This window comes from Larus michahellis, chromosome 7, assembly GCF_964199755.1.
Source record: "Larus michahellis chromosome 7, bLarMic1.1, whole genome shotgun sequence".
NCBI classification, from domain to species: Eukaryota; Metazoa; Chordata; class Aves; order Charadriiformes; family Laridae; genus Larus; species Larus michahellis.
This window is the reverse complement of record NC_133902.1, coordinates 21,349,836-21,493,207: the sequence shown is the minus strand read 5'-3', so window position 1 is coordinate 21,493,207 and position 143,372 is coordinate 21,349,836. Positions and strand designations below refer to the sequence as shown.

The 143,372-nt window shown below is 40.4% G+C and overlaps 4 protein-coding genes and 1 long non-coding RNA gene across 17 annotated transcripts; 1 reads left to right on the top strand and 4 right to left on the bottom strand.

Moving 5' to 3' along the window:
* Positions 1 to 22,750: 22,750 nt before the first annotated feature.
* Positions 22,751 to 34,168, bottom strand: LOC141746234 (uncharacterized). 8 transcript variants are annotated; one of them, XR_012588286.1, is made up of 6 exons: positions 34,026 to 34,159; positions 33,300 to 33,353; positions 29,885 to 33,191; positions 24,470 to 24,581; positions 23,474 to 23,535; positions 22,751 to 23,035 (listed from the first exon to the last, which is right to left on the bottom strand). It is a non-coding gene; the product is annotated as an uncharacterized LOC141746234 (long non-coding RNA). The 8 variants fall into 8 exon arrangements; XR_012588284.1 differs by having other exon boundaries at positions 22,751 to 23,535; positions 29,885 to 29,942; positions 30,066 to 33,191; XR_012588285.1 differs by lacking the exon at positions 24,470 to 24,581 and having other exon boundaries at positions 29,885 to 29,942; positions 30,066 to 33,191.
* Positions 34,169 to 39,390: 5,222 nt separating this feature from the next.
* Positions 39,391 to 44,776, bottom strand: LOC141746111 (nucleoporin NUP35-like). Of its 2 annotated transcripts, XM_074593908.1 has the most exons (8): positions 44,193 to 44,776; positions 43,681 to 43,741; positions 42,932 to 43,073; positions 42,470 to 42,539; positions 42,251 to 42,379; positions 40,513 to 40,683; positions 40,083 to 40,113; positions 39,391 to 39,642 (listed from the first exon to the last, which is right to left on the bottom strand). In XM_074593908.1, the coding sequence occupies exons 2-8, from the start codon at positions 43,700 to 43,702 to the stop codon at positions 39,530 to 39,532; spliced, it is 678 nt and encodes a 225-aa protein (XP_074450009.1). In that variant the 5' UTR covers positions 43,703 to 43,741; positions 44,193 to 44,776; the 3' UTR covers positions 39,391 to 39,529. The 2 variants fall into 2 exon arrangements, with proteins under 2 accessions (XP_074450009.1, XP_074450010.1); XM_074593909.1 differs by lacking the exon at positions 39,391 to 39,642 and having other exon boundaries at positions 39,939 to 40,113; positions 44,193 to 44,265.
* A 4,176-nt stretch (positions 44,777 to 48,952) lies between these two features.
* Positions 48,953 to 55,512, bottom strand: LOC141746109 (nucleoporin NUP35-like). 2 transcript variants are annotated; one of them, XM_074593906.1, is made up of 9 exons: positions 55,246 to 55,512; positions 54,217 to 54,387; positions 53,502 to 53,629; positions 52,990 to 53,050; positions 52,241 to 52,382; positions 51,779 to 51,848; positions 51,560 to 51,688; positions 50,187 to 50,354; positions 48,953 to 49,787 (listed from the first exon to the last, which is right to left on the bottom strand). In XM_074593906.1, the coding sequence occupies exons 1-9, from the start codon at positions 55,277 to 55,279 to the stop codon at positions 49,710 to 49,712; spliced, it is 981 nt and encodes a 326-aa protein (XP_074450007.1). In that variant the 5' UTR covers positions 55,280 to 55,512; the 3' UTR covers positions 48,953 to 49,709. The 2 variants fall into 2 exon arrangements, with proteins under 2 accessions (XP_074450007.1, XP_074450006.1); XM_074593905.1 differs by having other exon boundaries at positions 49,493 to 49,787; positions 54,923 to 55,288.
* A 933-nt stretch (positions 55,513 to 56,445) lies between these two features.
* DUSP19 (dual specificity phosphatase 19) lies at positions 56,446 to 62,669 on the bottom strand. The gene is made up of 4 exons (XM_074593907.1): positions 62,348 to 62,669; positions 62,065 to 62,111; positions 60,874 to 61,026; positions 56,446 to 56,814 (listed from the first exon to the last, which is right to left on the bottom strand). Exons 1-4 carry the CDS (start codon positions 62,664 to 62,666, stop codon positions 56,593 to 56,595), a joined length of 741 nt encoding a protein of 246 aa, XP_074450008.1. The 5' UTR covers positions 62,667 to 62,669; the 3' UTR covers positions 56,446 to 56,592.
* Positions 62,670 to 75,968: 13,299 nt separating this feature from the next.
* NCKAP1 (NCK associated protein 1) lies at positions 75,969 to 135,749 on the top strand. Of its 4 annotated transcripts, none has more exons than XM_074596037.1 (32): positions 75,969 to 76,207; positions 88,021 to 88,038; positions 89,173 to 89,283; positions 99,634 to 99,720; positions 99,927 to 99,983; positions 100,984 to 101,126; positions 101,213 to 101,303; positions 103,431 to 103,568; positions 104,332 to 104,380; positions 104,737 to 104,893; positions 105,507 to 105,563; positions 106,123 to 106,219; positions 106,355 to 106,461; positions 107,551 to 107,683; positions 109,176 to 109,257; positions 109,706 to 109,764; positions 110,512 to 110,657; positions 111,150 to 111,282; positions 112,998 to 113,117; positions 113,401 to 113,540; positions 114,731 to 114,862; positions 116,335 to 116,553; positions 116,898 to 117,028; positions 117,431 to 117,528; positions 121,371 to 121,464; positions 122,160 to 122,242; positions 122,718 to 122,798; positions 126,365 to 126,458; positions 127,424 to 127,540; positions 131,382 to 131,491; positions 133,987 to 134,076; positions 134,697 to 135,749. In XM_074596037.1, exons 1-32 carry the CDS (start codon positions 76,100 to 76,102, stop codon positions 134,811 to 134,813), a joined length of 3,399 nt encoding a protein of 1,132 aa, XP_074452138.1. In that variant the 5' UTR covers positions 75,969 to 76,099; the 3' UTR covers positions 134,814 to 135,749. The 4 variants fall into 4 exon arrangements, with proteins under 4 accessions (XP_074452138.1, XP_074452137.1, XP_074452140.1 ...); XM_074596036.1 differs by having other exon boundaries at positions 99,628 to 99,720; XM_074596039.1 differs by lacking the exon at positions 88,021 to 88,038.
* The last annotated feature ends 7,623 nt before the right edge of the window (positions 135,750 to 143,372 follow it).

Genomic DNA, 143,372 nt, shown 5'->3' with positions numbered 1-143,372 from the left:
TCCAGTGAGCGCATTAATGATAAAAGCTTTCTCCTGCAGTGAGGGGTAAAAGAAATTGTGCATCCTCCTGAACTCCTCTATAATGAAGCACAATTAAATCTCCGTGTTTGTTTCTATATGATTGTTCAACCAAAAAGTCAAGCCCAAAACTTTCTCTTCAGCATCCAAAGCACTCATTTTTAAAAAAGCCAAATATTTCGAAGTATAAATAACAAAAAACTGCTAAGACATGCCTTGCCAGCAGGCTGCACTGCCTCAGAGGCCCCTGAGGCCTTATCCAGGAGGCACATAGACCACAGGCAGCTTCACGCACTGAAGCGTGTCCCTCAGGGTGAGGCACGCGCTGACAAGCCAACCATTCGCCAGCCACCAGAGCAGCGGGAACCCACTGCCAAGGGCTGGGCCTGTCAGGCCACCACGGGGGATATGGCCTGAGGGGAGGGTGACTCACAGCCCTCAGCACACCCCACCCTCATGGTTTTTGTCCAGATGCCTGTTGAACCAGTCCAAGCTTATGTATTCAGATGCTGCCACTGTGACATATTCCATGGTGGTAGGACAGGCTCAGGCCTCACCACCCAGCTGCTCAGGCACTGGCAGGCAGCCAAACAGGCATGGCAGCCATTCTCACACAGCTGTGAGGATAAGCACAGACCCTTCCAGGCGAGGCAACAAGCGCTCTAACCCTGCTTCTGCAAAGCTGCCTGATCAACCTTTCCACTCCAGTCGGCAATGACACAGGGCACAATCACAAGTAAATAGCCGCAACAAAAAACGTACCTTCACCCAGGTTGAGCTGCTGGTCTTCCTTCTGAGAGGAAACACAGGCTTCTGTCTTGTCCGTACCTACTCCTGTGGAAGCCAAACCTGACTGAGAAAAGACGTGTTACCACACCCCAGACCTTGTAGGCTGGGAGCCTGTCCTGATGTCCTGCAGCAGCAGCACCTGGGCATGAACATGGTTAATTGGGACCAGCTGGTGGGTGCTGCAGGCCCTCGGGGGTGCCAGTGGGAACACAGCCAGCCCTGGGGGCAAGTGACAGCAGGGATCACGATGGGGATGGGAATGGGGATGGGAAGGGAGAATCCTGCTGGAAGGGCTAGAAGGACTTGGGGGATCTTAGTGTCAAGTTTGGGTTTTCCCAGGGTGTTGACTCAATCACCCATTAGGCGATTAGGGCTCACCTAATGGCCCAGCAGCCTTGTAAGGCACGTCAGGTGTTAGACCTTCGAAAGCTGTTCTAGGCTGGGGTGATATGAAGGAAAGTTACACCTTCCCCTATATCTTTCTTATTCTTTATAGAAGCAATAATCTTCCTGAGAGCACCAGAAATCTTACAAAGGCTCCATGATTCTCCACAGATGCAGATCTTCCTCAGCTAGGGAGAAAAACTCTACTCCTCTGTCATTTGTGTTCCTGACGTCTCCCTAAAGATGCAGCCTCTGAGGGAAAAAGGGTCAACAAAAATATGTCCTTCAGTTGTGACTGACTACATAAACTTAAAAATGGATTTCAATATTAACATACTAGGGATCTTTTTAATGGTAGAGGTCTGCCAATGTTGGTATTATTGCAAGTGTAGTGTAAAGTTGACTTGAAAGTGGGCATGTAAAAATGCTGAATTTGTAATATTTTACTGCCTCATGAAAGGTATCTAATTTGGACACAGAACATTTTTGCAGAAAGTAAGCATTTATATGAATTTCAATATACATAGTTTCCCACAGATTGAAATTTTTATGGGAAGTTGCACATTTCTGAGCTGCAAATACCGTGTGTGCTTAGTTAACAATTTTATGAGCAGACAAGTTGTGGTTGCTATCAGGTATCATTTTCTGCTGTGCGCTCTTCTTTAACTTCACAGCAAGTATAAAGGTTATTCTTAGGAGAAAATCACCTTTCCACTGAGAATTAATCTTTTTTGGTATGCTCCCTATTTCTGGCTTCCACTCTCCTGCTGCTGTCAATATCCAGGTTCTGTACAAGGTGACTTATACATTGAGGGCCCCTTCCTTCTCTCATTTTTAATAATAAACGATCTACAGACATAATGATTTGTTCATGCTTTTGTGCATGAACATTTTCTGGTGAAGTAATTTTTCCTTTTACATGACTACTCTTCTCCGGTTTTACAATTTTTTTGCAAATATTCCAGTTATAATTAAGACTGAAATAAAGAGCAATGCTGTTAAAACTATCCAGTGGAGACCAAAGAAGCCAATGCTTACGACCAGCCTATCTAGTCTGTACAGTCTATTTCCTACAATTTTCAGGGCTCTTCAAATTTAAAAGGATTCTCAATTAACTCTAGCAACTCTGAAATTGGAGAAAATTGCCATGGATGGTTCAGTGAAGGTCTCTGCTCAATGAAAGCAAAAAGGGGAACAAGATACAAAGTTGTATAATGAGAATGAGACTAACATTGGTGGTATTTATAATGCACTTAGGTACAGCAGTACTAGTGTTCTCAATATTGATCAGTATCGGAAAAGTTATGTAACAAGAAGTGACTAAGGCAGAAAAGGCTTTCATTTGAAAAGAAACTTAAAAGACGGGATTATTTACATTCAATAGGAGACATGGAAAGCAATATTTCAAAAATAAAAATATTTCAGATATTTCATACATCTCATAATGCTACAGAAGATTCATCCTCTCTCTCTGTGCTTATATATATAAACTATATTATCATGTGAATTATCCAACTAAAATAAATCCTTGGGGGGCATGGGGAGGGGTGTGGGTAGATGGTAGAAATAGCAATTATAATGGACTTTCAGGCCGGAGGGCTAGTAACTCCGTTACTTAGTGATGTAAATGAGATCAGGATTTAGTCCAAGGATCCGTTCTCCATTTCTAAACCGATGACCTCCCACTATGGCAGATGTGACTACCTATGGGAGAAAAAACAGAACAGATCCACCTCGTGAGGCCAGGAACAATCAATATACATATTGCTGTATTATGTGTGACCACAAATCAAAGTTAAAATTTTCACATAAAATATGGACGTATGTATATGTTTCGTATATGACATACCTTGCATTTTTAATAAGCATTGCATTTAAAATCAGGTAAAGGGATATCACATGGAGATATAATAAAGGAAAATCAGAAGTTATATTGTCAGCTCTTCTTTAAATCAACACATTCTGCTATACTAGCTTTATAGCTTTATAAATATGTGTTTGAGCTTGGAGCCCTTTAAATATACCTAATTTGAACTGAAATATTTCTAATAAGAAATCAGGCACAGCGGAACTTTTTTATTTCTCTAATTCTTCATTCTTGCCCAGTCTTAATGCCCGTAGTATTTTTTTACCTGACTTTTTGGGGAACGTGTTTTCCAAAGTGAGTTAGTGGTGACCGTTCACTGCAATGGGATTTTGTTGATGTTTGTGTCAAATAGTAACAAGCTATCTTTACAACAAAAGAGCTGAACATCATGATGGAGTATCATCCAGAAAGCTTCTGAATTGTAAAAATGTGTAAATTATGCAAAACTAGCTCTTGCCTGAAGAGTGAGAGACAAGAAGCCTTAAAGTAAGTTGAGGTAGTTTGTGAACGGAGAAACAGACCTTATTCTTGTGCAGTTTTCAAAATGTTAGGAAATTCCAAAGAGAAAAGCCTAGTTAAACTGGAAATAACACAGCTCCACAAATGTAAAGGAAACATTTACTGGGATGATTAATTTGTTGTTGTGAATGTCCAGCAGCTTGGCAGATGAGAGTCAGCCATGTCTGGCTGAACGTTTAATGTGACATGGGTTTCATGAATACTTTAACCAAATTTTTCCAAGATTTTCACATATCTAGCCAGAGCAGAAATAGTAATTCAGCTGAAGATTTGGTCTCTCTCTCTATTCTACTCTATTGCAAAAGATGTTTGCAAAATGGATTTGCTGCTGCCATAAAAAAGTGCTTTCAATGACAAAAAATGTGTGAGATCAAATTATTCCTTCAAAATGGGCACAGACTTGCAGGAAAAGGATGAAGACGGTATATGATACTGGAGGATGTAATTCTTCCCCTCCAAGATGGTACAGGTAGATCCTAGCGGGGAGACACACCACTTCGCCTGCCTGTTGTGTCATGCACCAGTTTTATTCCTGCTCCATTAGAAAATGCAACTGGCTGGAAGTAAGAGAGAACTGATAGAGATTTCAAGAGATGGCGGAGGTTTTCAGCACCATGAAAAGAAAAAAAGGAAATGAAGGGAAAGGTTAGAAACCTCTTAGAGCTATCCTCTCTCAAAAATCTCTGCTTAGGCCTATATGTTGTTTTACATGATTACCAAGAACTTTAGTATACACAGCAGTCATCAATGATGCAAACTTAACATTCACCTGAAAACTATTATTTGCATGCAGTTTTACCTAGCAGCTTTAGATCATTGATCATTGTGGTCAAGAATATCTAAAGAACTAACAAAAAGTACCGGAGTATTGTGTCCAGCTTTGTGGTCCTCAGCACAAGAAAATCATGGGCCTGTTGGAACAGGTCCAGCAGAGGGCCACAAAGATGATCTTAGGGCTGGGGCACCTCTCCTATGAAGACAGGCTGAGAGAGTTGGGGTTGTTCAGCCTGGAGAAGAGAGAACTCCGGGGGCACCTTATAGCAGCCTTCCAGTACCTGAAGGGGGCCTACAGGAAGGATGGGGGGGGGACTCTTTATCAGGGAGTGTAGCAACGGGACAAGGGGTAACGGTTTTAAACTGAAAGAGGGTAAATTGAGATTGGATATTAGAAATCAATTCTTTACTGTGAGGGTGGTGAGGCACTGGAACAGGTTGCCCAGGGAGGTTGTGGATTCCCCATCCCTGGAAGTGTTCAAGGCCAGGCTGGATGGGGCTTTGAGCAGCCTGGTCTAGTGGGAGGTGTCCCTGCCCAGGGCAGGGGGGTTGGAACTAGATGACCTTTAAGGTCCCTTCCAACACAAACCATTCTATGATTCAGCTGTCCTCAAGGGAAAACTAAACAGTTAATTTTATTTTGCATTATAACTATATTGCTAGTATTTAGAAAACTGATTCAACAGGGAGTAAATCTTGTTTTCTGTAAGCCCATCCCTGCACAGCATATATTAATTTTATTTTCTGAGTCACTGTGCTGGTTTGGCCGCATATTTGGCATGAAGCAGAAGTTCAGAAGAGTGCTGCAACCTTTCACAAGGGAAAATGAGAAGACTGGAAAAAGGAAAAGAAAGTAAATAATTATATACAAAGTTGAAGAAAAAAGTAAATCTGTACTCTGGATGGTCTCTAGAGAGCTTCCAGGGTTACAATAAAACATGGCCCATGGTAAGGAAAAGACGGCTGAAAGCAATGAGGAGGACGATTTCATGTTTCATCAAAAAGCCCAATAGTCTAAACTGAGTGGGGAGGCAAAAAAAGGAAAAGAAAAAACCAACAGAAAATCCAACTAAATGTAGACCATCTCAGCTCTATGGAAATGAGACTTTTTTTTGAGGTGCCTCCAGTCTCTCATGCAAAGGGTAATTTATTAATAAAAACCGGTACAAAAATTATGTGAAAAAAAATAAGTGAAGACCACGGCAATCAATTGGCAAATGTTCACTATATAGATTTTCAGTGTACTTTTTTTAGTATTACTAAATTCCTAGGAATGGTTGAATCTTATCCACTTAGGATGCGTTTATTTGTCAAGAAACAGCATAATAAATTCTTAGTAGTTCTAGATTGACTGTCTGTATGTCACAATGGTGTACTGTTGAGAATCTGCTGGTATTTATTCATTTAGGAGCCTACCGATACTTTTCAGGGCTATTCATATCACCTAAATTTAAATAATTATCTTAACCCCTGTAAGTTCTTTATGCAGTCCAGAGAAAAAATGTAGGACCTCCAAAAGACTATTCATAGCAAGAACTTAGGTTAGCATTTTAAATTGCCTACTGGAATGTCCTCTCTCTATTAGTCATGTGGTAAACTGAGGAAAACTATTATTCAAATTTAGACATTTTGAGTTAGTTGCCAAATGGTAAGAAGTATCAATATCCCTATTTTCCTTCTTTTTAAAGATTTCCCTCAGGATCTCATTTGATCTTGGGGGTAATGTGCCATTTTAAAAGTAGCAGGTTTAAGCCTTTAGAAAAGAAAAAAAAAGAAGGCAAAATTACACAGAAAAAGAATATGAGAAGAAATAAAAAAACAGAGCTGGCAAATAATTTAGCTGTTTTTCTGTGTTTGCATTTCAATCACTTCTTTATATCTGACTAAATCGGGACACTTGGTTCTATTTTCTATCAAGACTTTGATTTTTTTTTTATCTGCCCTCTCTGAAATGATCAGTTGGAAACAAATTTTTTAGACTACAACAAAAAATGTGTATTTCATCCTGAAATAATATTCATGTTCAAATAGAAGTCAGTGCGGGTAGCTACAATATCAAACAATCCACTTTAAAGATAGACATTTATACCTTTTTAATTCACCTGCTCAAAAAATTTAGAAGTGTTTGAACTTAGGCAGTTCACATGAAAAGTGCTGATTTGATTCTTGCCATTTCTGAGATTCAGAAATTCTAAGCCTCGCCTCAGGTCTCTTCCATTCCACTTCTTCATTATTTCTTTTCACTTTTCCAGTTTCTAATTTTCTACATAAAATTGTATTTTCATTAATAGATATGACATAAAGTGAAAGTTTAAATAAAGTGAGTGTAGATAGCAAGTGCAATTTTTTTAACAAGAAAGGTAACTGACCATCAGAACAAGCTCTGATAAATACTTGATATTTTAAAGTCATCAAAGCAAATGCTTCAGTCATACCAAACTGCTGAAAATTAGTTTGCAATACAAGATCCAGCATTGCCTTCTACATTAGTAAAGATATTATTTAAATGTATGTATATTTATATGTAAGTGTTATCCACACTCCTGTTCCATAGATTTAACATCATGTTTGCAAATCGCACGACCGGCAGACTTCATAACCCCCAAAATCACCAAGACCCATGAAGCCTTGCAGTAGACCTAACAGGGCACGATACTGGCATAGAAAATACGGCATCATTGTTCCACAAATAATAAACCATGCAATAAACTATTTTTTTTTAACTTTTCTGAGTCTTAGACAGAAAGTGAGACAGCTGAGCAGAATCTTAGCTGGCGTGAATCCAGATGGTGCCCCAATTTCCTGAAGGCGACTTCAGTGTCTGGTCTGTTATGTCTGTTCTTATAAGAATAAAAAGAGTACAGATATCAAACCCTATTAAAGTAACTTATATGGACCCCATAAGTGATTAAGTGGTTGATGAAACAACACATAGTGTTCCTTCCGTATCCTAATTTGCAGTATAAATTTCTGTTCACTCCCCTCTTTTCTAACCAGAACTAACACTCCTTGTGACCAAAGAGAGTGCATGGAGAAGAAGAATCGTCCTGGAAACAGCGATTTGATCACTTGCTGACTCAACAACAATTTAGCTAAACAAATGGGGTCTTCAAATTCCGTTATCAGTGGGGAAAAAGTGTTTTTCAACACTTATTGAGAGGTCTGGAAAAAATCATGTATGTTCTTACCATGGAAATTCCCCCTTGACTTCCTTTAAGTGCTTCTCACTCATCTCTACAGAGAAGATGCTTACATTGAGCTAGAGGCTGATGAGGTCTCTTTAATATGAGATATTTTAATTACTATGCATAAAATGTATAATATATTTCAATTTTCAAATATTAGCCAGTTTCATTAACTAAACTTTTCATAAAGCATTTATAGCATTTCTATTTCTAGTAGAGATCAAGAGAAAGTAGGAAGTGGAAAGAAACAAGAGAGGTCAATGGAAAGGGAAAACACCAAAATCAGTCTGATACAAGCAAATGTAAGAAGAATAAAGGTTATGGTAGACAACTGATATCTGGCCCAGAAATGTGTAAAATCAGGAGAGCGAAACTCCTTTTTGAAAGGCGTACAGTTGTATCTTTAGTCGTGAATAGCTCCATGTGCAAAACAATGGCTAACAGGGCATATAATTTAAAAATGCAGCTTCCACAACAGGTGGCTTTATTTACCATGTCTAGAAGCTTTTCATGGGGGAATCTTCCACTGGAAGACCAGTTGTGTGTGCTGCAACATAATCAGACCTGGGTCAAAAATCAGACTGCCCTAACAACTAGTGCCAGTGTTAAGATTGTCACAATCTGTCCAAAGCAGAAAATGATCCAAATAATTAGTCGTATTTAGTGTGTGATGTTTTCCCTCCTAAAATGATTGTGACTATGTCTCAATGGGAATATCCGTTAAGGAACACATTTCTGGTGCTGGTTCATGAAAGAGCTGCTAAGAGCTGATCTCCCTTTAAAAAATCCTTCCCCTCCTAAGTTCAGTTTCTTTCCATCCTGTTCATGTGGCAACTAATAGTAACTAGTTTAAAAAAATACATATTGGCTGGATGGTCGCATCCAGAGTGTTGCGGTGAATGGCTCGATGTCCAGATGGAGCGGGGTGACAAGTGCTGTCCCTCAGGGATCCGTGCTGGGACCTGTGCTGTTCAATATCTTCATCAATGACACAGACGGTGGGATCAAGTGCACCCTCAGCAAGTTTGCAGATGACACCAAGCTGAGTGGTGCAGTCGACATGCCAGAGGGACGGGATGTCATCCAGAGGGACCTGGACAAGCTAGAGAGGTGGGCCTGAGCACTAACTAACATAACAAATTGCTTAAGGAAAGTAAAAAGCAAAGAAGTGATACCAGCACTCTTGGCTAAAGATTCATTGCTATTGTACAAGAAACTGAAAAAAGGCTGCTCAATAGTGTTGCCTGTTGCCTGCATAAAATGTATAATATATTTCAATTTTCAAATATTAGCCAGTTTCATTAACTAAACTTTTCATAAAGCTCTTAGGCTAGAAAAATTGTTTGTTGTATAGAAACATTCACTGAACAGCAAATCAGGATCCTGGGGGTCTTCAGAAAAAGAAATGAGGACGATTTTAAATGCAGTTTTTAGAAGTAAGTGTACGTTGCAAGGGCTGGCAGGCTGGTTAATGTTACTTTGGGGTTTATGGCTTGATTTAGCCATAAATTCTGTGTGGCTGCAACTCCACTGAGGACCAGGTTTTTTATGATTTTTTTTTTTTAAATTGTGACATTAATTTCTGTGTCTGATTCTCTCATTCTTCTCATACTAAAAGTTTGTTAACTCCTTGATTTTTACACTGCTGCCTGTCCAAGCTGTGCCTGACTCCACTGAACAGGTCTGGTAGCTTGGCTCCATTAAACCAAATGACAAACTGACTTTTCAGAGAGAGAAGGATTTCATGTGTTGAGAGCAGACGTTGTAAATTGCCTCGAGGGCAGTCTCACTGAAAAAAAGCAAGGGAATAGGACAAAGTTTCTAACCAATGCGTATCAATAAGCTGGAAGCTTCTGCACAGTTTGAATGTGCTGTGGAGGTATTTCGCAACCTACCGAAGTCAAAAGTTGCTAGTTCAACCGTTTCCATAATGATTTCCAAAGAAAGAGATCTAGAAGCCAGGAAAAGACATGGGTTAAGTGCTGTGCAAATTGTGTGTCTTTTGACATCAGCCAGCTCCTTTGAAGTGATTATTTAGAGAACTTCTCTCTTTACTCCGTAAGTTTAAGCATAATTTCTTGTTAACAGGCAGATAAGCACTCTGATGATGATAGATTTTTGAGACAAGATATTTGATAACAGTTCTAGAACAGAATAGTCCTTTTCTTTTTAAATTTTGGCTAATCATGTATAAGAAATTTCTTTTTAGGAAGACTTGGGGGTCACCAGCAAAAACTAATTTTCTTATGAGAAAAATAAAAAAATTATTTTTCTATTTCTGAAAGGGCAGACAACCTGACTAATTGGTATTATGGCCAAAATACTTTGTATTTTCCCCCATCAAAATGGTGGAAGAAATTGGAGGCGGGGGGAAAGGAGAGAAGAGGACACTACTTTCTCATGTCTCTAACAATACCATTTCTTTTGCTTTTGAATTTTTTTCTGACAGCAGTATTTTCTCCTAAAGTAAGTAAAGGTACTTAAATTATTCCTGTATGTGGTTTTTCTATTAATACCACTTGCAAGCAGATTTCCTACTGAGTTTGATTCTGTGTCTTTCCTCGGACACATCTGCCAATTGTGCGAGCACGTATGTGCAAGAGTAGTGACACTGAGGAGAGGCAGTAAACTGCCACCACGTTAATTCTCCATAGCCAAGCTGTAAGTACGGTGTCAGGTGGAGCAGCGATCCTTCTCCGATCAGTGGTCTCTGTGGAGGGCAGGCTGCTAGGCGGCGAGATCTTGGCACCGCACCTGCAGAGTCTGTAAGAATGTCTGCACATCTGGGCCTGCAATAATAAACTGAGAGACAGGGATTGCACGGATGAGTTGGAATTTCTGCTCCGCGGGCATTGGGAGGAGTTAAAGCAGCAGCAAGTGAAATGCAAGTTTAGTTTGTTGGAAAAATTAATCAATGCAATTGTGAAAGTAGTCACAGAAAGGAATGTTTTCTGACCCTTGTGAAGCCCCTTGTTTATGTTCAGAGCATTAACCAACGTCCTGTACCCAGCCCTCCAGAAAGTTACTAGATACTGAACGTTGCTACAGTGATAGCAAATTTCTACTAGGTCCCAGGGAGAGCAAGAGAGTGAGATTATGTTTTCATGAGTTCTGTATCAAAACCAAAAGACCGCTCTTGATTTCCTGGGTCTTTTTTGGATACCGACTAACAATTGATTAAATAGGAGGTTTGGTATTATCTTATTATCTCATTATCTCATTATCTCATTAATAGTTTTTGCAGAAGTACAGAATTTTGTTTGACATTGGCATTGTGCCCATGGACATAAAAATTCAGAAGAAATTTTATTGACTTAAAATCATTAAGCTAACATCTGAACGAGTCCTACAGGAAGTGTCTGACAGCGTGAGATGTGCTGATAGCGATGGGTAACCACAGACCAGGCCTTCTAGAGTGAATTATCGCTTTCTTGGAGAAATCAGGGTTAGTGGAAGGTGAGCGTGGAAAGTCAAGTCCCCACGGACAGCCCTCCCTCAGCCCTCCTTCTCGGTGGAAGTACAGCCACCTGTGGGGGAGCGAGAAGTCCTGTCCTCCGTGCTTCGGAGAATGGCATTTTGCCTTTCCATGAGCTGGCGCTGATCTTTTACTTAGACATCAACACGGGCAGATATTTTTAGGCTGATACGGTTAATCCTACCAGCAACATGTGCCTAAGGCAAACAAACCTGAATGGATGTGACACCAGTCTGCCTGTAATTAGGAAGGTATATAGACTAACTGGTTTGGTTTTTTTCAGTTTAACACATCGTTAATAAGAAACAAGCTTTGATTTAAAAGAAAAAGGGAGAAGACAAAGTTAAACATTAAAATTGCTTTCAATCGTTTAAGTTACATAGTTCTCACTCCAGAAGCTTTGATCATGTATAATCCTGATGAAAGGCTGAATTGTAATCAGCCTCACATATATTATGTTGCAATCCTTTGGCACTAGTGCATGACAGAATTTTATTTTCCATTAGTTCATTCTTTGCTCTAATTATAAACACTCTATATGCTTAATAGTCCAAAAAATGAATGTTATTGCTTTTTAAAATTGCCTGTTAATGAGAATTTTGCTTGCTATTAAAAAAATTTGAGTGCCTTACGACCATCTTTTGAATGCTGACATACCTATTTTCAACACCAACAATGTCGAACAATCAAAACAAAATCATCCCAGACACTGCTTTTAGCAAAAGCAGCCATGTTTCTTAACTGATCAAAATGGATGTTTATAGCATCTGTGGAACCAGGACGGATTTTAAAATAGCTTTTCACTGAACTATGAACAATTTCATATCTGCTCCAGTGCAGCAGTGATGGCTGTGCAAACACATGTGTGGAACAAAGACAGTTATTTTCTAAGGAAAAAGCCCACTGTTGTAAAGAGGCTGGTTTAAAATTGGAAGAAAAAAAAAAAACAAAAAAGATGGTAGGAAAGGTTGCATTGACCCAAGTCATAGAATCCATGCAAATACTCAAGAAGTGAAAAGTACAAATGGGCATCACTTTGCTTTCTCTTCTGACCTTGCGCAGGGTCTGATTTTCTGTAGCACCCATAGACCTTCTTTGAAATTAAGTGTGGTTGTTGCTTCTAAAAATCAGTGCCACGCATTGTACCTCTCATGGCAGACCCGTTGAAACAACATACTTGTGTTGCCCAACAGCCCATATCTGATAGGAGAGAGACCGCTGGTGGAAGCGAACCAAAGCGAAGAGAAGGATGATTGGAAAACTTCCAGTACATTGCATGTACTCTTTGTTTGGTGGTCGGTATATGTGACACACTGGAGGTACTGCAGCATGTTCGGAGAAGGGCAATGAAGCTGATGAAGGGTCTGGAGAACAAGTCTCATAAGGAGCGGCTGAGGGAGCTGGGGTTGTTCAGCCTGGAGAAAAGGAGGCTGAGGAGAGACCTTATCGCTCTCTACAACCACCTGAAAGGAGGTTATAGAGAGCTGGGGGTTGGTCTCTTCTCCCAAGTAACAAGGATTGGACAAGAGGAAATAGCCTCAAATTGTGCCGGGGGGGGTTTAGATTGAATATTAGGAAAAGTTTCTTCACTGAGTGTTGTCGAGCATTGGAAGAGGCTGCCCAGGGAAGTGGTTGAGTCACCATCCCTGGAGGCATTTAAAAGATGTGTAGATGTAGTGCTCAGGGACATGGTTTAGTGGTAACTTGGCAGTGCTAGGCTAAACGTTGGACTCGATCTTAAAGGTCTCTTCTAACCAAACCGATTCTGTGGCACTGACAGGGTCTGGCAGAGGTGTCGGCACATGCAGGAGGAATCATTTACCCAGGAGAGGGGCACTCTTGACTGCAGGAGGCTGAATGCACGCTGGTGTGTGGGAAAGGCTCCTATGAATCACAGTCATACCCAATTTACCTGGCTCTGCCAGCAGAGAGGAGGTATTTTTAAGGGCTTCTGTAAGCTAACGAACCACTTAATTAGTAATAACTACAAGTGCAACTGTGTACTCAGAGGAAAGATTGGAATTCATATTGTTATCAGTTTTAATATCATATGCACATGGGCACACTCAGTATAAAGTACAATAAAGTAATGTTCATCAGAAATAATCTTTTCATTATATTCTGGTAGGATACAGAAATACCACATCTAAAAATTTTTAATTTTATCTTTCTGATGTCCTGTGGTGGTGTTCTGAGAGGGAGCTAGAGAGCTATAGACAGCCATGGGTATTTTTGTAATTATTGATTTTCTAATTCTGTGTCAAAATAGAAAAATAAAAGCAGGAACAGAAAGAGTTTACCTCCATTCAGTTGTAAGTAAAAGTATATTCACATCACAAAACCTTCTTTGATGCTAGCAGATGTGGTGACTGATAGAAAGGTGTCTTTGTTGGACAACTCAGAAGGGAAGTGATGGGCTGAGTAGGTCTGATTAATGATTTGAGATGACATCCTTCCAAAGCCATCACTCCTGTGCTAGCTGAAGCATCTTAACAGGCAGGTACCTAATACTGTTTTGGCCCCTGCAGTTTTACGTTTTACCTCCAGGGCTGTCAATCTGGCGTGCTTCATAAGTAGTTAACTGTGATGAAGGAGGCAGAAGGAGATAAAACAAATCTCCAGCATTTATCACTTGATAATACATTTTAGTTCTTTGGCAGCATGTTGGGATACTTTTTTTAACAGCCATTTGCCTTATTTTGTAACAAGGCTTTCTTTTCTTAAATCAATACTGGGGAAAAGAACAGAAATAAAACATTTTTTGGAACTCACTTGCCTTAAATGAAAAAAACCCCAAACATTCAGTCTGAGGAAAATAAAATCTGCAGGCAAATGTATCATCTACTTTCCTTCTGCCAAAATATGCCAAAGGTATTGTGCATAGCTAACTAGTGTGCGTACAAGAAAGTATTTTTGTTAATTTTATTTATTTGCTCCTGTTCGCATGATGTTGGCTTGGTTGTTTGTCTGAAAGGGGAAGCTAACAAAAGAAAAGTGATGTTCCAGAAAACATTTGCTTTACTATTGTTTATACTGAAAACTAAAAATAAATTGAAAATAATGCAACATAAACCTGTTGCTTTTTAAAAATGTTCACTGACGCTGCATTTGTAATGATGCGTCCTGAGTTTTTGCACAGCCAGTAAAGTTCTATATGAAATATCAGATAATGTACCTGTCGGAGAGGCCCAGCGTCCTGGTTTGAGGTAAAACAGAACCAACTTTCTGCTCAGTAATTTTACTTCTTAGCTAGGCCTCTTCTAACTCTCTGAAATTAACAGCATGTTGTGTCTGAAACGGTTCATGTAGAGTGATAGGACAGTTTGTGCCAAGGAATGGTACGCAGAGAGGCTCCTGATTATACTTATTGCTATAACAACCAAGGTCAGCTAATTTCATTATTTGCCCCATTGGAGGGTCGGAAGCGGAAAAGCGTAGAGAGGTCCCGCCTGTGGGGAAGAGCGGACAGGACAGGTGACCAAAATTGGCCAACAGGGTATTCCATCCCATCTGCCCCATGCTCAGTATAAAAGCTGAGGGATCAAAGGGTCAGCTCTCTTCCTTCAATGGCTGACGTCCGAGGAGGACCCTGTCTGTTCATCTGCCTTTGATCCCGATCCATGTGTTCCTGACTCCAACTCTGGAACCCAGTTCCCACCCATTGCTGAGTCCAGCCTGGGACTTCCCCAGTGCCTGCCAGTGGCATCATCCTGGGAGCTTAATACGGTTTTGTGTATGCTGTATCTATTTCATTATTTCCCTTTTTATTTTATTATTAATATTTCATTAAAGTAGTTTAGTTCCTTCTAAACTCATAAATCTCTGTCTCTCTCCTCCTCCTCTCCGTGCAGGAGAGGCTGGGGGGGAATATCTGTCGCTGGCCATTGACCAATTTGGCCAAAACCACAACACCCAGGCATAATTTAGGAAACAATATATTCCTAGCACACCACTGAGAACAGTGTAAAGAAGTACTTCCTTTTGTGGTTCACTTTCTACTATATCTACTTGGACAAACTGTGCACTACTGTGTTACGTATAAAAATATATTTTTTCTCTATAAGCAATCACCACAAAACACACACAGGCTGCAAACCTTAACTATACATAAATAAATAGTCCCAGAAGGGCTTGTTACTGAGGCTGTATTTTCTGATACTCAAAAGTACATTCTCATGCTCTTTTGTTAGATCACTAATTTCATCATGCACCTAAAAAATATGGGAAAAAGAACCAAGCCAGATCCACATATATTAGGAAACCCATACGTGAACTCCACAGTATATGGAATGAATGGCTCAGGAAGTCGCTCGAAAGGTGCACAGTCACTAATACTTCATTTGTCGTACTAGTATTTGATAGCAATTCCTGCATATCAGGCATGAATTGTAACTACAGTGTATAACCTTCTTTACTGCACTGCTTAATATTTTGTTGTCAATACCACAATTTATTTCAAAAACAGAAACAAAAATTAAAACTGTTCAATCTGAAACAAATATATTTGATCCATTTTCCCTGTTTAAGCAAAAAGGTTGTTTGCACACAAAATATTTCAGTTGGTCTGGAACAAACCAGACTGCTCTCAAAGACTGAAATGTAAGATTAGATTTCACAAAATAGCAGGAGGAGGAACCACTACCACCTCTTTCATCACTTGATAGCTCACGCTATAAATCTTCAGTCTCATCTCCTACAAGATGTGAAACGATTTGGCTAAATTTCCAGGCGTTATGGGATGCGGGTGATGAAGAAACTAGACTGAAGGGCTCTTAAGCTCTTTTGTAGCAATGGGTAAACTTGCTACGAACGCGTATTCCTAGCACACCACTGAGAATAGTGTAAAGAAGTACTTCCTTTCATGGTTCACTTTCCACTATATCTGCTTGCACAAAGTTCAATGCATTCGCCAGGACGAGCGGAGCAGATGCCGGCTGAGCTCAGCTGCCAGGTGAGTGAACTGGTTACTGTGCTTGAGAGCTGTAGCCCCTTGCACTCGGCCTGGGCACAAGTGTCACAGTGTCACTACAAGGTGGGGGTGCCTCAGCCCATCGTTCTGCACGCCTCTCTGGTACATCGCCTCCCCCGCCCCGGAATGCAGAAAGGGCAAAACAAAGTCCTGTCAGACAGGGGTGCCTACAGCTTATGACCCTAAGAGATGTGTACTCAAGCCCTGCTCTGAATCAAGCCAAGGATTTTATTTTCTTTTAGTGGACAACCGTTTTGTTGTATGTTGTATGATTATGGCCACAAATTGACCTATAACAGAAACTGCAGACACCAAGGAGGGAACATAAGCACTGTATTAAAAGAGTTTACAATAACATTGCTCGTCTGCTACACTGGTGTCTCGAATAAAGATAAAGTACCAAGTATTAAAGACTTAAAGTCTGAAAGAATGAGGAAGAATATGTCTCCCTGGTACCTCGAACCCTGTTTCTAAGGGTAAGGAAATTGAAATCTTTCTGCTGAATTCTATGCTCGCACCTTAGTTGTCCAAGAGCATCCGGTAGCAGTGTAAAGTGATACAGATGTAAATAAGCTGGAACCTCAGATTAAAAATATGTACAATCTGAGGACAGACTATACAAATTGAAGGTACATCTCTTAAAATGACCTAAGGAGGAAGGCAGTGTAGTAATTAAAGTACTTCAATTTTTGAATAGAATAAATGAGATCAACTCAAGTTGCTATGTTCACCCCCCCAAAAAAAAGCATTTAATTGTGTTGCGTGAAAGGGGACAAAGCAGTTTTGGCAGAAAATAAACCCCCTTGTGTTCTAACACTCCTCACCAAGGTGGGAGGCCAGGCGTGGCTGGGTTTAAATTCTGAGTGATGCTCAATTCACCACTATCAGTCCAATGGCATTTAATATGTATTAAACTATTACAATTTGGATACACTAATCGTGGACTGCACCTTCAGTCTCGTCGTGCTCATGAACTAGCACGGCCACTCTCGAGTCTTTGGTCACGTTCAGTGACAAACCGAAATGACTAGCTACTTAAACAGTGCAGTTTATTTAAACAACAGATATATAGATTCTTGGGATTGCCGGTGATAAATACACCGTCTGCAAAGCACGTGCAAATTAAAGTATTGTTAAATATACAAAATGCACGACAAAGTTACAAACAATACAGCCTGGCTATAAATGTAGGAGAGAAATTTCTAAGTTCCCCGAGGAAACACTCAGTATAACCTGAGTCTTACCCAAAGGCATCCCTATGGGGGGGAAGAAAGGCTCAGCCCGTCGACTGATCCCGGAAGTCAGTGACGGAGTTCTCCTGACTTGTTCGCGATGGTGTCTTCCCTGATATCCTCCCCCCGGGCTATTTTTATACTGTTTTTTTATCTTCAAAGTGGAGTTTGAGTGACTTTAGTCATAAATACTTTTATTAGGATTGGTGTACTCAAGGAGTGGTCACACCTTGGGGGTGGGTAGCCTCCAGGATGGAGGTGTGTTTTGGTACATTGTAATGAGCAAAGTTCGTGCAAAGGACAGCATTCCACCAAAATTTGATGAAATGTTGGCCCGGGTAGCGAGTAGGCCACTTACCTGTTCCGTAGTACCATCTCGTTCCCGTATCTGCTATTCATCACAGGCGAAGGCCACAGAACAATTGTGTTCCATGGATTTTGAAAGGATAGTGCATGAACTAAGATTTTTAAGAGAGAGTGGACTTTCTCTGACTTCCTTATTGTCCCTGCATCAGGCATCAGAAAATGTTCCTTTTGGCTCACGTGCCCTGCTTTGTACAGCTACTACCCAAGAGGAACACTAAACAAATTCAGCACATACTAAACAACATCAGACACCATTCAACAACTGTTTTCCAGTTTTGCCTAACCACAGGTCAGCCTCTTCTGTGCAGTTAGGTCATGTAAGAAAGGAAGCGATGCCAATGGCATCTCCTTTATGTAACTCACTTTGGATCTTTCCCAAGGTCAAGAATTTTTGTCAGTCATACTTCACTGAATGGACAGTGCTGCTTCTTCCAAGAGTGTGGCTCCTACGGTCCAGGCAGATGATTAATCCCACTCTGTAGCATTGCCTCTGTCATCGTTGGCCTTCCGTATCATACCCAACGCTGCTGAAATACAGGGAATTTTCAAATGACAACTAACTCCCTAGAGCCCTACTCTGAAAAGGAGTCCTCTTTCCCAAGATCAGCGCTGATATTCTGACGTGCAGAATACTTCACTTGGCATACACACGGTGCATATATTAGTGTGTATGCCAAGAGAAAAATTCAAACTATTAATTTGAAAATTAAGTTCTTAAACTTTCCAATTTTCCCTCAGAGATGCAAGACAAAATGTTCTGCTGCCTGAAGGAGATCAATAGCATCATTGTGATTTCTTTATTTTATTCCTCTAAACAATTGCATATTCCTCTAAACAAGTTTTGAAAGTAATTTCAAACAGAACCTGAATACACAAAGGCACTGTGCCTTTGTCGTATTACCATGCCAGAGCGCTATTCTCAGGCCATGCCCTTGCCCACTACCAGCTAGACTTTTTCAGCATCTCCCATGTCAGCAAAAAGCAAGCATTTCTTCAGTTCATGACTGATACCTTGTTCTAAAAGTTTCACCGCAGTATAATGGTTGTGAAGCTTCCATCCTTGGAGATACTTAAAAGCCATCTGGGCATTGTCCTGGGTGGCCAGCTCTAGGTGGCCCTTCTTGACCAGGGGGGTTAGACAAGATGAGCTCCAGAGGTCTTTTCCAGCCTCAACCATGCTATGATTCTGTAAGGGTCCACGGTATAATTATTAAAGGCTTAATAAGCTTCAGTAGGCTACATGAAGTATTTTCTACTGGATTTTTCCCCTACAGATTGTATGTTTCTTCATTTATCAGGCCTTAACCTGTGTCTGTCTTCTCCATTTGAATCTTCATGATTGCACGCAGGCTGTCTGCAAGGCACATTTGGGTTGTGTGGATGAAACTATTCAGCAGATTGAGACTGCTTCAAATGTAATATTCCCCACATGGAGCTTGGTACCTTGACTCCTCAAGTAATTATTCTGGTAAGTAATTATTCTGACATATATTATTATTATTCAGGTTTCTTTGTGATAACTTTTCTATGTGTAAGTTATTTACACTTTATTTACAATATTTGATTGAAAGTTGACAAGAACAGCAAGAAGCCGAACAATAATAAGGGTCCAGTGGTACCTGCACTTACAATTACAGGAGCTGATTGTGTGCCATCTGACCCTTAAATGGGATCTTTTTCTGGCTCCAGAAGAATCAAACCTCCTTCCCTTTGCCTGTCAAAGCAACCTGGTGAACAAGGATTTCGAAAACAATTAAGATTTGATTAAAAAAAAATCTAAATTCATATAATCAACAACTAAGGAAAGTCTATATCCTGATTCTCTATGTGAATACCTGCTAATTAAAGATGAAAGGCTGATAATATGGCTTTCAGGTAGGCACTGGAAACATGATCTGCTTCCACAGCAGTCCTTCAGGAAAACATAATGTCCACATTTGCTGTTGCACCTGTCAAATGTACTGTAGAGATGAGCCCCTCGCTTTTGATTGCCTTCATCATGGTGTGTTGCAGGAATGCAACGCAGCGTGACGTTCCCGATACAGCATGGCAGGGCCACAATCAGTTCAACACACCTCAAGCGAGTACTTTTTCAAAATGGGAAAGCAAACATGCAGGCCAAAGGAAAGCCATGAACTAGCAACGATTCTTTCACAGGGTCCAAAATGTTTCTGGTCAGAGGAAGACCGAATCACTGGCACTGTTTTCTTGCCCTGAAGTAACTGATTTCATCTAAACCACATTACACAGTCCTATGGGAACTGGAAAGATGAAGGAAGGAGGCAACTTCAAATAAAATAAAATAATAAAATTTTTGTCTTTTCAGGGTAGGGTTTATCGCTTTGTCCGACACCATTAATTATTCTTATCATGCATCTGATCTGACAGTTTGATATTGCTTTGTATCTTTAATGAATCCTTTCCCTGGGAGGGAGGAAAGAGAAATAAAAAAGTTGCTAGGGTTAAAACTTAGGAGGACAACTCCCTTGTCAGGTTAAATTATTTTTTTTTAAGTCTATACAGTCGCTGACCACGATTTTCAAAGTGAAAATTTGTGTCTAAACTAGGACTCTAACATCACACTTCAGAAACTTAAATAAGAGGCTCGATGTAGTGCTGAGGAGCTAGTAATCCCATAAATGCGAGAGAACTCCTGAATGCTATGGAGTTTGAAAAATCAAGGCAGCTAACTACAGATACTACATTTTCCGGTTTTCATGAAGAGACAGTTGTTGAAAATTCTCTGATCGGTTGGAGAATAGAGCTCTGATTACCTTAGAGAAGGAAAAGGAAAATGGATAATTTAGATTTAGATGCTAAAACTGAGGTCTAGGAAAACTTCCTCCCCACTTCACTCTCAATCTGTCTGTTTTGAAACTTCACCAGAAAAATGGTAATAAGATTTTTTCCTACCCTTTCTGCTTTGCTCAGAAGGTCTCAAGAGAGAGCCGGTTCTCTCACTATGTTTGTGAAACTTATATGCCCAGACATTATTCCAGTGTACACCGGAATTAGAACCCCAGGTTAGGGAACACAGAGTAGTGCTAAATGCCTATTTCTTAAAAATCAGACCCGATATTAGGATAAAAATCTGTCTTAGTTCATCATCTCCTCAGCCCTCCCTCTCCCCGTCCCTGCAGTCTGTTGGGTGCTCAGCCCTCAGAACCGGACCTGTAGGTTTCCCCCGGGCTGTACGTTATTCTGCCTTCTTCCACCTACACAAATAGTAAGTGAAATAATGCGTCTCTGCGATTTTTGGTGAAAGGGTGGCTGTGGGCTTTGGTTCCTTTGTTTGTTTTAGGACCTTAAAATTGAGGAGAACTGATCAAGACCTGGCTGAGCACCTACCTAGCGCACCACAGATAGGTCCTGCCTCAGCAACGAGTTTTAAGTCTACTGATTTATGGGCGAGATTTTAGGCTTCTTAACTCTCCTCCCAAATGTGCCATCTATTAATAGGAAGCATGACGATCAGCAGGCTCCTGCCCTATAACTGATTTAAGTATATCTCCCTCATCTGTGCTCCACCTCTACTGAAGAACAGCGTGGGAGCTGCCAAGCACCGTTGCCAAACTCCTGGTCTGCAAAGCACGCGAGTTAGCGCAGGCAGCAGTCACTCTTAATAAGAGTTTGCACTTCTTTTGTGCACCTTGAAGCCTTGCTTTCGAAGCGCCTAGCGCTAACTTTCTGTAGTTGATCCTTGCTGCGTTTAACAAGTATCTTTTGTTTCAGCTGCTTCTCTGCTAATCTCGCCCTCCTGTGAAATTGTTGTTGACGAGGTGAGACCATTTGTGGAGCTGACTGCTGCACAGGACCTTTAGCTTAAATGAAAATGACAGCACTTCAGCGAGGCCTAACATAAATTTTTTGACAGAATATAGATTCACAAAGAGAAGTAATTCTTGCTGCTGTCATAAAACATTGCTTTTTTCAGCCCTCAGTACCATATGGCACCATCATGAATGGAGCAATTGCTAGCACCATCTACTGGTAAACACGTTGAGGTGAAAAACTAGAGGGATTTTTATTTCCTTACAGTGATTCAAAAGAAAAGAAAAGAAAAAGAAAAGGTTATAATCATCTTTCAGATGTGCACTAGTCAGTGTCACGCTAATGAGAGCTCTCCAGTTGCACTGGTAGGGAAGGAGCCTGAAGGATGAACTAGAAGGTAAAGCCTATTTGCTCCCTCCAGCCCACGGATGATACTTTACTTCTCGGCTGTCTATTCTGCTCTCCAAATCTCTTTTCCTGTTACTGGGAAAACTGCATTAGGATGTGGTGCAACAGGAGAATAGCAATACTCCCCCATTTTTCACTGATACTGATTGAAAGGTAATTGTGGGTCTTGGATTAGGTTCTAACATCAGAATAATAGATTAACACTGTTGTATTCAATCAATTTTTGTTGTGTTCTCTGCATAAATCAAGCCGAGAAGAGGTCAGCTAAAACATTTAATTCTGATCCTTTCACTTGACAGTAAAAACACAGCCAGATCAAGATGATTTTATGCTCATTTATAGCTTATCACAGGGGATCATAAAGAAATTCACCAACACCTATGTCAGAATCGGGAGGAAGTATTCAGACTCACAGCCAGACAAATCAGGAAGTGCTGAAGCCCCAAAGCCTTTGCCCTACCTTTCTTCCTGAACAGTGCATGGGCCATCTCCACTCTAACCTACAGGACAAATAACAGCCTGAAGCTGGTGTTATGCCTAAATCTGAAGATGTCTGATAACCAGTCACTCTCCTGAAGGTGTCTGAGGCAGGTGTCAGCAACTTTCAAGCTTCCAGACAATGATGCTGACTCATTACTACTTAAATCTTCACAATTTCCTGCTATCCTATATCGGATAGAGGGCAGAAACTACAGCTCGACGCCAAAACGCAAAAACTGGTACAAACATGATGTAACACAGTAAAGTCCTGAGCCAAGATCCGTTGAACCAGCCAAATTGGATTCCAGTGAACTATTTGGAACCATAAAACCATCAGTTCTGAGAAGCTGTACCCTACATCAGTGCCCAACACCAAATACTGCCAAGAAGTTTTACTATATTTCACTTGTAGTAACCCAGACATTTGGGAAGCTTCCCCAGACAGCATGGACCCCCTCTGCCTAGTTCCATCAGCTGAGAACCCAAGTGTGCTCCCGCAATTCACTGCATTCACTCATTGAGAAGAGATTATGGTACTTCAAAGAAATTTTAATCAAAAAGCAGTGATCCAGTACAGGGTTCTGTGCAGTTCCAAGAAACAGCCTCTTCAGTCGTCATCCTGCTTCATTCAGGAGACAATTCTCCTTTTCATTCCTTAAGTGATATGATGTTTGTTGAAGAAACCCATCTTTCAGATGACAGTTATAACAGCTGTTGATTTAGGACTCATGATAAAATGACCACTCAGATCTAAGATCGTAAAACTTCCATCGCATTTGATGTGCAAAGTATGTATTTCTGTCATTGTCCGAAGACATATATGGAGACACAAACGTTAACAAGATCCAGGCTTCAATTTGGAGGGTTTACGAGTAAAAAAATTTAAAATGCTATGGAGCTTGTGTTGTGAGGTGCCTTGCTCTCCTTTGCTCTGCCAGCCCCTCTTGGCTTGGCTTTTGAACCTAGTCCTGACAGCTTTGTAACCAGTTTCTGTTTGGTCAGTGTTTCCACACATAGCGAAACAACCATGCTCCACAGCTGCCTACCAACCCTTTCACTTACTCCTTTTTCACCCTCACCATGTATCAACAGACCGCTCTTCTTTTCTAGGTTGCCCTCCTCTGGCATTCACTGGGGGCATTGCATTTGTGTTAGGCCACAGGCACCAGATGTATAGATGAATTTTAATTTAAAAGAAAATCTTTAAACTTCTTTTGAAGAACAGATACAACCGACCTGTTTCTTCCTGTGCAAGGGGGCAAAAGACCATCTCTTGACAGTTCTGACAGCTCTCCAGTCTAAGAAACAAGAAAAGAAAGGAAAGTAAAATAGTTTGTGTGATCCTCTCTCCACCAAGGTAATGCAATTTCTCCTATGTTTTGTAATCTACTTGTATCAGAGTTAAGGTTAGAAACCAAAGTAAATAATTATGCCTTTTTCTCCTTTTTTCAGTTCCTTTTACAATACTGTTGCAAACATTATTATTTCTTGACAATACCTGTTACTTTTGCTTCAGTCTTTTTGGCTTTTTACATGGTCAAGCATTCCAAGTAGCGTTGTTTCTCTGCATGAAAAAGCCTAGATAGCCCAAGTTTTGTATTTGGTTTCTTCACTTATTCTTAAAAGTTAATTGGTTTGCTGTTTTTCTCCAAGCCCTACCCTGGAGTTTATTATCTGTCACTGCAGGAGGATAGTTTTATAGTAAAAGTATAGACATGGTTATAGTCCCGATTCTCTGTCACAATTACTTGACTTCCTCTATGTCATATTTCTGGGCCTGATTCTGACTATGCAAATCCTGTAAGATGCTGCAGGTACAAGGTGTCTCCATTTCCTGCTCATTATTTTATGAAGACATTTGTCACATCACAGATTTAAGCTTTGTCGGTGCCAACAACTCCCAGCTGGGTAAGAGAAAAGAAGCACGCTCCCTGTGCTTGTATCTTCTTTAATAAAGTAAAAATAATTGAGAGGTATTGAAGGCATCTAAATGCTTATAAATTCATTAAAATTCATGTGTTGAAGTCTTCTTTTCTAAGGTGACTTGGTCATTAGATGCTTGGTTACTACATCACATCAGTAGGACTTACGTACTCCTGAGAATTCTATGCAATAACTTTCTTCTATTGCAGCAGTGAGTAATGTTTATAAATTGCTCCAAGAGACTTAGATGAAAAGACTTGTAAATGTAGAATACATTATTAACTCTCATTAATTCATTTCATGAACTACCTCTATGACCTCCTCCTGATGTCCTCTTCCTAAGTTGCTGCTGCATCTGGAAACCGTCTTCAGTCTTCAACTGGGATTAGCGTTAGACAAAGTGCAAATTTGAATAACCTAACTACGAAAGGAAAAGAACAGGATCTTCACACATTTTTATTTGTGTTATTATGGATTTATATATATATCCTGTAAAAATATTAACGAACAAAGAAACGTTGACTGTCAGTCTACCTTCTTTCTGATTAATTAATTTTCTCATTTTAAGTTACGATCCTTTACTTTTTCTTTCAAACCCTGTTGCCTGAACTATTCGTTCATTTCCCAACTATGAAAAATTCTTCCATTAACTCTTCTGCAACTTTATTGCTTCTTTAACTCTCCAAAGAGCGCTGGACATGCACTGGAGAAACAACTCTTATTTCATAAATTCAATATCAATTTCAGAAATATGAATAAATAAATTTGTATTTATTCACTGTGAAGTGGAATAGGTCATCTTAAAACGAACTGATTAAGTAAAACAAACAAAAAATAGTACCACGGGATTCAAGTGTGATTGGTTGGTTGCAGCTGGTTTAGAAACATGGTCCTCTTCAAAACGTGGGGTTTTTTCTTCAAGGAGAAAACCCAATATCTTGAGGGTAAGATTATCCCTTATATGATGTAAAATAAAATAGTTCACTGTAATCAGTTTTATTCAGCTCACTAAAGAACAAGTCAAATTCATTCCAGGGGCAGATGAGACTTTCTGACACACTCTGGAATGTTATTAATGTTTTGTGGTGTGCATACGCTGTTCATTTTGAACTCCCTACACACTGTTCGCAGCATTTTAAATGATTACATAGCAGGTATGTGTTTATATATAGTATGTAATCGTCTCACATGCTAGGATTGCGTTATGAATAGGTAATAAGAAATAAACTTTACTTTTGATTACATAGGTCTGTGATTAATTGTTTGAACTTTGGCAAATGAAAAAGAATTAATATATAAAAAAATATTTAAAAAACCTGCTGAAAATGGTCTGTTATTATTTAAGGTTAATATATCTTTTATGGGCTTTATGTGCAGAGTGTAGCACTTTTTGGGGTTTTGTTTCATTTTTTATTCAATCTTGTTTATTACATTATTCATTGATTTCCCATAATAATGTTTGTGCTTATATACTGCCTTTCAGCTGAAGCTCATAAAGTACTTTATAAACACTAATATATTTTTCTTACCATTTTTATTCACATTCCCCTTCAAATGAAACTATCATAGACTACCTGTACGTAAATTACAATGAGGCAGCAACAGAAGCAGAAGACAGAACATGCACCAGAAAAAAAAAAATAAGAAATGACTGGAATGAAAGTCAAAAATGCTACGTCCCAGGTGACTGTTCCGACTTCTGGGCTACCCTCCCCAAAGAGCAGCAGGACTGTAGACAGTGTGGCTGCTTTAGGGCTGAGTCAACGGTACAGCAATCACCCAGGCTTTAGTCTAACCTGTTCTTAAAAATTTCTAATTATGGAGATTGTCTGGGGAGAGCGGGAAATCTATTCACACACTGAACTACCTGTACTGTTAGAAACTTTTTCTTAATGTCTAACTCGGTTTCTTCAGGTTTAGCTCATTACTTCATGTCTCATTCACTTGGGCACAGAGAAAAATTATTCCCTGTCTTTTCAACAATCTCTTATGAATTTGAGGGCAATTATGATGTAGCATCTCCGTCTTCTTTTCTCTTTAGATAACACCAGTTCATTAAATCTTCACTAACACAGTCATTCCTATTGCCTTACACTTGCCGTTCTCCAGTCTCATCCTCCGTGAAGCACAGTGTTGAAAATGGACATATGATTTCACCAGGCTGCCTTCGCTTATCCTGCAGGGCGTGTTTCTTCTTGTGCATCCAGGGGGTGCTTGTATTTTGCGCAACAGCTTGACAGTGTTTAAGTGTTTCCACCAGTGATACTGAGTAAGACCCCAGGTCTTGCCCTGCAGCTCTGCCACCTAGCTGATTCTGAACTGACCCAGCTGGTTATCATTGCACAAGTTCAGCACCTCATATTTGTCCTTATTCAACTCCACTCTATTTTTCAGCCCGTTTCTCTACATTATCAAGTTCTTTGAATTTTTTCTTATTTTTGCAACAAGCCTGAAGCTGCCTGTGGTAGTATTGCCTGCATATTTAATAAGCATAGCCTTTGTTTCATCATCCAAGTAATTGATGAAAACGTTGATTACTGCTGCAACCAGAGTACACGGGACCCTGCTTGATAGTTTGGCAGTGAATCATTAATAACCTCTCCGTGAACATGGCTTTCCCGACAGTCTTGTACCAACCTTAGGGCAGTTTAATTACAGACACAATTTTCCCAGTTTAGTTTTGAAGCTGCCATGTTATGCTTACAAAGGTCAATGCACACAACACTGACTAGTTCTACTACAGTCACTCTGCTCTTTCATAGAAAAAAGTCGGTTTGAAACTAAGATAATTTGCTTTTGATGGATCTTTGATGTTTCACACTTGTGTTGTTTTCTTGTGTTGTGTTTTGTTTTGTTTTCCTTACAAATGATTTGATTGTTTCTTCAGTAGTAAGCTAACTGGTCTTTAATTTCCATGATCCTCCTTTTTTTCCCTTTTTAAAGTTAAGGATTGCATTTGCCCTTTGCCAGGGTCTGGGAGTTCATAAATCCTTCACAATTTCTCAAAGATAACCTTTAATGGCTCCATTTGATTCACCTCACTCTTAGCTTCCCAATGAAGACAGACCACGTCCAGCCAATTTCAAAAATTGAACCTTGCTTGGTTCTCTCTGGTGATTTCTTCCCATGCTGCAGCCCCAAATCTTGCCTTTTTGCTACTGATAATGTGCAGCTGATCTTCCTACTGACAGCTGAACTCTGATCCAGAAAAAAAAAATAATGGTATGAAGGAGGTTAGCTTTCTCAGAGGTACCTATCCATAAAATTGCTATCTAAAACAGTAGCTCATCACTCTCCATCATCATTGATACTCTCTATATTCCTTCCTCGTGTCTCATTTTGTGCCTTAATGAAAAGGCTGTCTACTACAATAACCAGGATAAACTCCTGCTGAATCGCACTTGACACATCTAGTTTTATCTTACGTTGTACAATATATCATTATTAAACCACTCTTGTCAGCATAAGGGTCTGTTTGTAAGACAGACAAAAAACCTCTGGGCCTCTTCATATTCCTTCCAATTCTCGCATGAGATTGTTACAGAAATACAGATTTGACAGGAGTCTCGAGCAGTTTCCATAAAAGGTTCCTTAACCACAGGCCCTCACCACTTTCATCCTGCTTGACATTTCCTAGATTTCACCTACATGGTTACAAAATATACGGTGGTGTTATAACACTTGACATCAGAAGAGTTCAAAGCACTTTACACATGGAACTTTTTACAAAGGCAAAAGTAACTAAAATGACTTTCCTGAGGTCGCCCAGCAAGTTCTTGGCTGAGCCAAGAATGCAGTCCAGACCTCCCAAATCCCAGGTCGGTGCTCCCTCATTATGCCATCCGGCTTCCCATATTATTAATGCTCAGCCTAAATATATTCTTGTAGCAATTGATTTAATACCATTGGTTTCAGAGAACTAATCAAAAGCTCCTTTAGTTATTCAGCATCCAGGGATTTACTGGAACAAAGAACTTCAGGACTGATCCAGAAAATAATATTATAACCTTTTCAGGAAGCCTAACTCCTTTTTTTAGTTGAAAAGCTATTTCAAAGGGAAGCGATCACCTATAATTCTAAATCCAAATGAATGAAAATGAAACGGAAAGTTTACATTTAACTGAGTATGTTTGTGAACAGGCCCACAATGTTTTTCTACGTTTCATTTTCAGATACGTTTCATTTTCAGTTCAATAAAGATGTATGGTGGCAATTAATGGGATGAAGTCAAGATAATGATCCACAATACATGAAAAGAGGATTAAGTAAAAAATCCTTAAGGTCTTAAAGAGATAGTAGGGATGGGTGAAAGTGGGGGCTGCAGAAAAATTACATTCATCTGCCACCTCTTGGGCACAAGACCAGACAAAGGTTCTGTGTGAATAACAGACCAGATTAGAACAACAACAAAAGGGAGATAAAGTATCTTCACATACAGATATGAAAAGGACTTGGGAGTGCCCAAGTCCTTTGGGAATGCCCAGAAGGGCTCACTTCAAAGACCTCTGAAGATGGCAGAAAAGCTGCAGAGCTCAAAGTTACATATTCATTAATAGTATGACCATGCAGAGGAATCGGGACAGTGAAAAAAAAAGTGTGCTAAGATCAAAAAGATGTACATAAATCTTCATATCAAGTAAGCCACATAGTTTTCCATGCTTTTGACTTTCCTTGTTGAACAAGTGGGAAAAGCAGAAGGTATAAATACACTTTTCAATCTCGTATCTTGGACCTGTGTATAGATTTTCTTAATCGCTGGGATTTCTCCAGGGTGTAGTTTCAAATTGCTGTAGCTTTCAAAAAGCTCTGCTTATGCTGTGTGTTCTCCAGGATTGTATACTAAATAACGAAATTTTCTGTTCTTTACATTTATGTGGTATATTTCCTTTGCAGGACATTTTTTTTCCTCACACAGTTAGCCTTGTTTGTGGTCTTTGAATCCAATCTTATTCTTTATAGTGCTCTTTAATTACCATTATATAAGAATGCCAATTACTAGGTTTTAAGTCAATGAAATCTACCATATCTTTTACAATAACTTCTTTTTATTATCTTCGCTCCAGTATGGATGTCGGTGTTCTTTACAGCAAATCTAGTAATGCAATAGCTTCTGTTTTCCACAGCTGAACACATTGAGAGAATGCCTTGTGCTTCAAACACTCTAATGTGTACACAGAAAAAATAAGAAATAAAAATATAAAATACAAAATCAATGATTTAAAGAGAAAATTTAAGAATTGCAGTAACAGAATGGAAAAATAACACTTTATCAGTTCTAAGGAGAAATAGGCCTGAACAAAAGGAAAAATTAAATTTCATCCTAGCAAATTTTCAGCACGCTGGTACCACAGTTTTTTTACACAGATGTAGAGAGACGAGACAGCTTGAATTTTCCTTTCCATTCAGATACAGCGTCCACCAACCGTGAGGCGTTACACTGTCTGAGTACATTACAGTCTTGGAAGAATAACTGAGGTTTGAAATGGTACATCTTGGAGATGGAATATTTAGAGGAACAGCAGATTTGACGGAAGAATTTCTCATGATGTTTTGTAGAACAAAGACAACGGTAGTTACCTATGTACCCTAGCTGATATTTAAATATACTTTTATGTACATAAGCATATATAAAGAATATAAAAATATACTTTTTATGAAGTATATACAAGTAAATTTTAAATATACTTTTCATGACAAAGCAGAAAAGAAAAGCACATGACTCACATTTGGGCTGTAGAGCAGGTTTACATGCAAATCTCTCAAGTCATTCACAGACTTCTAGCTGTAGGCAGAAAGCAAACACCTCTCAGTACAAATCTCACGCGACTGATGTCTCAGTGTCAGAGCTCGAGCTCTGACTCTTCAGTAAATTGCTCATCCCACATATACATTACTGTATAAATACCTGCCATGAATGCTGTTTGAATCCACTGCTGCTCATCTTATGTCAGGCTGTTTATCCCCATACTGGTCTCCAATCACAGGAGCCGTCACACATCTGCTACACGCACTCAACTGCCAGGTCTGAACTTTTGAGTACTTGGAGAAAGCCATTCGAAATCTCATACAGAGTAATTTGCAGCATTTTATCACCATCCACTAGGCACTGATCACATTGCCGCAGTCCACAGTCCTTCAAGCCTTAATCCTTGTGATTTCTACTGGTAGTAGTAGCCTAACCTTCATCATCACCTATCTCAGCAATATGTGACTACAGAAGTATTGCTTATGCCCCACCCAAGAAAAGATAAAAATTTTAAGAAACCTACATTTTCCTTCCTAATACTATATGGTATCTCCTAACTGTTCATGCTTCCTAGTTCTCTGCAGCTGTATTTTCTGAATCAGATTCCAGTAAAGGTATCAAATGCCATAGCTCTATCGGACTCGACAGTAGGATTTCTAACCACTTGTTTTGTTTGCTTTGTCATTTTTTACCTTCAATACTGAGAAGCAGAAACTAGGGAAGGTCATTTTTATTGTCTTTTTATACAACAGTAGCTCAGGGATGGAGATTAAAACTTAGAAAAACAGCTGCAGTTCCTTGCACACTACATTGCCTGTGCTAAATTCTGATTATAGAGGGGTGCTCTTTTGTGTTGGCTTTGTTAGTGCTGAGTCGCTGGCTTCTCTTAGGCAAGCGCAAACCTCATGGTTTTAACATTTTCCAGAGATGTTCATTTTGCCTTTCACCTGAATAAAATCCAAGCCTTCTTTCACCCTCCAGGACTGACATACATGCAAAAATCTGCGCACAGACATACGTATATCCTAACTTGAGCTGAAAATTGATGGCTATGAAGTAGCAAAAGCTTTTTGTGGCATAGGTGGGTTTGGACATATTCCCTTTGCATTTGTCATGCTTGCTCTGCGTGCTAACCGACCTGTAAGAAGTTGTTTAAGAGTTTCTTCAACTGTTCTGTCCTAACGGAAAGTTTGTACGACATCAGGCTGATATTTCCCATCTAAAGTGAGCTGAGTTTAGTGCTTACAGTGGTAAAAGCACACCATAACCAGGAAGTATTTATTTTCTGTTGTGACATTTTTCCATGGGTCAAACTTGGTCCTGAGAGAATTCAGTGAATCTCCCTAATAAATTTTTTAAAATATCCTTTCAAACAACAAGCCACCACATATCTATAGATGTTTGCACTTTCTACATCAAGGACTGCATTGTATGAACATGAATTGTTTATTTCTAAAAAGCTGAAAGTTGGTAGCATCAGCATTTTGAATTCTGTTCATGAAAGGAAAATGATAATGAACTCTTTTTATAGAAATATCTAAAGAAACGATGAAAATAAAAAAAATCTGAAGCTACCTTTCTCTTTTGAGAGCAGCATTTCTAAATGACATACATCTTTTCAGCAATAGAAAATATAATGATAGTAGAAAGTTACCTTTATGAATTACCACAGCATTTTTTTCTACTGGAACTTCTTTATCAGGTAAAGCTGCAGAAATGTTAGGATTATAGTGGTTCACAGATCTTTACCATAGAATCACAGAATGTGTTGGGCTGGAAGGGACCTTTAAAGGTCATCTAGTCCAGCCCCTCTGCAGTGAGCAGGGACATCTTCAACTAGATCAGGTTGCTCAGAGCCTCATCAAGCCTGGCCTTGAATGTCTCCAGGGATGGGGCCTCCACCACCTCTCTGGGCACCCTGTTCCAGTGTCTCACCACCCTCAGTGTGAAGAACTTCATCCTAGTGTCTAATCTAAACCTACCCTGCTCTAGTTTAAAACCATTGCCCCTTGTCCTGTCATGGACATGCCCTTGCAGCCAGTCCCTCCCCAGCTTTCCTGTAGCCCCCTTCAGGTACTGGAAGGCCACTAAAAGGTCTTCCGGGAGCCTTCTCTTCTCCAGGCTGAACAACCCCACCTCTCTCAGCCTGTCCTCATAGCAGAGGTGCTCCAGCCCTCTCATCATCTTCGTGTCCCTCCTCTGGACCCGCTCCAACAGGTCCATGTCCTTCTTGTGCTGAGGATTCCAGAGCTGGACGCTGTACTTCACGTGGGGTCTCACGAGAGCAGAGTAGAGGGGCAGAATCACCTCTCTGGATCTGCTGGCAGTCTTGGCAGATCAACGTATTACCCATAGACTCTTATTGGTGTTCCCCCTACCCCTGACTCTGTCCCCCCAGGCAGGGCAGCTCCACACGAAACACACCCACGTGCAGCCCAACACCACACAGCACTAGAGACAACGTGACTCCAAAATGAGAGAAAACTCTCCACAAAAAGAACAACTTTCAGACAAGAGACGCTGTCGGGCAAGAAGACCGACAGGGCTGCAGCACTGACATGAGCAGGTTCTACGGCCAAGCCATAAAACAGTCAAATGCAACAGCCCATTCCAAGAAGTTCCTGTCAAAATGGAGATGACATATGTGCAGGAAGCCTGGCTTCAAGACCTGAGAACGTAAGGATGCAGGGAAGAAATCCCAGTGCGTAAAAGTAGGTGGCTAGAGCTGCTAGAGCTCAGAGAACAGAGCTGCTCGTGCAGCTGCGAACGATGCTGCAGGAGAGGACTGTCCAGAAACTTATGAGAGGCAAGCCCGATCGGCACTTTAAAATTGTTATGCAAGAAAAGAAGTGCCCATTGGGCGCTCTGCCAATTAGCACAGGCATTTGAGACCCTACAGGGGCTGCCCGAGGCACATGTTGTGCTCCTTGAGTGCAAAGAGCAACAAGGACATCAAAACCTAAGGAAAGTCTAAGACACAGAAGACAGAGCACACAAACTACACGACAGCAGACAGAGGCCAGAACTGCCCTGCCCAGCACACGCTAGCTTTGTGCTGAAGAGGAACCCGCTCCCGTTACCTACTCAGAGAAGACTGCTCCCGCACAGCCCTCTGCTCTACCCTGACTTGAAAACTCCTCCCTGAAACCGTCAACCTTGGTCCACCTCCAGTGCCTGTCCCTCTACTTAGCTTTCAGAGGGCCAGGTCTCTGAATCCATCCTTCACAAAAAAACACAACAAACTGATAACTGATGTGTTCCTGAAGTCATCAGGTTCCTCTTCATCTGCAAAACAAAAAGAAACCACAGCTCCAGCAGCTACCACCCTGACGGTAGATGCCAACCTCTTCCACAACACCCTCATCCTCAGAGGTGCCACGGCAATCTGCTCACCTGCTTCATGCCGATTCCAGAGTCAGAGGCTGCAGCAACAATTATTTACAGCACCTAAGATACCAACAAACACAAAATTACCATTGCATTTCCGTGAAATCACCAGTCCCATGCTCCTCCTCCATACTGTCCAGCTCACCTCAAATGCAAGAGGCTGGAACAGACCAGACCCTGTCAACACCCAAATCCAAAGGCAAAATCCATATGACAATGGGTGATGAACCCGCCGCCCTTTCCTAGCCAACCCCCAGTGCCAAAACTTTAGAAACCCCTTCTCTTCTCCGCAACTGTCAGGGAAGGATCCCCACTTCTTCCTGACAGCTCCCATCCTGTATTTGCAACCCTGACGCCCCTGCATCAGCCACTCCTCAGGAGCTGCTCTTCTGAGCCGTGCCCCGTGTTCCGCAGTCACCTCCTACCTTCTCTCTTCCCACAGACTCTGGGCTCTGCTACAGAACCACAAAACAAGTAATGCCCTGACACAATCTACCAGGGGCCTGCTGCAAGCTGCAAAAACTCTAGGGACACCGTGGCACTCTGCGGGCAGTGGGGAAAGGCGATGGGCCATGCCATACCCCGAACGGCGCTATGCCTTACATCCCTGCCGCTTTCTTGAGAAATGCTAAAGCGCCATATATCCAGATGCATACAAAACGCTCACCCTAAGCCCTACAGGGTATTTTCTCATCATCAACCCGATTAAGAGAAACAACAGCAGCAACTCACACTGCAAAACTGATGAAAAAAAGCCACAGTTGCCTCTTCAATACAGTCAGGAATTATAGGGAAATGCAGTGCTCCTAAAATAAGGCATACTCCGAAACCGTCACCGTGTGCCCGGGCCCTGCCCACAATCCCCTGCGAAAGGGGCGGGGCCAGCCCCGCGGACAGGCGCGCGGGCGGGGCAGCGGCGGGCCCTGTTCTGCCGCTGTGATTTCCCGGCAGGCAGGGCACCGCCCCTTTGCATTGCCATTGGGACCCACCTCTGGGGATTCTCTTGCCGCTTTTGGTTGATTTCTGTCCAGTTGTTGCTGCGGAAAAGAGAGTTCTGCAGGGGTCGCTTTATTTTTGCGATCTTTCGATATTTTTGTGGTTAACTGTTAATCGTGTTTTATGGTTTGTGAGAGTGCTGGAAACATACGATTTCCAGAAGACTGACGAGCACTTCCGGGATCCTGGAGGACTACAGTGCCATAGAGATGCGCGTCGGAGGACTGAGGGGACCCCCGGAAGACTAAAGTGCCACAGAGACGCACGTCGGAGGATTGAGGGGGCACTTCCCGGGTCCTGGAGGACCGCGGGGCCATGGAGATGTACAGCCGGAAAACTGCCGGGCACTGACAGGGCCGCGGTAACGCGTGAGAGCCGATACTGGAGCGCCGACGGCCACTCTCGAGGCCGGGCGGGCGGCACCGATCGCGCTCCAGGTGGCGCAGGGCTCGCCGGAGTCGCGGCCGTCCTGGTTCGCCCTCCGGCCGCCGCTTTCTCGGGAGCTCGCCGGACCGGGCTCCGCGAAGCCGCGGATGCACACGAGCCGCGGAACCAGCGCACGGCGCCGCCGCGGGCGGGGACCAAGGCGGACCGAGGGCGTGGCCAGGGCGGGCGGGAGGCGGGGCCACAGCGCACGCGCCTCTTCTGGGGGCACCTCCACGTGACCCCCACATCCCCCACTCACCTGCTGCTCCGCCGACCCATGGCATCCGTGCCCCGGCGGCGTCCCCAATGACACCATCGCCCCCCAGACACACACACACGCAGGTCCCCTTTTTTTATCCCCCCCCAAAAAAGGAACACAACGGCCAGACCCAGGGCGGGCCCCTTCCCCTCAGGGGGCACTGCCACCGGCTGCGAGCTGGGCCGGGGCTTCTCTCGAGCAGCACGAGACACCTACAAGGAGGCACCTGGAAGACAAAAATCCCCAGTCGGAGTTCAGCGTGCCAAAAAGGTAGCGCAGAAGAGAAGAGTAGAGGAATTCCCTCAGACTGAGGGATGGGGCAGGAGCTGAGCTACAGGAGGATTCTAGGGAAACGCCTCAGCTCCAAATGCAGCACAGCCCTCTAAAGCCAGCGCCAGCTCAACTCTTAAAGTCAGTATTAAGGCTAACCGATGCCATTTTGAACGTGTTCTTAGCATAAGGGCGAACCCTCTGGCCAGCACTGGGAAATGCCTGGCCCCTTCCTCCCAGCGCGGCCGCAGGGAGATCCATCACCCTGCGTGCGGGGCGGCAGGGCCGGGCTGGGCCATAACCAGAATCGATGCTGACGGACTCGCCGCCACAGCCACGGCCCTTGCGCTGCTGCCGTCACCGCTGCCACTCACCTCACTCGCTGGGTCGATGCAGCCGAGGAGGACGGGTCAAAGCATGAGGAGCAAAAGGAGCAATAAAGAACAACGCCCAGTGATTCGCTTCATGTTGAAAAGGTGTGCCTACGTTTACATACACTCATTAAAAATATTTATACTCTAAAAGTATTTGACTTTCCTCTGGCACTAATTTAACTTGCACAGCTGTGAACTGATACCATTAAATTACCCATCTCCAAAATACACAGTTACAATATGACTGCAGGGTTTTTTGGGTGTTACACAAAGAGGAGGGCATCTGGCCAGCGGCACTGCCCAAGAGAGATGCTACTGGGCTGCCAGGGAAAGGCACCACTGAAAGCCAAAGAGAAATAAAGTATCTCAGTGCACTCTGTCATAATATCGGGGAAAACCCGGTAACATTCAGTCACCTCTCTTTTTAAACCTTTAGAACTGACACCTAAGCGTTTCACTATGTTCACTACTTTCCGTTCACTACTTTCCTGGCGACTTCATCCTCAAAAACACCTTATTTTACTGTCCCAGGGCTGGGACAAAAACATCAAACATCCAGTGACTGCTCCCACACCAAAGGTGCCAGGAGGCAAAGCTGTGGCTTGTCCTTGCTGTCACTCGACAGTGCTTTCATAACCCTAAAAACCTTGGGGCTCCCCACTTTCCTGGGGAATTCAACCTCAAAAAAAAAAAAAATTCTTTTCCACGCAGGGAATAATTTTTCCCTTCCATCCGCTCTCAGGCAACTCCCCAGGCTGCCGGAAAAAACACGCCACTGAAAGCCAGGCAGAAATGCAGAACTTCAGAGCTCCCCGTTAAAATAGCAGGGGAAAATAGCCCTTTACATTCAGTCGCCCCTCATTTTAAACAAGTACAACAAATACCTAACTGCTTCAGTACGCCTCATAAAATGTATGCCACAGCCATTTGGCAGTGGCAGTTTAAACAATGCAAGTCAGTTTGTAAATTATACAATTTTAGCTTTTTTTTTTTTTTAAGTTTCATTTAGCATAGAAAAATCAGTGAGATAAGAGATCCCTCCCAAATGGTTTTACTCTTGAGGGTTGGGGGGAAAATCAAATCCCCAGTGCCACAATCCATCAGGATACTAAAAAGCAGCTGGCCGTGCTGAAAGCGTGGAGGAACACGGTTTTATGAGATCTTGACTGTAACAACCGAGAACCCAAAGGCCAGCAAAGAAGTGCAGAGAGAGCGCAAAGTCTCATTGCTCATGACTTCTACTGCCCAGTGCTTCATCTCTGAGGACCCGCTCTGCCGGGAACTTCTTAAAAGGCAACTGCTTTGAGCAAGAAACATTTCCATTTCAGAAAATCAGCTTCTGACCGATGTCAAAAAACCTTTTTTTTTTTTTTTAAATAAAGAGGAATTTTCATTACAGCTTTATGACTTTATGGAACAAGGTCTAACTTCTGTTGCAGTTTGGATTGCTGAAATTTCTGAGCAGGAGACCGGAAACCGTCACTAGTTGAATTCATAGTGTACGTTATTAATATATTAACAGATCTAAACAGCTTAATAAATCCATTTTATGGTGCTTTGTGTCATGACAGACAGTGTTGCAACTATGATTCTTTCAAGCCAGCTGCATATTTGGTTGCCAGGAGGAAACGTGAGTTTTGGCAAAAGAGCAACGACCAGTTAACATACTCGCACCCAAAAAAGCTCCCCCAGTCTGGGTTCCAATAAAAATATTCAGCTACAGCACTGTGTCTGAAAACAATTTTGGACTACAGGTTTCAAAAGAAATAGTCTATTATTAATAACTGGATAATCCACACCACAGAACTATAAATTCCAAGATTTCCACAGGCATCCATTTACCAGGTTATCGTTGTTCATGTAGTCAAGATTACCTTCTTGACACCAGGGGGCAGGAAAGATCCTTGAAAAAGAAGACAGCTTTTTTTGGAACTTAATTCTGCAACAAGGGACAGATTCTCACAGAACACACAGAGCTCCAAAGGCAGCTAAACAAGATGCTAATTAATTAGGTGCTGACATACGGAATAGAAGGGGAAAAAATATCATTGAAAAGTTCTCAGTTTTTCATACGGAAAATTCAGCTCATCCCTACATTCTTATGTTCATAAACTGTTTTCTGCAGTAAACTATACCGAAATCTGATGCGATAAACAAGTGAGCAAAATAAAACAATGACTGTTCAGAGAAATTCCTTACTTTCATGCTGTTTCTATTCGGAAGAGAGTCTCCATCTTCACACACAAAGGACTCCAATGAACAAAACCCAGCACTTCATCTACAAAGACCAGAACTTTGGGGTCACTTTAATTTCATCTGCTTATACCAGCAATAAACTATTTAAGCTGAAAGTTCACTTACAAAACAGAAGAACTTAAAGAAGAATCAAGGTGTTTGATGACATTATATAGGACATAAGGATTTACAGCTTCTCAGACATGCTCTTGATTTCAACATAGAATCATAGAATCTTCATGGTTGGAAAGGACCTTTGAGATCATTGAGTCCAACCATACACACACAAAAAAAAACCCTACAATCTCTGCCACAAGAGCATGCCCTGAAGTGCCAAATCTAGACGTTTCTTAAATACCTCTAGGGATGGTGACTCAACCACCTCCCTGGGCAGGCTGGTCCAGTGCCTGACCACTCTTTCAGTAAAGTAATTCTTCCTAATATCTAATGTAAACCTCCCCTGCCACAACTTCAGGCCATTTCCTCTGGTCCTGTCATTTTTCACCTGAGAGAAGAGGCCAACCCCCACCTCTCTCCAACCTCCTTTCAGGTAGTTGTAGAGGGCCATGAGGTCTCCCCTCAGCCCCCTCTTCTCCAAGCTAAACATGCCCAGCTCCCTCAGCCTCTCCTCATATGACCTGGTCTCCAGACCCCTCACCAGCCTGGTAGCTCTCCTCTGGACACGCTCCAGCACTTCAATGTCCCTCTTGTACAGAGGGGCCCAGAACTGAACACAGTACTCGAGGTGAGGCCTCACCAGTGCCGAGTACAGAGGCACGGTCACTTCCCTACTCCTGCTGGCCACGCTATTCCTGATACAAGCCAGAATGCTGTTGGCCTTCTTGGCCACCTGGGCACACTGCTGGCTCATGTTAAGCTGGCCGTCCACCAGCACCCCCAGGTCCTTTTCTGCTGGGCAGATTTCCAGCCACTCTTCCCCAAGCCTGTAGTGCTGCTTGGGGTTGTTGTGACCAAAATGCAGGACCCGGCACTTGGCCTTATTAAACCTCATACAGTTGGCCTTGGCCCATCGATCCAGCCTGTCCAGGTCCCTCTGTAGAGCCTTCCTACCCTCCAGCAGATCAACACTCCCACCTAGTTTGGTGTCTTCTGCAAACTTACTGAGGGTGCACTCAATCCCCTCATCTAGATCATTGATAAAGATATTAAACAAAACTGGCCCCAAAACTGGGCCCTGAGGGACACCACTGGTGACTGGACACCAAGAAGATTACACCCCATTAATCACAACTCTCTGGGCACGGCCATCCAGCCAGTTTTTAACCCAGTGAAGAGTACACTTGTCTATGCCATGATTCGCCAGCTTCTCCAGGAGAATGCTGTGGGGGGCAGTGTCAAAGGCCTTACCAAAGTCCAGATAGACAATGTCCACAGCCTTCCCGCGTCCAGAAGGCGGGTCACATGGTCATAGAAAGAGATCAGGTTGGTTAAGCACGACCTCCCTTTCCTAAACCCATGCTGGCTGGACCCATCCCTTGAGTTTTATTTCCCAAAAAGCAGAAAATACGACTTAGTTGACAGAAACACAGTTTATATGCATTAGACTCAGAGCCATTTAAAAAACAATATAAGGAAAAACTTAACTTTATATCTTTATCTATAAAACAAAGAATTAAAAGGTTGCTGTGACATTTAGAACATGATGCCAGACGTAATTATAAAACAGCAATAAATGCTAAAAAAACCATTAACATTGCAAATACTAAGAACAGTCCCTGTCCTGGGCAGTCAGCTGTGCACAGTGTTCTTCCTCCAAGGAGTCCACCACCTTTCAAAAAAAAAAATACAACCAAACAAAAAATAAGTTCAAAGGCATCGGGAAACAAAGCTGCCATTTTAAACATTTCCAACTTACTGGGAAGTAATTTACAGAAAGTAATTACAAAGGGAAAAAAATAGTCAGTGCTGATATGCTTTCTACAATCACACAATAGAGCACAAATGGGGAAAAAGCACTTCTCTTTACATGTACTCAGTTTTTAAAATCATGTCTACATTACCGTCCTTTACAGTGCAAGCTACATGTCTGCTGAATTAACTGAAGGCATAACAGGTGAGATGGAAGTTAAAATACTGCCACCAGCAGTTATACAACTAACCACAGATGCCAGTAGCCTACTTCAAACCCTGACCAACTTCGTGTATTACTTCCTCCTGTATATTACCAGCCAAACACATATTCCATTATTTAAGATGCAATACTTTCACCTTTCCTAGGAGTTTCTCCATTCAAAAACACCTAGAAGGCAGCGGGAAAGAGGAAGAGAGAAAACAGAATCAGTGATCACACAGTTAATTCTTTTTAAAATACACAGTCTTTGTTTCTTTCCCAGAGTGTTACTGTATTTTGACAAAATATCTTTGAAAGATTTTCAAAACCTCTGGAAACATGTCAAGTCATTAATTTCTTCACTAGATTACTACTATCATCATTATTATCGTTATCATCATTATTACTATTGTTATTATTATTTTTGAGACTGAAGAGAGTGAGTTTGTACTTGAAACACATCTTTAAAGAAATGACAGGATGAAAAGGTCAAGGCTAAGCTCACATTGAAGTTAATGTGCGTACAGCCTCATACAACTAAGAGGAGACAGCACAAAGAAACACACGCTGCTGTTCCCCTTAAATTACCTGGTAGTCACTAGCGAAGGCTTTATATGGTGGTGCAAGAGGTCTCATTGTGGGAAACCTCGTCGTATAATTTGCAGGCTGTACTGGTGTGCTGGAGACGCATTTTGTAGGTGGAATTAAAACTGAAGACATGGAGGATGTAGAGCTTCTTTCAAAGTTTGTCATCACAGTCTTAAAAAGAGGGATGATATAATGTAAACAGATACTCAAAAGCAGTATTTCAACCCTTATTATCTAGAACTATTACCTAGGATCGTTTGATAACATATCTTCACATCTCAAAGTCAGCAAAGACCACGGGTAAATTGCCTGTCAGTACAGAGCACCACCAAGCATTTCCCCCACCGCAAGCATTGGTATGTTGGATTATGCCATTGCAAAGCGGTGAAAGCTTGAAATCTCTTCCCTGTACGTACTAAGTGGCAGCCGGGTTTGAAAAAGTAGAGAAAATAAAACACTTGTCAGACTTGCAACAAACCTCAAGAGGTACTTTTTTTCAGGCCAGCTGAACATACGTAGCATAACAACCTCTTTCTAAATACTTTTCAAAATATTTGACCCGATCCCTACAGGAGCGTCTCCAATCCCTTACCAACTTGCAGCTTTTGGCTCAGATTCAGTTTGCCAAGGAGTTTCACGCCGTCCCCTTACCAAATGCTAGAAGAGGAGTCAGAAGGCTGTGTTTCTGTAAGCTTGTGTTTAGAAGGGAATGCACGTCAAATGGAAGAGGCAGCAAGTGGCTTGATGGGAACCACAAGTTCCCCAAGAACCCAGAAGAAAACAAGGTGGGGAATGACAACCAGCCTGGGGAGACCCAATTTGCCACGTTTAAACTCAGTGGAGCAGAGCCTTCAACCAGCCTCAAGGCAACAGAAATTCAGCAGCACATCTGGCAGGAGGTGGCTATCCAAAACACAGGATAGGAGTAGTGTCCAGTGGGGGCGGCAGCTCACTCTGCTCAACGCAAGGGGAGCTGACCCGTGGAACTAACTGCTCCTTTTAAATCAGAAGCCCGAGCACTCGCGTCAAAGCCATCCTATCTTGCTGCCAATTGCAAGGACGAGCTTTAGAGACTAACGCCAAACCCTCACACGCATTAGCCTCCAGAATTCTCCCTTGCCTCCAAAAATAGAGGTTAAGGATTATGGGCTTATTCATTGATATTTGAAAGCGGACACTACGCACAAGAGACAGAAAATTCAAAGCAACAAAGGCCAGAGACCTGACAATTACATGTCTTGCATTGTTGCTTCTCGAGTTTCAGCTTTTGGACAATTCAGTCATTGATACAAACTGGACACCAAAACAGCAAGTAAGGTAAGAAGAGACTAGAAGCCCTACCAGAAGCCCGCACATGTACCGTAACCAACGCAAAGTGTTGCAGGAATTCATGGGCAGAGCATTGTCAACGTCTAAAAACTAAGAGCCCATGATCAAATTAGCTTGAAATACAGCCAGCCCTACTCCAACCGCTATTTAAAAGAAAGGAACATGGTTTGGGAGGGGCAGGGTAGCTTCCAAGCAGCACAGAGGTTTCCAATCACGACCCTTCTCCGCAGGAAATTTTGCCAAACGCTTAAGAAAATCCTCGTGTAAGGTAGAAGAGACTCCGCCCGTAGAAGTTAACTTCCTAGGCTTTGCAGTTCAAAATGGAAAAACTAGAAGACGTCGGGACAAATAAAGAGGAAGCCCAAAGCCAGAGTGCCTTCCACTTAAATAAAAACAACAGTTAACTTACTTTATCTATACACGGCTTGACACCAATCATGATAGATTCACCAGAAATTCTTCCATCTTTGCTTAAGGCTTTCCGGGCTTGAAGCTTAGACTGATAGCGAATATGCATCCAGTTTCCTGTGTTGGACATCTAGGCGAGATTAAGGGACAGTTGTGACACTCAGCCTTTTAAAGAACGAGCCAGAACCTTTCCAGAAATTAATCTCAAGCTAAGACATACCACATGCTTTAATATGTTTCCATACTGAGCAAATTGTAGAAGAATATAGGAAGCTGATGCTTGAGGAAATCTGAAATGTGGAAAAACATATGCAAAAAATTACAGTGAGTAGTTTATGGAGTCTGCTGCTACAATAGAACCCTATGAAGGGTTTTCAGAAATCCAAAAGAGGTCACGGGCGTTCGTGCCATTTTAGAAGCAGTGACTTGAGGAATATTCTCAGCTAGGCTCTTTTACTTCACCACACCTCAATGGTTAGAAGGCTGCCTTTCTAACTTGAGAAAATAACAGGCAGCTTAAGTTCAGGTGCTTCACTAACACAGGGGCAGTTACTGGCTTTAACCACAGCTGTATTTCTGGCAGAACCTAGGAATGCCAGACAACAGCACGCCCAAGTACCTCTTTCCACACGTTGCCAAGATTTCACCCCTGATTCTTCTAATACTTTGGAAATCCACTTACCCAAATACAGTTACCCACGTGCCATCAAGCTGATCCTCTGAAGTCAGGGAATCACCCTGAGTATAAAAAGGATCTAGCTGAGCAGGAGAAAGCGTCGTCTTCCTAGGCTGCCCAACACTTGCAGGACTGAACGCACTTGAAGCTGTTAAATTGAAATGGCATTTTTAACAAATTACTTTTGCCAGACAGACAAGCTTAGGAGCCTACATGGAAAGAATCAAGTCAGTATCAAGCACTTCGTTTGCTTATGGAAGAGCTGGGGGGAGATTCAGCTGCAGACACAGACAACCGGTAAATCAATCCAACCCTCCCATCTGCAAGCATGCTAGGAAATCTTATGACTCGCGCCCCAACTTTCCCCTTCAGCCCCGGACACCGGCAGCTGAACACAGAACCCAAACAGGAACAAGGCAGCACAATTAAGCTTAGCAAGAAGCCACAGGTTCATACAGAAGATAGGAAACTTTATGAAGATGGAAGACGACCCATCCGTCTCAGTGGCTTCACTCAAGTGCAACCACCTCTGTGCTCAGTTCAACACCACATTTTGAATAAGGAGTAAGTAAAGTCGATTGCAATTCAGTCACTCTCAGAGTGGAAAAGTATTTCACATCCACATACCTTTTGAAAAGCTAGTGAAGAAAGATGCAACTCCTTCATAAATTAGCAAGGAGCTGATGCAGCAATGATTTTTGTCTATTGAGGAAAGCAGTAAGAAAGCCGATTATCTATTTTGACAGGACACCTACCTGTTCCAGGAGTTGATGGCATACTCCCAACCAAGGGGCTCTGTGTTATAGAAAAGCTGGCCTGCATTAAAACACAGAAAGTGTAACAGAAATCGTTCTTACAAGCACACTTCTCAGATCAGCAGAGATCATTTCCAGGGAACTCAAGCACCAGGCAAGAATATTTGGACCCTTCTGGCAATCAGCAGCCCAATACATTTACAAGAAGGTGAAAAGCTGCAACAAGGCTGCATTTGTCATGGACAAAGCATAGCAGAGGCAGGATTTGCATTTGTCATTCTCTACCGTACCAAAACGCAAAACCAATAGGAGACAGCTCCACCACCGCAGCTCGCAGTTGGGCCACACAGGAACAGGCACACCAAGCAACCAGACCAGGCAACAGCACGAGCTGAAGTACCCACCAGGCGTTCTGCCACAGCAGTTGATACAACTGAGTTAAAAGAACTCCCTGAAGCGGTAAACTACCTCACATCTTCTACTACGAGCAGGCTGGTATCTAAGCCACTTACTGGTATTCTTGAGCCTAGAGGTGTTGATCCAAGCCCAGGACTAGACAATTCGTCATATAGGCTTCTAACTGGTGGAGCACCACTTTTATCTTTATGTGTAGGGACTACTGGTTGTGGGGGAGATCCTCCTGCAATCAAAAGGAATAAATGAAGAGCCTGAGAAGTCTTGGAATTTTACTCTGCTGCTACTTGTTCTCAAAAGTTCAATGGGAAATTTGGCCAGGAAAGACTGTTGATTCTTTCACTGGGGGTTTGCAAAACCATCTGGCCTACCGAACTCTTCAGGTTGGAATGTTCTATGTAAGAATATCGCACAGGTGTCAGAACCTGCTTCCTTACGCAAGTATCAAGAATTAAACTGACTGAAAGACCTTGGCATACCTCTGAACATTCTGTGTGGTTACCCCAAGGGGAAGAAAAAAACCAAACAAACAAGCAGAAGAAACAAAAAACCCCCAAAGACCTCCAAGAACTCTTACAGTGTATTCTACAAAGCACTCTCCTCCCAGCAAGGTTTCCAGTTCCAGTGACATACTTAACCACCCCTTTTGGGAGGCCTGCGTTAGTATCTTACTGGTTCCCTCTTTTCTGGAGTTCATACCCTGAGGCTGTAATAAACCCTTTTAAAAAACTATCAATCAGGTGAAATTCACACGATTATTGTCAATTTCATAAGTATTTCCCTCAGCGGCTTGTATTGGGGGCGCAGGGGGGTGGCAGGGCGGACAAGATCAAAAAGCAGGAGACCAGCAGACCACCAGTCCTAGAATATCTCAAGTTGGAAGGGACCCATAGGGATCATCGAGTCCAATTCTGCTTGAAATGGAAAGACAAGAATATCGACAATTATCCTGCATGTTCTTTAATCCTCAGTTTCTCCTCCAAAATGACTAGCACGCTAACACCATCAGATATTTCGATAATGCCAACTGATCTGATACAAAAGCCAAGACCACCCATGACGTGAAGTTAATCCGTGAAGCTGTCGACTACTCACTCATACTGCTCAGAGAAGAACATAGACATATAGTACCACCACCGCAGAAGCATAGGAAAGGACTATTTCTAGCCAGACGAAGTCAGTGGTTTGAAAGAGCTGAGCATTCACAGCTATGAAAAGTCACTACTCCAGCCCAATTACAGCAGACATATATCCTGGAAATACAACTTGGATACTAAGTAATAAGTGCTTTGTAGTCTTTCTCCATCCAGTTGTTACGACTCTGGCAATCTGTACGTGACTTCTTAGAATTCATTGCAAAGAAACCAGCAGCTTGCACGAGCAGCTTGTAGGTTGCCAGCAGACATCTCTGTTTTAAACAGAGAGAAAACATTGATGGCTGCATGTGCAATTGACTTGTCACGAGCTGTATGAATTGATTTTATATTAGGAGAGGTTCCTATCATCTTCCCTGTCCAACAGCCTTTCCTGGTACCAAACCCGCCATGTTTCAAACTCATTTCAAATACATTTCAAACTCAAATGTATTAAACTCAAGTTTACTTGGAAGAACTTAGCCAAACTCTATTGGGTACACTTTAGCTCCCCATTTGTTCAATGAGTTGAGCTCATTTATAGCAAGTTACAAAACTACGAGAACTCAAGCCGAATTCAAGTCTTTGCAACAGTCATGTAGAGCAGCAGTAAGACAGACCAGATTTTGACTCTCAGGACAAGTTTCAGCACATAACCAACTCTGACCTGCAAGTAGTGCCCAAAATTCCCACACGCAGACTGTGTGGCCACGCAAATCGGGTATCGGCCGTCCCGCCCCATCGGGTAAACCGCCCGTCAGGAACTCGGGCAGAAACCGAGCCGCGTCTGCTGCTTTTGGAGAGGCCGGGGTGCCGGAAGCCATCACCGCGTCTCCTGCGCTAATGCCAAAACCCTCTAATAAAAAAAGCGGCCAGCGGAGCGCGGGCAGCGCCGGGGGAAGAGCCGGGCGACCTCGGCCGGGCAACCGCCACCTCTGAGGCGCCTCGCGCCGCCCAACGGCTCCGCGCGAGGCCAGCGGCGGGCGGGAGCGGCGCGCGCGGGGCGCGGGGCAGAGGCGCAGGGGGCGCGAGGCCGGGAAGGGGCGGCGGCCCCGCGGCCGCGCTCAGCTGCGGGCGGCGGCTCCGCGGCGAAGACGGCCGAGCCGGGCCGGGCCGGGCCGGGCCGGCGGACGCCTGTGCTCGGCCCGGAGGCGTCTGCACGGCCAAGGGCTTTCCCCGAGAAGCAGCTGGGAGCGCGCTGGGAGACCGCGTTCGGGTGTCGGGCCGGGGGGAGCCGACGAGCGAGGGGCGACCGGCGCTCCAGAAGCCTCGGTCAGCACATGCGGGAAAATCACCTCAGAAACCGTGGTATCTGCCCGCGCAGAGGCTTCTTCTGGACGCCCATCGGTGAAGCCCAAAGTGCCCCGAGGCAGAAACCTAGCTTCTCCCCAGATGCGCTGGGGACTTTACTCAGGACGAGCCCCAGCTTTGTCCTGTGACCTGGGCACCCATCAGTGACCTCCACAGAGCAAAGCCTCTTGGTCAAGAGGTTTTGGCTGGCACGTGGCCCAGACGCCACAGAAGGTGCCTGACCTGGAAGAGGGTGTGAAACCAAACGACATGTCACATGTGTTTGTTCTGCTGCAGCTGCTGCCTTAGAAGACAGCAAAAAATGGAACTTCTGGACCAAAGTCGAGACCAGAGTGTATCCCAGACTAACCTGGGGCAACGGTAATGCTAAAACACACCCCCCGTTGAGAATAATGAGCATGCTAATTAGGTAACCTCCCTCAATGGTCTAAACATGAGCTGAGCTGCATCTGTACAGTCAGGAGCGGTGAGTGAATCATTATTGACCAACTAGCTGTGTTTCATCAGTAGAAAGATTGGGCAGTTGGAAACATGAGCTGTGCTGGCTGTTGATAAATGCGCGGCACCTGATTCTGCAGAACCGAAATAAAAACAAATATCTCAACTCCATGTGTGTATTGGCTCTCGCACAGTGGGTGAAGAACCCTCATTTAGGGACAACATTAGCATCCGAGGGACATTAGGCATGCTCCTGGACTAACCTTCCAATGTCATTTCACCAGAGAAGTACAGTTGAAAAACCTTGAAACCACACTGCAGTATGAAGCAAAGCATAGAGATAGGTACGACTGGATATTCACCTGGCAAACATACTACTGACCCACACTGAAATGCTGATGTGGATCCACACTAACACAGCCACAAAATCACAAAAGGAATAGTTGCATGTGGCTTCCCGAGTGACGGCAAACTAATTGCTCTCTTCCCAGACAAGAGAGACCTCTGTCTCAAAGACCCGGAGCTTCCACAACACATAATTACTTGAGACGCTCACCTCCAAAAGAAAACCTCAAGGGGAGGGAAGTTCAATTTTTATAACAAAAAATAAAAAAATCATCATTCAGGCAATACCTTTGTGCTAGTTTTGGCTGGGTGTCCTGGTTTGAGCAACACGGCATAATTTCTCTTATCATGCTTGGGAAAATTGCACTTTTTGAAGACTCTGGTGTCTGAATTCGTGAAAATACTTTAAGCCAGCTAGGCTACGTGGGATTCAATGTCTCGGTGTCTTTGAGCCTTGCCAGGTGCAGGGATGAGGAGCGGCGAGACCCGGGCACTTGACCTAGGCTGGCCAGCAGGATTATTTCATACCATGAACGTCACGTTCAATACAAATTGGAAAGTTTGCTGTGTAGTTCTCTCTCTCCCTTGATGGCGGCTTTACAGATAACTCCTTGCCCGGATGCTGGAGCCTTGAACCCTTCCCTTCCTCCCAAAGCCGCAGCACTCGCAGTGTCCCACCTTTGCTGTCCCTTGCTGGGAGTGCACAGCTTCCTACTGATAGAATTCACTGAGTATAATACTGATCCTGCAGTATTATTGGTAAGTATTCAGTCTTATCCTATTAAATCTATTTATATTTCAACCCTTGTGTTGTTTCCCCAATTCCCCTTCCCAGGTGGGAGAGGTCAACAGGTGATAGAATAATTGTCTACACAACAAGAATTTGTTATGGGTTTTCTCAAACTATAACACTGGGTTAGAGTTAATTTTCTTCAGAGTAGCTAGCATAGGGCTGTGTTTTGGATTTGTGCTGGAAACACTGCTGACAGTACAGGGATGTTTTATTTACTGCTGAGCAGTGTTGCACAGTCAAGGCCTCTTCTGCTGCTCACACAAGCCCAGCAGCGAGTAGGCTGGGGGTGCGCAAAAAGCTGGGAGGGGACACAGCTGGGACAGCTGACCCCAGCTGACTAAAGGGACATTCCGTGCCCTACGATATCATGCTCAGTACATAAAGCTGGGGGAAGGAGGAGAAAGGAGGGGGATGTTCAAAGTTATGGCGTTCGTCTTCATGCTACACGTGATGGAGCCCTGCTTTCCTGGGGATGGCTGAACACCTGCCTGCCGTTGGGAAGCAGTGAATTAATTCCTTGTTTTGCTTTGCTTCTGCACACACCTTTTGCTTTACTCATTAAACTCTCTTTATCTCAACTCACGAGTTTTCTCGCTTTTAGTCTTTCAGTTCTCTCCCCCATCCCACTGAGGGGAGGGTGAGCAAGCGGCTGCGTGGGGCTTGTTGCCAGCTGGGGCTAAACCACGACAAGCTTAGAGAAAATTTCTTAGAAGAGTCCTGAAATGAAAGCAGCTTTGGTCATTGACACATTGCATTTTTCTATTCATCTATTGCAAGCCAACTTTTCACAGCTTAGAATGCTACAGTAAAATGCTTCAGTAAAAGTCAGCAGCATCTGCTCTGTTGATCACACTTTAATAAACATTAGGCAGCATCATACTTAACACTTAGGAAAAACTATTTGCAGTACTCTTAACAGAACTCGCACCCATTTAAAAAAAAAAACTAAGAAAAACTTAACTTTAATTAGCTTTATCTATAAAACAAAGAGTTAAAAGGTCGCTGTGACATTTAGAACATGATGACAGAAGTAATTATAAAACAGCAATAAATGCTAAAAAAACCATTAACATGCAAATACTAAGAACAGTCCCTGTCCTGGGCAGTCAGCTGTGCACAGTGTTCTTCCTCCAAGGAGTCCACCACCTTTCAAAAAAAAAAAAAAAAAAAAAACACAAAAAAAAAAAACAGAAAACCAAAAAAAACAAACCACCACACAACCCGACAACCAAACAGGAAGCTTAAAGGCATCGGGAAACAAAGCTGCCATTTTAAACATTTCCAACTTACTGGGAAGTAATTTACAGAAAGTAATTACAGAGGGAAAAAAATAGTCAGTGCTGATATGCTTTCTATAATCATGCAATCAGAGAGCAAATGGGAAAAAGCACTTTATTTACAATTACTCAGTTTTTAAAATCATGTCTACATTACCATCCATTAAAGTGCAAGCTACATGTCTGCTGAATTAACTGAAGGCATAACAGGTGAGATGGAAGTTAAAATACTGCCACCAGCAGTTATACAACTAACCACAGATGCCAGTAGCCTACTTCAAACCCTGACCAACCTCGTGTGTTACTTCCTCCTGTATATTACCAGCCAAACACATATTCCATTGCTTTAGATACAATACTTTCACCTTTCCTAGGAGTTTGTTTGTCAGAAACCACCTAGAAGGCAGCAGGAAAGAGGAAGAGAGAAAACAGAATCAGTGATCACACAGTTAATTCTTTTTAAAATACACAGTCTTTGTTTCTTTCCCAGAGTGTTACTGTATTTTGACAAAATATCTTTGAAAGATTTTCAAAACCTCTGGAAACATGTCAAGTCATTAATTTCTTCACTAGATTACTACTATCATCATTATTATCGTTATCATCATTATTACTATTGTTATTATTATTTTTGAGACTGAAGAGAGTGAGTTTGTACTTGAAACACATCTTTAAAGAAATGACAGGAGGAAAAGGTCAAGGCTAAGCTCACATTGAAGTTAATGTGCGTACAGCTTCATACAACTAAGAGGAGACAGCACAAAGAAACACACGCTGCTGTTCCCCTTAAATTACCTGGTAGTCACTAGTGGAAGCTTTATATGCTGTGGCAAGAGGTCTCATTGTAGAAATCCTTGTAGTATAATTTGCAGGCTGTACTGGTGTGCCAGCAGATTTTGTTGCTGGAGTGAAAACTGAAGACATTGAGGATGTAGAGCTTCTTTCAAAGTTTTCCATCACAGTCTTAAAAAGAGGGATGACATAACGTAAACAGATACTAAAGAGCAGTATTTCAACCCTTATTATCTGAGCTTTTGGCTCAGATTCAGTTTGCCAAGGAGTTTCACGCCGTCCCCTTACCAAATGCTAGAAGAGGAGTCAGAAGGCTGTGTTTCTGTAAGCTTGTGTTTAGAAGGGAATGCACGTCAAATGGAAGAGGCAGCAAGTGGCTTGATGGGAACCACAAGTTCCCCAAGAACCCAGAAGAAAACAAGGTGGGGAATGACAACCAGCCTGGGGAGACCCAATTTGCCACGTTTAAACTCAGTGGAGCAGAGCCTTCAACCAGCCTCAAGGCAACAGAAATTCAGCAGCACATCTGGCAGGAGGTGGCTATCCAAAACACAGGATAGGAGTAGTGTCCAGTGGGGGCGGCAGCTCACTCTGCTCAACGCAAGGGGAGCTGACCCGTGGAACTAACTGCTCCTTTTAAATCAGAAGCCCGAGCACTCGCGTCAAAGCCATCCTATCTTGCTGCCAATTGCAAGGACGAGCTTTAGAGACTAACGCCAAACCCTCACACGCATTAGCCTCCAGAATTCTCCCTTGCCTCCAAAAATAAGAGGTTAAGGATTATGGGCTTATTCATTGATATTTGAAAGCGGACACTACGCACAAGAGACAGAAAATTCAAAGCAACAAAGGCCAGAGACCTGACAATTACATGTCTTGCATTGTTGCTTCTCGAGTTTCAGCTTTTGGACAATTCAGTCATTGATACAAACTGGACACCAAAACAGCAAGTAAGGTAAGAAGAGACTAGAAGCCCTACCAGAAGCCCGCACATGTACCGTAACCAACGCAAAGTGTTGCAGGAATTCATGGGCAGAGCATTGTCAACGCCTAAAAACTAAGAGCCCATGATCAAATTAGCTTGAAATACAGCCAGCCCTACTCCAACCGCTATTTAAAAGAAAGGAACATGGTTTGGGAGGGGCAGGGTAGCTTCCAAGCAGCACAGAGGTTTCCAATCACGACCCTTCTCCGCAGGAAATTTTGCCAAACGCTTAAGAAAATCCTCGTGTAAGGTAGAAGAGACTCCGCCCGTAGAAGTTAACTTCCTAGGCTTTGCAGTTCAAAATGGAAAAACTAGAAGACGTCGGGACAAATAAAGAGGAAGCCCAAAGCCAGAGTGCCTTCCACTTAAATAAAAACAACAGTTAACTTACTTTATCTATACACGGCTTGACACCAATCATGATAGATTCACCAAAAATTCTTCCATCTTTGCTTAAGGCTTTCCGGGCTTGAAGCTTAGACTGATAGCGAATATGCATCCAGTTTCCTGTGTTGGACATCTAGGCGAGATTAAGGGACAGTTGTGACACTCAGCCTTTTAAAGAACGAGCCAGAACCTTTCCAGAAATTAATCTCAAGCTAAGACATACCACATGCTTTAATATGTTTCCATACTGAGCAAATTGTAGAAGAATATAGGAAGCTGATGCTTGAGGAAATCTGAAACGTGGAAAAACATATGCAAAAAATCACAATGAGTAGTTTATGGAGTCTGCTGCTACAATAGAACCCTATGAAGGGTTTTCAGAAATCCAAAAGAGGCACGGGCGTTCGTGCCATTTTAGAAGCAGTGACTTGAGGAATATTCTCAGCTAGGCTCTTTTACTTCACCACACCTCAATGGTTAGAAGGCTGCCTTTCTCACTTGAAAAAAATAACAGGCAGCTTAAGTTCAGGTGCTTCACTAACACAGGGGCAGTTACTGGCTTTAACCACAGCTGTATTTCTGGCAGAACCTAGGAATGCCAGACAACAGCACGCCCAAGTACCTCTTTCCACACGTTGCCAAGATTTCACCCCTGATTCTTCTAATACTTTGGAAATCCACTTACCCAAATACAGTTACCCACGTGCCATCAAGCTGATCCTCTGAAGTCAGGGAATCACCCTGAGTATAAAAAGGATCTAGCTGAGCAGGAGAAAGCGTCGTCTTCCTAGGCTGCCCAACACTTGCAGGACTGAACGCACTTGAAGCTGTTAAATTGAAATGGCATTTTTAACAAATTACTTTTGCCAGACAGACAAGCTTAGGAGCCTACATGGAAAGAATCAAGTCAGTATCAAGCACTTCGTTTGCTTATGGAAGAGCTGGGGGGAGATTCAGCTGCAGACACAGACAACCGGTAAATCAATCCAACCCTCCCATCCGCAAGCATGCTAGGAAATCTTATGACTCGCGCCCCAACTTTCCCCTTCAGCCCCGGACACCGGCAGCTGAACACAGAACCCAAACAGGAACAAGGCAGCACAATTAAGCTTAGCAAGAAGCCACAGGTTCATACAGAAGACAGGAAACTTCATGAAGATGGAAGACGACCCATCCGTCTCAGTGGCTTCACTCAAGTGCAACCACCTCTGTGCTCAGTTCAACACCACATTTTGAATAAGGAGTAAGTAAAGTCGATTGCAATTCAGTCACTCTCAGAGTGGAAAAGTATTTCACATCCACATACCTTTTGAAAAGCTAGTGAAGAAAGATGCAACTCCTTCATAAATTAGCAAGGAGCTGATGCAGCAATGATTTTTGTCTATTGAGGAAAGCAGTAAGAAAGCCGATTATCTATTTTGACAGGACACCTACCTGTTCCAGGAGTTGATGGCATACTTCCAACCAAGGGGCTCTGTGTTATAGAAAAGCTGGCCTGCATTAAAACACAGAGAGTGTAACAGAAATCGTTCTTACAGGCACACTTCTCAGATCAGCAGAGATCATTTCCAGGGAACTCAAGCACCAGGCAAGAATATTTGGACCCTTCTGGCAATCAGCAGCCCAATACATTTACAAGAAGGTGAAAAGCTGCAACAAGGCTGCATTTGTCATGGACAAAGCATAGCAGAGGCAGGATTTGCATTTGTCATTCTCTACCGTACCAAAACGCAAAACCAATAGGAGACAGCTCCACCACCGCAGCTCGCAGTTGGGCCACACAGGAACAGGCACACCAAGCAACCAGACCAGGCAACAGCACGAGCTGAAGTACCCACCAGGCGTTCTGCCACAGCAGTTGATACAACTGAGTTAAAAGACCTCCCTGAAGCGGTAAACTACCTCACATCTTCTACTACGAGCAGGCTGGTATCTAAGCCACTTACTGGTATTCTTGAGCCTAGAGGTGTTGATCCAAGCCCAGGACTAGACAATTCGTCATATAGGCTTCTAACTGGTGGAGCACCACTTTTATCTTTATGTGTAGGGACTACTGGTTGTGGGGGAGATCCTCCTGCAATCAAAAGGAACAAATGAAGAGCCTGAGAAGTCTTGGAATTTTACTCTGCTGCTACTTGTTCTCAAAAGTTCAACGGGAAATTTGGCCAGGAAAGACTGTTGATTCTTTCACTGGGGGTTTGCAAAACCATCTGGCCTACCAAACTCTTCAGGTTGGAATGTTCTATGTAAGAATATCGCACAGGTGTCAGAACCTGCTTCCTTACGCAAGTATCAAGAATTAAACTGACTGAAAGACCTTGGCATACCTCTGAACATTCTGTGTGGTTACCCCAAGGGGAAAAAAAAAAACAACAAACAAGCAGAAGAAACAAAACCACCCCAAAGACCTCCAAGAACTGTTACAGTGTATTCTACAAAGCACTCTCCTCCCAGCAAGGTTTCCAGTTCCAGTGACATACTTAACCACCCCTTTTGGGAGGCCTGCGTTAGTATCTTACTGGTTCCCTCTTTTCTGGAGTTCATACCCTGAGGCTGTAATAAACCCTTTTAAAAACTATCAATCAGGTGAAATTCACACGATTATTGTCAATTTCATAAATATTTCCCTCAGCGGTTTGTAAGAGTCAGACAAATTCTTACCTGCAAGTAGTGGAGACCTCATTTCCATCACACCAACCGAAGGGCCGCTTAAAGTACGTGGTTGTGGGGTCACTGGTGCAGGTAAATCGCCCATCAAGAATCCAGGAAGAAACTGAGCACTAGCCCCTGGTTTTGGAGATGTTGGGGAACCAAGCGTCATTGGCTCAGCTCCTGTGTTAATGAAAAAAACAGTTTAAAAACACGGCAGACAAGTGGTCGAGACTTTTCCATAGCTTAAATGATCGTTCTATTAAAGAAGCATAAAACAGTATACAGTAAGTGACTGAGATGGTTCTAGCAATTTTTCCAGTGAGTAAGGTCTATCACCATCCTGCATTTTTTCACAACTACAAGAACTGCCACACCGACACTTCATTGTTAAAATACATGGCCTTGGTTACGGCTGGATTTCTGGTTTTGAGGGTAATTATGGGGTTTGGGTTGGTCCAAAGGTGTTTCTGATACAAACGCAATCGCGCCAAGGCCGGGTTCTCCTCCCTTGCCGGCCGGTTACACGGCCCTGCCCGGGAAACGCGCTCCGGGAGAGCACGGCGGGCTCATGCCGGCCACACCGCGGCTTCCCTGCGGCCCTGCCGCCCCCGCCGCATCCCTGAGCCGCCCCTGGGTTTCGGAGCGCTTCAGGGACGGAACTCATAGCACGGCGGCCCGGCCGCTCAGTTCAACCCCACGCCCCTTTTCGCTTTACCCCAGAGGAAGCCGCTGATCCTAGCACCGTCGCGCATCATCCCACTTCAGCCTGGCGGCGCCCGGATTCCACCAGCACGTTCCCCCCACCACGCCCAGAGCAGGGGGCCAGCCGCGGACCCGGACTCCCTCAGCGAGATCGCGGAGCGCGGGCAGCGCCAGGGGGGAGCGCCGGGGGGCCTCGGCCGGGCAACCGCCACCTCTGAGGCGCCTCGCGCCGCCCAACCGCCCCGCGTGCGCCCAACGGCCGGCGGGAGCTGCCCCGAACGGCAGAGGCGGAGCGAAGGGGGCGGGCTAAGGCGGCGGCCCCGCGGCCCCCCTCACCTGCGGGCGGTGGCTCCGCGGCGAAGGCGGCCATCTCGTCCCGGGCGGCGGGGAAGAAGGCGGCAGCAGCTGCGCCGGGCGCTTTCAAACGGGACGGAACTTCCTCCTGCCGTCACTTCCGCCCCGCCCTCGCGCCGCGGCCGGGCGGTGTTACAGGGAGGGGCCCGGTGTCGCCCCCAGGCCTCGCCCGGGCCGCTGAGGTGGCGGAGCCATGTCCTCAGGACGGCGCCGGGGAGCCGCTGCCACGACCGACAGCACACCAGAGGCACCCACCCACATGCGAAACGGAAACGCAACGCCCAAAATTTATTAGCGCAAAATTTATCCAAGCGTAGTGTTCTTACTTTATTGTGTATTAATACATCAAACCATTTAGAACCGGCATGAGGGCTACAAAAAATACTATTAAAATCTTTTACAGATTGTTCTGTTTTTAAACAGGCCATCTTAAGACAGTAAATTCCAGCCCGAGCTCTCTCAGGAAGGTCAAAGTTACCCACCCCATGATGTCTGTTCTTTATCCAGGATGTGGAAAGGAGTGAGGGGACAGCAAATGAGGACCGAATGCAAAGTAAAGGCAATAGCAGCGAGGCAGAGATAGGTTGTTATAAACATTTTTTGTATTTCCACTGAAATGATCTACAAAAAAAAACCCCAATAGCCTGGTTCCAGCACTTTGAAAATGTTAATGCACTTCAAATCATTACTTGGTGAGAAACAGTAGAAAAACACGAAGCATTAAAGCATCCTACGCATCCTGAGCATCCTCAAAAGACCATCTGTTTTAATTTCCAAAAAGATTTAATGGCTGGCTAGCCCACAAAATTCAATAAAATCCTCTTTAGTTGCAATATAAATTTAAAAAACAATATGAAGGTAGTTTATTATATGAACATTTTATTGTCTAGATTTTATAACTAAGTAGAATGCACAGATTTGGTTTAGTATTAAAGTGAATGTGGAAACTTACCTTGGTTATTTTATTCCCTTTCTCTATTGCCTACATTTTCTGATGGTTCAATAAAAAGCCATCATTCTGGTGTTTTTTCTAATATATAAAGGAAAATTGAACTTTATCTTTCTTATTAGCGCTCTAGGAAGAGCTTGTTCTTGTGCAAAATCATCTCTGAACTCTGTGGAATACCATCCAGCCTTTGTATACACTATATGCTGAAAAAAAATAAAAGGGGGGGGGGGTCGAAAGAGGGACACAGAAAAAAAAAAAAACAACATAGAGAAAAACTTTAAAATACACATGTGAAAGGGGACTGCAAAAGGAGAGATTAAAGTACATCCAACACCTGTTACTGTATAGCCAAAACAGATTGTTTCACTTCTCCCTTTTGATCAGTCGTGGTCATTTATGCTTCCATTTGCCTTTATGTTCTGTTCTTGGTACTTGTGAAGCTGCTCCATGAAGCCAGGATTTGGACAAGCTGCAGGCCTTGCATTTTTCACTATGGAAAAGGCTCTAGCAAAACTCAGTCTTTCTGAATTCATTAGAAAACCAATGACTACTGCCGCTGCACGAGAGACTCCTGCATTACAGTGGACCAGTACCACACCATCCTTCAAGAAACAAATGAAACATTAATTGGCATATTCATTAAGTAGTTTGCAATAAGTATTATAAACTTTACATAAAATCTATTAGGATTAAAAGCTCCTTGCTGACCTCAAAGTAAATATTTGCACATATAAGTAATTCCAAACACAGATATATATATATATAAAAGCCCCAAATTATTTTTCTAACCAAAGCCACGTTATTACTATCAAATACTTCAAACATAATTCATACCTTAGAACTAAAAAAAACCCATGTTCCTCCATCCCCTTCCCCAAGACCTTGCAGCAGCTCCCCCTCATGTAAAAACCACAGTCACAGACATCTGGGATACTGATGTATCAGATCTAATTGGGTGACAATTGAAAAATAAATTTTATTTGCAATACAGACTGTGTCTTGTTACCAGGTTAAAAACATAGCAAGGCAGCAAACAGCTAGGCACAGAAGCAGATTTTACAACATCTTGTAGCTTCAGTCGCATGCTTCTTGCCTACTCTGGAGTTCTTCAGTGAAGATTCTGGGTAAGGAGGATAATGCACAGGAACAGGAAAACCAGAAAAGATATCATGTGATTTGCAACAAATCTCTACCTCCCCATCACACCGTAGGTACAATTGTAGCGGTTGGTACAGCTGGTACCAACTAAGGTCCCTTAACTGGGGGACAAAGGTGCAAAATCCCACGCTACTGAACCTCCCATAAATTCACAAATAAGTCTCCTGGGGGTTAAATTCAGGCTCATCCTGAATTATATTTAAAAAGAATTTTTTTATCTTACTTAAAAGACAACTAGACAGGCTAGTGTGGCTTAGGCAACATTTGCAGTGCCCAGGCTTTGTGTTTGTTTGTACGCCCAACTATGACCTGGAAAAAGCTTGGTCCAAACTGTTGGTCAAAGCAATTTTCACCAAAAAAAACCCAACCCAAATCCCTAGTGTCTCCATATTCTGAATAAAGATACTGAAACATGACACAACGTGCTCAGATATTTGAGGCTAAAGAGATATATTCTAGATACAAACAGCCTGCTCCGTCTGCCCTTAGCAAGCACAAATTACTCAACGAGCATTTTACACACAGGAAAAATAGGCCTTGTAGCCACTGGGGTTCCTGTGCAGGAAGGTTATGACTTATGTTACCGACCTGGGAGTTGCAATTATTATTAAACATTCAGAGCAGAAAATGGATCCTGCTCCAAAAGTCTTCCAGTTTAAATAATAAGACCAAAAAAAAGTATGAAATTGAGTGTTATTATCCTTGTTTAAGAAATGCCAAGCTGACACCAGATGAGCGACTTGCTCAAGGTAACACAAGATTACAGCAGAGCTAAGAACGGAACCTGAGCTCCTGCATCCCAGCACTACAAATCACAATACCGCTTTTTTTTTTTTTTTTTTTTTTTTTTGCGCCATGGAAATCACATCCCCTTTTCACTGTCTGCTGGAAACTGTAATCTTCATTCCATTTCTCACGTTCCCACGGGCACATTTCAATCACACAGACTACAGTAGAGCGCAAAGCAGACTATCCATTGTAGATCTAGAGTAGTTTTTACTGATTCAATGGGTTGGTTTTTTTCCAGACATAAAGTGTCATAATTGAGATCGCTATCTAGCGGTGGCACTGAGGGTAAAAAATAAGCATTGAAAATGAACCTTTCTTTTTTTTCGTTGTAAAGTTCATGCTTTATTTTCCGTCTTCACATTTCTTTTAAGGTTTTTTTGTGTTTTTTTTTTAATGACTGTTCTGTTGTACACTGCCAAAAATTATACAGTGATGTCCATGGAACAAACCTGAAAAATCACTGAACATGAACGAACACGGGCAATAACATTAAACCCAATTTAGTACTGGGAACATTTATCTTTCCTTGCTAAACACTGTTTTTTCTTTATACAAAGATGAATTTTCCATGCAATTCTTAACTAAATTTGCATTAGATACGAATACCGACTAAAACTAAAAAAAAAACCAACAAAACAAAATAACCCAAACAGATTGCAGGTATGAAATTAATCTTTTATTACTAAGAAATCCCTGCTATGATCCTCATAGCCTAACCTTTGCCTACCCAGAAACGGTCCATGGTCTTGCAAGAACCTCTTAAGATTCAAGACCAAGTTGTTTGGTTTTTTCAGTTGTTTTTTTTTATACAGGGAGAAACAAAACCACCTTCCACGGTGGTTATACATAGTGGAGACAAATCTCACTGTGGAAAGAAATGAAAAAGCCTAAAGCTTTTGGTGAAGAGCCATGGGCTAGTGTAGTTCTTTAGAGACCCACTTTACTTTGCAGTGGTGCCAGGGCTTACTCTTTAGGAGGGACAGAGGGAGCAGTAAGGAAAGATGTTAATGAACAAACTAAGATTTCCTCCCAGAGCCTGGAAAGACAAGATTTTAGAGGTTTTACGACTAGATATTAAACAGAAAGATTAAAAAATATCCCTCATTCATAGCACTATGATTTGACACGGGTCACCTAACATGTCATGGAAAACCTGCCTGCTAACACGGAGCCTAGAAGAAAACGTGAGCTCTGATCAGTATCAGAATTTGTATCATGGTGTCTACAGACTTGAGCAGCTACAGTTTTAGAAAACTGAATCCTGTTACAAGTACCCACCGGCAGTGACATACTGAACAGTGCAGGCTTTGCTTGCATTCTCAAATTTAAGTGCTGTCGTACTCCTTCACCAAGTTAACCATGTTCTAGTAAAAATTTCTCATGTATCATGCTCTCTCACCAGCGAACATCTCTCCCTCCCCCATGTTAGGAGACGAAACTGTGGTATCTCTTTGTGACTACTTATACAGCAGAGCACTTCATGATACAATTTATCATAGGCTCTTTTAACGCTACTTTGACAAAGCAAATACAGTGATTCAAACCACCCAGAGATCTGTGTTCATGTACTCACATGCTTCATGATCCCAGAGAACGTCTATTCCATCAATTACCTGCTCTTTTACCCAACTCTCTCATTAGAAAAATTATTAATATTGCTATAAAACTTTTCAGGAAAACTCCTTAGCTCACAAAATAGTAACTGGAACATAAACCCCAGAGGCTGGAAGCAACGCTATGCAGTTATGTATGGCAAGTCCCATTTGGAAATGAAGTGGAAACCGTAACTAGAAACCTTGAAAAGGTCATTAAGTGACAACACATATCACATAGCTTGTAAATGATAGATGAGAGAAGGAAAGAACACTGCGTGACACACAGATAGCTGTGGCAAAATTATCTTCTTTTATCCCAATCTACATAAATAATGAATATGGTAGATATGGTGGAATAACATGCAATAAGGTTTGGTTTTCAAGTCATAGTTTTGATACCAAAGCAATGGTGGTCCTAAATTACACAGTAAGCCTGAATTTAACTAATAGGAGTCAGGGATGGTCTTGGCTACAGATGGGTCTGCCAAGCAACCCCAAAAGGAGTCCCTTCACCCTATTTCCTATGTCATGTCTTTTTCGGGATTTGGTTAGCAGTTAAAAATCACTGGTTGACTCCAAGACTAACACATTCTCTGACAGCCCTGGTACATAACAGTATGTGGATTCACAGCTCAGCGTCTTCAACGGGTGATGAAGGAAAAGCACAAGGATGATGGACAACTGATGACAAACCACATAGATCTGTAAAAGCCCTGTTAGGCTTTCTGCTAATCCAAACCAACATCCCGGATGGATAAATAATAGAAAGTAAAAAAGTTTCCCTCTGTTAGATACAGCGACTTGGACTTACGATGGGATTATGATGGGTAAAGTCAACAACTGTTCCAAATGCATTAAAGAAGCATTTCTCTAAAACATGCAAGACAGTCATTCTGAAAAAACAATACTGGAGGGAATAGGGATTAACAGTAGTGCCATGTCTCTAGGAACACTTAGAAATTGCCTGGATTTTCTACTGAAAATTTAAAAAGTCAACGGCAAAACTATTTATTTGGTATCATGTTTTCTTTTGACAAAAGCAGCTACTTCAGATTTTAAATAGGGTAATAAATAATCTAGACAGGATAACTAGTAGCATTAATTATTGATATACTCTACCTGGATCTTGGCTGTCTCAATAAACTCAAAACATTCTGGGAAATAGGAGGTAATATCAGTTTCTGGGAGGTCCAGAATAGAAATAGTCTTGTATGTAAAGTCATCGAGGAAGGCATTTTGTACTCCATATGCCACATTTAGAACATGAGTAACCTAATTTAAAGAAAAAAAGGGGGGGGGGGGGAGAAAAAGGCATTTTCTGAAGACAGCAAGCAAAATCAGCAGTAGCAAAGGTGGATTATTCTTTAAGCATCCACAGATTGTAACTTACACAACTGCATCATTCAGGTTTACATACATATGCTGTCTATGGTGTGCTTTTCTCTGAGCAAAATTTTACTGCATATTAAAATACATTGTGATAAATTTCAGCTTTCTTCCTTTGAGAGGAAATGAAAAGATCTGTGCTCAACCAAACACAGCCTAAAGCAAGGATTTTCAACAGAAAAGGGAGTCATCAGTGCACAGATGGAAAATAAAAGAGAAAGCAATAGGAATGAGAGCACAGACCACCCAACAATCCCCCAAATTTCAAGCCTGCCCTAACCCACCAGCTTAATGTTCCTCCCACTGAGTTACCACAGGCTGGAGCAGAAGGATATCAGAGTGAACTACACCTGCGCTTTGTCAGGCGAGGCCACCGCTGGCCTCCTGCCACCTTTGCTCTGCCCAGGCTATGGGTTATTTTAACTTACAGTGAAGTGACATTTAGGTGGCACCAGGTGTCAGACTGGTGTACTCCCTGTCCTGCAAGAGCACCACTGTCCGAAGGCCTTATCACCCCATTACTCTAACAGAGAAGAGTAAAAAAGAACAAAGTTCGGGACAGACTTGGAGCTGCTGCTTTGTTTTTCCTGTCTCACCAACCCCCATGAGGCAAGGTGGCCTGACGCTGCTTAGTGCCTGAGACTGAAACGCGCGTGGCAATGCGGGAATCTGACCATTAAAGAGCTCTAAACAATCATTATTAGTCTGGCAGCAAACCATTTCAGCTTCTTGTGAAGCTCACAGGCATCCATCCATCCATCCGGAAACGCAGCAGCCTCTTAAACATGCAAACGCAATACCATTTTTCTTAAAAGTTACTTGAGAATACTTCAGCATTTTTCAACTTAGAAAAAAAAAAAAGAAAGAAATCCACTAGCGAGCGCCGTGGATGAGCGACGCGTGCTGATCTCCGTGTAACGGTACCTTGTGCTTCCTCATGGTCTCCAGGTCGTGCGCCGCGTCCTGCGACCCTGCAGACAAAGCCAGCCGGTTGCCACGCTAAACTCCCGTTCCCGGAAGGCGGCACCGCCGCTCCGGGAAGCTCCTGGACCCGTCGTGTTCCATCTCCCCCGCCCCGGTTCGCTTCGCGGGACGAACCGCAGCCTTTCGAGCGGCGGCCCCCCCCGGACCCCTGCCCCGGCGAGGCAGGACAAGGCGCGCCGCCACCGCCCCGGGGCCTCTCGCCGCTGCCCCCGGTCCCACTCACCCAGCAGCAACCAGGGCTTCACCACGCCGACCTGGAGGTCGGCGCTGAGGTCCGGTACGTAGCCGCCGCCGCCGCCAGGAGCCACCTCCTCGTCCTCCTCCACCTGCAGGCAGGCGCCGCGCCACGTCTCGATAATTCTCCGTCCGGTCAGCGTCGTCACGCGGGTGCGCTGCTTCCGCAGGTTGGCCCTAGAGAAGCTGCGGATCTCCTGGGCGAGGGAGTGCATGGCCCGGGCACCGGGCACCACCGGGCACCACCAGCCACCACCCGAGCCGGTCCCCTCACCCTCCTCCAGCCGCTGCACCAGCCCGCCCGCCATTGGCTGAGCGCGGGCGGCCCTCATTGGCTGCTGGCCCCGCGAGGGCGGGGCCTCGGCGCGCAGTCGCAAGGGCGCGCGGAAAGGGCTCCCCTCGCTGTGAGGGGCGGTGGGGTCGCGGCGGGCGGAAGGGCTGCGTGGGCCCCGGCCTCCCCCGCCCCGGTTCGCGGTGGGCTCGGGCCGTTCCCGGGACTGGGCACCGCGGCCTTCCTTTTCCCTCGCTGTGGGAAACGAGCTCCCTGCGAGGCGTTCGGCTGGTCCCGGAGAGCTAAGGGCGGTCGGGTCTGCGGTGGCGTCGGTCGGAGATGTGCCGATGCTTTTTCTTTTAGTACTTCCAAGCCTGTGAGAAAGGTTTGGGTTCGCCTAAAACTTCGGAGTTTTAAGTGCTTTTTAAGTTATTATTTCTGAGGTTTTGGTCTGCCGGTAGAGAACGCAGCAGATGTAGTTAAAGCAGTCTTTCAATAGAAAATGCCCATTTTTTAAATAAGTGCTGCTGTTTTGGAAAACAAATCATGCAGCAATGCCAGGCCGGCCGTAGTTGGGACTTGCTTCATGGGAAGCATGGGAAAGTATTATAAGCAGTTAAATGGAAAATATTAGAATTAAATGCTCCTTCCCCACCCACCCAAGTCACTGGGCTAGTGACCAAACGCTAAACAAAATCACTTCTTGTGTTTACCAAAGAGGCAAAATACGAAGAAAAGGGAGGTGAGGTGAGGCTGGTTTTCTGTTATTCCTCAGTCACTAGAACTCACATTTTCATGTATTCTCTATAGAGTATTGTTTGGAATGTTACACAGCTAGTACATAAGTATGTGAAACTTGTGCCTGTGAAGCGAAATGGTAGTACTTAAACTCTGCAAGAAATACATTTCAGTTTTTAACAGTCCTCCAAGCCGGTTCTTAGAATAAGGATGTATTACTACAGCACTTCCCCTCTGATGTTATAATGTTCTTCAAACCTATGCTGGCAGGATATGATGACTCTGAAAAGATCCTTCTGATAGTTCCCTAGAATGCAGTACAGAACAAAGGCAACTTAGTTCCACGTAAAGAGGTCTGCTATGCCACATCAATTCAAGAAGCAGAGAACAGTGTTAGGAACTGCAAGAGCATCAGTTATTTCTAGGAATGCCAGAGGCAATATTCTCACAGGAATTAGACATAGAATCAAGTTCATCTGAAAAAGGCAGAATACCCTGCACACTGGAAAAGCAAGAGTCTAAACCAAGACATAAAAATCAAGGAGGATGCTTAGGACAGGGAGAGGAACCGAACAGAGATTTGGGCTGAATCAGACATCACGGGAGCAAAGGTGCCAAACACAAGGTTCCAGGACAAAACATAATTCTCAGCAATCAGTTTCTGCAACAAAAATTAAATTTTAAATACAAGTAGGAGGTTTTGTAACATTCTGCATGGTAGGAGTGTATTCAGTAGCCTCTCTGAAAGTGGGCTGTGGTTCATAGCAGTTAACTTAAAACAGTAATGATGTAGAAGTTGATTCATTCATTTTTGTTAAGGTCTACTCAATAATTTTGATGCAACTGATCAGAAGACAGCAACGGAGAGCTTTAGATCTGTGGGTTAAACTAGCAGTTGCATAGTATTTCACGGCTGTTTTTTTCAAGCTGCATTGGCTTGCTACAGGTGTCCCTGTGAAAGACCAAGAATAGTAGCGTATCCCACAAGAAAGCGGAGAGCCTCATGCGTCAGGAAATTGGCAAGACCGGAGCAAAATCTGCTTGCAGTCCAGACCCAGAAGCCTGCCATTAGAGTAGCAAGGCTGTAGGATGTGTTTTGTAACCAGCTTCTGCCCCATACCATGACAATGGGGCATGCTCTGTAAGCGTTTGCAAGACAGCTCTGACAGATCTGTAAGACACTTGCATTAAACTTAGTAATACAACTACGTGTTGCTTCTTAACCCTTGAAGAAGAGTCTGCAATATGTGTGGACATGGAAAGGTAGCTGATTCCAAAGTAATTGATTCATTTTCTGCTAGGAATGTTTATCGTTGCTATAACTACTTTAAACACCAGAGGTCACTACGGGACGTAAAATCTGTTCTATTATCTCTTTGAAATCCAAATATTCTGCAGATGTTTATATGCGGAATTAGTGTATTATTATCTAATTAGTGTGTCCGTATCATGAGCACTAGATCTAGCCTGGATATTTGTAGACACTATTTTTTGTGATGCAGGCATTTACATGCTGCTGTCAAGTTTTTCATACTTCCCATTACAAGATAGAAGATAATAATCAGATTAGAGATTAAAATTGGGATCTCAGTTCTCAGATGAACACTTCCTCTTGCGTGCTTTGCTGAGGGTAGAAAACTTCTCTAAAGATATGGCAGGAGCTGGATGCTGCCTCCACTTCATTGGTTGAATGCATTTATGGTACTGCTGGGTCTTCGGATTTTGAATAAGCTACCTACCAATGCAAATGCGGTAGAGCTTTAAGTAATTTTTAAGTTTATGTTTCTTCTGTTTTGTCTGTCAAGAAATTCAGCAGAACCTGTTCTAGTGGTATAAACTAAGAAATGTGCAACATAGACACTAATTATTACAGAAAGCAGCTTGTACACATTCGGAAAGCTCATATGACAATACATCATCTCTCTGCTGTGTTTGTTTCCTTCCACTATTCATTTTGGTTTTGGTACTGCCTGTACTTATCAATGCAAAAGAGCTAGCTTCTGTCAGAGAAATGATAACCAGGCATTCCAGATAGCTGAGAAACCAGCCTTGCACTCTGAAGAATGCATATGTTAGAGGGTTGAACTTGATTGTAAAATGCACCAAAAATTGAGAGTTGATTGCTTATGTCAGTATTTTAACTGAAGCAGAAAGTCAAACCCTAATTAGTTCGTTAATTGCATTGCATTTCAAACTACAATAACTAGATGAGTTTGAAGAGTAAGAGTAATGGGGCAAAAATCAAAAATTGTCAGCTAACATCTAACTAATAACACAAACCTCTGCTGCAGACTGTATACTCATTAGTTGAAAATAACTGAGAAGTTGAAAATGCGTGCACTGGTTGGTCACAGGAGGACTGTGAATCATGAATGTAGCGTGGTGATGAGAAGGGAAAGCATGACCATAGATTACATCAGGAGGTATTTGAAATAGGGAAAGGGAAATAATAATGCTATTGTATAAAGTTTTAATAAGCCTTTTCTGAAGTGCATTGTGCTATTTGGGGATGACTCTATTCAAGAAAGATGATCTCATACTTGAAACAAGTGCAAAAAAATAGCTAAAAGCTTAAACTGCACTATATATGTGAGACTCTCATCAAAGCAGTCTGTGGTACTTGGACCCCTTGGGACAGGCAGCTCCTGTCCATACTGACTTGAGCAGGAGTAGCATAGTAACTATTTCACCACCATTTATGCCAATGCACATATGAGCACTTCTAGCAGTGACTTGTCTGCCTCATACACTCCGGAATGGTGTCCCACACGCAGAGCAGAGGCCCTTACCTGACGCAGAGTCTCAGTTTCAGCTGTGCAAAGTTGTAAAGACATGATGCCTACTCCTGCTGTCTTTCCTATTTCGGAGGAAGGCAGCAGTTTGGAGGCATAAGTTCAGGATCACTCACATCCTAAGCAACTGGGCAAGAGGGTACATGGGAGGATGGCTGGAGCATGGCATGCTAGAGACAAAAAAAAATATAATATTACATTTCTCTTCAGAGGCATTTGGTTTGGCACGTGTCTGTGTTCCATACCGTTTCCCTCCTGTAGAGGGGTTTTGGCTGAGAGACAGCCGCTCATTTGTTCTCATTCATTTCTTTTCAATCCTTTAGACTTGTCTACATCTGGTAGGCATGGAAAGAATATTCTGGAAGAAAACTAGAGCCCCAGCAAAGTGAGAGTGAAGTTGATGGAGAATGACTTGTCCTCTTCTCCAGCCTCGTTGTGTATCTTTGTCCCATATCCTGAATGAGGATGCAGACACTACCTCTTCTGTCCTGGTATACATTAACATGCCTGGAAGATCTGTCTTAAGTGGGATCCTGACTGGGAAGCGAAACATATGACCTCAAAAAGCTACTTAAAAGTGTAGACAAAATCCTGAAGTGTCATTTTACGAGGAAGAAAGAATTTGTAGCAAAGCCTCTTCTGGAACTGAATAGTGAAGGTGAAAAGTCTGCAGTGATTCTCAGTTTTGTGTACTGAGATCACTACATCACTGAGGTGAGCCATATAGGCTTAAGAAACTGTAAGTTTGCCAATTATTGTAGTGTGGTTTTTTTTGTAGTGTGGCCTGCAGGGGCAGATTGTTAAGTATATGGCATTTTAAAAGTGTTGCTGTAGTACTTGGTCTAAATGGGGAAAGTTATGGGAAGCAGGACCACGCTGAAGGCTGCCTACAGGATGTTATCAAAACAAAAAGTTGACAGGGCATTCCTGGGCGTATTGCTGCAGTTGCACGTACTGTGACCTGGCGGTTAGTGAGCCGGGCTTCAGTATCAGGTGTGTGTTTGTTTGTGGATTTCTGGCTCTGCCAGTTTGTAACACATTAGAAGCACTAGGCCCTGCTGTCTAAACAATGTGCAGTTACTCCTATGTGGGAACCGGGTGAGGCCAGAGGTGGTGGGAGTCATCTTTGAAGTTTTTGTGTGCTTTGGTTCTACATAATCGTGGCGCTCATTTACTGCTGCAAAGGGTTTCCCATTGTAGGGGCTACTATATATCCTAAGCACACATTTATATAGCCTCTCTTCCTATACGCCTTTAACATACAAATCAAAACATCCGTTAAAGCTACGCTTCTAATGTATGCTACATCATTCTTGACCAGCTTTACCTATGTAGTGTTTCTTCAGGTGAGAGCAGAGGATGCATCTTGGTCAAGCACGGAAATAGAGACAGTTCCTCAAGTCTTTGAGTCTGTAGCCTGGGAGACGTAGTTGGTGACCTGACTCTGACAACGTGCGTATGAAAGCCCAGTCCACGCTGCAGAAGACTGTGAACAGTCAGAGGCCCAGTCGTTGCTCCTAATAGTATTGCTAAGTCTGTGGACCTCCTGCAAACACTACTTTCTATCCCTGGACTGAAGGGTAGACAGCTTCTCTTGATTTTCTTTATTTATTCAAGCAGCTTTTAAGCAGTATTTGCACTGGCATATCTCTTCATATTGCTGCAGGGAAACTTCCCCAGAAGCAAAGCCATGCCCATAACCAAAGGCACAGCCCTACAAACGCTTATCAGGGGATTCCTCTCAGCTCTCACCACACTTTGTGAGCGATCCATGCAAATGAGCAGGCTGATTCACTGATCTAAAGATGTATATTTTCATAGTGTGTCACAGATTATACTGAATAATGAGTGCTGAGGAACAGGGTGGAATGCAAAGCTGAAATGTTTGATAGCCATAGGGAGTATCCCTGGGGACCTGTTAGTCTGAGGAAGATCTGGTAAAACTCATATCTGTATTACCTAAGTAGGATCTGAATTCCACTCCCATTTGTGCTCAGGTTTCTCTTCTCCAAGAGTACTTCAACTTGCTTCAGTGCGGTCATCTGTGAGCAAATATATATATATATATATATACACGCACATATATATATCTATATATAATGTTCTTGTGTTCAGGAACCTTGGTGTAAAAGCAGGTATGTCAGCTCAGTAGTAGAGACACAGGCAAAGTTAACCAGGGAAAGGAACAGTCTATCAAGAGACTACAAAAGCATGACCCGTTTTAACAAAAATGTACATGTACAAAACACCTTCCATTCCAGCTGCACTGCAAAGGAGTGATGGTTAACTATACAGTTAGCACAGGCCATCAGTCACCAAGGCAATTGTTCTCCACCATTTGTGTGTAATTTCATTTTAAAAATACCTTTTCTTCAGAAAAACTGACTTAAAAGAAGTTAACTTTGGAGTAAATCCTGAAAAGAATCTGTAAGGGTCAAGACCTTCAAAAAGAGAAGAAAAAATCTGCGCTTTTCAAGAGAAATTATTTTAACATAGGTGAGCTTCTGTAATGTTTTGAAGTCCTTTGAAACCCCAAACATGGATTTATTTCTCCATTTTAGGGGGCAGGGGTGAGGCAAAAGGTAAAATTACTATTTTTCAATGGCTGACCATTATGACTACTCATTATTTGTTTTTTATCAAAACACTCAAAAGAGCAATTTTCATTTTGCAGTTCAGCTTCTAGCAGCCTACTTCTGCATAAATGCAATTAATCTGTCTCCCAGCCTTCCTGTTTCTCTACGTCATTCAAAGACATAAGAGCTACTTTAGAACAGAAGCCCCCAAAAGTTGCTCCTGCAGCAAAAAAGGTAAAATCAAAGTTTATTTCAGAGTTCTTGTAGCATCTTATGCTTAGCTTTTGCTTACGTGTAGCTTCCACAGGCATAATAAAATATTAACGTTACAGTTTGTACTGGGATGCATAGCAAGTTTTTCTAGCTTCACAGAGTTCAAGAAGGAAACCATTATAGCTACTAGTCAGGATGATAAACTGAATGGAGTAGGAGAATTATTTTGTAGATTAGCTTAGTCAGACATGGAAGTAGGGCCTGTTCTTATTGTTTACCATGAAGAGATGCCTTCTATAAGTAGGAGTTAAGGTGAAGTGGAACATGCATAAGCATAGCATCTCACTTCCTGGAAAAAAAATAATTGGAGAATACGGTTCCTCTGCATGCCTTTTTCTTGCCTTAGCATATTGCTAATATTGCATTGTGTTTGCATGCTTGTGTGTGGGACGAAGTTCCCTGCAGGCAGGGAAGGAAAATGAAGCTGTCTGTGCCCTATCTCATTTTCCGTCTACAGCTTGATCCAGCCAGCCCAGAGCTTCTTAATAACTTCCATCCTTCTAACAAGGAGAGGTCTAATTTTCCTTTCCTTCTCAAAATACATATATATTCAGGCAGGAGCTGGCCTATGTTACTTCTTCAAATTCCTATATACAAAACACAGTTAAGCTAAGTGAGCCTTTTCTACAGAATCCTAAAAGTTTGCGTGGTTCAGAAGGCGATGGATGCATTCATAGAAGAGAAGCAGATCAACAGGTATTAAATGCAAGACAGTGTCTCCGGCTCACAAAGTCCCTGAGCCACAAACTGTTGGAGCCTGGGAGTATATTCTGCAGAAGCAGTGGTCCGTACTTAGTAAGTTCTTGCATTCTTCCTTAATGCTCCATTCTTTGGCCACGGGATAGAGACAGGGTACTGAGCTGGATGGACTTTTGGTCTGACCTAGTTCTCAAGTTTTTGTTTTCTTTCTGATCAATTAAATTTCTTTCTGGTCAATTAAATAATAAAAATGAGTAAGCTCAGTTATAATAGTTATTATAAAGTTTAAAAATTCCATAAAATCGCTTCATATTTTAATTACACAAAATTCCTGACCTCAGCTGCTGTATCTGAACTGCAAAAGAATACAAATTGCAGATGACAAAGTAAAACCTTAATAGTCAATAGATTTGATGGGCTAAAATCTACCACCATAACTAAGTTTGTAAGGTGATATTGCATGTGTCAGCAAAGAAAGCGATACTGCTGGGATTTATTTTTGCTGTGAGGACTGAGATAGATGCATCTATCAATATTTGGGGGTAGCTGAAAGCCTTTGAAAACCAGGGCTTCAAAAACAAGAAGAAACCTGATAACTTAAAGGAAAGAAGTTTCTAGAAAAAGAGGTGACATCCTGGAATATACGCATACGCACACACATGCACACACACTCTCTAATCATTTTTGGTATACTGCAGAGTCAAAGAATGAGCCAGATTGACCTAAACTGGTGTCTTAGTGTTTGATATTTTTTCTTTTATTCTTCAATAAGCAGACAGACTGAAAGGTCAGGGTTTTTTTAACTATGTCTTCTCTTTGAGTATTTCAGTAAAGAGAAAGTACAGAATCATTTTGCTTCAACTCAAAAGTTACTCCTAACTTTTATCTTCTTTAATCATTACTTTTAAAGTAGCCAAATGCTTCCATTGTGATCTCTTATTAAAATAATTTATTAATTTATTTTATTATTTTTATATAGAATTCATTTTGACATGTAGACCATAAATGAAGTTCATGATGATGTAATAATGTTTTCTGATTTACTTTAGAAAAGAAAAAGGGGGGTTTGGGGTTTTTTTTGTTTGTTTGTTTTAAAAGCTGGTGGTGTAATCCCTGCCTAGAAACAACTTAAGGTCTACACCCATACCAGTTCAAGACCTTAATTTAGTCTAGTGACTCATTCTGACATCCCTCCAAACCTTTATTTGATAACCAGCAAGAAAACTCTTTAATCCATTTGGTTAATGGTTTCTGCAAGAGTTAACTGTAATCCTAACTCTGAAACTATACAATTGGATCTAACCTACCATCTTGATTCCACCTCTGTTCTAAAACTAATCACTGCTTCAGGCTAAAACAAGCCAAATCTTAGCCCACCACTACTTTCTAAGCTCATTCTGTTCAGCCGTGCTGATAGCTCACACGTAATCAGTTTTCTTCCTGCTGTCACCAACTTCCATAGCCACCAGGCTGATGTTTGATTTGCCAGTTAAGCATTACTGGTTAGTCATGGACCTGGGACACACTGAGAAAGTTGATAACAACCTGCTTCTCAACTGATTAAGACTCGTTTGCATAGTGTAGGACTAGAAGTTCTGAAACAGGCTCATCATACTTGTCCTTCCAGTATGAGCAGAAGTCCTCATGCATTCGCAAACTGGGGGGTTTCTGCAGCGCATAAGAGAAGATCTGCTATAGTATTCGTCATCTGTTTCAAACTGGCTTTGCACACCTCTTCCATGTCCTCCCTATCCAATGTTCGTATTCTTTTCTTTAAAGTTCAAAGGCATAGTATCTCTGAGCAACTGCAGTATGTCGTGTACAACCTCGGCTAGAAGGACTTTGAGACATGCACAAAATTGAACAGGGAGCTGGCACACATGTGAGCTTGTGTTAAGGGGAGAATAGGTTAAAATAATGCCCAAATACCTTTAAAGCATGAGAAATTGCAGACATTTTGGCTTCATGACAGATTAAATAATGAAAAAGGTTGGTATTCATCAAGAAAATTATAGATTAAAGTATAATGAATCTGTCAGCTTGGTTTAGTGGGGATGATAGGTCTTTTGAACCTGTTGCTCTTTCAGATAGGATTAGAAGTCTGTCTGATAAAGGCAACTCTGTGTGTTCAATGCTATTTATTATTTTTATAGGTGATCTAAACAATGGTATAGCCTTTTCATGGTAAAGTTTTCAGCTTGTGTGCCTTTACATGCAAGCTCAATGATGTAATAAATATTTATGTATTATCAACAAATATTATGGCATGACACAAATAATTGGGATTATGATGATGACCATTTAAAAATTCTAGTCAGTGCAAATAACAATTTGGCTTTGTGTTTTGAATTGTTTCTACCTGAAAAGGGAATATTGAAACAAAGCGAGCCTGTAAAAATTGCTTCTTGGGTTCTGTTGGCCCAATGGGCAGAAGTCATGCAGTGGACCATGCTGGTGGAGAGCGCAGCTCCTGAGGGCTGCGTTTCACTGGAGCTCCTGGTCATAGAGTTTTGAATAGTCCCCAAGTCAGAAAATGTTGAACCAAGGAAAAGAAATGCAAATAGGAAAGGAAATATATGTATATAAAAGTAACTTCTACAGAAATGTAGGTTATAAGTGTAGCAAAGACCTAGGTGGCAATGCAGTCTACTCTGCAGTAGTAAGTTGTCCATTACGTGTTTTAAAGTAGCAATGCTAGAAAAGTATACACACCATTTACGTGCTTCACTGAACACCAGTGGGGTTGATATATATGGAGCTACTTGGTGATTATTCTTTTAAAGCTTCTCAAACGACATTTTCATTACTGTCTAAAAGCTCTGTAGTGAATAGCACAATTAAACCCTGAACTGAACAGAAAGTTGACTTTAAAAGGACCAGAGCTGAGCGCAAGCCAAATCCAAAGTACTGTTTGAAACTTGGTCTAAACTCATACTTTTGGAATATAGAAAGCTGTTTAATTGTTAATCATTAATAAAGCATCAAGCAAATAGTAGTTGTGTGTTTTAAAAGTAATTGTTAGCCTTATTCTTCCCTTCATTTAACTTTGCCACACCTGTAAGAGCTATGCTATTACTGACAAAGCTTGTATTTCCACTTTATTGTTATGCTTGCTGCTCGACTGGCGAACCCAGACTGTACAATGCAGACATTTTTATAATTTAATATGCAACAAATCTTCCTGCCGAAAGCCTATACATATTCCTGCAGTTTCTACACAAAGTTGCAGCAAAAGCAGTACGACAACATGGGCTTTATCCTGACACCATTAAAAGCAATGACAAAACTGTTGACTGCTTAAGTATGTGCATTCACATTAACCAAGTTCGATCTCAGTGACGTCTGCTTACTCTTATTGTGTTTTCTGCATTCACATATAGCAAAGGTTTCCAAGTTTTTTTCATGTGGTTTCTATGAAACCTAACTTTTCGGCTATACCGTATCTATCTTCCCTAGATGTGCCCATTTTCTCTTTCTAATAAACAGTGTTTAAAAGCAAGAGGAAAAAAAACGCATGCTTTGTAGTTCCAAGCTTGACACCAGTCCTGACACCCGGATTAGCAAGATGCTGCTAAGTATGTGATCAGCAGCATCTTATGTCTGCGTGGGCAGTAACATCTTCTGTCACTGAGTTTTGAACTCGCCTTTCATGTCTTTCTCTGAGTTGAGATACAGTATACCTTTGCTGAAAAAACCCTCATTTTGCAGAGAGTGGTAAGGGACACTCTGTACTTGAAAACATCTGGTCTACTTTGTCAGGCTCTACTTAAAGAGGAGATTATTTTCTGTTTTAATGTATCTGCTTGCATGTTAGAACAACATTGTTAAAAGTCTGTGACTAACCGTGTTACAGTGATAACTCAGATAATAGTCTATTTAGTGTTAGGTCTGTATGGCTGCACAGTAGTAAAAACCCTTGTATCAGAAATTCTTATTTACTGATATTTAGCTTTCCCTATACCAATATTCAGTACGTTTTCATGAAATGCAGCTAACTCAGCACTGTTTGCCGTAAAAAGAATATTATAGCAACCAGAGGTGCCTCCTTATAATGCTAATAAAATAGGATCTTGCAAACAGCCTCACAAATAGTGTGGGAGTTTAAAAACAGGATGCTCTGCCATTTCTACAAAGGAGAGAGTCGGTCATTTTTCCTGTCTGGGTCTCACCCTATTACCTGTGCCGCACGGAGAGCGACTGGCGTTGCTTTCACGTTGAAAACTACGTTAGTAGTTACAGAGAGCTTGAAAGTTCTCCAGCAAGCTCTATAAGCGCAAACTTTATTGAAAGCCAATTGACTTTGACTCCATTGTAATCCATAGTTTTTCTACTAATTCCAGAGGAAGAAAGATTGGGATATTAGAGCATAGGTGATTCAGTGTGACACACAAAACACCCCAACGATGTCGATCTCATTCCACTTGCTTGGCTATATATAAATTACAGGTTCTGTGATTGTTAGTGTTTGAAACTTTCAGAACACTCAATATAGCTGAAAAACAGTTGAATATGGAATTAAAAATTGGCTGCTGTGGTTTTAGCTGTAGATGAGAAACAAGACAAAATTGCTCTCAGCAATAGTACAACTACATGGGAAATACCTTTACTGCCACTAGAAATATTTGATATTTTTAAAAAATTAGTTAATAGAAGGAATATGCTTTGCGTAAAAATATTACTATAGATATTATCCATTAAATACTTTGAAACTACATAGCATTTTGTGCTTTACAAATTTAAATACCAATTTGAATGTTTCTGATGTTTTCCATAGACTCTAGTAGTGAAAAGTCAGGTCTAACCCGATTAATCATTACAACATTGTTGCTAGGTATTCCCAAGTCTTGGACACAAAGCTGAGGCAGAAAATCATCTGATGAAGGCCAAAGAATGAGTCAATAGCAGACTTAAGGCTGGAACTCTAAGTTCTTGCTTCCCTGTTTCATTCTGAATCATAAATTATCTTCTAACTGCTCAAGTGAAGAAGGAGGTCAGTAACAATTTAATTACATCTAGGCTTTTCACATTCATTTCTATGCTTTCTAAAATCTATTAGTTTAAAACCGCTAAAAGGCTGAGATTGTCTGATTCTGATTTCTAACGCAAAAATGGAAACTGAAAATTAAATGGAAGTATTAATATGCAAAAAAGGCACAGATGGTGGTGCCATTATAAAAAAATGAGATTAGAAGGTTAATTCTTAAGCCTGCCTCCCATAAACTGGTTGCAGGAGCCCTGCATCCCAGCTGGTTGTGCCTGGTTGTGTAGCAGGTTGCAGTAAGGGGTAGCTCTCGTGGAAGCCCCTCGTTGACATTCACAGCACGGAAATATCACTGTTCCTTGAAAATATATGCTTTTAATTCCTGTGGTTTCAAGAGAAAAAAAAAAATAGCAGTGATGTGACTCATCTAATTGGCAAAATGGTATTTCTTGGAATTTGCTGTAGAGCAATGGAGCTGTGTGAGTGGAGAGGGTCCCTGGGTTCCTTCTGCTGCCCGGATCCCAATCCAGGTGCTATTCTGCGGTGCTGACAGAAGTCCCCTCAGAAAATTACAGTCACCGTTGATGATAACTGCGTCAATATTCGCTGTGCAGTGCTTCCAGTATCTGAAGGGGGCCTACAAGAAAGATGGAGAGGGACTTTGTACAAGGGCTTGTAGGGATAGGATGAGGGGTAATGGCTCCAAACTGGAAGAGGGGAGATTTAGGTTTGATATCAGTAAGAAATTTTTCACTGTGAGGGTGGTGAGCCCCTGGCCCAGGTTGCCCAGAGAAGCTGTGGCTGCCCCATCCCTGGAGGGGTTCAAGGCCAGGTTGGACGGGGCTTGGAGCAACCTGGTCTCGTGGGAGGTGTCCCTGCCCAGGGCAGGGGGTGGCACCGGGTGGGCTTTAAGATCCTTCCCAACCCAAACCATTCTGTGATTCTATGATTTCAGTTGATTTAGTAAAAACAATTGGGTTTTCTTATAAACCTTGGGGAAAAAATGAATGTTCTTCGTGGTCGTGAGGCACGCCTTGGGATTCCGCCTAACATACAGCCTAGTGGCTCTCATATTAGGAACAACGGCCAAAGAAACCAGCCCGAAGACGACTCACCGCCGTATGTAAGCGCACCGAGCGGTCACGCCCTGGGCTTTTCAGCGAGGCGACCAGCCGGGCCGGGGGGCAAGCGGGGGCCGAGCCGGGGCAACCGGGCCCGCCCGCGCCGCCGCCCGCCCGCAGGGGGCGCGCGAGCGCCGCCCCACGTGACCCGCGCCGCACCGCCGTGGCCACGCCCCGCGGAGGCAGCAGCGAGCGAGGCCGCCGGTGGCGGCGGGGGGAGGCAGCGCCGGGCCGGGCGGCCGCGCCACGGCGGGGCTCTGGGCCGGGGCCGCGGAGCGCAGCGGGGCAGGATGTCGCGGTCGGTGCTGCAGCCGAGCCAGCAGAAGCTGGCGGAGAAGCTCACCATCCTGAACGACCGGGGCGTCGGCATGCTCACCCGGCTCTACAACATCAAGAAGGTGCGGGGGGCCCCGGCGGGGAGGCGGGGGGAGGAACCGCCCCAGCGCGATCCCCGCCGACCCACTGGCCCCCGGCCGGACTGGCGCGCCGCCGCCTTGCTTGCGGCTCACCCGTCCGCGCTGCGGCCTAGCTGCGGGGCCCGAGAGGCAGGGCGGGGAGGCCGCGGGAGTCGCGCCGCCGCCGCGGTCAGGCGCTCTGGCCCGGCCCGCCGCTGCGCCGCCTGTGGGCCCGGCGGCGGGCCGGGGCTTCGCGGGCGGCCGCCGCCTCGTTACCTGGCGGGGGGGAGGAGAGAAGGGAGGCCCTGCGCGGAGCGGCGCCCACAGGCCCGGCACCCGCCGTCGCGGGGCCTAGGCCCGGTGCCGCCTGGAGCCGCTCCCGCCCCGCCGTGCGTGAGTCACGGGAGCCGGGAGTGGGCTGCTGGGCACGGGCCTTCCCACGCCGCCTTGCGAAACCCGTCGCTACCGAACAGAAGGGTTTGGGGTAAAATTAGTAAGTTTAATTTTAATAAGTTGGGGGCGCGGCGTTGCTTAGCAGCTCCGGCCTGAGGTGGAGCAGCTGTTTGAAGCTGTGGGAGCTGGGGCTGCTCCCCGCCCGCCCGGAACGCAATAAACCGGTGTTTGCATGGGTGAGGTGGTTCGGCGGCGCAGGAAGCTGCAGGTTTCGGTATTGACGGCAAAGATGGGGTACGCCTCCCTGCGGAGTTGATTCCTCTTCTGGAGGAAATCTTTGTGCTTTCGTCTGTGGAAGAGCCTGATTCATGGCCGTCTAGGTGCCTCGTGTCCTTCCCAGCTTAATCTTCCTGACATGCGATACACCATCTGAATGTGTACAGGGGCTCGGTCCACTTTCAGTATGAATTAGTTAGGATTTTGTTGCTTTGTCTTGAACACAGGTGTTTCTGAGAGGTTTTTCTTATTTCAAAGAAAATGTGCGTTATTACATCCAAGCAATGAGCACTGCTTTGCAGATTTAACATGCTACAATTTCTGTGCTGTTCTGTATGCTGGGCTCAGCTGGCTTGCGCTGCAGCAGTAGCAGAAGGAATTTGAGAGTTTTAGGTGCTTCCTTGATCACTCTGACTCTAAACCCAAGTTTAGGGAGTGATCCTGCCTAACGGATCTGAGCTAAAGGATGTGTTTTGTCAAATTGTTTTGCTCTTATGGGGGACTTGTACTTCAGAAGCGGTAAGGGCTACTTGGCTATACCAATTGCAGTGTTGATTTTAATTAAGGTGGTGTTTCCAGGAAAAAAAACAAATGACTGCAGTATTCCAAAGTCAGCGTTGATCCAAAGCAATGTCAGTAGTTGATGTGCACTTAAGTGTTCCTGCAGGCCTTCACTGACATAAATAAAGCATTCTAACTTATTGCAAATTCTTCTCTTTCCATATATAGAAGTGGTGTTCCTTTTGGTTTGCAGTTTTGTTTGTTGGAAAATTGCTTCAACTTAAAAGTGTGATTACATTGTTACAATTATTAACACAAAACAGAAATTCCCTATTTGTGGGGGAAAGCATTAAAATGTTATGCTTTTAGAGAAGTACACCAGGTGAAAAACAGGCTAGGGGAATTTCGTGTGAGCATAGCCATACTTCGTGGGGAGAAGGCAGGAAATGAGTCAGGAAAAATTAAACCTCGTCTTGACAATTGTGAGTGCGGCCTCTGTTTTTGTTACCGGAGTTCTGGTTTGGGGACACTTACTCATGTTAAGCAGTCCACTGCCTACAGACACATTTCCACTGTTACGTTTAGATTGCAGAGTCCTGACTGCTTTTGCCCATATGGTGGTGGTAACTTCTGCCATTGCTCGTCTTAGTGAAGTGAGGCAAGCAGATAGGCTCTCGGTAGGGGAGTATCAGCACAAGAGGTGGCACCAGTTTTTCCTGCAAATGTCATGAACTGAGTCCAAAATTGCGTAGGTCTTGTGTACAGAGAGAGAGGAGGCATGTCCAAGTGGCTAGATTGTTGTGTGACGTATAGTTTTGCAAATCTGGAGATGTCCCAGACACAACTCTGGGTATTCATATAGTAATTTGTGATTCAAATAATTGTTTTCTTAAGCTGCAGTGAGTACCGCTTGACAGTGGTAACTAGCGAGCTCTGATGATGAGCCCCAGAAATCTCAGGATCGATTACTGTATTTTAGTGCGGATTTTTCTTCAGACCAGCTGCAGCATAGCTGGCTGCTTGCAGCACTTTATTTTTCTTTATTTCGTGCTTTTTTTTTTTTTTTTTTACATTTTCCCTCTCTGAAAACAGTGGGTTCTAAAACTGCTGTTTGAGACTCTTATAGCTTCCTCCATTGAAGACGATACCGAAACTCAAGTTACTAGAGATAACCACACAATATGTGGTATTGCGGTTAAAGGAAATGGTTAAGACTTTTTTTAATAAGAGGAAGTGGGAGGTAAAGTATTTGTAGCTGCCTTACAGATTGCTGTAGATGCTGTCTAGGGAGCAGATTTTAACAGATTAAGAATTTTCCCCACTGTTAGAAACAAAGCGGGACAATTTTACTTCCTGAGGAATTACAGAAGTTGTTAAAAGCAGTTAGAAACTTGATATTTATACTTAATCTTCCTATCTAAATTTCAGTTTTGATGTCATTGTGCTTATAGCTGTTAATTGTTCATCATTTTCTGTCTGCTGACCTTCTGTGCTGCTGTTGTCTTCTGAAGTAGTTCAAAATTTGTTGTTTTTAAGATAGAGTATCTGAATATATAGGGGTTTGCCTCTGAGAGTGACATGGAAACTACGAAAAGTGGACTTACTAAAGTAATAGTGGATGATGAGATAAAACTTGCATTTGGTCTGTGTGGAGATGGATTTTGTTGCTGCTGGTACTTGAAAGGATGATCCTTTGCCTGCTGCTTTCACTGTCTTTTGTACTGGGACCAGTATTAGTCCTGAGCTAGGAACTCTTCCCATTGCAGTTGCTCTCCTGTTTTGTTCCTTCTGCTTTTTAAGAATTTGTCCTCAATTATCCAAGCTAGCAATTTTATTATTGCTTTTCCTTATAACTCTCTTGTCATTACTTGCCTACAACGAAACCTCTGTAAGTCAAAGACAGCAGGGTTTTTTTCATGCCATTCTGGCTCAGGTGAAACTTGAATTTTCTGGTTATCGTTCAGAGCAGACCGAGACTGTTGGTAAGCTTTGTGTGATGCTGCCGGTATTGTCAATTAAGTGTATTGTTCAAGAGTGATGGTAGAGGAATAATCTTGTTTTCTCTGGGCCTGTCTTTTGTTTGTTTATAAAACCCTTGGATACTGGGGACTATTTGCAGTAAGAGATTTAATCTTAAAATATCTGAGTATCTGATTTAGTCAGAGCAAATCAAGAAAGTGTGATTTTGATGAATGTTGAAGCAGTGCTACTGTAAACAGTTAGGGTTTTGAATTATTTAGAGTATACATTATTCAAATGTGACGTGTCTGTTATTTATCATTAATTGCTTTGCTAGCAGTGTTCTGTTGTTCTTCATGGTACAGGTTTTATATTCACATGCAAAATTTTTTCTTAAAATGTCATTACCAAAACTAATTCTTGTGATTTTTACAATTCTGATGATTATGTACTATCTGAAAAATGAGAATCTTAAAACAGTTCTTAGATATGAACTGCATAACCGTACTGAAGTCAAGATAAGGAACAGAATAAATATTTGCAGGTGCTTTAGCTGACTTTATCTTCACTGTTCCAAACCAAAAATGTGGTCCCAGTCCTATTGTGAGCACCACATAGTTTAGTATGAAGCCAGGTTTAAAATCATTTAGCAGGTAATTAATTGCCAGTTAGTTCTTTAAAGATGCAATAGTTGGAATATTGGATTTTTACCTGTATTGAGGACGTTACTTGTTAGCTGTTTTAAAGACTGGCTACTTTTTATTTTCCCTATTTATTTTCTCTTCTGCAGCAGTTAAAGCGCATACTCTTTTCAAAAGAGCAAAAGAAGGCATATACTGTGAGGGAAAGAGGAGGACTGCATCAGGTCTCCTGTGGTAAAACGGTGACAAGTTGGTCAGATCAGCCAAGGCTGAAGAGACCAGCCTTTTACGCTGCTCCTGAGATTGCGGTGAAGAAAAAGATCCCAAAAGCTCCAAAACTGGACTGGAGAGGACCTGACAAAGTCTAAATATTGCAGGGGGACAGTTGTAAAAGCCAGTCAATAAGGTGTTTTATTTTGCTCGGGCACTAGAGCAGTTCTTCAGGAAGAATTAGGAGAGATTTTTGCTGACACTCAGAACACGCAGAAGTTTCCAATCTGCACAGCTCTGAAGTTTGGAAGGGTATAGGATCAGATCACCCTTTTGACACTGAGCTCTGTGCTGGAGTGTGGAGCTTTGAGCTGAGAGGAAAAACTCACAAATAATACTGTTTTGAATTGAAAGTTTGGTATTGGAAAGAACAGATAATGTCTTCAGGTCATCAGGAAGTGTCTTAGGGTGCGGCAGTGTTGCTTCTAGTGCTCAATAGGTGTCAGCAGTTCTTTAAAGGTTAAGTTGCCAGTATATATTGGTCGGTTTGTGATCTTGGAGGAATAGCTCAGAATACTGTCCTGCTGATAAGAGGACAAGGAAACCCCAAACAAACTTACAGTCAGTGCTGGCAATAAACAAAAAATAAATACAAGAATTCCTTTGCTCAGGAAGCAAACAAAGACTGATGATACCATGTCACACTTTTTTTTTTTAATTGAGAAAAGCAGCTAATTTTGTAAAGAAACAATGAGACTTTCTAATACAGTATGAAAATATACCATGACATCCTCTAAAACATACAGAGAGAAAGCCAGGTGGATTTATCCTTTTGTATCAAGTGTGGATACCCAGAATTATCTTGCATTGTTTTTTTGTTTACAAATACGAATTACCTGCACCCCCAATTCCTGTTCATTTGCCCTGCCATGGGTTGACACAAAAACTAATCTAGTTTTAGTTGCAAGGGCTTTTTAAGATTGTGGACAAAGAAGATGCAGCCAAAAGGTCTGAAACAGTTGACATTTTAGATTCAGAATAGACAAGACATCCCCATTGCCTTGCTTTCTTTTATTAAGATGTTACTTTGTAAATTACAGTTAGGGAAAGTTTTGTGGCAGTGAAACTTCTCTTCATTTTTCACTTTGCATTTTACCTGCCCCATATTTGATGAGTAGAACCAAGTGCTTGCTTGAACAGGTGCTGCAAACTCAAGAGGGCAATAAGAATTTATCAATGTACAGATAGTGGTAAACCAAGTCTATTTCTCTCATGGGTGAGGTGACAGGTCACTCTAGTATGGACAACTTAGTAGATATTTTACACATTAACCTTGGCAAGGCTGCTGACATGACTTCATCTGATTGTTCTCACAAACAATGTGAGGAAGTACAGTCTGGATGAAGTTGTAATGATGAACGCAGCTGGATAACCATGTTAGGGAAGGGAACGAAGATCCCATTGTCAGACCGTGGTTCAGCAGGGTCTCCTTGGGTGTGTTTTACCTCTGGTTCCAGTCACTCTGTGCAGTAACAACCTAGATGATGACTGCAGTGTGCCTATTAAATTAGTGGGTGATAGGAAACTGGGAGAAGCTACAGAAATAATGAAGAACCTAATTGGAATTCAGTGTGAGCTTAATGAATTGTAGGTATGGTCTAACAAACTTGGAGGTGGTTGAGCAAGTATGATTGCAAGCTATTTTGTGCTTAGTGAAATTTAAAATACAAAATTAAAAGTAAGGAGATAGCAAGTGTGCAGAAAATAGACAGGAAAGGTTAGGGGCGTCCCAGGGCAAGCATTAGCCAATGAAGTTTTGCTACAAAAAATCAGGGATGACATGAGGTTTTATAAATGTGTGAGCAAGATAGTCTGAAGACTAAGTAGTTCTTTTGCTCTACATGGCTCGTCTGAAATGTATCTGGTTTGACATGGTTTTCAAGAAAAATGTGGATAAAATGGAGAAAGTCCAGAGCAGAATAATAAGAAAGACCAGTGATGCAGAAAATTTCACCCGCTAAGAAAACTGAAGGAGGTTTTTAAAGTAAATTAATAAGTGATATGAGTTTTAAAGTATTTAGGACTGCTGTAGAGAGAGGAGGAATAGTTTGTGCAATTCAGTATGGCCACGGAGATCAAGAAGCGATGAATTAAATTGTAGTGAGAAAAGTTCAGTTTATATGTTAGAACTTTCGAATGAAAAATACCATTAAATATTGGAAAAGACTGTGAGAATGTTTTTGAATGTAGCCTGTTGGAGACCTGTGATTTGGCAGACATCTCCCAGGTGTGATACAGATACAGTTGATCCTGCTTTGGAACGGGAAAGTAGGGTATGCAATTTCTCAAGGTCCTTTCTAGGCTTTTCTTCAGGTTTCATGTGAGTTTACATTTTAATGGGTTGGATCTCTGAGTAGAGATACGCTAGTATTTAAAATAAAGTATATACTTGGGCGTTCAAGACACGCCAAATAATGAATAATGATGGGGAAGAAGTCTTGCTTAGCTGTAGGAAACATTGGACTGACTTTTAACACCTTTAATTGTAATTTTGAATTAATATGAAAGTGTGTTATCTTTCAAACTTTTGAACCTTTGTGTGTGAAAAGTGCAATAGCTGTTAAATTTATAATAATTTTGAGCCATATTTTGGGTATGTCTGAGGCCTATAGAGACTGTCCGAAAATTAGTTAACTGCAGACTTCGTTCTGATTTCCAGATCCTAGTTGGATCATGGGAACAATACAGTTTTGGCTGAATCTTGTAGCACAGTTTATATATCAAAATACAGGTTTACCTTTTGTACAAGTATCATTTATGTAACTGCAAACATCAGTAAAGTGATTTACTTGGTACAGTGGTACTGGTGTAGGACAGTTAAATTTTAGTCATCACAAGTATTAAACTAGACTCTAATAATTTGTCCATGTGCGACCAACTAATTCTTGCATCTGTTTGCCTAGCCATTGGGAGGGACAAAGCTTCGTTCACAAAGCTCATCTGGGACAAGCCTGTTTATTATTAAACTTAGGCTTCCACAAAACCTAAAGTACAGGAAAGCAAATCATAGAATGGTTTGGATTGGAAGGGACCTTAAAGATCATCCAGTGCCACCCCCTGCCTTGGGCAGGGACACCTCACACCAACCCAGGTTGCTCCAAGCCCCGTCCAACCTGGCCTTGAACCCCTCCAGGGATGGGGCAGACACAGCTTCTCTGGGCAACCTGGGCCAAGGGCTCGCTGCCCTCACAGCAAAGAATTTCTTCCTCATATCGAATCTAAATCTCCCCTCTTTCAGTTTAAAACCATTCCCCCTCATCCTATCGCTACATTTCCTCATAAAGAGTCCCTCCCAGCTTTCTTGTAGGCCCCCTTTAGGTACTGGAAGGCTGCTATAAGGTCTCCCCAGAGCCTTCTCTTCTCCAGGCTGAAGAACCCCAACTCTCTCAGCCTGTCCTCATAGCAGAGGTGCTCCAGCCCTCTGAGCATCTTTGTGGCCCTCCTCTGGACTCAGTCCAATAGGTCCACGTCCTTCTGATGTTGGGGGCTCCAGAGCTGAATGCAGTACTCCAGGTAGGGTCTCACGAGAATTGCAGTAGGCTTCATCAGAGATGTTAAGGCAAATGGAGTATGAACTCTTTCCTTACGTATTCATCATTCAAAGCCGCTCTCTATTGATTATTCATCTCTCTCTCTCTCCTTCTCAGTAGCTTTGCTCTTTCAAAGTTAGAGATTTGTCAGTTGGTAATCTCATTATTTTAAACACATACCAGAAACAAAGAATAAATATGTTTTGTCCTACAGAAATATCAAGTTAATGACGAACCTGTCTCTTTTTGAATGCTTTTTTGCCAGGTATTATTTAGTATAATTTATAGGATGCATGGCCGCAAAACAGGCATTGAAACTTATAGCTGCATTTTAGGGTAGCTTTAATGCCAGCACTATTACAAGGGAAGAACAACAGCGTTACTGCGCGTGCCTTTCTTGCCTGCCAAGAGAACATGCTGTGGTAAACTAAATGGTACGTACAGGAGCTTTTCCCATTTTTTTAATATGAGAGATCTTACTATATTTCCATTTACTATTGAATGTTACTAACTCGGGAGATGGCATGTTTTTTGCTGTCATTGAAACTTATGGAATTGAGAAATTCAGAGGTTTGTAGTGTAGATTCATTTGTAAATGAAACTTGAAGGTGAGGTGATTTGTTGACTAAGATTATTTCAGTCTGTGTTGTCACAGTCCAGTGGAACTGTGCTCAGCAGTGTTTTATCTCAAGTCTGCAGTAAGTCAAGTAATAAAACCACATTAAATTGCTGCAAAATATGACTTGTTTTATGATCATCTGATGTAAGGGGCTTGGGGGATGAAAATAGGAAATGATTGATTCAAATGGCCCTCTTTCTTTTTTTATTGGGAAACAGCCCCGCTAATCATTTGGAATAGGTGGGGCTTAGCAACAAAAAGAAGTATAAAAAAGGTATTTCTACAGTACAGTAACATATTTAGGCTTTTTTATCATCCTACCCCATGTAACTCAAGTAATACTTCCCAATGTTCTCACTCAAGGACACATGGCAGGTGTATGTAGAAGGCATAAAGTGAAGTTTAAGTGTTCTAAATGCAAGTTTGCACCCTGCATACTGTGCTGTGGCGCTGGCTTTTGACAGTGATTGTACCTGAAAATAAATGTCCCTTTATTCATGTCACATCAGATGGATATATATAGTAATTTTGTTGCTGGAAGGTTTTTTGTTCTCCTCCAACGCCCTCTGTCCTCAAGTAGGAAGGAAAATGTTAGGCTTTGATTTTTCACAGGGATAGCTGTAACTGGGCTGGGGCAAAAGGTCTTTATGCTGTGTATCTTAATGTTGGTGTACTCTGGGCTAAAGGCAGCTGTGCTGGATTTGGTGGTGTTCTTTAAGGGCCGCTTATCGTATGTGTAGACCTTAAGCAGGCTTTTATTGTTGGATATTTTCTTGTTGACCGCTTCTGAATGAGTACAACCTAGAAAGTGAAGCTATGTAGTTTTTTTCATTTTCAAAGTGAAAATAGTATAGAAGAACCTAATAGCATGAAGTAAAGAATAGAGTCTGAATTTTGTTTAATAATAATAATCTAGTTGTCTAGATTATTAGGGTAGGTAGGAAAACACTGCTTTAATTCAAAACGTATGGCATAGTGAAGCATCTCTAAAGAGTACACGCAGTCTGATCTGTCTTACCTGAAGTTTGATGGCGTGTGCATATGATAGCAGAGATGTATTCTGAATAATGAATCTCTTAGCTATAGAAATAGTGATGCTCTTGTTAGAGTCGGATGCATAGAATCAGATCAGGAGAATATGTCCACTTATAGCAGGGTACCGTTCTAAAGTGCTGTGGAAAGAAATGTTGTGTAACTTAATAGAAATCCAGTGTCTGAGTCTTCTTTAATTTCTTTTTTTAATTACTTAAATTAGTCTCTATTGGGAGCTTTGCGTCATCTTTTTCAGCATAACTGCTTGACAGCTGTGTAGTAGTGTACAAAGGAATTTAAAGATGACTGCTGGGAGATTCTTTCAGTATAATATTTCGGGGCTGAAGCAGCTGGAATCCCATAGCTTCAGAGCTGTATTCCATGAATGCTGCACTAGTAAGAACACTTTTACTTCATGAATTTCTTTTTAATGCCCCAAAACTGTAGCCATCCTGTTGTTGGTTTTGTTGTGGTGGTTTTTTGTTTTGGTTTTTTTTTTTTTTTAAATAAGAAATGAAACAAGGTTATTGCAGCCCACTTAGGGGGAAAAGTGATATCTGAGGCTGATTGAGAAAGCGCTACAGCGTTTGGCTAATTCTCAAAATTCTATTTGAATGCTGGAGAGCTGTATAGGGCAAAGTGATCTTTGTATGTTGTACCGTCATGTTTCTGCCTGTTACAGTACTGACAAGGGGTTTTGTATTGACTCATACAACAACTAAAAGCAAAAGCCACCTTTCTTATCTATAGTCTAAGACCGTTGCCCTCAATGTCTTCATTCTTTCTACTGTGCAAAATTGTGTTTATGTGCCTTATCACACATTCATGCTTGTGCGAAAGTGCTAAAATTGGGGATCGTATTTTCATTCTTGTATACTTTATAGAGTAAACTGTAGTGAGTTTGATCTTCATAGGTGTGTTTGGCCTTTTAGGAGAGGTTTAGCTTACGTAGACAGTTTTACATGTGATGGTGAATGCAGGTAACAGTACAGATGAAAACTGTATTGGTGCAACAACAGTTAGTAATCAAATAATATCAATTCTTAGGAAGGAGCTGAGCTGCTGTGGAATATGGGAGAGGGAAGGAAAAGGCATCAACCCACTCGTTTGATGGTGTCTGTTCTCCTTCTATTCAGTCCACGTAGGTGGGCTTGTACAGCTTTTTAGAAGGTGGAATTTTGAAATGTATGAAGGATATCTTTAACCTTTTGTATCTTGCAGCAATTTTCTTTCTTATCCATGGATCAGTCTTGTGTAGTTTATTAGTAGGAAGAATTACAGTTGCTTAAAGTGTGATGTTAGCAAACAAACAATGGGAAGGAACAAAGCTCTCTATTGCATATTCAGGTATATCGAGGGGACTGCCAGTTAGACTGAGGATAATATTAATCATCTCTGGGAACTGAGTTCCTGAAGCCATGTGAGCATATGCCTGTTAGTGTTTTCATACATCTGTTTCCATGTGAATGATCTGTATGTGAAGGCCTGTGTAGGACATAATTTTTAGTAAACATTTTGGAGAGCTGATTTATAAGAGGAAAAACATCTGTTGCTAGGAAAAATAAGGAGTATGTGGAAGTAATGTTTCAATTCAGGCTGAAAATTATTAGGAAGTCAATGGTCGCAGTTATGTTGTATATAAGGGCAACCATATTAGATTTTAACAGGCCACAAATATATGTTGTCCATTAAACTGTTTCCTTTAGCTTGTAATCCTTCTTTTAGTAGAGAAAGTTATACAATGTGTGAGAAGGACAGAAAGTTGAAATAATCTGACACAGATTCTGACAAACCCATGGCATCTAGTTAATTAACACTTCGTGAATTTGAAGCTCAGTGTTTATTTTTTTGATGCCTATTTGCAGTACAATTTTTACTTTTGAAATTGTGTAAAGACTTTAAAGTGTACACAACAGATCTTCTGTGGCATGTGTTGTTTCCTGCTGTGAAAATATCGAAGCAACTATTTAATATCGAATTGATAATGTGGATGTTGCTGAATTTATTTTCCTTGTAAATTCCTCTTGGAGTATTACAGTTGTGACATTTTAATAAAATTTAGTATTTTTGTGGTAAAATTAGCAAATGTAAGAGCTATGGTGTCAGAGTAGCATGTTAGCGTACATCATGATGGTCATGTGCTACTGGTAGGAGTTTTAGAAACTTACAATAATGATTCTTTTGTTTTTTTTCTTGGCTACCGTTTCTTTTTCAGGTATGTAAAACTTCACTGAGTTTCTCTCCTTTTTTCCCCTGTAGTTGCATGTGATACTTGTTAACTCCTTTTTTTTTTTTTTTTTTCTCTCCCTACCTGAACTTAGTTTGGAAATATTATTAGAAGTTACATGTTTCAGCTTATAAGCAGCACTTTGCACAATAGTAAAATTCTAATAAGTACATGTAAAGTTGTTTGTGAGTATTAGAATAATCACCATCCAGTAGAAAGTATGCTGCCTAGAGTAACAGATTGATCATAATGTTCTCTTGGATGTAGGTAATAGTGTATTAGTTCACTTAAATGTAACATATTTTAGAATTTAAGAGTAATTTGTTTATATGTAATTTTTCTCTCTTTTTGTTACACTGCTTTCCCAGCAAGGACAAGTTTGGAAGGTTTGCAAAGCTTTTCACCTTCCCTTTGCCCGCTTGCCCGCTTTCAGAATCGGTCTCATATTCCATGACTTCTGTCTCTACAGTCCACAACCTGGTCATAGAAATTAATGTGGAAAAGTTTTTAAATGAGCTGTCATTCGAGTTCGCTATGTTGTGTAGAAATGCCTAGCATGTAACTTAGTTCTGCATGAGACACAAAACTCCTTTGCAAATCCCTCTGAGGACTGTAAAACTAAATGAATATTTGAGAGAAAGTACAATTTGAGCACAAACTTTGTCATGTAAGTAATGCTGCTTTTAGTATGTTTCTCCAAACTAAATGGTATAGCATGGCTCGCTAGTCAGAGTAGTTGAGAAGTAGTAGCGTGTCTGACAGCATGCGCTGTAGCTGGCAAAAGTAGGTGCTTTGTCAGTTGTTTGTCCACAGAAGCTGTTCTGGTATGTCTACGTAAGTTATTGAAGAGTCCTAACACTTAGTTGCGACTTCTGTTGAAATCAAAATGTAATGAAATTTCTTGATTGCTGCTTTTAAAGCACAGCCTATGCTACTGTAGGAGTAAAGAAAATGAGAAAACTCGAGTTCTTAATCTAAGGAAATAGAATACTTCAGGCAAGTACTGGTGGTTTTATTGTAGAATGGAAAACTGTCTTGCAGTTAATAATTTAAAGAAAAATGAAACACAGATCGGTGGTGGGGCTTTTAGTTTTGTTTCACAAAGGATAGTTTAATCATTTAATGTGCCCAGCACTGTCCTCCACAGATGATGACATGATTGAATTTTCTAACAGTTTATTAACTCCAGATGCATACAACACTACCTCAAACAAGGAATAGCATTAAAAGGAAACCATTTTTTTCTCCCTCTTTTAGGATTGAGTTTTTTCCCTCACTGCTGTTCTGCACTAACTGCTTTGATATTTCCATGCATCTTTTTCAGTAGAAGAGCATCTCTGTACTGTTTCCCATTGCATATTTCAGCTGTGACAGTCCCTGCACTTTGCCTTTCATTTTATCACCTGCTCACTAAAAACAAACAAAGAATCTTTCTAGTTTGTCTTCAGATTTGCAACTATCGCTTAGCTTTAGATGGGTGATTGTGTTTTTACTTCATTTTTTATTGTATTTTTTTATAGGCATGCGGTGACCCCAAAGCCAAACCATCCTATCTTATTGACAAAAACCTGGAATCTGCTGTCAAATTCATAGTCAGGAAGTTTCCAGCAGTAGAAACACGCAACAACAATGTAAGTAACCAAATGGTTTTATAAGTATTTTTCTCAGTACCTTTCAGCGCTTGTTGCTCAAATTGGTGAGGTTTTTTGTGTTCTTTTAAAGCATTTGATGGTGACTGTGGCAGTTAAAATATAGTTGTTGATTCAGATCTCTGACAGGATACTTTTGAAAGAACTATTTTCAAAGAAAGAGTATTATATTATAATTCTGGATTGGTTTTGTTAGGGTAGGACACTCTCTAATTTTCTTCTTGCCTCCTGTCTTCTGTTCCATTTCAAAGAATTGTCAATGGGAAGTAATCCTCGAAAAAATCCTGCTCGATCACAGAAATTCTTGGTGACCAGACTAATTGCAGATGATGGAAGTTGCATAACTTTATTTGTGATAAGACCTGAACAGCAGATCAGTAAAAGCCACCCGACTGCAAAGTGGGAAAACATGATTGTACTTTACAGGTGCCCTTGCTTGTGGGGTCAGTCCCTGGGGCAATAAAGAATGCTTTGGTACATAAGGAGAAACCTCACAAAGTACAAAAATATGGAAATATAGTTGTTTCCTCTTCAGATGTAGTGAGTTCAGTTGCAGTAGGAAGTTATTTTTCACCCTTCTGAGTGATCCAGTATTGCTGAATTTGTCTCTGTAGTCTTTTAGAGATAATTAAGATTACTGGATTACAGGTAGGTGTTCTGGGAGGTGATGTACACTTGTTTGTCTTTCAATTTGAAAGTCAAGGGAAAGGTTTTTGTTTTACCTGCTTTATATTTCTTTCCAAAGGTGGAAAGTGGAGGTAGGTGTTGGGTTTGCATGTTCCCTGCATGCAACCACTTGCATGTGTGCTTGAGAGGTTTAGGCTCGCTTTAAACATTCAGGTTTCTGCAGAATGGTACTGGTAATAGCAGTGGGAATAATTAGTTTCTTTTACAATGCCAGCTAGAATTTCTATGTAATGCTTCCAGTAATACCAATGGGGGGGGGGCGGGGGGGAAGAGAGAAAAACTTTCCCTTATGGAGGAAACAAGTTCAATAATAATGTGCTTACTCACTTTAAAACTTGCACACGTTCTGTAGTGTTTAATATTGCTGATCTCTGTATTGCGTTTGATAGTAACAGATACCACAAATTCTTCATCGAATCTATATAAAAATAGTAAACCCTTCAAGCCATGTTTGGTAAACACTTCCATATTCTCTAAACTTCAGTGGCAGATCTACTATTAAAAGCAAAAGATTATGTACATGGAATTTGTTTAATGCAGTTGCCTGTATGCTCTCTATATATCTTCCGGTTGTTGACTGTGAATTTGGAGCTTAACTAATGATAGATACCTAAGGATTTGGTACTCTGAAGTTTATGACAAGAGATCAAAGCTAAATTGATATATTGTGACAGTCACAGTTTCTAAAATGGGACACACTCCTTGTGTTCCGTCACTGCCTTGTGTTTATTTACCGTGAGCCAGCCAGGCCTGTGTTTATTAAGCACAGTTATCAAAAGCCTGCCCTCCTTATGTATGAGCACAGCTTAAAGTAGGGGTTTTCAGTTCTAGTAATAGGCAGCTGAGGTTTCCCCGCCTGCAGTCAGAGCTGATGGCAGTTTGCTTGGCTTAGTTGTTTACAGATTTTTCCTGTAGAGTGTTGTATCTCCCCAAAAAAACCCCTTTACCCATAGCAGATACCTAATGAGACAAAAGCAGTGTCATGTGCAGAGGAAGTTCTACTTTGATGTAAGTTAAATTTGTGTTTGTAAACCTTAGCTTCAAAAAGGCATAAGCAACTAGCTCCTGGGCAGGAAGATGTTCTCCTGCTGGCCAACAACCAGCTTGCCATATGTTAGGAGGGCGCACCAGTGAGTTCCTTCAGTAGGGAAATGGGTGATCAGAGATGTAAAAGGGCAAGAAGCTTATTGGAATAAGGACATATCCATTAATGAAATATTATGAAGCATTATTGCAGGGGAAATAGCTGAGAAATCATAAGCTGTGCTTCCTCCTTGCAGTGAAAATTCCAGGAGAGCCTTTCGGGGAGGCGTTTTGGATGTGGTATGCTCAGCTGCAGTGGTTGCCATAGCTTAGCATTGTGCATCTGTGCAGTTAGTAATACCTAGTGACTGCCAGTAGGTGATGGTGCTAAACAAGCTTGCATGCAGTGAGAGGAGCAGTGGTGCCTGCTTTTTGGGTTTTTTGACCTATTCTTTAGCTGGTAGTTTGGTTTTCTCAGGTGCCATTATTCAGAGTGTGTTGTCTGAGGTGAAGAACACATTTTATTGAAGAGTATGGGCAGTGTCTGCTGTAATCGGATAGGTGCCTGATCTTGAAAAGTCTGCATTTTTAGTCTTTTGAAACAAGTGATTCTGTTATGTTTGCTATTGATAGCTTTTACACCTTTATTCACAAAAAATACAGCTCCTGGTTTTGTTCCTCCTTCAGTGTTTGACATGCTGATTCACACTAGAGTGAGGTCTGGCAATCGCTGTTTTTTCAATATTGTAGCAAGAGTGAAAGTTTATGAGCAGTTCAAACAAAAGTGAAATGTCCAATGAATCTTTGACCTGGCTGAAAAATAAAATGGAGTAGTTAATCTTCCGAAGGATCAATTATAGGTGACTCTGGGCTTCATCAGTTCATCACTCACTCTCTACTGTTGTCCTAGGGCATTCCCTCTGATCTTATACTTGCCCTTTCTCCTCCAATCACCATCATGAGCCATACAACCTTGAAAACGTGCAGTTTGAAGACGGAGCTCTTAAGTCAACTGTTAGTGATGTTGACCAGCAGTGTAGTATTGCTTAATAATGTATGAAATACCTGCAAAGGAGGGAGTGTATGTAAACAAAAACTGAAGGATTGACAAAGTGAGAAACAAATGTTTTAGATACTTTTTATTATATAGTTTCTCTCTATCTTCTGTGTTTGGGAAACCTTAGTATTTATATTTATTGTAAATTGACTTAAACTTTGCTTTGAAAATTGGAGAAGCCTTCTAAATTGGAGAAGCCTTCCATCATTCTTGGTCAGACCAGTGATCTGATTGTGCTAGTATTGACTCAGGGTAACATGTATTTTTACTGAATTTCCTTGACTAGCTTCAGAAGAAATTTTCCAAAGTAAGCAGTGCAGAAGCAGACTGATGTTTCTGAAGGTTTTTTTAGACCTCTTCCTCTTATAAGGTGTCCAGGCACGGTTCTCACCACAGAGAAATTGAAAGAGAATGTACTGAACTCCAAAAAAATGTATTAGGACCTAAAATTTGCTCAGTTAATGCTAACGTTTAATGCCATTGTAAAGCCAGAACAAAATATTTCACGATGGGGAACTGGAGATGCAGGGAGAAAAGACAATTTTCTGTGGATTGTTGGTGGGATGTGAAGAATGTGCTGCCTGCGCAGGTAGAGCTCCGTGTCTTTGTGCGGTGGAGCTGACCGCCTTGCTGCTTTCCTAAACATCACATGTGGGAAGTGGTGAGAAGGTCTGCCTTCTTTCTTGAACGTGTGTTTTGTCTTTTACTCAGACTGTTCCTCAGCAATTTCCTTGTAGAAAAACTTCCTGTATTTTTAAATGTCTATTGGAGAAGTTGAGGCTTCGTCACTGCTTAGTGTTAAGTAGACTGGTGAAACACTACTCAGAAGTTTGTAAGTATATGGTTAGTGGGAGAAACGTCCATTTCTTCCACATGCCGCTAATCTTAATCTTCTAGTAGCTATCTTCCCACTGTTGCTAATGTCAGTTCCACTGTGTTTTGTATTGACTACACATTCAATTTCTTAGGAAACAATGTTTTAGGGGCTTATTTCCCTGATTTAATTGTAATAATTTTCTGCTGTATTATGGCAGCAGGGACTGGAAATAAGATCATATGAGAGTAGAGTACAAGCGGTGCGAGCATTTCCAGCCTTGCCTGGTTAGGATCTGTAGTTCACTTTACATTTTATTTACTTTTTCTTTATGGATGTGCTGGCTTTTTCCTTTTAGGTCCCAGTATGCATGTTTGTTCTGCTTACTGTGTCTTTCACAGTTGCGCTTTATAGTGAGCTGGTTGCAGAGCAAATTGGCTGGATATAGGAGAGGCATTGTGGGCACAGCGTGGCTGGACCTCCTTGGCCAAAGCTTATTAGAAGACACAAATGCATGCTTTTATTAAATGATTTCTTCTATAATAACATTATTGAAATAGGCACTTTATAACCAGTCCTGATTTTTAATATGTGATAGGTGCTTCCAATAATTAGTCTTTTTCAGAGCACTTAACTGAATACAAATAATCATTTGCTTTTGAAGTGGTCCTTTCAGCCCCTCCAAGAGGTACAGTGCCAAAAGGAAAATGGGATTTGTTTGTTTGCTTGTTTCTAATGAAGCTTTTAGTATTGTAATTTGCACAGTGCTAGTGAAGGTAACTTAGAAATTCTCTTCTGAGGAAGAATTGGGGTCTCAGCTGTGTTGCCTCATGTGCTGGTAATTATTTTTCTCTAAAAAACTTTTGACGAAACAGTAGGGTAATTGACACCTATGGCAGCTGATTTCTTAAGATTAATTTAAGCAAAGTAACTTAAATCCACAAATTCAGTAAATTTAAATATATTTACACAGCTTTCCGGATCTCTTGTCTGGGAGACTTGATTTTTCAGACACCTAATTGCTTAGTTTAGCAATAAAAACCCAACTTCCTGTATTCCACCACAAAACTAACTAGATTGCTGGCCATGAGGGCTAAAATCTTTTCCAGGTAAGAGGATGCCGTGCTTTCCTTGCATGGCTGCCTGTTCACCTCTGCTCACTTACTGCTCAGGGGAGTGCAAACGGGTTGGTTTTCCAGAACTCACTGGGTCAGCAGTTCCGTTTACAGGAGATCCCTCTGCACGAGTAAAGCCAGCCGATGAGTAACTAGTTCAGCTTTGTACAAGCAGTGGAGATTTCCTTATGTTTGAGAATAGGATGTACTAAGTTTATTTCAGAAGAAACTGCAAAATATCTGCAACAAATTATCTACGCTTTTACTAAAAATCATTCAGAGTTGAAGTTGCTCTGCTAATGTCGTGCTCTGATACAGCCATACCTACTGTTCTGATTGGGTACGCAGTGGCGTATCTGACGTCTTCAGTGGTGGCCTGCATAAGACTGACTTCGCAACTTAAAATGACTTATGCTATAACATAATCAGAGTAGTATGTAAAATTTTTCAGCCTAACAGTCATTTGAAAGTGACCGTTTTTTCATAGTGATTCCAAAAGATGATGTGAAATCTTGAAATCTCTTTAAAATGTTTCACCAAACAGAACTGCCATAATGTAACTTACCTTTTTTCAAAATGGTAAGCGCTAGCAGCAGAGATGTTTATATTTATGGCGTAACCCTTGATTGTGCATGAATTTGAGATGGAGTAGCATCCAAAACCAATTTAGTTTTTATCCTTATTTGTAACAAGTTATTGTAGTACACTGCTGTAAGTCAAATCAGTCCACAGAAGTCACTTGCCAAGGTAATCCAAACTAGTCATGTTCTCGCTCTTGTTGCTGAACAGTGTATGCAATACCAGCAAAGGAATGAATGTTTGTAATACTTACCCTGCATTCTTCATCCATTAAAACTGAAATCTTCTTTTGATTTGATTGACAACTTCAGAGCTTGGCCATTAAAAAACAAAGAAACCAAAAAACCTCATTAATACCTATACAGTATTTTAGTTAAGTAGTGTCACTGAGATGGCATTCCAAAATGAGTTTTCATGCATTTTAAATTAATAGTTCTTTTGTGATTTCATGACATAAATGTAAGTATGCAGGCAGCTAGAGACATATGTCCAAAACATATGTCAAAATGTACAATATGTCAATATGTACAAAAACTTAATTTTGTAAATAGTTGCCTTGGAGATGTCAAGACCTGTGGCCAAAGCTTGCATGATACAATATGTAATGAGCATAATGTAGGAATTACTGTATGAATTTATGTAAAAGAAAGTGAGAGAATGGGAAACAGTTCCTTACGACTGACAGGTAGATCTGCCATTATTAATAATATGGTCAACCCTGGGGACAGTAATGATTGTGGAGGGTCATGGGTAGCAATTTTCCTTTTCAAAAGACTTAACTTAGTGCTAGAAACTTGAAAACAAACCAAAAATAGATCTTGCAGTAGAAATGTTAGTTAGTAAACATGTTAAGTATTCTATTACATCTTTTTATATGCAGCATGTCACTTCAGAGGCTGATTTTTAATTGGAAATAACAAAACCAAGGACACATCCATCATTCTACAGTTAGTTTACAGAATTTAAAACTCATTCTCTTCATTTGATTAGATCCTTCTCTCTTCCCACCATTCTCGTAGACACAGAACTTTGTTCACGAGTTGAATTTTTAAAATCTTCATCTAAAGACTCTACAGGTGGCAGGCATAATGAGTATAGTAAGTGACAGTAAGAATGCTGACAGTGATTATTTACCCCTCTCCACAGCATTTTAACAGTCGTAATTTGTAATACTGCTTTTTGGGGCTTATATTCCAGCTAGTAAGATGAAGTTGATGGTGTTTTCTCTGGGGACATTGTAATATCTACAGTATCAGTTTGTAGAAAACAAATATAAGTGTTTAGTGATCATATTTGCAGAAAAAATATCACATTGATATAAGGAGGCGAAAATTCCCCTATCTACTGTCTATTTATGGATCAGGAAATAAGACATTTATTCACATACTACTGCCAGCAGTCAAATAAATATGATAAAGTAGTTACAGAACTACAGTTATCTTCTGGTTTTCCACACATAAAACTCTCTGAACAACCTTTACTACTTATCTTGTATTCTTCCTGTGCCTTCATATTACATCTGTATTTATTCACTTTGTTAATATGCCAGCGTCTGTGTCATTACTTTCTTGTCTCTGTTCATATAAGTTTTATGTGAGGCTGTCTTACATCTTCTGATGTGTTTTTCCCTGCTTTTAATGCACTTCTTTTAATGTACTTTCTCTGTGTACATAATCAGTTCTGTAAAGATTTTGGAGGTTTAATGTGAAGAAGGAAAGGCATGAGACAACTTGGTAAAGATCAGTAGATCTCTTGTAGGTAATGTACTTGACAAAGTGTCAGCTTCATTCCCTGGTATTTAAAATCCTGATTTATGAGTAATCAAATATGATTGGAGATGTGGTATTTTGTTAACAGACAAAATAAATTATTTCCCTTTTTTTTTGATCCTGTTATGTTAAAATTTCTACAGCTTTTCCTGTGTCTTAAATCTAATTCACCTTCGTCAACAAAAATACTGTTGTCCTTGTTTGTATAATTTGTACTTCAAATTCTTTAAGAATAAACAAAACACTTATATCTAACCCATCAAGAAAGCATGGTTAGCTATAGTGAAAATAATCTTTTGATGCTGGTAATGTTTTAAGAGTTATTTCTTCAGCTTATCCTATTTTAAAACTTTTGTTGACTATTGGAAACAGAAATGTTTGCTGATAAATGGAATTGCAGGCTAAGGAAAAAAGCCTCAAACCAAATACAAAATGATATAGCACCAGCTATTTCTTAACAGCTGTTAGGAAATTAGTAATGGAAAGTTTTGTTGCAGTGGGTGTGGAAGGAGCTACACCCACATTCCTGAGAGATAAAAATGCAAATAAACATCATCCAAGACCCTATATCCTGTAAACTGTGCTTTTAAACATCGCTGATCAGGCAGCGCTGTGTGAACTGGACTGCGTGTGCCGCACTGATGTACCAGTGATTACAGTTGATGCATTGTTTTACTTTGATACTGACATTTTAAATAATAGTTTGTTTATATCCTTAACACTCAGAGTTCGAAGAAAGATCACCTTAACTCTGTACGAAAGTTTTAGCATCCTTTAAGTATAAATATTCCTGGGAATACAGGTAACTAGTTAACAGTGCACGGCAGTGATTCCTTAGTTCTTGGTTGAATGTAATGAATACCTCCCTATATTCTGTTATTTAATATACAACTTCACAGAATTTCTGAAATAAAGATTACTTATTTTGCAGGCATAGCTCCCAGCACTGTCTCCCTTTCTGCCTTGTCTCCCCATTTCATGGATTGTGCCCCAAATGTGTCATGCCCTCCAGAAGTGGGCACTCAGTTGCTATTTGTTACAGCAAACATAGCTGTGGTGTACAGCAACCTATATATGATCTTGATAGTCTCCCTTAGCATTGCACCTCGTTTAGTGTGAGTTAGGATTGCAGTAGGAAGAAGTTGTTAAAGCATATGTGCTGCTATAATATGAGTTTTGGGTTTGCCTTCTTTCTGCATGAGAATTATTCCTATTTCTGAATGATAGCATGTGATCTGTTCCTAAAAAATCATGAAACAGCTCCTCAAATTCATCCAATTCATGCTTGTGTTAGTTGCACAGAAACAAACCCTATTTGTTTCTGTTTTAAAACTATGTATGTTTTAAAAACAAATCACTTGGAATGAATAGTTTAAGTGACAGGGCCAGGGTAAAGATTAAACCCAAGCTTTTTAGGCAGTGAGTGTTCCTTGTGTAACAGCTGCTGACTGGCAAAGCAGCCCCCAGAGCACAAAAAGCGCTTTTTCCTCGGGGGAAATCCCGAGTGCAGGTTGGCCCAAAGGTGGCCCGAAGTTTTGCTGGAGCTGTGCACACCCACGGGAGCTTCGGATGCTTCCTTCTCTGAGCACAAAGCAGTTAAAGTTTAAGGTACATGCCGGGAAGGGTAGTAGCAAATTCATACTGAGAATCAAAACACATTTCATAGGACTTACATTTGAAAACAGATTTTGTGCAGCAGCAGCTTAAATGGAGATAACCTATTTCCTAGTGCATGAGATCATCGGGAGAAGTTACACATGTGAAGAAGAATAAACACTTGTACTTGCACCCATGTTTCATTTAAGTCCCAGCTAACGACTACGTGAAAGGAACTTAAATATTATATAGGGCAGGCATTGAAAGTCGGACCTTCAAAGTTAAATCCTATGCTCTCTGGTTTAAGAGTAGCAAGGAGTATTTTATAATGTAGCCATCCCGGCTTGCTCATAACTCTGTATATGCCTGTCTTTCTTGGTTATAATGGAAGTCTTATGACTGAAGGCTTTTAAAAATCATAATCGCCTCTCAGAATACAGAGGAAGGAAGCAAAAATTATCTTACATATGATGTAGTGGTCCAGGGAGTCTATTTTTTGAATTTAGAGGAATTTCAGTGCTTTACATAAAACTGAGAACACAGAGCACAGCTTTATGAAGCGAGGGAGATGAAGCAGCGTATTCAGTTTTAACTTGTCATATGGAAATAACCAATTGGAAACAATTTATTAATTCACTCTCATAATTGATTGCTTTTGCTGAGAGGAAAATCATATTTAGCGCGATCAGTCTTTAATTTAAAATCTTGCAGCTTTTTGGAGGGCACTTTTTCATATTGAGTGTTATGACTGCTTTAACTCATTTCAATTCGTATTTCAGGGAAGAGACTTAATTAGTAGATGGATATTGCAAGTTAAATAATTGGATTCTTGCAGTGCTGTGAGACTGTAATACATAGATAAACAGAATGGCTGTTCAGTAAAACCTGTGGGGTTTTTTGTGTTTTTAATTGTAATTGTTTAAGTGATCTGTCTGGTTCCTCTACAAAACGTTGAAAAACATGAAAATTAAATGATATTTCATTGTCTGTTTAAAAAAAAAAAAAAATAAAATCCATGTGAACTATTTTATGCCTTTGTATTCACATTTGCCTCTTCCATTTTATCCACCAGTGTCTAATGCTAGTGTTTTGCTTCTTTTTTGTTTCTTTATTTTGTTGCTTTTGTTTGAATGTATTATTGTGTTTATATGGAACTGGTCAAAGAACCGTTACTGTATTTTATGTTTGTATCTACATTTTATTTTGCATGCTTAACGTGGCTTTGCCTGGATATTCTTTTTGGTAAGTTCAGAATTTAAAAGCATAATGTTTTTCTGTAGTAAAGTTTGTAACCTGCCACCTTCTTTTCTCCCACCTCAAGAAACGTCATTGTTTTTTTGTCATACTGATTTGTGCTCCCGTACTGTTCTGCTTTTGCTAATTATACATGTAACACTGTTTTCCTAACGACCCATTTTCATCCCTAGCTGAGCTAAACAATATGACTTTGGTACTAATGTGTACTAATTCGACTTTTGTCTTCAAAGTATAGTCAACAGCTGTTAACATGATCTGTTCTGAGATCTCTGTGTGTGTTTGAGACACACAGAACCTCAGTCTTAGAAAACCATGTTAAGGCTTCTTTGCGTAGCCTGGTGGTTACTCTGCGCTTCAGAGGTAGTATTTTTCAAGCAGTGTTCTCCAGGTCTTCTAAGAACAGTGTGCATGTTTATGTTTCTCTTTTAGCAACAGCTTGCTCAGCTCCAGAAAGAAAAATCAGAGATTCTGAAGAACCTGGCATTATACTACTTCACTTTTGTCGATGTTATGGAATTTAAGGTAAGGTATTGCAAATATGTCAGTTGTGCTGTGACGTCAGGTTTCTGTCTTTATTTATGAAGTAACACTATATAATGAAATAGATGAACTTGTAGCCCTGTTCTTTAAAAAAAAATAATAAATAAATTAGTCTCCATCACTAAGCAGAGTAAAGTGATTTACTTAGATATTTTTAAACTACACTTACTTCTTTTTTTTTCCCCAAGGACCATGTTTGTGAGCTGCTGAACACTATTGATGTTTGCCAGGTCTTCTTTGATATCGTAAGTTTCTGGGTTTAAACTTTCAAATACTGCTTAAAAATGTTTCTAGTTGGAGTCCTTTGTAGACAATTAGAAGGACTTGTTTATGTTAGCCCAAGAAACATGACATCTCTAGTTATAAACACAAGAGAAAAATATTTTAATCTTCAGATCTTTAACTTTTATAAATAGCTTGAAATCAGAAGATAGACAATTTTGAACAGGCTACTTATGGACAGTAGTAACAGTGTTGTCTGTTACCAGACATACAAATCGTTCTGTAATTTTTGCTGTATTGTATCTGCAAGTTCATTCTTAGAGGTTTACTGTCATCTACATGCTTAAGCCATGTAGGCTTACAAAACAGGAATATTACTGCTGTCCACCTAAGAGATATGTGAGGAGTTCAATTCTGGTGTTGACTAAAGCAAGTGCAAAAGCAGCTAAAAGGGTTCCATTTAAAAAACAAAACCCAACAAACCAAAACCACCAAATACCAAAAAAAACCCTCAAACACATTTTCTTTTTTGTTTCAGCTTTCTTTTTTGACGTGCATAATGTCACCTTGCTAAATGTAGTCATTATTCTAAATTTTGGCTGACAGTTTCGCACAAAGAGGAGCAGGTATATATCCTGTGGAATGATCTCACCAGGCCAGTGGGATATGTGATAGTTTCTTACATTACAGAGTCTTATTAAAATACAATTCACAGCCAAGGCACTTGCTGACTGCTTAGTAATATCCAAGAAAAGTTTTCCTATCTGACAGCTAACCTGTGACGCTTGAGCCTGGAAAGATTTATTTGCATGCTTACTTTCATGAACGCACAGTTCTGGGGATTTGAGTGAATCAACTATGATTCAAAGTCTGTATGCAGAGAGAACAAAAACTTTGGTCAAGACAGTCCATTTTATCTAAAAAAAAAAAAAAAAGGCTGAAAATTGGTGGAAAGGTAAGAAAAAAGTTTTGTACTTGTTTCTGAAAGTTTTAGAATGATAATTTACTGTTTTTTATCTCTAGACTGTAAACTTTGATTTAACAAAGAACTACCTAGATTTGATTATAACCTACACAACTCTAATGATTTTGCTGTCTCGAATTGAAGAAAGGAAGGCTATCATTGGATTGTATAACTATGCCCATGAAATGACGCATGGAGCAAGGTAAAAAGTCTGTTGTGTAGGAAATGTGTTTAATAATAATAATAATAATGACTGCATCTGAGCAAATTGTTTGTTGTTGCTTTTAGTGACAGAGAATATCCACGCCTTGGCCAGATGATTGTGGATTATGAAAATCCTTTAAAGAAAATGATGGAGGAATTTGTACCTCACAGTAAAGTATGTAACTACTTTTCACAGGAACATAGTAACCTTAGTTGAGAGGAGCAGAGATAAAAAAGTAAATATGCAAGAGTTTGTTTTGTCAAAAGCCATTAGGTGTAATTTTTACAGGAGATTTTACTTATAATGCATGTCTGGGGCTGGTGATTGATACCGTATTAAATAAGAGAACCTATTAGAAATACAGGAATGCTAAGACCCATTGGTAAGGTTCCATTTTATTCACTAAGGATTAGAAAATGATTAAAAGTCAGTTGTGGCTCATCTGAGAATAGCTACATCTGTGTTGTATTTTCGTTTGTAGTTTGAAATTAAGGAGATTCCTAATGTTTATATGAAACCAGTTTTTTGCTGGTTTACCATCCTAGATGAATGTGTGTTTTTCTATTTGGTAACCTGGGAGATTTTGCTTTGGATTGTCCTTAAACTGGGGGTGCTGAAGATTGCTGCCTCTAATAATATCTCCTATACTCCAAAGCTGACATTGCGTACCCTGCTTGGTTGACTTTGCTAAGTTAAAGGAACCCAATCCCTTTAGCCTTTTCTGTATAAATGTTTTTAAGATTTTATTCTTACACAGCTGGTTGTGCTGCAGTTCTGATTTTTCTAGGCTGTATTTTTGTATGCAAATACCTTGGAAAAGTGTCAGAAGCCTCACCCAAGTCAATGTATATCCTGTTTATCACTTCCCATTTGTCCACTAGGCTTGCTCCTTGTCAAAGGAAACTAGATTTGTTTGGTCAGTACTGACTGACTGTCCTTTATAAAGGTGTTATTTTCTTCATGCTTGCAAATTGATTGCTTAACAACTTATTTTGGAGTCTTTGGCAGGAGTTTAAGTTAAATACTAAGTTATTGCCTGAAGTTTTTAAGGTTTTGGGGTTGGTTTTTGCCCTGTTTCGAAGTCTAGGTACTAGTTGTGTTTTCCTTTTCTAATTCTCTTGAGATTTTATTTAATTTCCTTAAACTTTTTAAGATAGTGACTAGAAGTTCAGAGTGTTTTTAAGCTACTTCTCGAAGTGCTCTGAAGTGAAATAGTTTTGAATGCGTCTCTTTTGTCTGTTTTGTCTTATTTTTTATATACTTTGTTCTGCACAATGCCCATCTTGTTAAGACTTAATTAGCTGAGAATCTCATTTGCAATTAATCTTTTCTTGTACACATTTTAGCAAAGATGCTTCACGTTTCAGTATTATTTTTGTTTATGTTCTCGTATTTAATAACGCACCAGTCCTTTCCCTTGAAATGTCTTGTAAAGCCATTTTTCATTCTGATTTTGGTCTTCAGCTTACTCTGGTAGAGGTATAGATTGGGATCAGGGATCCCTTCAGGCACCACGCTATAGAAACAGATACTTACGTTACACTCTTACGGAACTGCACACTCCTTCCATTATCTCACTGCTTTGCAGTAAACCTGGCAGTTGTTTAGTCCTTTAAATTAGCTTCAGCAGATGACTTTTTGTCTGAGTGACCTCTTTGCTGGCATAATGCTTAGCACTGGCTCCCTGCGGACTCATACAAACACCAGTATTGATGCAAAAGACTAGGAAAAGGTGTGGAACAGCACTTACTCAGATAAGCTTAATCTGCTATGAAGATGCTCCTGTAGACAGTATCTGTTCAAAATAATTATAATTTGCTAGTGGAGAGAGAAGGACATACTAAATGAAGTGGCAGAGAAGGTAATAACGTAGCAAATGGGATGCTTGAATAAATAAGGAACAACTGTCAGTTGTACATTTGTTGTCCCCTGTTGATTTTTTTTTTCATGTCCTCTAATTCTGAACTCCCAGTTTTAGAAGTCTAATTAAAAAAATAATTAAAAAAATAAAAACCTCATGCTTCTCTTCATCCCTCTCAGCCTGGAATAGTCTTTGTGTGTGAAATTAACTAGATGCAGTGGATTTTAACCTCAAGTTTAATTTCATAACTAGCTCAGTAAAATGTTTTGATTATTGGTAGTAATACTGCTGAGAAAACAGGGCTACTGACAAAATAGTACTTGTGCTTGGAGTATGACAGTGTCAATACACAGTTCACAACGTGAAGTAACGAACTTGGATATTTATTCAAGACTCAGCCTTGAGGACATCTTCAAACTAATCATTGCTCTCCTTTTCAGTCCCTTTCAGATGCTCTGATTTCACTCCAGATGGTCTATCCTCGAAGAAATCTCTCAGCTGACCAGTGGAGAAATGCACAACTACTGAGCCTCATCAGTGCCCCCAGTACAATGCTGAATCCTGCACAGTCGGATACAGTATGGCCCTTTAATTTGCATTATATTAAAGCTCTATCATTGAATGATTCTGTGATTACATGGTAAAGTTAAGGAAGGTTTTAATTAAAGTAATATAGGAATGTTTTGTTTTCTATTTGATTACCTTTATGTGGCTTTTGATCAGAGAAGTAGATAGGTTAGTTGGGAGAGCTGAATACTTCAGTACGCGGGAAAAGTTTTCTCACGTTAATTAGAACTTCTGTTAGTTAGCTCATGCCTTCTTTTTCGGTACTTGCTAATCAAAAGATGAAAAGAAGCAATGTTAACTTCTGCAGTGTAAAAGGAAGGAATCCTGTGTACTGTCTCAGATGTTTTGGGTCAACAGACTGGAAATAGAACTGATACTTCCTTTAAAATGTTTACTATTTGCATTTGCTCTTAGTTGTAATATGAATGGTCATCTTTGTGAAAAAAATCGTGTTAACACCTGTCAGGCTGTGATTGGCATACATCAAAAGCCTTTAGTTCTTTAATATTCTTAAATACAATGTTTGAAGATAAACATTTGCCAAAACTTGTTCACAGTTTTGTTCAAGGTATTGGATGGTATGGAAGCTCATTTAATGTTCAAACCCTCAGTTTCTAGAGGGATGAAACACGGCCCTGTTAGTAATCGGAATCAGTCTTCCATGATTCATCAGCGTTTAAGGCTTTATTCATCCTTTTTTCTAAAAAATGCTTCTTGTGAAATGCATTGTCTTTTATATAATCAGTTGGCTACAAGTTGCTGTTTTTTCAACAGATGCCATGTGAATACCTCTCTCTGGATGCAATGGAAAAATGGATCATTTGTGAGTAAAAGATTCTGAAACAGCTTGTGGTTGTATAACTTGATTAATCTTGGTTGTATGCATCCATCAGCATATGATGGAATGGATTTTGTCATCAGTTTATTCCAGACTTTGACTAACAGTGAGGGTTTTAGTAACTCCGATGAAAATAGCTGAGTAGTATCAGCATGAAGTAATTCATGTTACAAAAATATTACAAAAATATCGCCACTAGAATGGGGTGGGCTATTTTTTTATATATAAAACTGTGTTATCCACTAAAAGTTTATCAATGAACTATTTGAACTATGCATAATAATCTCACTGTTCTCTCACTGTCTTTGTGCATCTGGTTTGTGACATAAATCAATGTGAAGTTGGATTTATTTTGTGCCATGGAATCCTAAATAGTGACGCTACAGCTTTGAACCTGTGGAAACTTGCACTTCAAAGCAGCTCTTGCTTGGCTCTTTTTCGAGATGAAGTATTCCATATTCACAAAGCTGCAGAAGACTTGTTTGTAAACATAAGAGGGTAAGTTTTTGTTCTCTTTTTCTCCTTTCAGAACCTCTGTTTAAAAAAGTATCGTTTCTTGAAGAAGTGTTTGAAAATGCTCCTTCCATTTCATATAAGTTCTATTTGAAGGTAGTCAGTACACAGACATTTTTGCCTAGTATCTCGACTGTTTCTTTAATGCATAACTTCCAGGAGCCTGATTTCATAACAGTCGTGCCTTTTTTTATCTCGGTTCTGAACAACTCCGGTGAATCAGTCTCTAAAATGGCAAAAGTTAAAATTAATGATCTCGCCCACAGATCTTAATCTAGGGAAGAGAAATGATGTCATGAATGCAGAGTTTGCTTGAAAAGTTGCAACTGTCTGCCATTGTTTCTGCAATATATCATATGAAAACTGCAGTAACAAAGTTGAGGTCTTTACCAGCTAATACCAGGACCACTTCAATGAAGAGAATTTTCAGTTTGGGTATCCAGTTTTAGCATTTAGCTCTGAGCAGGGAAATACGTCTTGTGGGAGCTTTTTGCCATATCCTACTTGCTATGGTATTGCGGCTCCTCACAAGTCACACCTCTTTCTAAATTGTACTACCAATACTTATTAACGTATTGGATTATTTTTTTACTTGCAGCTACAACAAGCGTATTAATGACATCAGAGAGTGCAAAGAAGCTGCTGTTTCACATGCGTAAGTGTCTTACAAAGTTTTCTTGACAGATTTTAGTGTTATTTTTCTTAGTGAAGTTATAAAGAATGTATAAACAGGATTTCTTGAATGCTGACTGAATTGCGCATTTTCAATCAGTACATGATCTCATTTGTTCTTTTAAATCTGGATTTACTTAATGGTATGCCATTATCCATTTAAATTCCCAAGTTTTAGATTATTTTTCAAATTTTCAGGACAGAAACATTTAGTTTATATATTCTCCAGTTTTTGTCTAATTAGTTAACTATGTCTGTGTGTGAACTGTGAATGCAAACTGAATCGAGATGTTTTAGTGGAGTCAAATGCAAATCACAGACCAGGGGCAGAGAACTTGTTTTTTAAATTTAATCATACTTCAGGAATAGACAGCATTGGTGATGGGGATGCCAATTTTGATTGAACCACATCCTTTGAAATTCTGAACTTTTGAAGTTGGTATGATATGAGCTGCCTATGCTTGGGCTTAAGAGTTTGGAAAAATCAAGTGTTTTGTGGTTAGCAGAGTGGATGATGTTTCAGTTTAATTCTTTTGATGCAGCGGTTCAATGCACAGAGAGAGGCGCAAGTTCTTACGTTCTGCACTCAAAGAACTGGCTACTGTCCTGTCTGATCAGCCAGGTCTGCTGGGTCCCAAGGTAATTATGGTTCTTATGTTTTGCATTTATGCAGTCTCTCTTTTTGTTTCTCAGTGATAATAGGACATTTTGTTTCTTTTGTGGGGGGAAACACTTTATTCTGAGAGAAAACCTACTCAACAACTTCTTTTTCAGGCACTTTTTGTATTTATGGCACTATCCTTTGCTCGTGATGAAATTATTTGGCTTCTTCGTCATGCAGATAATATGCCAAAGAAGAGTGCAGATGACTTCATAGATAAGTATGTTAACAATTTTTAGTGTGATACCTTAAATATTCATGAGAATTTCACAGATGAAGGCAAGGGAATCTTGGAAAAGGATGGCTATATGGAAGAGTTGAGACTGTTCAGAAAATCCTTACCTGGGAATCCCAGAAACTGAAGCACATCATTGGAAGTTTCTTTTCTCTAGAAAATGTGTTTATAAAATAAAAATAGTTTATAAAAGTTTTATACTTTTTTTCCTTTAAGGAAGCAAAACAAACAAACAAAAATCTTTATTGTGTGTCTTTAGTGTTAATGATTTGCATTGAACAAATCAGTGGTGGGGGGAAAGAAACTGTCAAAAAGCTTGATATGTTGATATGTAGAATGTCTCCTGTATTGTAGCAACACCATCTTTCAAATCAGATGAGATTTATTTATATGATACAGCATTAGTATAATCATAAACAGAAGGTAAAATGAGAAATGGGTTTAAGAGACTTATGAGTAAGCGGAAGGGCACTAGTTTTCTTTGAGTTGTTCTCAAGATTATTGAACACAAGATTGAACTGAAAAGCTGTGGGCTCAGTGCAGGAGTTTAAACGAGAAGTGACAATCACGAGGCTAGAGCAGAAAAACCTTGGGTTTTCTTCACTGCACTAGGTACTAGGGATGGTGGTCCCACAGCCACTCTGAAACAAGTATTTAACCATCCTCATGGTTTTAAAAACCAAACAGCCAAGCTAAAACAAACCCAACAGAAAAGCAGTTATTACAATTGTATTCTTCAGATTTAACCACTTTTTGAGATTTTATTTTTTTTCCAAATAGAGTGTTATAGAAGGGCTTCTTCAAGAAAATAAGTGGAGAGTTATACAAACCTTTGAGGATTACCATGAAGGCATCCTGCTAATTTATCTCCTGATGAGTGGATTTTACCTTGCAGAGAAAATTACCTATGTAAACTCTTTTTACAATGTGAACAAATATTTTAATACAGAAATTAGTTTTAAAGGCAAGGTGTTAGGAGGAAATCCCCTTGAGAAGCATTCCACTGGTAGAAATTGTCTGTATTATTTTTGGATGTTTTCTTACTTGTAAGCTTTTCCTTGTCTTCTTGCCTAGGCACATAGCCGAGTTGATATTCTACATGGAGGAGCTCAGAGCACATGTGCGAAAATACGGTCCCGTGATGCAGAGATACTATGTACAGTATCTCTCTGGCTTTGATGCAGTGGTCTTAAATGAGCTTGTTCAGGTATGTCAAAACTCTGGTTTTGGGTTCTCAAATGCAAACTTTAAAAAGGGCGTTTTGTCCGAAGTGTCTTTATGAAATGCAACCTGGTTTGAATGTTGCGGAATAAGGCAAATTAGCTTAACTTGCTGTTTAATTCTGGGAGGTAGAGTTGTGCTTTTGGTTGTTATGTGAATGCTTAAATCAGCAGTGTTATGTTTAGAGACAATGAAACAAGTACTGCCACTGAAGGAGCGTTGTAGAAACTTTTTCTTACTTGGCCTGACAAAGAAATGATAGGCTTTCTGAACTGTTTATTTCCTAGTGACCACTAGATGGAGCGCAAATTTTGTGACTAGGTCAGCTGCTCAAACTTGACAAGTTTGTCCTGTAAGCTTTTTTTGTTGTGTTCAAATATTAATTTCACACTTCAAGCATTACATCAATTACCAGAAGGTGGAACTTATGTACTCTACTGCTTATTTAAACGAACTATTTAAACAGTTTAAATACCAGTTTGTATCACTGTTTAAATTATTAAATGTAACTGGATCCTTGGGTTTATTTCGAGACCAAAACAATTGCATTTGGGACTCTTTTGCTTATATCTCTATATACTTGTTAACAAGTGGGTCTTTTTTTTTTTTTTTTTAGAGTGACAGAATTAAATTTTTTTTACATTTGTCATCGATTCCTGGGAAATTATTTCCTTGATTTGATGAATGCCTTTTAAATGCTGTACAAGTGGCACAAGTGTTGTGTGTTTAGATAGGATAATACGTAGAATCAAACTGAAATGAAGGGACAAAAATTGGCTTGAATTTTAGTTGTGATTAATTTATAACAGGTACCAAGTATGAGACTTTGACAAATGATTGAGTGATAATTTGGATTTTTCAGCCTTTGTATTAAAATGTCAGTCATAGCTGGAATTATGAGAAACGTCTCTATTGTATTATTTAAGGGAAATATGATCTTATCAATTGCTAAAACCGCTTTTTCATGAACTGTTGCATTTTATAAAATTTGCAAACTTGATACCCCATCTTTCAGGTGGTATCAATCATTGGAGTCAATGTTGGTAAAAACCTGTTGAGAGAGGGTTTTATGGGAAGCTGATGTGGGCTCCGTTATATCCTGCCGTGGACAGTTTTTCTTTGCAGACAGATCAGGTGTCTCTAGAGTTTGGAAAAATGTTTGGGGTCTGATGTATAACAGGAAAATGTTTGGTGTCCGTTTTGTGAATGACTACAGCTTGAAAATGAGTGGGCACGTATACTGGCAGATTTTTCTGTTTAAAGCAGATGTTGGTTTGGAATCAAGCTTTTCTAGGTATCTGTCAGCAACCAATGAATTAAAAAGTGAAAGCTGTTAAATAGCACTACTTGACATATTCCATTGATTAAGTTACCTTATGTAAATTTTTGTATATTTCAGAGTATAGCTGATAAATTGGGCATGGGCATTGTTTCATAAACCATGTTTGAAATAATAATAGCAATAACGTTTATTTCAGAATCTTTCAGTGTGCCCAGAGGATGAATCAATCATCATGTCCTCTTTTGTAAACACAATGACTTCACTAAGCGTGAAACAAGGTACGTTTAAACCAGCTTGGGAAAATTGTAGCAGAATGGAGGATTCTTCTGGAAAGCTTCATCACCTTTTCTTTCATGCAATCAGTAGAAGCACGTAACTTGCATAAACTGAATTTGTTCACTTGTTTCTTTTTCATTACGGTATGTGCTGCTTCTTGTGCGTCCCTTTTCCAGGGCAGCTTTATACAGATAGCGCTTTTGAAGAATGCTATTGGGAAGTAACCCTCCCTTGTAATTTAGAAAGCACGTTACACATGTTTTCATCTAGATACTTTCATTCCTATTAGTGTGGCTGTGCTGGATTGAAATTCTGAGGTAAAAGCATGAGGTTCAGTACTCAAGTAATTTTTGAGTACTTGGTGGGGTTTTTTGGCGGTCTGATATAGTATATCTGAATTTGTAGTTGTTTTCCTAAAGGGTTTATATTCTGTATTTTTCCCTGCTGCAGTTGAAGATGGAGAGGTGTTTGACTTCAGAGGAATGAGATTAGATTGGTTTAGATTGCAGGTAAGAATTTGTAAATATGCATGACACTTTACTAACTTAAACCCAAAATGTTTAATAAATTACTGCTCTTCTGTATTACTCTGACACTGTAAGTGGATGACAGGCTATCTAGGGATGACCTGCTCTCTCAAAATCAAACAAATACTGAAAGAGATAATTTGCTACGTTTTGATGTAACTTTGTCTGCATTGCGTACTTTTTGCAAATCATTCCTTGGGGCGTTTATAACAGTTTGGAAATAGAATATGTTGAGGATGAGCAGTTTGGCAGCTGTGCACTGCGTGGGGTGGGATTCAGCCTGCCCAGACGAGGGAAAGTAGGGAAAATGTTCGGTGAGATCACATCTGTGCATTGCGGTAACAGTATCTGCAACTGACTTAATAAAGGGGGGAGTACTGTTTAGACTGTAAATCAATTGTCTCCATGTTAGAGAGACATGTTATTTTTATATTTTCAAAATATGCACTCTTGTTCTTGCTTCCCAGAACTGGATTGTTAAAGAAGAGGCTCACAAGTGAATGTTTGTGTTTTTTCAGTACCTTTGTTCTACAGTTTGTCTGCGAATTAGTGTCGTATAAAGGCAGTTTGCTTTTCTTAAACTGTAATGGAAAGATAAAATAGTCTGTCCATGATCTTTAAGTATACAGGTGTCCTACGCATAGCATAATCAGTATTTGGGCAATGGCAATGGAATTTGAAAAAAAGCGGCTGTAGATATAACATAAACTTTTTCTTGTGTCTTTCCAGGCCTACACCAGTGTTTCTAAAGCTTCGCTTAGTCTTGCAGACCATAGGGAACTAGGAAAAATGATGAACACGATCATTTTCCACACAAAAATGGTAGATTCTTTGGTGGAGATGTTGGTTGAAACCTCGGATCTTTCTATATTTTGGTATGTTACTAACCTGACTGTAGAAATTTTTTATTATTTATTGTTTGTTTTGTCCATGCAAGTGTAATTTCTAAATAGCAAGCTTTGTAGGAAGATAGGCCAATGGGAGAATCAATTAGAATTTCTGGTTTCCATCTGAATTAGTTTGATAAAGGTATTTCTGAAGATCTGTCACAGAGATTATTCAAGTTGTCGTGTAATTGGGGTCATTTGCAGATTTTTCCTTAAAATACTCTTGCAAAAGATGCAAGTTTTCGCAGTGCCTATGTGGCAAACATCAGAATAAAAATATGGTAATAATAATAATGGAGAGATCCAAATAAAACGCATAAGAAGTGAATGCAGAAAACAAACTTTGAAAGCATAATGCAATTTTTGGTGTAAGCTACAACTACAAATCTGACACTAATAGCATATTTGATTGGTGTGAAGTAGACTTTATTTGCAGCAAAGTTATGCGTGTATTCCACTTAAATGTCTATTTCTGATCAGTTTTTATAGTCGTGCTTTTGAGAAGATGTTTCAGCAGTGTTTGGAGCTTCCCTCTCAATCAAGATACTCAATTGCATTCCCACTGCTTTGTACTCACTTTATGAGCTGCACCCATGAACTATGCCCAGAAGAGGTAATTTTTAAATATATTGTTGTAGTTATTTTCATCTCCTGTTTAAAGTAGAGGGGACTAGAGCTGAACACTGCAAGCAGGTGTTTGTTATGGCCGCCTTGTGTGATTCTTTGTCCATAGATCTCAGAATCCTTTTCTGAAGTGAGTGTTATCTTTGCTTTAGAGAGAGATTAAACTGAGGTACAAAGGTTAGATGACTCTCTTCTGGGATCATTCAGGCTTAGACGCTGATAAATCCAGTATGACTATTAAAATTTACAAGCAACAGTTTTTCTTCCAAATGGATTATAAACTTGTAGTTAGAAAAAGGAAACAGGAAGTTGGGAATTCTGTAAGGCTTGTTATAAACAGTGTTGCTTTAGTAAGATTAAAAAAGAAAAATCCTAAGAGATATACAGTATAATGCAAGCATTCATTTTGGTCAGAACTGGGTAATGCAAGCCCTCTTTGGTTAGAATTAGAAATTAAAAAATGCAGAATGTTGCTTAAAGAAATGGATGCTTTGTTAAAGGAAGTAGTTTGATTCTGAGGAAATTCTTTCTGGTTTTGTTGTAATGAAATAGATCCTCCTTCAGTACATTTCCTGTATGTCCATTGACTTTGGAATTACTCCAGGGGTTAACTTAGCCAATTTTCTGTAGTGCTTATGAAAGTGTGTTTCATTCTTAAGAGTGTTCATCTGAAACAATTAGCTGAATGAGATCTATTGAAATATGCATGATGTGGGGCTTTCTTATTTGAACATTAAATCCTCTTCTGATAATCTTCATCTCAGTATATGTCTATATCATTATTTTTCCTGTGTACTTTGCTTTAAACAGCTGCAAACTCTATTTATACTAGACAACCACTAAAAAGTTTCCAGGAAAGCTTCCCTTCAGGACAAGAGATGTCTTTCAGAACAATTATAGTAACAGTAAGGAATCGATAGCCAAAGTCCACTGTACACTAGTTAGTGTGAATTCAGCTGCAGCAAGCACATTTTGCCACAGCCAGCAGAACTCTGAATTCAATATCTGAATTGTATGACTTGGTAACTATTACCATTTTGGAAAAATAATCTTTGCTGTACTGCGTACAATGTGTGGTAGTGTGGCTGTTAGAAAGTAAACACTAGTGGTGAAAGAAGGATTTCATTGAGACAGAAGGCTGCATTTGTGCAGATCCAGTGACAAAGGAACTGAATCCCAGAAATTAATGCAGTAGAGCTTCGCTATTGACTTTTTCAGTGGTGTGAATGACACTGTGCTTTCTCTTTGCATGTGCTTTCAGTTGCGTGCTCTTCTTTCTCTTAAACTTAGTACTGATACAAATTAATGAAGAGGAGACTCACAGAACCCTTGAGTACTGGACACTTTAAAGTAGATTCATCCCAAAATTAAACAGGAAAACCTACTTTTTCTTAAAAATTAATTTTGCCTCCTTTTACAGAAAAGATTTTGCAAAATACAGTAAGCAAAATATTTTTAATGATAATTTGCAGTTTTGACTTTGAACATTTCATGGTTCAAGTTACTTCAAAAAAAAATAATTCTGCAGCTGGGACTATTAAGGACTTTAATTGATGAATGATGAATAGTAAATGAATTTATTATTTCTTGTACCCCAGTTCAATGATTTAGTGAACCTTTAACTGCAGTAGAGTGTGTGTTGTCTAAATGTTGTAGGACTAACAGGAAACTGAAAAAATGTCCTTTTTTTTTCCTCTTTAACAGCGACATCATATTGGAGATCGTAGTCTTTCCTTGTGTAACATGTTCTTGGATGAAATGGCTAAGCAAGCTCGAAATCTTATCACAGACATTTGCACAGAACAGTGTACACTGAGTGATCAGGTGAGTGTGGCTGTGTGTGGTTTAATTCTCCTCTGAGATTTTCTAGGTTGTTGAACTTTCTGAATTTTTATGGTTATATTTCCTCTTCACGTTTTTTCCCTGTTTTGGGGAAGTTTTCTGTTTATAAAATGGAAGATGGTTTGGGGAAAACTTTTTATACTAGTAGTCAGGAAAGAATGTGTTGTGTGATGAAGTCTCCACCTGGACCATAAGCTTAGTTTGTATCTCATGGCTGCTAAGAAGTTGGATTTTAACTTGGGGGGCTATTTTTTTCGTCTACTAGTTGCTGCCAAAGCATTGTGCCAAAACCATCAGTCAAGCAGTGAACAAAAAGTCAAAAAAACAGACTGGAAAGAAAGGAGAACCTGAAAGGGAGAAACCAGGAGTAGAAAGCATGAGGAAAAACAGATTGGTTGTGACAAAGTAAGACTCTTCTGTTCCTTTCACCTAGAATCCCAAGTCAAAACGTGTGTGTTTTACATATTGAATGCTTCTTGCTTAATTTATCTAAGTTTAATTGACTGTAAATAACGACGACTTTGTAGCTTTGTGAGCATATGATGCTTCTGTAGCTTTGTATAGAGCCTGAAATCTCTTTCACAGAGCAATAGGAATGTATATCTCTATAACTTATCCCCTTGGCTGTTCCCTTTCCTGAATGGAAAGGATCCCCGTGTTGTAGTTGGGCTTCCTGTGTAGTCATCTGAAGTGTGGCAGTCCAAGGAGTGGATGACATCTTTGATTCTGCCTTGCTTAATGTTTTTAACTAGGTAAAGTACAGGCTGGGCTGGAAGTGCTTGCTGCCAAAAGGCTGTTTGCTGCCCTCAGCTGCTGGGGTGAAGTGAAGCTCCAGGGCTGGTACCAGCTGGGGAAAGTTTCCTTCTTAGTGGCTATAGAGGAGTTGAAAGGGCCAGCAAATAAACAACAAAAATATCTGAAAGAGATAACAAGACAGATTAGTAAATGCAGTTTGGGCTTTAAGAGGTGATAAGGGAGGGAAAGGTAGAAGGTAATTGTTAGGAAAGATCACAGGACGAGATGGTAGTGACAAAAGCATGAGGAGGAAGGAAGCTAAGAAAAGGAAACAATAAGTGTTTAATGTGGCTGAGAGTGGTTGAACACACAGACTGCTGAAAGGGAAGTGGTTTTGCTATAGTTGCAACAACTGAACATCAGAGAACTCTAAAGATTAGAGAAGTTGAGGTAAAAGAACATCCTTGTAGCTCAAGATTCCCTCCCCCAATATTTTTAGGTTTTTAGTAGTGTGCTGGTAGCAAACATTACTTATGTTACTTAGTTCAGTTAGGAAAGAACCACCCTAACAGACTGTTCTTTTTTTTTGGGGGGGAAGTATATGTACGTATAAAAATATGTATATCTTTCACATCACTGTGTGTGATGCAGATCAGTAGGCAGTTGTAGGATGTGTTCTTACCCAAAAATACCATTTTAAAAATAAGCTAGAAAAGTGTCTCAAAGCAGAAAAAGATAACGAAGGGAAGAGAGAGAGCTGTACCCGCTCTTGAGGCGTCTTCCATCCAGCGTGTGCTTTCCCTGATAATACATACTCATGTTAAGTCTTTTTCTTAATTTCTTGTTGACTGTTCTTAAAGCCTGGACAAACTGCACACTGCACTTTCTGAACTCTGCTTCTCAATCAATTACGTACCGAACATGGTGGTTTGGGAACACACGTTTACCCCAAGAGAATATTTAACGTCTCACCTGGAAATCCGCTTTACCAAGTAAGAAATACTGTAAATATAGATGTAATCACATACAAGATAAGTCTTTGTTGATTTGGCACTGGAAGTATTGTATACTTCATACAGAAAAATAGGTTTTTAAAAGGATGGATTCTGGAACTTGTAAGTCAAATTATGAATGAAATGACAGTTAAGTTATAAAGTTATATAAGCCTAAAAAGAATACTACAACAAGTATTTGTTTACTAAGAAGACTTTATTTGCTTTAAGGGACCCCCTGATACAGTTTGCTTGAGGGCCTGGTTTCAGTGAGATACTGAATGAAGTCCGTGTCCATTTATGTTAAAAGGGAATATACAGTCCTTTGTGCATTTCTGATCTAGGTTGAAAGCTAGCCTGACGTATAGGACGTCTGTTATTAGAAGCCTGGTTTTATTTACAGTGAGAATTTGGACAAATCAAAGTATGTCTGCAATTTCTTCACTTTTCGATTAAAGATACAAATCATTGTGTCAGCTAAAGGGAGATTTGTTTTTCATTAACAAGATTCCTATTTATTTACTTAATATTAACAATACCCAAATTTTTAAAACTGTATGCAATTATAACTGAAGCTTACCTACCAAGTGATGTAAAAGTATTTCCTTTTATCTACTTACAAGATAAATGCTGAGAGGCGTTAGCTGTTGAAAGCAGAGCTTATGATAAATTCCTTGAGAAGTTATTTAAAACAGTGGAAATGTAATTTTTTTAAAAAATATGCTCCAGGAGAGCTATCTGTATTGCAAAAGAAATGAGATCTCAAGATAGCTTTGAGATTTATTTTTTTTTAATACTGCGTGAGCTGAGGCAGAAAGAGGAGAGATTAAATGGTCTATGGTCTGTGTCTTGCAGAATGTATGCACTCAAATACAGTCGGCATACTTAATATCACAAGATAATCAGACATGCCTTTAAATACTTGTGCAAAGCAACACAAGATAGAAGTTTTGTTTTGCATATTTTCAGTTAATACTTAATCATAGCTATATGTTTATTTTTTTTCAGATACTTCAAACTAAAACTATGACAGCAACTTTGGTCAAAGAATTCTTGCCTTAGTTAATATGCTTTGAATACTTCAGTACATCATTGCTCTTGCATTTCCCAGAAGTTTTGCATTTTTAAAGACTTTAACATTGAGTTATTTACCAAAGTAGCTGTAATATAAGTTTTCCACATTGTGGATTGCCCTTATGTATGGGGGAGAAAAAAGCTTTATTTTAAAAATGCTCAGTGAGTATCAGTCTTGTGAAATTTTTGCTGGAACCATGAATACAGTTGTCTTTTGACATCTAGAACTATTTTTAAAAGTCCTGGTGTAGTATATTAATTGATTAGAGTTTGATCTGGAGAAGTATTCAGATAAAAACTTTTTAATATAAAATAATTTTTATAGGTGCATTTTTGTCTCAGTTTAATTTTACTAACAAATGCAATATATTTGTTTCAAACCTTTTTGTTTCTAAAAGGTCAATTGTTGGAATGACTATGTATAATCAAGCAACACAAGAGATTGCAAAGCCTTCAGAGCTGTTAACCAGTGTAAGAGCCTATATGACAGTCCTCCAGTCAATAGAAAACTATGTACAGATCGACATTACACGAGTATTTAACAATGTTCTGCTTCAGCAAACCCAGCATTTAGATAGTCATGGTGAGCCAACCATTACGAGTCTGTACACAAATTGGTAAGTAATTATATGAACACTTGTTACAAGTTTTCTTATTATTTTTTATTCAATTAAAAATGTGGGATTGGAGAAATGGAGTGTTTGGAAATTTTGTTAAGTTTCTGACTTCACGAGTTTACTTTCCCCAATACCCGTTAAAAGCACTTTAAAGTTTGCCTGTTGTGTAATTCTTTTTTTATAGGGGGGAGATGTAGAGTAAGATACATGTATCAGTTGAACTATGAAAGTGAAACTTTAGTCTATAGGCTGTGCTGTCCCTTGTCACACAGGTGTACATCATCTGTATAGAGTAGCTACAAACATGTGTCTCTTCACCTGAAACTTTTTCCCTTTCTGATAAGGTATTTGGAAACTTTGCTACGGCAAGTCAGCAATGGTCACATAGCCTATTTTCCAGCCATGAAGGCATTTGTGAATTTGCCTACAGAAAATGAATTGACATTTAATGCTGAGGAATACTCTGACATATCAGGTAAACTTTGATGTTTCTACTGAGTATGTTTGTGAGGGATAGTTATTGTACGTTTGAGACACTGCAGTAACAACAGCTCTTAGAGTCTTCTGTTATAGGCAGCATTTGTTAACTTTCAGTAGTATTTTAAGTACTTTTATTTGTGCTGCCTCTATGCCTTGAGAGAGCTTGCTTTTCCTATTTTTGGTCAAAGTAGGGTCGATGCATTTGAGCTACAGAGATAGGAGTATGATGTGTTGGTGACTGCTGCTTCAGTTTTATTGCAGCACAAGTTCTCATACCTAAAATTCTATTTTGTGGTAAAATATTTTGCAATTAAAACGCTATTGTTAGATGCATGATGGGCATCAAGTAACTTGAAGAAGGACTGTTTGAAGTAGAACAGTTTGTTTTATTTCTCAGAAATGAGAGCCCTCTCTGAACTTCTGGGACCATATGGCATGAAGTTCCTAAGTGAAAGTCTGATGTGGCACATTTCTTCACAGGTTGCTGAGCTTAAGGTAACCTTGGGAAACTGGTGGGTGGGAAGGCGACTTGTTTTCTGTTTAAGCTTACTTTAGGATATTTAACTATACTTCTGCATGACATCTTTTTGGAAGGACTGCATCAAACAAACTGATAAAGCTGTGAATTTTACTCTTGTTTTATAGTACGTTTGCACATGTAGTACGTGTGCATCCCACATTCTTCAACAGCTGAATGGGCAGGACTTTATGGAGGCTCTCATATTTCTGTGTAGATGCCCTAAGCTAGTAGTCAGCTCTCTTTTTATCATCAATGGGAAGATAAATGTTTTTCAAGAACTCTGGGTGCTTGTGAAGCGCTGATCAAAGTTTGTTGACTCTCAAAACTTAGTGTGAAAATCTCAAGTGTATCTTAGTCATCTACAAGGACTTACTTTCTTTACCGGGTGTGTTGGCATCTATTGTTCATTTTACATGGATCAGAGACTTCAGGTCTTTTCTTTGTTTTCCTCATTTTTAGACACACCTTTCCCTCTAGCTGAACAATATCCATTTTATTATAACTGTCTGTATTCTCATAAATAAACCTGATACCTACAGCAACACAAACAATAAAGTTGGTGCCATGAAAAAAACCTGAAAATATGGGCATGTCAAGGAAGCTAGTTGCATGTATATTTGAAATAACGAACAATGACAGGGTAACCACTTGGTGCCTATGTAATTAACTCTTTCTGGAAAGAGGGTTTAATAAACTTAATAACATGTACTACTCTACCAGGATAGTCATAGTATTAAAATGCCACTAATTGTCATATATTTGCTTTTCATATGACTTACTCTTTTACTGTCATTTCCAAAGTTAATTCCAAGTTGTTACTATATCTTGTCTTCAACTTTTTTTAACCACGAATTACAATAAGAATTTTTTTTAATTATTCATGCGTGCTGTGTTTTTAAAAATGCAGATGAATACTTAAGAGATCTAAGGAACTTTCTTTTTCTTTTCTTCAAGAACAATTTATTATTGTTAGCATACCAGGCCCTTAAAAGTGTGTGTTTTTCATACATCCCATATTACGATTTCAGAGACCTTGTTCTCCCTGTAAACATTGCGTGTTTCGGTGCTGCTGAGTTGCTAGGATGTGTGGTGCCCTAAAAGATGTGAAGCCTTTTATTCAATGTCAGAGCTTGAGGAGAGGGGCTGCTCATGCTTGCCCAGCTGCTGCAAGAGCGTGCAGCAGCCCTGACCTGAGCCAGACTGGGGAGTTGATTCCTTACGCCCATTCCAACTTTACAGTTCTAGAATGAGACTTTTCCAGGTGAGAATGCTATGATTTTAAGGTTACGTCTGTCACGCTTCAAGTAAAACACAAAGCCGTTAGGCAGATGTTTGTTGGTTACTGCTGTCTTTGTCCACTTATTGTGGTTGTATTTCCTCAAAATCAACACAATTCATACTGTAGCTCTGTGTATTTTTTTAAAAAGCAACTTTAAATTGTCTCTGAGGTTTGTTGTTTTGTGATACCGCTAAGGTTAAGCAGACCATAATGTAGTTCCACATGCGCATGACCACATATTTGGAGGAAAAAAATAAAGCAATAAAATGTTCATCTCTTTGGCTGAGGTGCAGTTGGCTTAGCAAGAGAGCACTGAGAAACATCTGTGTTTGGGGGAAGGAAGCAACATGAGGATAGAATGGGGAATTTATTAAGAGTAGGGTTCAACATGCTTGCTTTGCTTCCCGCAGTGGGACCAGGTGTTGGTTTTATATTTGAAGTTTAAGACTGGGGCGAGGAGGGGAAGTTTGCCTCATTTAAGTAACTACTTGAACTGCATTCCAGCCTGTTCCTTTTAAATCTTAAACTAATACGCTGGTTATTTTTTGTAAAGCTGAAGGCTTGACTCGATAACAGTGTGTGTGGGCTATTGCCTTCAATCTTGCATTCTGGAGAGCTTTGAGGGTTTTCAATTAAAATGTCGCACATCTGCCAAGTTCTGATACATCGGTTGGTTTAAAATTGCCCATCTTGATTTCCGTACAAACCGCTCTTGCTTTGGCTTTCAGCGTAGAAGTACATCTTGTGTTTCTATGTGTGAGCACACATTCTTGGAGGTGGTTAGTTTCCTGCATCTTGTATTACCTTATTTCTTTCCTTGCTTCTCACTGAAGATAAGAAGAATGAAGGTGGGAAGACTGGGTGGATTATGGATAGACTCGAGCTTATGCAAATAGCATGGCCATGAGACAATGTCATGGCAATCTGAGAGGGCAAAGCTGTTGCACAGATCTGCTTTGCACAGGCTGCTTGACTGGGAGGTGGAAGTAAACACAGACCACCATTTATTTCATAGCAGCATTATAGTTTAAGTTGTGCTAGATTTTTCTCCTCCTGTGGTTTTTTTTACTCTGAAACTTAATCTCCATTCTTGCCAGTTGCTATGTTTTGCCTTATTTTCAGTGTGTGTCGAAGCAAAGTAAAATACAACCATTAAAGCAGTTAACAGAACTAGCAAAGGTCAAATGTTCTGAGATCCTTAGCAGTAGGTCCCTGCAGGTATGTCTCCTCTTAGATTTTTATATGATATATCTGAAATTATGGTCCAGGCTTATAATGGCCTACATCTGATGAATAGTAGTTCTTCCTGCTTCCCCTCTCATTGCTCCTTTTGTTTGTGCTGCCTAGTAATTAAGGTAGATTGGAATGCATCCACTTGAAAAATAAAAGTATTGCTAGTCACTTTGGAAGACCACCCCCAATCAAGAATATCTTGTTTTCTTACTTCATCTTTCAGTTCTTTTCTACCTTGATATTATTTAGTATACAAAGCACTAAATTAGGTCTCCTTCGCAAAAAGGGAAATACTTTCTTCAGTTAATGTTCATAAGCACACAAGATATCTAAGTTTTCTCAGCCACTGGTTGCCCTCTACCTGAAGAGAGATAATCATATTTTCCATTTCTGAAATAGGATACTTTGTATTCGAACTGCAAAAATATGTTTTTGTAAGAATAAAGTACCTATATCTTGCTTGAAGAGAGTTTAAAAATACTACTTTGCACAACGTAAGTTCCTCAGCTAGCAAGAAACCCTTTTTGGATCTGACATTTTATAGATGCGATTATACAATCTCTGTAATTTAAATTTAAATCTGATACATATTTGGAGAGTGATTGTAGGAAAGTTATTACATTTACCCTAATGCTAAAAGTTGCATGTATGACAGTTGTTACAAATTGGAAACAGACACACATTTTCTTTTCTTTTGGTCACACTGACATGAAAAATACTGAACTTGAGTTTTACTGCTTCAGGCTAAGGTGTTGAGGCTTAAATTAATGTCTTTGTTTTTATTTTAATTGTAATAGAAGAAAATTTAAAGTAAACTGCACCACGGTTTAACAGTCTGACTCTTAAACTCTTCATTCCGTTCTTCAATTTTACCAACATTACATTTCTAATCCTTACAGCGTAACTAGTCAAAGGAGCAACCCAAAGGAATGTATTACTTTGAATATGCATTTTAATTGGTGTCTGTATACTTTTCTTACAAAAAGCTAAATTAGCATGAGGAGCTATTGTTTGACTTTGCTGAGTTTCATTCCCCTGTTTTAAGAAGTTGTGTACGCTACTGAATATAAAAATCCATGTTCCAATGGGTATCTAATCCTCTGCTTTTTGATTCAGAGCTTGTTTTTGGGTAGAGTAGTGCCTGACGATAATACTGATACTGTAGTCTCACTAAAACCACAATGGGTACATCTGTATTCCATGAGTTTAGTTGCCTCTCTGCCAGACTGAAATATCCTAAACCATGTATTTATCCTGTTAACATACTGAAAACTATAGCTGACCTGAATCCTTGCTTCTTTTTAGAAACTTGTGGTGGAGAATGTTGAAGTTCTAACACAAATGAGGACCAGCTTCGACAAGCCTGACCAGATGGCAGCACTCTTTAAAAGATTATCATGTGGGTAACTAGCAAGGTCCTACTAAAGATACAGTATTGTTTTTTATCTTTGTCTTTATAAAGAAAATGGGAAAAACTAATTTATCCATATTAAATATATATAGAAGCAGCAAAATGTATGTGAGCTCATATAAACAGATGCATCTTTTCAAAGTTTTCTAGTCGTCTTGTGTACAGACAAAATGAGATTTCAGTGTTAACGGGGGCACCAGCACTACAGTAGTGATGAGCTTTGAGCATTTTTTCTCTTCAGGGATGATAACGTGTAGCTATAACTACCAGGTGTGTACCCATAGAATAGAAAAGGGTTTTTGACACACATTTCTGATTTGATTCCGTCACAGTGTAAATTGCACTCTTTGGAAGTATTTTTACATCTAATTATTTTTAACAAAAATAACTATTATAAAGAGACATTTTTGGCCTCAGGAAAACACAGAACTAATGTTCACATGCAATACTGTGTGTAACCGGGTTCATTCCATGAAGTGGTTAACAGGATACATCTACTGAAAATCTCATTGTCAACTCAGCTATAAAAACTTGCTTAAGCACTGTTTATTTTGGGTCTTTTAAGGAATGCCATTGTTTCAGTACCTTGTGTTTTTTGGTATTTTGTTAAATATTTTCTTTCTCTTTTTTGAAGAAATGAGCTTGTAAATATCAACTTGTTCACTATTGTTCTTTCTCTCCAGCTGTTGACAGTGTTTTGAAGAGAATGACGATTATTGGTGTTATCTTGTCTTTTCGGTCTTTGGCACAAGAAGCACTTAGAGATGTAAGAAATAACTCAATATCTTCTGAATAATTTTCATTGTATTTAATTTAATGGAATGATAAAATATTTGAAGCTTCACTATTTAGAAATGCTACCTCTTAAAAGATTGGCGTGTGGGTAAAATGGCAATAGTCAGTCAAACTCAACTCTGAATTCCCAGCTGAGCAAGGGGAGTCTACTTTTTGAGTGCGGTTCAGTGAAATAATTACATTAAAACATAAGTTTTAGTTTGAGCATGCTTCTCAAGCTTTTCTGTTTAGTACATTGTAAAAGCTTTCTTTTCACTTTACTTGCAAACTGCTCAATTTTGAGTTTATTGGGCTTTAATGTCTCAAATCTGCAAACAAATTCCTATGCAGAAAATAAAAAAAACTCATTTTAAAAAAGTTAAGTCTAGTAAAATAATGGTAGTGTCTAATTGACCCTTAACATGGGAAGTATGTTTTCTCATTATTGGTGTGTTTGTGTCTCTTAGGTCTTATCCTACCACATTCCTTTCCTTGTAAGTTCCATTGAGGACTTTAAAGATCACATTCCAAGAGAGACTGACATGAAGGTAATGTTTGGCCCCAAGGGTGATGGAGTCATTTTGGGACCTCATTGAAAATATGTAAGGGGCAAGACTTTCATGCTTAGTGTGAAAAACCCAGAAACAAAAAACACCCCCTTTTTTTCTAAAGAGCTAAGTAGTTGTGCATACGCAGACTCCTGATGTTCTGGTGAAAAAAAAACCCAACCAACTGATGGGATAAGCACAAGAGTCTGCCTGTGATCACATTTGAGAACTTTCATGGAAAGAATTAAGAACAAAACTTAGCAAGTGTTAAAACATGACTAAGCGATAAAGGGAGGAATACTGAGCTGCTTTGTGGTGTGAGCAGCATAACTGGTAAAAGTAAATGTTTCAAGGACTCTGTGTACGTGATTGGAACTCTATGCATGTAATAGCTACAAGTGTGATTTTCACCTTAAATCGAAAATTCTTGTAAACCCACCATCTGAAATGCTTGAAAAAAAAGTTAGCAGCTTAAATATGGTGGCTTGCTTCTGAATGGTAGTATGTTTCCATCAAGAAACCCTTGTTGGTACATCACATGCCTTCTGGACAGGTATGCACAATAACCGCGGCCTAGCTGGTTTTTTAATCTCTTATTGCAGCTTGGGGCCTATGAAGGTTTGCAAGCTTCTTAATGGTATTGTGGCAATTTGATTTGCAGAGAACAGGTAGTGGGATATGCATTGTGCAACTCTTGATTCACTTTTACAGAAACAATAAGTCTGCTCTTGAGTAAAGTATGGGTTTTGAGGGCTGGAATATGTTGTTATTGCTGAACTTGAAGGTTATGTTTTGCTGTTTACTCTTGAGGAAAGAAACTTAAGTTCTGTTGTGTATGAAGATTCACTAAATAAATAAAAAAACACCTTCTCCTTTTTAAAAGTACATTACAAGAACAGTTCAGAGTCCATTATGGTGGGCCTCCTGATTTCAGAAGACACAATTTAGCAGTCTGTCTGAAAATGAGTCAGAGGTTGCATGAAGAATATGATATGTTACTGACATTTCACACATATGCCATGTCACTCCAAAATATAGTCACATGCTTTTTGAAACTTGCAATGCTCATAAACGAGCCACGAGTTTCTGATGTCACAGAAAACACCGAAATGCATACCAGAATAGAGGGATTCTGTGGAAGTGCTATGGAAAATTAACCTCAAGGATACTGGCTCGTGATAAAAATTATATCTAAATGATGCAAGTTACTTCCACACTTCTCAAGAAAAGCCTTTCTAAAATTCTCACCTATAATTACATAGAAAATCACTGATCACCAAAGCATTGTGTTCCACTATTGAACTTGAGGAATCAGCATGCAGAAGAGATGAGAAGGGAAGTTCACTGCTTGCTTTGCTTCACCTTTTCAGAAAGCATCTTACACCCTCTGGTATCAAAGGGGTGCTGAAAAGTATGGTGGGATAAAGGCTGCAACAGTAGTCATTGAAGATAGTATTTTAGCATTGATATTTTTAAGCTGATGAACACAGATCATTTTAAACATCTCAGTGGATCTCTAAAGATGTCACTGAACTCGTTTGTGTCAGCAGATACAAGAAAGCATAGTACTTGCTGCTTCTTTTCTGGAAGTCACTGGAGTAATTTGCAGTCACTGGAATAACTGGATGGCAAAAAAGACCTACTCACTGCTAAATAAAACCATGCTGAGGACTGTTCTCTTGCTTGTGCCATGTAGCACCACCAAGTTACCTCTGCTTCAGATAATACTTGCCTGTTGGCCTTCTCTGGGCCTGCTGTAGTTCCCCTGTAATATTTAAATATACCTATTTTGTGTGTGTGTTTTTCTAGTTCAAAGTGTCTAAAATAAATTTAAGTACCATGGTACAGTCCACCATGCTGGTGTTTGCATGGTACCAACCATAGACACCAGCGTCCTGTGGCGTGGCGTGATGCCATGTAGGCTTGTTTGAGAGTACATCGCTTGCCTGCATAAAGTTGGAGGACTGTGCATGGAGGAGACAAACCTGTGTAGGCTTGTCCATAGTGCCTGCTGGGGGCTCTGACATATGTTACGCTGTAACTCTGCCAGAACTTTGTCTTGGAAACAGCTTGTTGGAAGGGCCAGAACTGTGCTATAAGCCTGCTAATAATTAGGCCCTGTGGACAATCAGCAGCTCATTGTCTGAACTTTCTCCTGGTTTTGTCACATACAGCAGTGCAATTGTAGGCAACAAAGGCTTTTTGGGGGACAGTAGACTTTTTTTTCTGAAATGAAGGCATGTCAACAGGCAGATCTTCACAGGGCTTTGTACAATGGATTAGGACAACTGCCCAAATGGGCATATTTTAGGAAATAATAACATAGTAATTTCCTATGTACTGAATTTACCAAGCAAAGCATAAACAGCTTTAAAGCTGTTGATGAAATGAATACTTGTTATTAAATGTTGTTTTTATTTTAGTATCCCTGAATTTTATGATTTGGGGCAACTGGCAAAATGGGGATTTGTTCTTCTTTTATTTGGTTATTTTTTATATTAAATCATTGGGTTGTCTCTACAGGCTTTTAGAAACAGGCTTGCATTTGTTCCACCATTGCTCCTTAACCAGTTTGTTGTGAACTGGCTCTCATCTGGATGCTCTGGAATTCTTTTAATGCAGGACTGTACTCAACGTACATCCTGCTGACAGCATGGCACTGTGCAAACAGCATTGTGTGCTTTTCATGTCAGAACTTGCCCTTAGGTAGCCAGGCTGGAGCACATGAATAAGGATAGTCTGCCCAGCTTCCCCCTATGTGGAGCTGACCAGCTATAGATGAGAATTTACAGGCAAAGTGTAAAACTTCACAAATATTCATGGCAGTAAGACACATTGCTAGCGTTTCACATAGTCCTTCGTATTTGGTATAAACCTGCTTTTGCAGAGATTCATCTGAACTACAGGTTCAGATAGTTTGTTCAAAATGTAAATTGGGGAAAGAGAGAAGAACTGTGGTGAACACTTGTTAATGGCAATGAAAGATACAGCCTGGAAAATGGAATACATTTCAAGACGCTCTTAGTTCCTCCAAGTGTTAGGGCCGCTGAGAGTCTAATTCTTGGCACTTGGGATCACTAGACACTGAATGTGTATCAAATTTGAATGCTGTAATATTTCTGCCTTACTCTAACACTTCACCAAACTGTGACTTTTGGCTTTTGTCTAAAAATGCTATATTTGCAGATGTTAGCTGATACTTCAGATCTAGTAGAGAAAATCTGCTAGTATCTTTTGAACAGCGAAGAAAAATGTAGAAACAGCTAATTGGAAGTCAGGATGTTTGCTTTGGAGGTAATGTGGAAAAGTATACAAGCTTCGTTTGGCTTGACAAAAAGAAATAATTTAGCACACAAAGTACTGACCCAGCTGTTCAGTGTCGGTTAGAAAGAAACAAAAATCTAGAGTCTCTTTATCTTGTTTTAGCCAAGTCTCTGAAATTCCTTAGTGCCTCAAACCCTAATATGAACATTTTAAACGTGACAGCAAAACCGTGCTTCATCATGTTTACACAAAAAGCAGTCGATGTTGTCTTTTTTTTTAATTATCTTTCTTCTGGTCCTCAGGTGGCAATGAATGTATATGAACTGTCATCAGCTGCTGGATTGCCATGTGAGATTGATCCTGCCTTGGTTGTAGCGCTGTCTTCCCAAAAATCAGGTAAGAAGTTACAGCTTTGTAAGTGTAAAAAAAACTAAAACAAAACACCAAAAAACAGGAGGAGCAAATAATGCACCAGGCATGGAAGTGTTTAAAATACTAGGAGGAGACTTTTGTATCTTGGGCCCTTTGTATTCCTTCGATGAACTCCGTAAGTGGCATAAGTGAATTATTTGTGCCTGCTGCCTACTGATGCGTTAGCTTGAGAATCTTTTCAACCATACGTGAATTAGCTTGTTTGTCTACAAAAGAATGAGTAGACATTGAAGGAGTTTAATAGCTAGTGGTGAAGACTGCTGTAATTTAAAGACAATGACAATAGGACTCTTATTGTGAACAACTACGGACGTGATCAGTTCGGTTGTACAGATCTGTTACAGATCTGTGCCATTAGGAACCGAAATGCCAGCTGAATGCACCTCATGAATTTCAGAACATTGTGTTACTGGTATGTTATACAAGTGTTAACATGGAGCTTACAAGGAGAAACATGGTAAAATAAACATGTTAATGTTCTAACATGTATAGTGCTTCCTCTTACTTGCTTTAAAGCACCACTGCTTTTGTTTACTCCGGCAGGTTTGAAGGCATGAAAGCACTTTTAAGGGCTTTTAGAGAGTCTTCAGCTTTTTTCCCTATCTTCCTTACTGAGCACTCTGTTGCCTTTTTTTCCTTTACTGTTCTGCTCAGCATATTAAAGTCTTAGTTACTAAATGATTAGAAGTGATAGGGTGGAAGCGGTTTGCCCTCATTTTTGTAGATAACTGGACATTTTGAAGCTCCACCCTGTCTTTTGGCAAGACTGACGTAATATTCCTCCTTCCACAGTATAGACATTGAGTTCGTTGTTGATGGGTTTAAGTTTCAGTTTGGTCAAACATGTTACGTTCTAAACTACCTGCAGTTGAAAGGAAATACTTTGAGATGACTTCTTTAATTAAAAAGAACTTTGGTTTTGTTTTTAGAAAACATCAGTCCAGAAGAAGAGTATAAAATTGCTTGCCTTCTCATGGTCTTCGTGGCAGTCTCCTTGCCAACTTTGGCTAGTAATGTGATGTCTCAGTATAGCCCCGCCATTGAAGGTAATGTAGAGTCAGCTAAGTATTTGCTGTGAATGCTTTCTTCATAATAGTTCTGTAGTTTCTTGAATATTTTTGCTTCAGATACTTAACTACGTTTTGTAGTAAACAAAATTGGAAAATCAGTGTAGCCCTAATCCAGGAAAGTTCTTCTGGAAGTTACTTTAAAAAGCATTTACTTAACTCTTGTTTGAGATGACTTTCTGTGAAAAATGAGTCTTCTGCTTGAGATTTTAAGAACAGTTCGGATACTGTAGGGGGCAATCTCGTCCTAATATATAGAATTGCTGGAGTATACATTCTGTGTTACTTAGTGTGAGACTTTTATATAATAGTGTAGATGTTTTAGTAATCTTTACATTGGCTATGGGCCACTCGTACAAGGTGTCTTTTCTATATTTAATATGCTGTTCATATTACTAAGCATAAAATTTTTGAAAACAGAATCTGGAAGGTGTAAGCTGTGAACAGAATTATATCCTATGCAGTAGTTCAACTTTTCTTATTTAAAAAAAAGTAAAATCGTTGCCTCAAGGAAATTCTTTGCATGTAATCCACAAAAAAAAAGTTCTCTTTCAGACAAAATTAAATTAAAAAAAAGACTGACAAAACTGTTCCAACACATACAAAAGTCACCTTTCAGCTGTTCAAGCTATTTCCTTTGTGATGTGTAGCATGGCTCACATAAAAGACCATGTTTATTCTGCATCCATTTACTGGGTACAGCATGTTTTTTCTATTTTTTTTTTCAATAGTTGCATTTTTAATCTGGTCAAAGCTTAACTCACAAAGAATTGTCTAAACTGACTTCTGAAAACTTAAAGTACTAGGAAAAGATCAAAAATCCTGAAAGTCTTATGTATCAATTAGTGTAGTATGCAGATCACATTTTTTGAGAGACTCAAGATTATTGTTTTAAATTGGTTTAATTAACGTTTTCTTCAGTTTTGAGAGATTAGGGATTTGTTAACTATAGTTTCATTTTAATCAGATAGCGTAGCCTTTTACCAGTTGTGGAAAAAGTTGTATAAATCTCTGGTGCAATGATTAGAACTCGAACATTGATTTGAAAAGTTGTGAATTTTAAAATTAACAGCTTTTTTCTGATGGGTAGGGAGAACAATCTGTAACCCACAGAGTTGCTTCATGTTGTCTCTATGCTCATAGTATTTCTGTGGCTTTTTGTGAGCTTTTTCAAAGTTACGATGGCTGAATGAAAATATTCAAATAGAGGCAAGAGCAGGGCATATCACATGTGATTGGGTGAGGGGCACAGGTAGAAACTTGCTTGTTAAAGGACAGTCAGGTTCGTTCTCTTAACTTGGTCCAAATGAATTTACTTATATGTGTTAAGACCATGTCTCTTAAATATTGTTTATTGTTTCATAAAAGAAACCCTCAGGAAGCACTTTCTGCTACCAGCTTCTCCATCTTACCTACTGTAGCGTCTCAAAACTTTACTGCTTGCTGGGGGACAGTACTAAAAGTTTTTAACAGTGATTGTACTTTCACGTTCACCCCTTTGCAAATTTATTTCAAAGTATGTGAGTCAGGCAAGCTGGAGGTGCTCCAGCAGGTTAGAGCTCAGGCAGGTTTGCCCTCCTCAAACTCCCTTCTCTTCCAAGGACCCTGTTTGTCCTCAGAGTCTCAGCAGGCTGAAACAGATAATTCTGTCTTCTGCCTGTTTTATATCAGGTAGCTTAAACATTCCAGCTTCTGTGATTTCATTTACCTTCAGTAACTCTTAACGTGAAGTCAGACAAAGCCTGTTTCAAAGTGGATTCTTAAAGTAAGTGCACTTAATAAGACCTCATAAAACTGTGGCTGGAGAGGAGTTCCATCTAGAACTCAAATGAGCCCGTATTAGGAGTTGCTACTGATTTTACGAGATGTGGCCCCTGTATTATGTAATTCTTTACTGAGTGGGCTCTTTTTTTATTGAGAGGAAAACAGCCTGGCAAAAGGAATCTATAAAATACGTTCACTCTACAGAAATAACTGAACAAACAGAATAGACCTTGTCAGTTCTGCAGTCCTTGCATAATACTACTTTTTCTCCTGTTCTGCCCTTATTGTAGAACATCTGGCTTGAGATGCTTAATATAGATGCTATTTCCAGAATGAGAACTTAATAAAGGCTGCTTTTTATGAAGCACATTCCCTGGACAAATCCTGAATTTATCCGTCAACAAGTCACAAATTTGAAGGAGTTTCAGCTTTCTAATCTGGCAAGACATAACCTCCCAAATACAGACAGTTCTTGGACAGCTTTAGCAATGTCTGTGTTCTCTCTGCCGACTTCAGGATCAAGCCTGTTTCTTCCACTAGCTCCAGATAAAGGCTCAGACTCTAGCAGGACTTTACTTTTGTTCTCAGTAAGAAATCTGAACTGCTAGTCAATTGTCAGGCTAGAGGACTAATTTGTCATTTAGAGGCTAGAATAGAACACTCGACTGCATGAGACATAGCCTTTTCTAAATACTTGAAACCTGTCACAGGTCAGAAGACAACAATTCATCAGCTGAATTCCCTTGCTGATGCTTTTTCTACAGTCTCCGAGACATAAAAATGAAGTAACTTCAAAGAATCAAGCCACTTCAAAAACAAATATAAACTTAAATCAGCAGAATTAAGCAGAACAGATGTTCTTGACTGATGTTCAAGGAAAGTGGTGATCTGTTCTTTTTTTTTTGGACTAGCATATTCATGCAGCAATATTTAATTAAAAAATAGGAGATGGAGCAGGGGTATCAGCAGGCCTGCTGGTGGAGATCCATAGGGATCTTTGCTGGGACCTACCAGTCAACATATTCATAGACCACCCAGAAGGAGGGTGAAGAGTGAGGTGAGAAAATTTTTGTATTATGTGAAGTTATTGAGGATATTAGAGGAGTAAAGAGCTGCAGATGGATATTACGACACTGAGTAAATTGTGCAATAAAATGAGAGATAAAATCCATTTTAAGTAAGAACAGTGATATGCATGGGGGAAAAAAATAAATTTTTCTCATGTGGAGTGATGGGTTCTAGCTGACCTTGCTATTTAGGCATGATCTTGGAGTTACAATAAGTGACCAAATGAAAAAAACGAGCTCAGTGCTCAGCAATGGTCAAAATGAATCGGAAAGAATCAGTAGTGTTTGCATGCTTGTATGCTTTGTAACTCCTTCAAAGACCTCCTGCTTTTCGTACATTAGCACTTTCCCAAGATATTCGCCCAGGTGTCTATTAATTTTGTTTTAAAGTGGTAGATTTTACTTAATTTGCCTAGAAGAGACATCAGGCTGAGGAGCAGTTCTTCTGCTGTCTTTGAAAATTGGTGTCATTTAGTCACATTCCAGGCCTTTGAAGCCTGGGTGAATTTTAGGCAAGATGTATACAGCAGTTAGCAATTCGACAGTTTTGTTCTTGAGTTCCTGTAGATCTCTTGGGTGAAAGCTGTCTGGGCATGACAACTTGTCCATTTACATAGAGGGGAGAAAAATAGCCAATTAGCTTGAAAAAAATCCTGCTTATACGTGTCTTTTTAGCCTAGTCAAGTAGTAACACTCTCCAGTTTTGTAGAAGCCAAATAAACTTTCAATATATTATTTTTCCTTATTTCTAATAGCCACAGGGATCTTTGTCATGTTGTTGTGACCATTACAGCATTCAGAAGGGATCTGTTCTTCTGGTGCTTTTCCTGATACCAAGTTCAAAGTACAGGTACTTTGCTCCCGTTTGTAAGATGTTAAACGTTGATCTTTCATCGTGACAAGTCTGTTTACTCTTTGGTGATATTTTCCAAAGAATACTGTCATTTTCAAACGTGATGCTGAGGTAATTTGTGTGTGGTTTTGTCTAGGGCATTGCAACAACATCCATTGCTTGGCAAAAGCTATCAACCAGATTGCTGCAGCTTTGTTTACGATCCACAAGGGAAGCATTGAAGACCGTCTTAAAGAATTTTTGGCCGTATGTACAACTTCATTTCTAGAGATAGATCCTCTAAAAAGAGAGGAACTCTGACCTTCTAATGCCTCTCAGTCTGTTTTTATACATAGTCTGCTTCCACATTAAATTACCAATGTCTTTGTCATTGCAAGTGTTACCTTTACAGCGGCAATCGGACATGAGTAATCTTAATCACAAGGGCATACTGTATAGATTTAGATTAATATGGATTAATACTGATTAACCAACATCTATTCTAATAGCAATATCGCTTCATAGTGCTTGTTATGTTACTTATTTTCCTGTAGGTACAGACTCCAGAGAAACTAAAGTTATTGTAGAATACAGTGTTGATTAGGAGAAAATCAGATGTAAGTTACTTCTTGAAGTCTAGCAACAGGTTAAAATTTGTATCATAAGAAAAATATCGATTGACTTGAGGAAGTATGTTCAAATTCAGGTGGAAAATGTAATATTAATTTGGGATACAGTGCAATTGATTTCATATAAATCTGGTTTTGTTGCACGAGAGAAGCATATTGTTAATACAAGTCTATATGTAGATTAAATTTAGTAGTAGTCCTTTAGCAATAATCAGCTGTGTGTGATGTTGGAAAGTAACAGTAGCAAATCAGTACAAGTGTTATAATTTGTTTTACTATAACTTTTAGTATTTTAGCACATAACCATCTCTTACGTTGTGTGGCACATGACTGGAAAAAAAAAGTGCAATGCATATAAAATCCAGATTCTGTCTAGCAGACTTTTTTCCCATGATGAATAAACTCTTTAGTTTGTTTTACTTTTTTAAAGAAGGTAACTCCAGAGTGCCTTTTGAGTCCTACCTTTTGACATATCTACCCTTCTTAAACAGTAACTGTCTGATAGTGGTATGCTACAGGGATATTTGGGGAGACACATTTTTATGCTTTGGAGTAGGCTGAAGATCAAAGCTTCTGAAATCCTTAGGAAAAAAAAATAAATCAAAAGCCCTTAGGTGGTGGTGATGCATTTTAAATACACTTTGGTGTGCTGCCCAAGTAGAGATAGAATTTTTAAAGTGGCTCTTAATTAGCTGATACTTGAAGGGAAACTAAAGGCTAAAACGGCAGCTTCACTTTAATTTTTAAAAATTACTACTGATTTTGAGTGATTCTTGATTCTTGCTGTTTAGCCTTGAAATATGAAAAAAATATCTCGCCTCCCCTTGTTTTAGGTGCCTAACACACTTACAGGGGTGGGATAATGGTAACTTTCTGTAACTAGAAGAAACTTTTTTTTTCCTTAAAAGGATCTTTTATTTCTGGAACTTCATTGCATTTTGTAAAACAGAAAAAAAAAAACCTCTGGCCGTTGACCTTGTCTACTGCAACTGCTGGCTCTAAAAGATGAAAGAAAAATGGTTGTGTCAAGCTGCATACATGAGACAAGTGAAGGAAACCAGTATAGTTTAATGTGATAAAAACACTTTTGGTATGAGGTTTGCATTTTTTCAGTGTTTACGAACTGGTTTCAGACCACTGCTTTATTGCACAGACCATGACTTGATGGTTCAGATATTTTGATAATCTCTCTTTTCTAACACCTTTTATATATCACTTACCCTTAGATGAAAGAAAAACATTTATCTTAAGACGAAAATGTAGTGCTGGGGATGATCTGCTTTCCTGTCAAAGTTCATTAAATACAGAAAGAACTTGGTAGGATACTTAATACTGATGAGTATATGCTAGGATTATTTTTGAAGTATGCACATTCACTTTATATTACAAATTGATTAATGAGAGAATCTGTTCAAGAAGAAGCTTCATTTAGATTTTAAAGTTAACATTTTAGGTTTAAATCCATTTCTGGTAAATGTGTGGCTTTGGCACATGGCCATTGCTTGGTGTGAGAGCATAAATGATGATCGTACATCTGAAAGTTGAAAAGAGGTTTTTTCAAATTTCTGAAAGACATGAAACATGGGTTATCAATGCATCTGCAAACTGAGTATTTCGCTGTATTCTGTCATCCTGAGCTTGTAAATACCTAAGTAGGCGTTACAAATTTCTAGGATCTCTTTTAAAACTAGTGTTGTAAGGTTGCTCATGCGCTGATAAAGTATTATTCATTTACATTTAGGATGGAATTCTTCAAGTAAAAATACAGTTTAGGAAGTAAAACTTAGTTTGTCCTTCTATTGCAAAACGGGTATAACTTCAAACAATAAAACTCCAGTCAACCAGTGATAACAACTGAAAGTTCTATGCAAGAAATTAGTTCACTTTTTGTATTAAAATAGCACATATTGCTTATTGAACACTGCTAGAAATAAACAAATGGCTCACCGAAACTAAAGCCCAGTGATGGTTCGTGTGTTCAGGACTACTTACTGTTCTTTGTAGTCACTAGTACACTGCAGTGCCTGGCTAAGATACCAATTTCTTCAGAAAGGTTTTGTGCATGAATAGCAAAATAGAAGTTGATTGATGCATTGTTTTATTTATTGCTTTGAAATACTTGTTTTTATGTAGCTTGCATCGTCCAGTCTACTGAAGATTGGCCAGGAGACGGACAAAACTACTACAAGGAACAGAGAATCTGTTTACCTGCTACTAGACATGGTAAGCTTTTGTCTATTTTATGTGTTACTAATTTAAGGAATATGCTCCACATTGTGTCATTCAGCAAGGGTATTTTGGGTGTCGCTTTGTGTGTTGTAGGTCATCAACCAGTGGAAATTATTTTTTTTAATGTCATTCTCCCTGGCATTCTAATTGTTGGAAGTTAATTTTTTTTTCATTCTCCCCCCCCCCCCATTTTTACGATCATCCTTTGTTGTCTAGGACATTGTATCACATCGTTCAGATCATTTTAATCAATCATATAGTATATGCAATATTAAAATGAAATTTCACCTTAAAGAAGGACTGTTCAGAGTGTGTGTGTGGGGAAAATCCTCTCTGCTCAGAGGTGTTCCTTTCAGTATTCTTTGTGTTTCGGAAGTGGCAGGAGTGCTATATGACAATATATAAGGGAAGAAGCTAAATGACTGGCTTTGAGAAGTGATGAGTTTATAGCAATGTGTCTTTCACCAACGTTTAAACTTTATTATTTCATTTTGCCGTGAGATATGTGAGTGGTGCTGTGGTGGTGCAGACCAGCAGTATCTCCATGAAATAACCTAGCAGCAGCAGGCAGTAGAAGGCGTTCTGCAAAACCGTGTGTTTCTGGTATTTTTCAGATTGTTCAGGAGTCTCCATTCCTGACGATGGATCTCTTGGAGTCTTGTTTCCCTTACGTCTTGCTGAGAAATGCATACCATGCTGTCTACAAACAAAGTGTCACATCCTCTGCCTAAGTATCTACTTACTGGAGATAAGACATAGCACGCATCTATGTGGCCTCAGTTTTATCTGTAAACTGTGGAGCTATTTTATTTTATGGCCTGATGAACAGTTTTGTGGATTATAAATTTTTTCCATAAAGTTGTACTTCTGATCAGTGGTTTCTTAATATGGTTGTACTACAATATAAGCTTGGTTTATTTTAGGTTGCACATTCATGGAAAATCTTTTTTCTCATTTCTTCCTTTTTTTTATTTTAGAGCATCAGTTATGTTTAAAAAAAAATACTACTTCTGCTATATGTTTTTTGATATTGATCATGCAAAACAAAAATTGCTTGTTTATTTCCCAAAAGAAAAATGTATTTAGTGATTATTTTAGATAGTGTAGCTTTCATCTGTGTGTAAATTATTTCATATAGGGAGAGTTATAATCTTGTACCTATTGTTCTTATTGAAAACAAATATTGGATGTGCATTTCTGTGAAGTAATTACAGCATTTCTAGTTTTATTTTGAAACATTCACCGATCTATGTACTATGACACTATCTAACATTAAAAACCTATAGGACTGCTTATCCTTCAGACAGCGATCCTCTCCCGATAAACAACAGCAAGTGGTGTTGTTTGTATAAAGCATAGTGGAAATTTTTTTTAAACTAACTTCTGTGGTGCCCTGTTGGCATTAACACTACCATTGTACCCTGCTGTATAATAAACATTCTTACACATTTATCACATGTTGATAAAATGTTAGCCCTTAACCACTTTTTATATGTTTTAAATTTTTGAAATTCAAGTGTACCTTCCATAACATACAATAAACACTAGACTGTATTATCTGTAGGTGAATTATTTTTAATATAAATGTTATCCTAGTATTTTAAGCTTAAACTGTGCTGTTGTGCATTGATTTACATCTCACAGTTCATTAAATATCAATCCTTAGAGCTTTTCTGTGAAGACTTCTTTTAATCCTTCACCTTTTAGCTTCTGCAGTAGTGAATCTTGTAAAAAGTTGGAAGAAGGAATTAAAAACAATGTAAAAAGTGTCAGTTTAGTGCCATTATCCTTTAAATCTTAATTTTACATAATAAAGTGAGAAAAGCATTTATATAGTACGTAGTGATGCCAGTTGTACCCATCGAAATAAACGTATTGTTAAAGTATAAAACTTGAAATAATCATAAAACAGGAGAGTGTTGCTAAAACCGTAACATCAGACATTACTGAGACAGATGTATAATAGGCCCTTTTTTATCAATCGTGCAAATTGGCATGCAGGATAGCACTGGCTCATTTAGCCTGAAAGCGGACCAGATGGTTGTGCTCTTTAATCCACAGCATATAAAAGCGATGTGTTTCTCAACAGGCTCCGGACATTGTATAGAGCCCCTGTTCTTGATGCAACTTACGTGTGTGCTGGTAACTTTTTCTATTATGAAAGAGCTGTTGTGTGCTCAGTTACAATAGCTTCCTCTGTCCAGAGGAAAAAAAGACTGGAATAAAATTGTCCTAAGGAAGTAAGATAGTACTTCTGTATTTTTCCTAATTATGCATTTTATGTTATAACCACGGGACTGTTTTTAAATAGATAATTTAGTGCCATAACAAATAAGTTTGTTCACAAAGAAGTTAGGTCGAATGCGAGACTTCAGAGTTCTGTTCTGTCATATTTATAATCTAATATGTTCAAATGTCTTGATTTTAATTAAGGTTTTGATTGTAATGTAGCCTTTTGTGTAAAAATTATGCCATTTTCAAGACTGACTCTTGAAAAACTCAAGTTTAAGAAATAACCTACTTTGTGTCTTTAATCTTTCTAAGTACAAAGCAATTGTATTTCGTTGTTTACCTTGCATCCCTGTCAGCTCTCTGCTGTCTGAGGTGTTACTGAACTAGGCCTAGAAAATAGGTAGTTTCTGACAAACAGATAAGGAGTGCAGTACCTCTGCAAGAAGGTACTTCTGACGCAGTCGGATCAGATTTAGTTGTGAGCCTTTTAGACTCGGTAGTTTCTGTGGAGCCCTTGACGTCGCTGCGCTGTCTGGCACACGAATGCCTGAGGTGAGGCCTTTTTAACTAGCCTTTTGCAGGAACTCGGAGCGAGCTCAGAACCAAACCAAAGAACGGAGAAACTGGGGAAGAATTATGTGGACTCATCCATGTATTGGTTGGGGTTTTGAGTGGTTTTGGAGGGTTGTGGGGTGGGAGTGGGAGGGTGTCCTTGCTTTGTTCTTGCTTGCTGTATTTCTATTATTTCTGGTTTCAGCTGAGCTACCCCAAAGCTATTTAGGGTTCAGCCTGCTTGTGGAAGGAGGATGTTGCAGGAGCACATCAAGCACGGTCCTCAAGGCAACCTGTGTCCATACACCACACAAACTGTGATAAGCCTGTCGAAAAGTCTGGGGAACAGGGTAGAGAAGACATTCTTTCTCTGGAGCCGGCAATGCCATGTCCACAACTTAGTAAGTTCAACTGCTGAGATTGTACATTGACTCATCTCAGGTGGCCTTTTCTGCATTTCCAGGAGTGTTTGTAATTCCTGGCGCATGAAGCACAGGCGGCTGAGCTGGTCCCAGTGGAGCCAGTTTGGATCAAATGTCTCATTTGTGGGGGAGGGCTCTGCCTCATGCGAGAAAGCGCATGGAAGAATGTCCTGTTGCAGCCCAGAACGCTACTTTTATAATTTAAAAAGATGTGTCCATCAGGACAAAAGATACCATTGAAAACAAGGGCTACTGTTAAATGGTTTTTGCTGTAGAAATTTATTTTCTAGATAGGAAAAAGAATTGGTAACCAAACTTGGCACTTGGAGTATACTAGTTCTTATGCGCTGGAGAACGGCATTCTCCCCAGAAAATGTTGAAATGCGGCCGCTGATTTGAGGAAAGATATGAGCCTTCTCCAGCAGGTCATCGTGGGCTTGTATGACTTCAGAGCTTGTTTATTCCAGATTCAAGAATTCTCGACCATAAGTAGATGTGCCTTGCCTTTAAACTGTATTTTTACCACAAGTTTCCCTGGCCCTGGGATTCAGCTTTGTGATTCACACTAAAAAATGAAATCTGGGTTACTTACTGAGATCGCTTATTATAAATTCTGTAAGTTCGAGTATGTCCAAACTAATGCTGTAACATTTTTTTTGGTGAATCGCTCCGTCAGGCTGAACCAAACTCACAGCCAGGTTTATCTGTGTAGCCAATGATCCTATTGAATCAATAAAAGTGGTTTTTAGACATAGGCTTCAAATTGTGTTTATGTTCAAATTTAAGCATCTTTTAACTCCGTAATACGTTTTGGAGACTACAGAAGTGTTATAGTTGTATTCACTACTAAACTTGGCCGACAACTTAAGGACTGAATGAATACAGGGAAGCTGTGTTCATTTCAATCCTCGTGCAAAGGATGCAAAAGGAAGGTAATTTAAATGACAGCTACACACATTTGACTGGGTCTCATGGATGAGGACCACTGTTTTCAGTGTTGTCAAATAACTAGTTTTCAAAAATACTAAAGTTCTGCTTATTTTTTTCTTTAAGTACAATTTTTTAATCACTTTTATGATAAAGGTAAATCTTCCCCTGAAATGACAAAAGTTTTTTACTTGAATTGACCGTTCCTTGTATGTTTTTGCTATTTGTCATGTTATAAAGTCTGTAAATATTTGTACTAACACGTAACAAAATCAAAATGGCCCCCTGACCTGTGTCCAAAACCATATCTAATTTGCTGTTAGTCATGCTGTTCCTAGTACTTCTAGGTCAAATCGACCTGCTCACTGGATATAGCGTCAGTGTCTTACGCAGTTCAGGAATAGAAAATGTTGGTATTAAAACCGGAATAAAAAGCATGTGTTGAGCTTAGTGTAAGCAAGGGGGTTTGAACAGTTTCTTGTGTAGGCTTCCCTCCTATCGTCTTGTTCATGAGAATAGTAATCTTTAAAAGCGCCTTCTCACAAGTCATGAAGGTAAATAATAAAAAAATCATACTGACACCTGTGTGAGTACAGATGCGAGCTGCAAAGCTATTGCAGCCCAATGTTTGAAATGCTGATGCTCGTAAATCCAATTCGTTGTCCGCTAACAACATAATTTTGTATCTTGTCAGCACTCGCTTCAGGCTGCGACTGTAAGATGGGGAAGGCATTATCTGAGGTTATCTTCAAACTCTTCTGCCCTTGTCGTTAGCCTTTGAGTTTGGCTAAATTTGAGGTAAAGTCTGTGGGCAGGCAGTGCAGAGAACAGAAGACTGGCGTTCGGCAAGAGCAGTGTTATTTCTAAATACAAATTAAATGATAATCTTTTTATTAACAGCAAGGACACAATAGCAACAACAATGAAACCATTCCCTGCGTGGGCACACAAGGGAAAGGGAAGTAAGACTAAGAATGCACTGTAAATTAATCTTATGCTAATAGTGGTGACGGAAAAGAGGAGTGAAAAGAAAAAGGAGGTAAGAGGGGAGTTGAAAGTGGTGGTCACAGAGTGCTCAGAGAAGTGGGAAGAGACGTGGCTTGGTGACTCTGAGTCCCTTTGGTAGCTCTGAAATCTTATTTGACACTTCATGAATTAAATCTAGATTGTATCTCACAGACTTCAGAACTGCAGTTAAAAACTTCAGCTGAGGTCTCATCTGTTTTCCGCTCTGTACATGAAGCAGACTTGTCCAGCTTTAGGGGCATTTGTCAATAAAGGATGCTTGAAAATGTAAAACTTCGGGGGATCTTGGTATGAGCGTGTGTTTACCCAGACGGAGAGTCAGCAGAACCGGATGGGAACATCTCTCGTGCCTATTGCAGTGAAACATTAAAGATGGTCTGTGCTGTTTGGATTTAGTTCCGCTGATGTCTTCAAAGTGGGAGATGTCAGGATTGGTATTTAGTGTTACAGTGAGATCAGGTAAGTGAAAGCTCATCTCAGCAGTTTATTATTTTGGATAACAAAGCACTTCAAAGGGCTGAAAAGCAGCTGAGAAAATGGACTCAGCCTGTAGCTAGCTTTGGAGGTAATTTTATTAGAGAAATAATTGCACTGTTATTTTCATAACCATTTTTGTTTGAATGCCAAGGAAGTATGTGAACTTTATCTAGTAAAAGCTCAGAGGGGAACCATAGCAGCAAGCAATAACGCATTTGAATTTTATCATATAATACTAATTGTTTGCTGGCTAATCCCTGGTGGCACAGGTGCCGGCTGAAAGTGGGCACAATCATTTGCTAAGGGGTGTGTGGAACCAGAGTTCGTTTGGGTTTAAATATGTCTCTTCAGCCGGTGGAAATGGGCACCGTCCCGTGGATTTTATTGGCCAAGCTGACGCTTGGCATCGTTGCAATAGGTGTCGGGTGTCTTTCAAGAAGGATCCTGGAGTATTTCAAACCAACATCATCTTGGAGCTTCTCAAAACCCCAGTTACTGGCAGAAGATCCAAGCAGCAAGTAAGAGCGGTTGTGTATCAGTGTTGTAACTTTGCAGGGGGGTGATGGGGACGGAGAACAGCGTGCGAGGATACGGCCTCTGGTGTAACGCTGAGGTGCCTGGAGCTCACCTTCCAGGTCTGGCTGCTGTCAAGCACTCGGTGACCCACGTGCGAAGGGGGAGAGTGAAATTAAAGCCAGCAATGACCACTGAGGACCGTTTTAAAACCACCGTATACCCAGCTTGGACCAAGCGGGACAGGGCTGAGAGCGTGGGGTAGTTTGCAAGAAGCTTTGGAGCCGAGATGCAGAGCGGGTGAAGCCCTGGCTGCCTTCTCCCCGGGGAAAGCTACCAATGAAAAAATCTTGGGGTACTGGAAAATGTGTTTTTTCTAAACTTGCATTCTAATGATTCCAGCATGGTGACTGACAGCCCTGCCAACAGAGGATGGCCTCGTTGGGTATTTAATTAGTCCTTAGCGAGCAGTTAAAATACGCAAGCTTTTCTAAGTCACAAAATGTTGAGCGAGTTTATGCCTGTCCAGTTAAAACTGGCAAATATTTGTGTGTATGCTTGTGAGCTATACTGCTAAAAAAGGACTCGTGTTTCTAATTTTAGTAAGCAAGCCTGTGGCTCTGGGGAGAGGAAAAAAAGTAGCATTGTTACATGAACAGTCTATAAATGTGTTTAAAAAAAAAAAAAAAAAAAAACCCAAACCAAAACTCATCAAAAACCCTAGCCTGAGAGGGTTTTTGCTCCCAAAACAAGCTCCCAAAGCTTGTTGGGAGGTTTGTTTTATAGGTCTTGTGAAAGAAATACTAGGCGAGGGACTGCGAAATGGCCACACTTAAAACCTATAAATATTTTCTGGAAAAGCGCCATTAGCTTTTTCCCTTGGTATTGAGCTGTGGAAGTTTGTTGAGCAGATAAGTAAAGCAGCTTTAAAACATTGTTGGTAACTAAACTGTCACCCCATTGTTTAACTTTTTTTTTCTATTAGTTAAGAAAGCATTGTTGATGTCATCAGGGAACTGGAGAACAATAAACATGTTAATAATTTCGTGGGCACGATTTTTTATTCTGCTGCAACTAAAGTGTGTGTGGGATTAAGAACTACGACCCAAAAGTCCCAAAGTTCCCAAAATATCCCCCAGATCACTTTTTTGAGGTGGGGATGGGCTTTAGCGTGACCTGGTGCATGCTTCGAAGCAACTGTAAATCACTGGACACACGGAACTCTTGGACTGCTGCAAAGGGCTAAAAGGGCAAGGAAAGGGCTCTGCAGAAAAATAAGATTTTTCAAAGAGACCGGGCGCTTACTTTAGGCCGGGCTGTGGATTATGTTACTGCGTAATGGCTTCACACTTAAGTGGCACGGTGGTATTTGACCACCAGCTTTTCCTTAATTTTGTGAATCTTTCTATACCTATTTTCTACTCTTTATTTTACTATCTCTCACAGAAGTGAAAATGAAGTGGCAAAACGTGAATGCCCTTGCAAAGTCACAGCAGCGGCTGCAGCCTTGGCAGCTCTGCCCAAATTTGCGGCTTTTCAGTAAATCAGAAATGGGACAAGACGCTGAGTTGTGAAGTTAGAAATAAGCCATGGAGGAGCTGCTCGTCTGGAAGCGGAGTCGGCTGCGTGTGATTAGGGCTGCAAGGGGTGCCGTCACGGGGGGCACGTCAGGCAACCGGAGATCTTAACCTGGAAGAGTTAAAAACTTCTCTCTTAAAATGAAATTGTTTTTACAGGGTTGGATTTCATAGCTCTTGGTTTTCCAGAGCATCTGCTGTTTGTGTGGCTCACAGGTATGTTAGTAGAAGGCAAAGTTTCTTTTCCTCAGGTTCCCATACAGAGCCCGTTGTGAACCCACCAGTAATTGCTAAAAACATGAGTAAAATACACACCAACCGTGTTGGCTTCTATTTATAGGTAATACTTGATCCTCAGGCATGTCAAACCCCATCAGCTCCCACTGACATCGGTGGGGAGTGTGAGTTTCAGCACCTGGCGATATTCGGCTGTTACTGTAAAACTTGGCTGTTTGTGCAGGGGCTTATTTTTAAGGGCAGGGGTGTGATTTGGTACTTAATGCTGCCGGGCATTGCTAATAAATCTGGGTAAGTGGGAGCAGAGGCAGACGCGGGCCGTGCAACCGGAGAGGCTGTAAATCTGAAATAGTCGAGTTATGCTTTAACAAAATTAAATTCTGAGTGGTTACGGCCTTTAAGCTTGACATCTCAAATTATTTCTGCAGGGGCCAGACTAGAAATGCTGCGTAATGTATATGGTGTTATAGGGCTTTGCAGAGGTGGGTTTTTTTTGCCTTAAATGCTCCATCTGGAGGTGATTATAACTCAGGGTTCAGTGGATTTTGTTGTGTCTCTAGCAGGGCCCACACTGGGAGGGAAGGATGTATTTTTTCATTATCTGCATGGTCATCGTAATAGCATATAGTGATTTGCTGCATTAGAATAATGAACTGAATGCATATTTAAATTGAACATCTATACAAAATACTGCCGCGGAGGCTATCTGGCATTCATAAATTCTTAAGCAATTGTTTAAAAAAAATAAAATTGTATGCTGGGAAGCGAAGCGGCTGAGCCATCCTCCCCAGCGTCCCCTCCAGTGCAGCAGCAGGTTCCCGCCACCGGAGCAAGAATTGCCTTCAGGACACTAATTACATTTCAATCAGTTCGGCGAAGTGAGTGAAGATCGTTGTACTTCATCTTTGCACATTAGAGAGAATTGCTGAGGAGCAGTGGAATTAAATGAAGACGGAGCTGCTTTGCATTGAAATGCAGGCGAATGCTTTCCCAGTCTTAAGTCCCCGAGCCCGGGTGCTTTGGGGGTCTGATCAGCTCAGCTCCGTTATTGCCGTTTTCTTCATATTTTCCACAAGTTAAATTGATTCTGCAAATATTTAGACAAACCTGGTAGTCTTCCAGCACTCACAACAGGGTTATTGCAAGGGGGGCCTTTGAGGAACTGGGGACAAAGCTTCTGTTCTCAATGCCTCTGAAAAACAGGCTCTTCTCACATTTCTTTGTTGTAAGTACCTGCCTGACGCTTTTGCCTTATTTTCCTATACTTTTGGGGGTAAACTCACATAACTGTGAAAACATCCAAGTATCTTCCCGTAAATTTTTCAAT

Coding starts and splice junctions, on each gene's coding strand:
- NCKAP1 (XM_074596036.1), top strand. CDS start 76,100: ATGTCGCGGTCGGTGCTGCAGCCGAGCCAGCAGAAGCTGGCGGAGAAG. Junction 111,283..112,997: donor ATGAACTATGCCCAGAAGAG/GTAATTTTTAAA, acceptor CCTCTTTAACAG/CGACATCATATTGGAGATCG. Junction 131,492..133,986: donor GTCTTAAAGAATTTTTGGCC/GTATGTACAACT, acceptor GTTTTTATGTAG/CTTGCATCGTCCAGTCTACT.
- LOC141746111 (XM_074593908.1), bottom strand. CDS start 43,702: ATGCCATCAACTCCTGGAACAG. Junction 43,074..43,680: donor GCCATCAACTCCTGGAACAG/GTAGGTGTCCTG, acceptor TCAATTTAACAG/CTTCAAGTGCGTTCAGTCCT. Junction 40,684..42,250: donor TCAAGCCGTGTATAGATAAA/GTAAGTTAACTG, acceptor CCTCTTTTTAAG/ACTGTGATGACAAACTTTGA.
- LOC141746109 (XM_074593905.1), bottom strand. CDS start 54,962: ATGATGCGCGACGGTGCTAGGATCAGCGGCTTCCTCTGGG. Junction 54,388..54,922: donor GATCAGCGGCTTCCTCTGGG/GTAAAGCGAAAA, acceptor TCATTAACACAG/GAGCTGAGCCAATGACGCTT. Junction 51,689..51,778: donor GAAACATATTAAAGCATGTG/GTATGTCTTAGC, acceptor AATCTCGCCTAG/ATGTCCAACACAGGAAACTG.
- DUSP19 (XM_074593907.1), bottom strand. CDS start 62,666: ATGGCGGGCGGGCTGGTGCAGCGGCTGGAGGAGGGTGAGGGGACCGGC. Junction 62,112..62,347: donor GAAGCCCTGGTTGCTGCTGG/GTGAGTGGGACC, acceptor CTTTGTCTGCAG/GGTCGCAGGACGCGGCGCAC. Junction 61,027..62,064: donor AGACCATGAGGAAGCACAAG/GTACCGTTACAC, acceptor TCTTTAAATTAG/GTTACTCATGTTCTAAATGT.